Here is a 144,179-nt window from a genome sequence, read left to right on the forward strand (position 1 = left end):
TGATCATGCATGCGCAAGTCCGCTGCCAAGCCTTCAGGTTTTCCTGTGAGTGGATTTCAAGTGTCTCAACAGCTCCAATATCTCCAGGGCCCTGCTGTTCTTTTCTTTTAAGGGCCACTGAGCTGTGCCTGTGTGTGGTTATCTCTGCAGCTGCTCTGCTGTTCCACCCCAAGGAAGCTGGAACTAACGAAATACACCACAGTCCCGGTGAAGGAGTGGACCACTGAAGCAGAGGATTAAGCAGCCTGTTCTCCTGCAGCACTGCAAATTGCCCCCCCCCCCCGGTGGCTCTGTGGTAAGTGGCATTCAGGAAGCACAGGTGTAGTTGCTGCGCTAGGCTCCGGGACTTCCTGACCAGGGAAGGTGGTTCTGGTGGTGGCGACACCTGCTGGCCAGTCTCGGGATGGGAACCCCCAAAGGGAGCCCTGAGCTCCCTCAAGGACGCAGGAGGTTCCTACGACTGCTTTGACTTCTATAGGCGTAGATGTGGGGGAGGTAAGGGAAGAAGATTAAGGATCACAAAATGACGATGCTGTTTTATCTACGCCACACTCTGCCAGCCAGCCCGCTAGAGCCTCTGAAAGTACCGTGAGGACTGAAGGTGTGGCAAGCGCGGTCCGGTCAGCCAGGACCTCGACCAGCTGGAGCATGGGCGAGTGTGGATTTAAAGACGAAGTCATGAGAGGGACCGCTGGAGAGCAAACAGAAAGGGTAGAAGAAGCTTGCCTTCTCTGGGGGGGAGGGGGGCAAGGAGGCTGCCCTGTGCCCTGCCTTACCTGCAAGCAGGGGGGACTATTTTCCCAGGGCGGAGGTGTCTCTCCATTCTTAGTGCATCTTCTGAACACACGAACGCCTGCGCGCAGGGCCTGCGTTGTACTCGTCTGAATTACAGAATGTGGCGTTAGCCAGCAGCTCGCCGCAGAGCTGCCACTCGCTGGCAGCAAAGTGCAGGTGTAGGGATGCATTGCAGAGGCAGATAAATGAAAACCATGCTGCCTGCAAAGGTATAAGGCTTCCCATGGATGTGAGGTGACCTGCTTTCCAATCAAAATCTCTTGGATAGTCTTGAGTTTTTGACAACCCCTTCCTCTCCCACTGCATTATGGTACTCAGAGGGTTGATTGAAACCTGGAAGAAAGGCGACGAATACCACAAGGCATCGGGGATGTAGATAGAACGAGCAGACAGGACAGAAGTATCCCTCCAGAAGCTGCATCCCCGGAATACGATCCAAAGAGGCCCCACGATCCCTCGATAACAGAGGAAAAATGCGTGGCCACTGTGGCACCTACACTCCCACTTATTAGATTGTAAGCTCTATCGAGCAGGGACTGCCTTTCATGTGTGGTTTGTACGGAGCTGTGTACGTTGTGCAGCGCTATAGAAAGGTTACCTAGAAGCAATAGCAACATTTTACGCCTCTGCAGTACAATGGCGATGCTGTTCGTGCGCGCCCCTGGACATTTTGATTCCGTTCTTGTTAATTCTGTGTTTTAATGAGGACCCGGAGGGCAGAGCTGGCTCGCCCCTGCTTTTTCACGCTCCTTTCCGTCTCGCAGGATGGGAGTTTGCTTGAACAGGCTTTCTCAGGACTTTGCAAGCTGGCAGCAGCAGCAGCAGCAGCAGCAGCTCCTTGGCCTGTTTATGCACCAGGCCAGCTAATTATTCTCCACATCCTGCAAATGTTTGTCTCCCTTTGACAAACCCAAGTGAAAGCGTTCCTGCCCTGCTCTTCTCTTCTCATCAAGATCCGCCTGCCTGTTTGCTTTCATCAATCCTCATTTCCTTAAAGCTCAAGTTCAGTGCGAGTGGATGCTCGCTTTCTGCCTTCCCTGGGTTCTCGTTGCGGTGCTGTCCGTGTAAAAAGCATCTCCCGTTGTGTCCTAACACTTATGGGCACCCAAAGAACAATGAAAAAAAGCACCGGGCAAAGCCCAGGCTAAATTATAGTAATGCAGCGGTTCCCCAACCTGCCCCGAGGGACGACCCTGCAGTAACTGCCTGGGGACGCTCCTGGGGGCTCCCACCTGAGTCTGACCACTAGGGGTCACTACCAGAAGAACTTCCCTGAGCTGGGAGCCCCAGGCAAGAAGTCCACCAGCACAGGTCAGCCACAGAGCCCCCCCCCCCAGGACAGGACTGAGGACCCGCTGCAAAAGTGGCATGCTGATGACTTTCTTCAAACTTATTTATTTAAAAAATGTGCATTCCGTGCTATCATAACTTCTAGGCGGATAACAATGTAAACAATCATAAAAAAAAAAATAATCATGGACACATAACAACCAATCTCATAAACATTTTACAGCACCAGCCCGTAGTATCGCAAGAACCACAGGGCCATAAAACCAAATTTACTCCAGCGGTCAGTCAATGGCTGTAAATGTCCAAAGCTGCATCCTTAAGAGAAACCAGTGAAATCAGGCCAGGTCACTGAATGCCCCAAAAAAATAAATGCACCTTCGGTAATTTACGGAAAAATCTTTGTGGCTGTCAGGTAGAGGATCCAGAGGCTGAGTTCAGCCATGGAAAACAACCGTTCCCATGACTCAGCCTCTCTGAGCAGCTTAACTGATAGGACATCCAATAAATTACAACGGGAGGACCTTGACAGCCGCAACAATTGGTCAATTTTTACAACAGTGTTAAAAGATCAGGGAGCCAGCCCTTGCAAAGCCTTAAATACTAGTATTAAAACTTTAAAGTTTACCCTCCAGAGCACTGGGAGCTAACGCAGCTTAAACAGAATTGAGTTATGGGATAGTGAGAATGAACACCAGAGATAATCCCAATGGACTTCATGCCTAGGTCCTTTTGAAGTGACCTGATGAAGGGAGTCCTGAAAAGTAGTTACACATCCTTTTAAGTTAGTCCGATAACAGGGGTTCTCCATCCTATCCTGGAGGCACACTTGTGACTCAACCTAACACGAGAGAGAGAGAGCCTATGTAGAGACCAGTATGTAACTTTCAGGCCGATACAGTACGGTGCACTCCGGCGGAGCGCACTGTTAACCCGCATTTGGACGTGCGGTTTTGACGCGCTAGCTTTACCCCTTATTCAGTAAGGGGTAATAGCGCATCGAAAATGCGCGTCCAACCCCCCCCCCCCCCCCCCGAGACTAATAGCGCCCGCAACAAGCAAATGCGCGCGATACAGAAAGTAAAATGTGCAACCAAGCCACACATTTTACTTTAAGAATTTAGCGCCTACCTACTTTTGCCAAAGGTAGTCGTTAATATCTGCCGGCGCCGGGGAAGTGCACAGAAAAACAGTAAAAACTGCTTTTCTGTGCACCCTCCGACTTAATATCATGGCGATATTATGTTGGAGGTCCCGGCAAAATTGAGCGTCGGCTGTCAAACCTGCTGACAGCTGCTGCTCCTGTCCAAAAAGAGGCGCTAGGGACGCGCTAGTGTCCCTAGCGCCTCTTTTTACCGTGGGCCCTGATTTAAATATTTTGTTTTACTGTATCGCGCGCACAGGAGAGTGGCCTGTGCGCGCGCCGGGAGAGCGGGCAAGCGCCCGCTCTCCTGTGAACTTTACTGTATCAGCCTGTTTGTTATTTATACCACTTTTAATTCCGGGTGGGGTTTGGGGGGACAGTTTTACATGCACAAACAGCAAAGTTGACATCACTGCAGATTTTCTGTCATTTGGAGCAATGAAAGGTAAAAGAGTAGCTGATTTGTACAATGTACTCTCTACCTAGCTTGATTGAAGCTAGGTAGAGAGTGCATCAAGCTAGGTAGAAAATTAGCACTGGTGCAATAAATTTATTATTGCAGCTTGCAGAAATTACCTTTGCGATACAGGAGCAGGAAAATTCTCCTAACCATGCCTCCTTTTTATCATGGGTACTATTTCCGCTATATTTATAGCTTTTTGATAAATCTAGGCCTTAGTTTGCAGGATATGCACAGTGAATAAGCATGAGGTAGATTGTATATTGATTGAAGACCCCGGTATATGCAAATATGTATCATGCATCTTCATTATAGATATCCTGCAAAACCGGACCAGTTAGGTGTGCCTGAAGGAGAGGGTCGAGAACCACTGACCTAAAGATTGTTTGCTGACCTTTATTTTTACATAGCCAAATGGACTAAAACAGCATCCACATGACTTTATTTTAAAAGAAAAAGGGAAAAAAATAAAATGGCACTTCATAGTGACCTTAAAACACAGTGGGATGTATCTATTATGATGTCAGATATTATCTTACGCTGACCGGTACAAACAAAACTAACCAAATCAGTGCAAGATGATACCACTTCTACTGTGAAGCAAAGTCTTGACTATTGTCTCCTGTGCGTGGACAGAATGCTGAGAAATCTATAGCATTACCTCGAGAGCGGCTCTTCTACAATGCGCCGGCTTTACAGGTACCACTACCTGCTAAATGGGTCTGACATCTCAGGGCCATTGACACAATAGAAGCTGTTAAGTCTATTGCTCTGCACTTTTCGGCACTTCATCTCGTTGAGGTTATCTATTATATATCATTGGCAGTCAGCAAAAATCCCAGCAGTGTTGAAAGAACAGCTTTCTACCAGTGCTTTTGCATATACGCCTGGTAATTCTCAGGGGGTTTATTCCATTCCTGGGGCTGAGAGATGTCAGAGGAATCTATTGGGCCGAGCTCAGATCTTTATTCTACTTGCAAATGCCAGAGCGGTCTCCCACAAGAGCCACGCTCTCCGTGCCTGCCGCGGGTGACGAGTGGCAAAGTGCGAGTGGAAACCACCCGCCGTTCTGCCTGAGTTGCCCTTGGCAGAAGCGTTAACAGTTGCTCCCTGCTTTGGCTGCTCGCCTGCACTGTTAATAATAAAGGCAACAGATTTTAATTTTGGCTGCACGTGTTCATTATTCCTGCCACGAAAGATGTGCGAGATTTGCTGGGTAATTTCACGTTTGGTACCGCCAGAAGAAAAGCGGTATTCAAAGAACAGGAGAAGAATAAATATCTGGCAGTGAGTACGAGCTCTTTATCCATAGATCTTCACTTACAGTAAAACCTTCATTGTCTTCTCAATAATCACATGGTTATAGTCCAAAAGTCCAAATGTAATTGTTTTTTTTTAGTTTTGTGGCAACACAAATAAAAGAGCTTATCTTAGTTGCACAGGTAATGGATCTTCGCACGTTATCAACCCCCGACATGAGCTAACGTTTTGAAAGTCAACCTGCGTCGTCACGGGCCTTTCATGGATCTCTCAAGAACAATCCACGAATTTCATTGTCACTTTTCACTGGCATGAATTCTATAAAAACAAAAAAAATTATACAAGGTACCATTATTTGAAGAAAAGTAAACTCGTGGAGGAAAGGTTCATGCTGTGACATGACAATAAAGCTCACCTGTAGGGAAACTACATTTAAAAAAAAAAAAAATCCCCTTAGCACAGAAATGAGTAGCGGGATATAAAAGTAGTGCCAAGGCTGCAAGGATTAGGGAGCGTGCAGCCTGCCTGTGCCAGGTCTGCGTACAGGCATGGGGTGCTGTATAACGAACTAACTGAAGTTCCAAAAAAATAGGAAAATCCTGGCTGTATAAGAATATTATTGCATGATAATGGGGATGAAGAAAACGAATGCAAAAAAATACAACAAATTAATTCTTTTTTTTTCTTGTTCCAAATGGAACAAACTGAAAATGCTTCCTCTGAAAATAACCCAAAATTTATGGGTATTTTTCTTTCATGTTAAAAAAAACAAAACAAAAAACCAGGCCTCATGTGGCGCTCCACACATTCTCTCCCTCTGTCAAAAGAGCCCTGGAGTTGCCCAGCTGGTCCCCCCCCCCGGGTTCACTCCGACCCACACTTCTGCCACTAAAATTAAAGCAAAACCAGGGCCTGAGCCTCCCTGGACTCCTGCAGGCCGCTGTTAAACTCTTCCAGAAGCTGGGAGCTCCCTCCCTTCCTGCAATCCTCAGGATACCTAAAGGCATGAGCAAAGCCTCAGCAGAAGGAACGTTAAAAGCAGTGCCAGCAGTTCAGCACCTGCCTCCGGCGTGGCCAGCACCGTTTTCTTGCATGGCCATATGGCCCGCGTTCAATTTTGGCAGGGCGGAAGGGTGCATGGGGTGCCCAGAGAGACCTGCTTTTATGGTTTGTTCTTTTGTTATTCTGGGGGTTTGTTTTGGAATTTAATGTTTTTTCCGGTTCAGCAAAAAAACCGAAACAAACAAAAAATAAACAAACACAAGCTCCGAAACGAGAAAACACTGAACTGGAAGTGTTGGTGCGCACATCTCTATAAATTATGCTTTCTGTGCAGAAAACATGTTTTATGAGCATAAATTATATTTATGTATGCTAAAGATGTCTTCTGCACACATCTTTGGGTTCGCATGCTTTTTCTTTTTAACTCCAGATGCATTCGCTTACTACACTGGGAGTTCAGTTTTTAACACGTGAGTAAAGAAAATGCGACCTAAAATTTAGCTTACATTGAGTCCAAGGTTTGTACCTGAGGCAATGGCCGATGAAGCAACTTGTCCAAGGTCACAAGGTCCTCCAATCCTTGCATTGGTTATCTATATCCTTTCATATGCTGTTCAAAATTCTCACAATCATTCACAACTTTATATACAATAACTCTTCTATCTGGCTCTGTACAACCTTACGTGCCTGTGAACCTGGCAGAGCCCTCCGTTCAGCAAATAAAAATCTTCTAGATATTCCTGCTACTAAGATAGCTAGACTTGATCTCATTAGAAAGCGTGCTTTTTCTACGGCTGGGCCCACCCTCTGGAACGCTTTGCCTGACTTTTTTTTTTAACATCTAGTATTAAAGTGTTTTTAAAAAATTAAAAACACACCTCTTTAAAAAAGCTTTTGGTGACACAAGATGAAAAGGTTTCTGTCAACATAGATTGATACACTGAGGCATGTCCGAAAGTAAATGGGTTTTTTCTGTAAATTTTTCATTGTATATTTTAAGTTGTTATATTGTTTGATGATTTTATTATTGTTTTAATTGTCCTAAGTAGTTTTATTATCTAACATTGTGAATTTTATATTATAAAACCACACCGATCAAGTTATTTCAATCTAGAAAAAAAAATGCGCAAACTTTTATGCAGACCCTTTAAGGCCAAAATCTTAACTGTCCCTCAACCTTTTGCTTTAGTGCCTGCCTTTAATGAACTGACTGCATCAATGCACAGCTCACTTGCATCTCATTAACAGTGAGAGCTAATGCCCACTAACCTCAGATGTTAACGCACACTAGAACGCTGGCCCATTAATTAGGAGGGGGGTCTCTTCTGAATTACATGTTTAGTTTTGCTTTGCAAGGAGAAATCAAGAGCAGTTCTTTGTTATTAGCTTTATCAGTTTTCAGGCGAGTAGCTAAAGATGCTTTATCTGTTGATAAGTTTCAGGAGCTGGATTTCTGTTTCCATGGTAGTAAAGAATAGTGGATTTTCTCCGGTATTGTTGCTCAGTTACAGTGAGGCAGTCTGAACTCTGCAAACAATTTGGCTCTTTGGGGCATTGATCTGACCTTGCATAATATCAAAACATCCTGGGCTTCTCGCAACCAATCAGATCGCTTAATTTCCCAGGTTTCGAAACGTGTGCTAAGGATTGGTGGGAATATGAGGGACAACTGCGGTGATCATGACCCTCGACTCGGGCTACCCAGCGAGTTCTTTCTGCAACAAAGACGTACCAATTTATTTTACCAATTAGAGCTGACATCTTTTCACAGAAAATTCGTTTTGGAAAAAAATGTACTTTGGGTCCAGAAGCTATTTTCCTTTCTGAATTTCTTGTTAACGGTTGTTCTACTGTGACTCTGTCCTGCCACCATTTTCAAAGTCCACTTTCTATCAATCACATCTCGGTCATCTTCTTATTCTTCAGTAAAGCTCTTATGCCTTACCCAGGTCAGGAATGACATGACCACCTGTCAACCTTTCTAAGAATGACAGCATGGAAAAAAAAACAAAAAAAAACGGGATGCTTCAGTTTGTGTCAGGCGAGGCATTCTTAGGAAGGGTAAATTCTATACACTGTAGAATCCAGGAAAAGAATAGTGCGGTATCGAGTCTGCGAGATAAGGCACAGAGGTCCTTATTCAACCACAATATTTTCCAACACTACGCCAGTTGAAAACAGCATTAGTGGGAATGCTGACCCAAGCTACTTTCATTGGTGCAAACTACTGGGTAATTTTAAAAGGAATAACTGTGTGTACTGATGTGTGCAAAAATTTATGTAGGGCGCACACGGCGTAAAATCCACATAAGACTTACAGAACACCGAAGTAGAATTAATAACAGAGACATCAAAGCGCCTTTGGTACAACACAGCATTTCACTGATGTGTGTTCTAATTAGAGGCTTTGTTGTTGATTTGGTACAGTCAGGTGGCAGGTACCTCCGGGAGGAAGATGCCAATAAAAAAAGGCCCAATGCCAGAGATCTCAGAGTCCATCGCTAGAGGAGACAATTGCTGCACCAGAGACCATTGCATTGGAGCTTGCATCACGACAGACTGAGATTGCTCCAAAACACAGGGGCCCCAGATAAGTGTGCACACATCTACAAAAACCACACTCTAGATCTAGCCAGACTAGCAGTCAAGTACAAATACAGAGCTCAGTAGGGGTGGGAAGAAGTGAAAATGGTGTTTCATTTTGGGGGAGGGATTCCCCCACAAATTGTATTTCATTTAATGTTTATTTCATTTAAAAAAAATAAAAGAAATATTAAAAGAAAAAAAAAAACAACGGAGCCTCCCAAGGCCTCCCATTCCCACTACCCATCCCTCCCAGCCAAAAAAAAATGCTGAGGCTAGGATCCTCCCCAGCCCCCACTTACCTGGTCCAGAGGGGATCCAATGATGAGGCTTAGGCCCAGGTGATGAACCACCATATTCCAAAATGGCGACTTCCGCTAGAGTTAATTATCTCCAGCACGTCCCCAGTGGATGCCATGATGTTAAAGAAGACGACAGAAGAGGATGATGTGCTGAGGCCTGGGCTCCGACCTCTGGGCTTGGATCTGAGCTGAGGCCTACGCATTGGGAGCCAGACTCTGGGCCGGGTCCCAGCATTGAGCCTGGGTCCAGCTCCAAGCCCTAGCATCAGGACCCAGCTTCTGGACTGGAACCTGGTGTCAGGCATAGACCATGGCCAAGGCATTGGGACCCAGCCTCCAGGCCGGACCCCTGCATCAGGCCTGGATCTGGGCCTTGTTCTAGGCTGTGGCCCTAGAGTCAGGACTCAGCCTCTAGGCTGAGCCCCGGCATCTGACCTGCACCTGGGCCATGATGTTGGATCCCCAAGGGAGCAAGTAAGTGGGATCAATTTCTGGGGTCTTGGCCGAGGCCCCAGTGTCAGACCCAAGCCTCGGCAGAGACTCTCCGGCATTACACTCAGGCCTAGGCTATGGCTCCTGTGTTGGGTCGCAGTCTACGCCTAGGCAAGGCTCCATCCTTGGGCCTAGGCCCAGGCTCTGGTCCCACACTTGGGTGTAGGCCGAGGCCCTTGTTTTGGGCAGTCTATTCCCTAGGCAAGACCTCGGCCTCAGGCCTGGGCTTAGGCCCGATACATCACTTTCTTTTGTTTGTTTTTAAAACGAAACATGAAAACCAATGAAATTTCGTTAGATTTTCAATTTTTTCATTTTGAGAATGAAATTAAATGAAATAGGAAATTTTGCCTCATTTCCTATTTCATTTCTCCTAAATGCCCATCCCGAGAGCTCAGTAGGAAAGCAACTCAGACAGACAACACCGGAAAAATAAGCACATATGGGGTAGATTTTTAAACATACGCACTCGTGTCCATATGTGCACACTACCCGGTGCGCGCACGTGGACGCGCAATTTTATAACGTGCGCGGCGGTGTGTGCTTGTTATAAAATCCAGGGCGGCTCACGCAAGGCGGGAGTTGAATAATACAATTTTCGCGTGGCGATGCATCGCAGCCTTCCCCAGTTCCCTCCCAGTTCGCTCCAATTAAGGAGCGAACTGGGAGGGAACTTCCCTATCCCCTGCCCATACTCCCTCCTTCTTCTCCTGTCCTCCCCAACCCCTTAAAAGACCCTACCTTTTTTTTTTTTCTTTGTTTTAGAAATGGCCGCTGTACTGGCTGCCTCCAGCTCCACCCCTCCCCGCCCCCTGGACCGCCCCTTTTCTTCGGCCCGGTTCTTGTGCACATAACCAGGGTTACACGCGCGGCTGGGCCCCTTCTAAAATGCGCACAGTGCACGCAAGGCCTGGCCATGCGCATAACCCCCGTATTTTACGCGTGCGGGCGATTTAAAATTCGCCCGACAGCGAAGAAGAAAAAAAGAGATACTTAGCATAAGAAGGACTCTGTTTTAGAAGAGCCTGAAAAAAAGTGGAAATGTCCTAGACCCATTCATTAAAAGTACCAATTTTCAAGGCTGGACACAGTTAGAGTAAAATAAAGGCAAACACACAAAGAAGTGGTACTTATCTGACTTATAGCTGGTTTGAGTTCAAAGCTCCGGAGAGAAAAGTGAATGTTAGAATTGCTTCCAAAGTATTTAAATTTCAAATTGTTTAATGTAAGAGAAAAAAGGATTTCTTGCAGTAGTGTTTGAAAAGGACCTGTGTAAAGAATTTGAATGCCTGTTATACTGTCTGTTGCCTGAGAATTCCAAATCCTTGCCTTTTTAGCAAAATAACATTTGTTAAATCTGTTACTCGGGAGTTATTCGTTTCGGAGGTCCTCAGGACATTGTTCCTGAATTTATTCCTGCTCCCCCTCCCTATCCCCGGGAGATTTTGCTGGCTGGTTTCCTGACTCCTTTTCTGTACGGGAGACCCGGTTGGAAACTCTGCGAGCTTCCGGCTAGAGACCTTGCAAGCTCAGCCACGACAGCAGGAGAAGGTTTCTGCCACAGGGAGGCGCTATTTAGACTTTATGTTATCAAACATTTTGATTCGGTGCAAAGCGGCTCCAGTTTTGTTACAGCGTTTTCTCATTGCAAATAGTTGGGAATATCTTCACTGATAAGAGCATCTCTTACATGGAAATTTTGCATGCCCTGTGCCTTTCTTCTCTAGGGAAGCCAGCCGTGGTAAATCCTCTGATACAGGGGGGGCATTCCCCAAAAGTGGGGTTCTTTTTTCCATCTGTTTCAACAAGGAATAAGCCCCCTTGAACTGAACATTCTCCTAAAAGGAGGGATGATTTGCTGGAATTGTTTCACGGTGAACGTCCAGTCTCTGTTGTGATCGTAGTTACAAAGGTAACAAAGAATATACTTCACAGCTGGAGCATCAGAAAGGCAGACGTGCAATATTTCAACACACACCGAACATATTTTCTATAGCATGTAAAATGTATGCGACCTTCATCCTTCTGAATCAAAATGAGGGACAAGTTCTCTTCTGCAATATAAGGAAATCTCTTCATTAATACAGACAATTAATTTTTGAGGGGGGGGGGGGTAATTTTCCGCTGATGTAAAGCCTATGGGGTCCTTTGTATCCCCCAGACTGCATATGCCTTCTCTCTGATAATTTATTACCCCAGGAAAACGAACTGCTGGCTTTCCCTGGTAACATGGGCGGGTAAGTTTCCCCGGAAGAACTTACGTGCAAACCTTTCAGCATTAAAAAATGCCTGAGCGTAAATCCAATCCTCGCCCAGACTCTGCCCATCCCCATCCCTTCTCCGATACGCGGCCATAAATACTCGTGCACAAGGTGCTTGCGTGCATTTCAGCAGCGTATCAGGCAAGCAGTTTTACCAGGTGGCATTTAAATGACCCTCCCCGTGCATGGTGCTTATCCCTTAGAAATGCGAATGCCTGGGTTTCACAGCCTCACTAACTTTGGGACTGCATTTTAGATATATAGAAATATATATAGAAATTGAGCTCTACCTGTCGTTTATCTGTAACTGACCAGTGCAGAGATCACATTGCTCCACAAGGTCAAGCCATCCACTGAACCACTGGAATTCAAAATCATTATTGCCAACGCCATGCCTTTTAGGGTGCCCTAATCTAAGTCACCTTTCTATATTCTTCTTCCCTGCGGCATAAATTCTGTCTGAACTTAAAAAAAAAAAAAAAAAGGAGATAAGGTAAGGTCCAAGACCCTGCTGGCGAGGGCCTTCGGCCTCATGGTTTAGGCAGACACCAGAACCCCGCAGCCGAAGGATCCCATACAGTTGAACCCGGCTCTATAAGCAAATACAGACGCGGTGACTAGGAAGAGGGAGGGAGGGAGAGTCGCGCCTTGCTAGGTAGCGGTTTCTCCTGTACAAGATGTATTCTTTAACCCAGCATGTTCCTCGTTTAAATGGGCAGTGCTGCTCTAATAAGGAACATTTGGAGCTCCTGGACGTCTGCACATTTTGCCGCATGCGGTCAGGTTCCCACAGCGAGGCAGCGGATGAAGGATGCACGGCGCAGTCCTGTCACTTACAGGAAATATATTACTCGGTCAGAGAGAGGCTCATCCCGGGGCCAGCTGTCTGCGAGATAAAGATGGGGGCTTCCTTCCTTCTCCGGTCGCTTTTCTCTTATCGTTTGATAAGCGCCGAGTTCAATAATTGCTTTTCTGTTCCGTGGGGGGTGGGGGGAGGTGCATGGGAATCGGGAGCCTGCCCCTCCCCCACCCCCGAGCACGTGCAGGTACCGCGTGTTTTCCCTCGGCACAGGAGCAGTGCTTGGCACCCACAGGCGAGGGTGCGTTTTAAATACAGGAAAGACGGGTTATAGAAACCCTGGCCTCAGCTGAATGGGTCGTTACTGATTTTACCAATAATTCGGGAAAATTAGTTTAGTTAAGGCCAATTAATTACCAATTGCCTTTTACACATATTTATAGAAAAATGATGGAAGAATGGAAAGGGCAGCGGTGAAACTCTTTGCAAGGCGTCGGGGAATTGCAGGGCCGGGACAGTAAATTCTAAGGGAGTTGCAATCTAATGGGGGAAAGCAGCAGGCTGAGAGCCTTAGGAAGCCCGGGTTCAAATCCCGCCTTTTCCCCCACTGACTGTCCTCTATTGCCTCAGGGCCTCATTTACTGAGGATTTTCTTCTGATTCTAGGACTACAGGGAAAAAATGTTCAGTAAACCAGGCCCTTGGCTTCTAAGCCCTTTCTGGAATAAAAAAAACTCTCCCTTCTGTGCCTGACTGTAACTTGCCTTGAGCTCAGCTTTGGAAAGGCGATTAAATAAATGAGCTACTTGCTAACTTCATGGAGTGCTCCTTAGTCCTTCTATTATCTGAGAGAGTAAATAATTTACATTAATCTGTTCAAGTCCTTTCATGATTTTGTAGACCTCCATCATATCCCCCCTCAGCCATCTCTTCTCCAAACTGAAAAGTCCTAATCTCTTTAGTCTTTCCTCATAGGGGAGCTGTTCCATTCCCCTTTATCATTTTGGTCGCCCTTCTCTGCACGTTCTTCAGTATAACTATATTTTTTTGAGATGCGGCGACTAGATTTGCACACAGTATTCAAGGTGCGGTCTCACCATGGAGCGATAAAGAGGCATTATGACATCCTCTGTTTTATTCACCATTCCCTTTCTAATAATTCCTAACATTCTGTTTGCTTTTTTGACTGCCGCAGCACACTGAGCTGACAATTTCAATGTATTATCCATTATGATGCCTAGGTCTCTTTCCTGGGTGGAAACTGCTAAGAGAGAACCAAACTTGGTGTAACTACAGCAAGGGTGTTTTTTCCCTACATGCATCACTTTGCAGTTGTCCACGTTAAATTTCATCTGCCATTTGGATGCCCAATCTTCCAGTCTCGCAAGGTCCTCCTGTAATGTATCACGATCCTCTTGAGATTTAACTACTCTGAATAATTTTGTATCATCCGCAAATTTGATAACCTCACTCATTGTATTCCTTTCCAGATCATTTATATATATATTGAAAAGCATCGGTCCAAGTACAGATCCCTGAGGCACTCCACTGTTTACCTTTTTCCACTGAGAAAATTGACCATTTAATCCTACTCTCTGTTTCCTGTCTTTTAACCAGTTTGTAATCCACGAAAGGACATTGCCTCCTATCCCATGACTTTGTAGTTTTCTTAGAAGCCTCTCATGCAGGACTTTGTTGAAAGCCTTCTGAAAATCCAAAAACACTACATCTACTGGTTCACTTTTATCTACATGTTTATTAACCCCTTCATAGAAATATAGGAGCTTTCTGAGGCAAGACTTCCCTTGGATAAATCCATGCTGGCTGTGTCCCATTAAACCATGTCTATCTAAAGGTTTTGTGATTTTATTCTTTATAACAGTTTCCATGATTCTTCCTGGCACTGAAGTCAAGCTCACCAGTTTATAGTTTCCTGGATCATCCCTGGAGCCCTTTTTAAATATTGAGGCTACATTGGCCATCTTCTAATCTTCAGGTACAATGGATGATTTTGATAATAGGTTACAAATTAATTGTCTGAAATTTATGATCTTTATAAAATTTATGGTCTGAAATTTAATTTTTTAGTTCTTTCAGAACCCTGGGGTGTATACCATCCGGTCCAGGTGATTTACTACTCTTCAGTTTGTCAGTCAGGCCTACCACATCTTCCAGGTTCACCATGATTTGGTTCAGTTCATCTCAAACATTAGCCATGAAAACTGTCTCCAGAACGGGTATCTCTCCAACATCCTCGTCAGTAAACACTGAAGCAAAGAAATCGTTTAATCTTTCCACGATGGCCTTATCTTCCCTAAGTGCCCCTTTAACCCCTCAATCATCTAACTATACAGCCAATTCCTTCACAGCTTTCTGCTTCGGATATATTTTAAAACTTTTTTATTGTGAGTTTTTGCCTCTACGGCCAACTTCTTTTCAAATTCTCTCTTCGCCTGTCTTATCAATGCCTTACATTTAACTTGCCAGTGCTTAGGTTTTATCCTATTTTCTTCTGATGGATCCTTCTTCCAATTTTTAATGAAGATCTTTTGGCTAAAATAGTTTATTTCATCTCACTTTTTAGCTATGCTGGCAATTGTTTGACTTTCCTTCCACCTTTCTTAATGTATGGAATACATCTGGACTGTGCTTCTAGGATGGTATTTTTTAACAATGCCCACGCCTGTTGCACACTTTTTACCTTTGTAGCTGCACCTTTCAGGTTTTTATTAACTATTTTTCTCTTTTTATCAAAGTTTTCCTTTTGAAAGTTTAGTGCTAGAGCTGTGGATTTACTTACTGTCCTCCTTCCAGTCATTAATTCAAATTTGATCATATTATGATCACTATTGCCAAGTGGCCCCACCACCGTTACCTCTCTCACCAAATCCTGTGCTCCACTGAGAATTAGATCTAAAATTGTTCCCTCTCTCATTGGTTCCTGAACCAATTGATCCATAAAACTGTTGTTTATTCCAACCAGGAACTTTATCTCTCTAGCATGTCCCGATGATACATTTACCCAGTCAATACTGGGGTAACTGAAATCTCCCATTATTACTGCACTACCAATTTGGTTAGCTTCCCTAATTTCTCTTACCATTTCACTGTCCTTCTCACCATCTTGACCAGGTGGACGGTAGTATACCCCTATCACTATAGTCTTCCCCGACACACAAGGATTTCTACCCATAAAGATTCAATTGTGCATTTAGTCTCATGCAGGATGTTTATCCTGTTGGACTCTATGCCATCCCGGATATAAAGCGCTACACCTCCTCCCGGGTGCTCCTCTCTGTCATTGCGATATAATTTGTACCCCGGTATAGCACTGTCTCATTGGTTATCTTCTTTCCACCTTGTCTCTGAGATGCCAATTAAGTCTATGTCATCATTCACTGCAATACATTCTAATTCTCCCATCTTACTTCTTAGACTTCTGGCATTAGCATACAAGCATTTCAAAGTTTGTTTTTTGTTTGTATTTTCATTCTGCTTTTTAATTGATAGGGATAAGTTAGGATTTTTTAGCTCAGGTGAGTTTTTAGTTACAGGCACTTGGACTACTTTTCTAATTATTGGAACCTCTCTGTTGGGATGCCCTGATTCTAATGCATCATTAGTATCCTTTGAAGATACCTCTCTCCGAACCATGCGCTGCTGAGCGACTGTCGGCTTTCCCCTTTGTTCTAGTTTAAAAGCTGCTCTATCTTCTTTTTAAAAGTTAGCGCCAGCAGTCTGGTTCCACCCTGGTTAAGGTAGAGCCCATCCCTTCGGAAGAGACTCCCCCTTCCCCAAAAGGTTCCCGAGTTCCTTACAAAACTGAATCCCTCTTCCTTGCACCATCGTCTCATCCACGCATTGAGAGTCCGGAGCTCTGCCTGTTTCTGGGCATGAATATGCTTGAGATAAATTTGCGTACATTGGATACTCGGTGCATGCAAATCTATCTCAGGGCTATTAATTGTGGTAATCCTGAAAACCCAGCTGGACGGGAAGATTGGGAAACACTGGCCTTTAACATAATTATTCCCAACCTTATTTGTCCCTGTTTGTAACTAAAAGGACTTCCTTTACTTAGCTTGGGCTCCTTTCATGCACTGAACTTCAGTTTTTCAATTTTCCACATATATGCTCTTGTTGTCTGGTAGGGCGCCAGCATATTAATGCAGCTCATCTCTTTCTTCCAGACTGTCCTTGCTGAGGGAAAAAAAAATACATTTTCTGTGAGGAACAGAGCTGTGGACTGAAGAACTTAATGCAGCGTCAACCTGTCTGTGTAGACGTGGGATGTCCCCAGAGCAAGGCCTAGCACATGCAGTACGAGCTGCAGGCCGAGCCTCTATAACATGGGAAGGGATGAAAATAGCCCTTTTCTGCCAGGGACCTTGCTTTTGCGATCTGTGCCAAAAAATGTCCAGCTCAGTTTTGTGGATGGATTTTAATTTTCGGAGGCAAGAAAACGATAGTGAATAGGCCTCTGGGCTGCCAAGTGCATCGATAAGACCTCTGGACAGCATTGGTATAAGTTATTTGGCAGGGATAGGTAATATTTAAGAAGAGTGCAGGAGAACGATCCCTTCTGTAAACGAGTACCTTCTCCGGGCAAGCTTGCTACAGGAGCATTCATTTCACCGCTGACTCACAACAGAGGATACAGGAAGACTCCTTTTTATGGGCCACTGTTGATTCATGGCAATCGGGAACACTCATTTGTTCTAGAAACTCCCACGTGGTTCCTGGTATCTTATGATACAGGAATCCTCAGGCTTTCTGCAGCACAAAGTCATGGAGGAAATCATTTAAACGTTTATACAAATGAAGACTCCAAAAGACGTTGCTGCGTAGCAAATAGACGTGGTTTATTTCTTCTTTAAAATTTCAGGCTGGGCCCGTATCGAAGGATACCACACTGGGCCTGGGTGGCAGGGCAACCAGGATTCAGCTCCCCTGTCCACCGAGGCCAGCTGGGAGTGCCACGGAGCTGGGGCACTCGGGCCTGGGAAGAGAGAGGAAAGATGGCTGCCGCTACTGTGGGTGGCGCAAGGATATGCCCCAGCCACCCCTCAGGCCAGCGAGGGCCCCCATTAACTGCCCGGGAATAACCATCTGGAGAGGGGGGAAGTGACTGAGAGCACTATTTCTGTCCTTCAGCACAAAATAAATGAACCAGTGTTTGCTGACTAATTTGATTGTCTGCTCAAAATGTCAGTCAGTTAATGAAGCCTTTAACACAGGTTCCTGTTAAGTCTTCCCAACAGTGACAGAGAGGGAGAGGGAGAGGGAAAGAGAGACATTTATTAAGACGTGTCTGGTGGGTGACCCCTTTGACTTGAACCGGATTTGCTCAGCTTCCCAGACCCAAGCTGAAGGCCAGTTACATTCGGGTACTGGAGGCATCTCCCTAGCCCAGAGGGCTCACGACCCAAGTTTACAGCTGAGGCAGTGGAGGGTAAAGCGACCCGCTGAAGGGCACGAGGCGCGTCAGTGGGGCTCCTGGGGAAGTGGGATTGTGAACCCTGGCTTCCCTATCCAGTAGACCCTAACTTCTCTGCTCCCCGAGTCTTGAAAGGCTCTTCTTTGGCAGAAGTAGCAACGGCTGGCAGGTTTAGTCCACCTGAACGCAAAAAAAAAAATGAAAGGTTAGCAAAACAAAATACATCCAAGATAATCTCTTTTTATTGACTAACTTAATACATTTCTTGACTAAATTTTGTAATCTATACTCCCTTCCTTAGGTCCCAGGCAGAAGGTGCAAAAGGTAACATTGCCAAGAAAATACAAGTGAATCATAAAACAGACAAGATACGCTGGCGGACTCCTGATCTTTGTGCAGAGAGTTTCATCAATGTTTCATCAGTAGCATAAATGAGTGACTGCCCGCACCTCAGAGCCTGGAGGGTAGAGAGGAAGGAGATGTACAGAAATGCAAGAACACGTCCTGTTTTGGCAGGAAAGAAAGGCTGGTAGCATAACCCAAAACGGGAAGGCTCTAGATGGCTCATCCGACATTAGGGTAAGATTTCCTAGCGGTTTTCCTACTTCTCCCGGTCACTCTCTTCTCTTGCTTTTCTTAATCTTGCTCAGGTTTTGAATGCAATATTTATAGGACTGCCATTCAGCCTCCGCCCGGTCCTGGATCTTCAACCTCTATCACGTTGTATTGCGGGATTTTTATTCTTGCTTCTCCTGACTGAAACTGGCACTGCAGCTGCCAACCTAAGCGGTGGTGGGGGCACGGAAGGAGCGTCAAAAAGCCAGGGCTGAGTTGATATCTCCCCTCCCTTTCAGCGTCCGCTCTGTGCTGCTGCCTCATTCTGCTTCTGGTTTGCACGGTGCCAGAAACGCCCGGCAAAAAACTCGCCCGGAAACAAAAAACTCGCCAAGGTTTCCAGGAGAGATTTTCCGACAGGGAGAAAGAAGAAGTCATTGTGATGCAGGTAACTAGCTTGGTTACCTTGGCTGCCAGAGCTCCTCCACTGCTGCATCTTTCAGCAATTAGAATGAGCCACAAATAGCATTGGACACTCTCACTGCCTTATGTAACCTGGGGATTAAAAGAGAGGCTGGAAAGGCTCGAAGCAGTGGGATATGAAGAGGTGCTGTGCACTGTGTGTCCCAAACAAAGCAAGGGCTGGCTATTCATTCTCTGCAATCTGCCCATTGATTACCACACTCCAGGGCTCGTGTTGTAGATAGAAGAAGAAGTTTTCATGAATACACATGCTTTCAGAAAGGATCTCCTCCATGTTTGGAGCCACCACTGGTGACTTGTTGCTGCGAGGTGCTGAGAGCGGATCCCATGTGCTGGTCTGGATCTCAGCATCAGGCAGTGGTGACCTGATCAGGTCTGAAGGCTGGGAAACACCGCTTTCGGCAGTTGTTCAGGCCATTCTATGCTCAGAACACGTTGTGAGGAAAATCAGAAAACCAGAACTACTATAAGACACGATGCTGGTCTAGAGTTTTAATTGGCAGTTGGCAACACTGAGGCTGAAACACTTGGGGCTGGCTGAGTTTCTCCCTCTGGCTTTGGATTATGAGTGCAAACAAGAGGAACTCAACCCTTCCATCCATCTCTTGGCAACAAGCATGTGCTCAACCCGTCGTTAGACAGCCTGCCGAGAGACCTCCTCTTCAAGAGGCCTGAGCACCAAGACTGAACGCCGAGTCGCTCCTGGCATCTGAAGTTTCAGAACCCAGCCACCCGAAGCAAATTGCATTCTGCTCACTGTTTTAATCCAAGACTTATTGGGGAAAGGCACGCTGCTGAAAACTGTGGCATTTATTCTTCAACTCAACAGACAAACAGTTCTGCGTTTTGTTAGTGACAATTCGAAAGACTTTGCAATGAATAATGGCTTGTCTGGGCTACGTCTGCCCGGCCAAAGTTATAATTGATAGCGTATCCTGAGGATTTGCAGAAGAACTATATATTGCACTCAAACTGCTGGCATTGCTCTTCCTGCCATGATAAGACATGCTGGGCACCGGGGACACGATGTTCAGATCTCTGTGACGTGCCGGCCATGCCAGCTGAAAGCTCTCTCCCTTTCATTACTGTGACAGGCGGATCCCATTAAATCACCCGGAACAATCAGGTTTGCACTTTTCCGGAGGTAAGGAATGATTATTAAAAATTACAGGCCCACGGCTCCATGCACTTCATCTCCCACAATTCGTTTTGCAACGGCGTCCAAAATCGATAGCATCGAACAACGTTATGGGGTGCGCCTGGTGCCAGGGCCCGAGCGTTGTTCTCAGGGCGGGGCTCTGCAAAGGGAACCGTTCAGCTGGAATGAGCTGAAGAGAGAGACGGCGCCCCCTAAAGCCAGAGGAAACGCTGACCGCTACCAGAACGGGCAGGGCAACTAGCAAATAGGCATCTGGAGGGAAACATTTCATTTTCTGTTTTGGGGGGGGGGACGGGACGGTTAATTCTGGTTTCATTTTGTTTCAGTTCATTTGCTGAGCCAAAACAAACATTAAATGAAAAAGAAAAAACACCCCAAAAGGAAAAAAAGAAATAAAACAAAAAGAAACAGGTGCACCCCCTGGAGCACTCTTACCCTTTCTGCAGGGGTAGAAGCAGCCCCCGGTTGCTCCTGCCCCGCCAACTCCCATGTGAAAATGGCGGCGTTGCTCTTTCGTTCTGCGGTCGTGTGCTGTACGGCCATGAAACTTAACCTGAACCTTACTCACATTTACGAATCGCCTGGTGCACGTGGCTCCAGGTGATTTACAGAGAAATGCGCATAATTAAGCTTCACGGTAACGAATAATTAAAATACAGACACAAATAAAACAAAAACGGTGGCACAGAGCCCATGGGCAGCTTGGCGAGGGCAGGAATAACTGGGGATCCTCTCCTGTTCCTTTCTTTGTTGGAAACCCCCCTACAGAGGGGGTAAGTGAGCACCAAGGCGGGGGGAGGGGGGGTCCACAGGGGGAGCTGGCAGCCACATTCCTGCCTCTTAAGTTTTATTTCTTTCATCGATTCTCAAAAGAAGGTAAATTAAACAAAATAAATATTGGGATGTGCTTATTTTCCATTCTGTTTTGAAATAAACTAAATTAAAGGCGAATATTTTGTGACGTTTTTCAGTTTGTTTAAAAAAAGAATGCACGCCCCTAACAGCAAATTAATTGCTGGCGCATTCAGCAGAATCTCAAAGGCCCAAACATGGGGAGGGCAGTTTTCAGAGAGACCTGACTGAAAATGCCCCCCCCCCCCCCCCCCCCCTCTATCCAGCTCAGAGCACATAGGGACTTCCAGCGCAGCCGAGCATTACAGCTTCCCTGAGAGGATGGGGCAAAACACAAGGACACAGACCCCAGGCCACTCCCCTGGGGACACTCAAACAGGGCCGGTACCCCCCAAGCACATTCGCCCCCTGGTGAGAGCCCCTGCCCTGAACACAAAGGAAGCCTGCAGGCTCCCCCTCCTGACACGATCTGCTACTCAAGAAAATAGAAAGCCACACTCACACTCACGCTCTGAGTCAGCACAACTGCGGACGCCAGGATACAGAGTGTTTTATCAGCAGGACTTAAGGGGCCGATGCAATAGAAAGTGAGGAAAGCGGGCGCTGAAAAGTCAGTGCCCGCTTTCCTAACGCGCCCATGGCGCCCACAAGGGGGGGGGGGGCGCCATGCTATAACCAAATTAGGGGGTCGTGCTAGCAAGGAGGCGCTAACGTGACCCTGCAGTGGCTGCCGGTTATGGAGACCGACGCCGGTACACGGAAAGCAATGCAGAATACACAGATATAGCAAAGACAATAGCTGCAACGATAATAATGCAGTACAAGCACTTTTCTTATGATCAGGGCAGCTGAGTTGCTTCTGTCAGGGAGGATCCTCTCTCTCTCTCTGTCCGTCCCTCCCCTGCCTCTCTTTCATCTGCACATCTGAAGCGTGTTTTGAGAGACTCGTACGATTTCCCAAAGCACAGCCCAGAGTGAGAACTCCCTCCCCACAGATCCAGAACTCCCTCCCCACAGATCCAGCACATCTGATGCTTTACTCCTCCTGTTCTCACAGTTGTTGTATAGTCACGTGATGTGGGGGTGGGCCCGAGAGCCCGGAGTCCAAGAAGGCCTAACTTCTGAATACATCCTCAGGATGATCAATTCCATTACCCTTAGAAGTAGGCATTCCAGGGGATGGGTTGGAGGAAGAAAGAAGCAAACGTACCTGGGAGTTTCAAACTTCCGCCCACCCCTCCACACAAATCGCAGGTGCACAGCAGACAGGCCCTTTCCGTTACAGGTGCACGTGGGAAAACATTTTCATTTCTTCACGCTATTTTATTTTGAATTTACAACGTTTCTATGGTTTCATTTTCCCATGCGTATCGTTTCTTTCATTCATTATGTTTCAGCGTGCGCTATTAACAAGAAAATTTGGCGGGAGCTGAAACACTTCAGCACATATGAATACCATACAAAAGCAGAAAAGAAAATGTCGGGTTTTTTTTTTGTGTCATTTTGAATGGAACACAATGAGAAAGCTCATAAATAATGTTGCTGAAGCTTCCCCTAATGTGTCTGATTTCTCTGGATAAGTCTGATGAAACCGATGCTTCGAGAGCTGCTTTATCAGCGACCTTTCTTCTCCCACAAGATCGAGAGATACCATCCTTCGCATTTTCTTTCGTCGTCGTGAAACCCTTTCTAAGGGTCAGAAAGTGTGGGTTTTCCCGGATTTAGCTCGAGCTACCCTGGACCGTTGGAAGCAGTTCCTGGCCTTGAGACCTGGGCTCTTGACTTGGGAGGCCACCTGTTTTATAAGGCATCCTTGCAAATGTTTAGCTAATTTGGCTGATACTAAATATCTTTTTTGTCACCCTTCCTGGAAGCCGTAATGTTATCTCTCATCCTGCTTTGCCTTAGGCGTGATTGTGTATAGTGAGGCATTGATTTGTTCAGATGCGCTTGATTTTTTGGGGTTGTTTGTTTTTTTTTACATTTATATTGCTTCCTTTCGGCTCTGGGTCCTTTCTTCCCCCTCCCCTCCCCCTTTTCCATATAATGGACTAATAGGGCTGTTACAAATGATGCAATTTTCTTATCTTGCTTGCTTTTTCTTTTTCGCCTAATTTTCTTTTTCAAATATGTTTATGTCTGATAAATGTTTATAATCAATAAAGTTTAAAAAAATCAAAAACAAAAAACCTTGTTGATGTTTCCATGTTGTGCGACAGCGCATCTCTACTTCAGGCTAGCGATTTTCCTTTAAAAATGAGTTACAACGTGCACGCAGTAACTGTGCAAGCACGCCAGCTATTCAAAATTGTCTCCCTAGTCTTAAAGGTCGGTCCTCTATTGCGCTGACCTCCCAGGAAGCACTGAGACCACAGACAGGAAATGCATACACAGTAGTTAGAAAGTAATATTGTAAGAGAGGTAAGATACGCTGTGTTTATCTATCTATACAATATATGCATATTGGCTGGAAAGCCAGTCACAGATGCATTAAGTGACTCCAATAAAAGGTCTCACCTATAACTTGTTTGTTGACTTTTATTTCCACATAGCCACCCGGACAAATAGGGCAGCCTCACAACTTTAGATAAAGTCTCTAAAAAAAACCCCACCTTTTAAGCAAGGCGTACAACAAAAGACTTAAAATAGGGAGCAGGACCTGCCGTTTACCTCCGGAGAATACAGACACGATGCAGAGCCGAGGTGGATGCTTGCTGATTGGATGCTAATTGACGCGATGCGTTTTTGTAATATTTGCAAGAGCAGTGGGACACGCATTCCCCTCTTTCCCGGGTAAAGAATCAATTCCCTCTGCTCCGCGTGCTTTAGAGAGAGAGAGAGAGAGAGCGCCACCTGCAGGGCATTTACAAACCTGCAACAGATTTCAGCCGCTTTGGGTTTTTTTTGCTCCCCTTGCAGCTTGACTCATAATGGAAAAAGAGAAAATGGCTGGTAATAATCTATTGATTCTTCTGGAGGATCAAACTGAATTATCCCCTCGCATCTCTGATTTCAGAGGGTGCTGGAGAGGCACTTGGCACTGCCTCCTTCTAAAAGCAGGCGCCTTGCGAAACCTGCTGCATGCACAAAGGACTCGCAGCTCCTGCCACGCGCTAATTGGATGAGATGAGAGGAGCCCAGGGATGAAAGGGAAGAAAAGCTGCAGGTGTTCCAGATGTGGAGATCTGGCTTCCCTCCAGCACGAATGAACGGAGGGAGAGAGTGGCAGAGAGGGGAGCGGGACCGTGAGGACCGGGCAGAGCACTGGTGGAGCTGCCGGGCCAGGCGCCCAAAACTGAGCGCTGAGCCGGAAGTAAATGGAAATGTCACTGGTTTCTAACGAATTCTGCAGTCCTGGGGTCAGACGGGTAATAGGAGACTCCTCGGGGATGTGCCTACAGCTTCCCTTCTGCTCCCCTCCGCCTGTGTTTTGTTTCCTCTTCCTTGCTGCTCCATGGATTCACCTAGCTCAGGATGACATCTGACACCTCTAGCAAGGAAGAACCAGTGCCTTATTCGCTGAGATCGGCGTAGGAGAGGAAACAGCTCGGGCCCTTTACTGAGCTGCGGCAGACATTCGCCGCGCATTGAACGCTAGTTCCCATGCACTAAACGCCTAACGCTGCAATAACGGGCCCCAGACGTTTAAAGTGCGGGGCGCTTGCAACATTTCAAATCATGGAGAAGACTGGGGGTGGGGGGGGGGGTTCTCCCTTGGAATTTTTACTGAGCAGCTGGAAGAGGGGAAGAGGGAGAAGATCCCCCTTGGAGTCTGTCCCTCTCAGTGATTTGCAATGGGGTGGGGTGCAGGGGGGATGCAGATAGGGTGTCAGGAAGAATATTTCTGGGGCGCTGGAACCCCCCGGGGAGAGTAGGTGGGAGGGGTGGGGGTCTGTGGCACACTCTCTCCCACTCACAGACCCACGTGCACTCTTGCTGTCTCTCTCTCTCTCTCTCCTTACCTCCCTTTCTCACCGCTTCCCTCCATGCCCTTTTCCTCTCTCTCCTCTCTGGTGTCTTCCTTTCCCCTCATTTTCCTCCTCACCCCCTCCTTTCATTCACACTTCTCCCCTCATCCACACTGCTTCCAATCCTTGCACACTCTTCCCTCATCTGGCTCCCTCACTCCTTTCCTTCTGTCTCCCCTCTTCTTATCCCCCTCACTCTTCTCCTCCCTTCCTTCCTTTCAGTTCACCGCATCCCTCTCATCCTCTCGTCTTCCACTTCCCCCTCAGTCACTGACCTCCACTATCTTATGATGATAGGGCCTGGTCTCCCTGCCAGTGGCTCACAAGAACATAAGAACATGCTATACTGGGTCAGAGCAAGGGTCCATCAAGCCCAGCATCCTGTTTCCAACAGTGGCCAATCCAGGCCATAAGAACCTGGCAAGTACCCAAACATTAAATAAATCTCAAGCTATTATTCCTTATGATTAATAGCAGTTTATGTATTTATCCTCTTGGAACTTATCCAAACCTTTTTTAAACCCAGTTACACTAACTGCCATAACCACATCCTCTGGCAATGAATTCCAGAGCTTTATTATATGTTGAGTGAAAGAAAAATTTCTCTCATTTGTTTTAAATGAGCTACTTGCTAATTCCATGGAGTGCCCCCTAGTCTTTCTATTATCCGAAAGAGTAAATTAACAATTCACATCTACCCATTCTAGGCCTCTTATGATCTTAAACACCTCTATCATATCCCCCCTCAGTCGTCTCTTCTCCAAGCTGAAAAGTCCTAATCTCTTTAGCCTTTCCTCATAGGGGAGCTGTTCCATCCCCTTTATCATTTTGGTTGCCCTTCTCTGTACCTTCTCCATCGCAATTATATCTTTTTTGAGATGCGGCGACCAGAATTGTACACAGTATTCAAGGTGCGGTCTCACCATGGAGCGATACAGAGGCATTATGACATTTTCCGTTTTATTCATCATTCCCTTTCTAATAATTCCCAACAATCTGTTTGCTTTTTTGACTGCCGCAGCACACTGAACCGACTATTTCAATGTGTTATCCACTATGACGCCTAGATCTTTTTCCTGGGTGGTAGCTCCTAATATGGAACCTAACATTGTGTAACTATAGCATGGGTTATTTTTCCCTATATGCAACACCTTGCACTTATCCACATTAAATTTCATCTGCCATTTGGATGCCCAATCTTCCAGCCTTGTAAGGTCCTCCTGCAGTTAATCACAGTCCGCTTGAGATTTAACTCCTCTTTCTCCAGTGCAGGTCCAGCAGTTCTTCTCTCTCCGGCAGAACCTGGGAGCCCCACCAGCCGTTCTCTCATTGCCACACATTAAAAGAAAACTTCCGTTATGGGCCAGTTCCAGCTGCACAAGGAGAAACCATGGAGGGCTGGAATAATCACGCTCTGCGGGAGGGGCCCAGCCCATGGGTCACAGTTTGGGTCCCCCTGCTGTTAGGACAGCTCTGTGCCATAAGCCACATAAAGCTTCAGCCCAATTTCACAAGCTACCAATTCCTAGCATTCAAATTAACCCTGGAAACCACCGCTGGCAGGTTGAGCACTGACGTTTTCAGCCCATAAAAGAAGACCATGGTAAGGTATTTTTGTTCCGTGTCCTCTTTACCCATCACAGTTCATCCCAGCACAGAAACCCCATACCCAGGGAGAACCAAATTATAATGTTTCTGGTCCATGCCATCAAACGCTGGGAAATACAATTTTTGAGCCCAGAATATTTGCTGCTGGTGACTGTTGGTAGCGCAGTTAGCTGATCCTCAGCTAGCCTGACTCTGCTGTACAAAGAAACAGAAAGAAAAGCCTGAGCTGGATTAACTCAGGAAGCAAGTGGGATAGGAAAGAGCCAGAGAGCAAATGTACAACCTGAGTCATAGCTCCACGTCTCTCTCTTTTTTTTTTTTCCTTTAAGGGCACAGATTAATTTTCTAAGGGCTCAGAATGGGGCCACCTCTCCACCCCCTTTCTCCTCTCCCCTATTCACCCGTGCAAGGCTCCCTCTGCTCTAGCCACCCTTCCCTCAGCACCCTCTCTTCTCTGGTCACTTCGGTGCCTCGGGATAGGTGAGAGGCACAGGCAGGAGCCCAGGACGACTCTCTGGCGCCCTCTGCTGAGCCCAGGCTCATGAGGCAGCCTGGCTCCTGCAGTCTTAGATTCATTTTGGCTGACTAAAAGCTTTTGGTTTCCATCTGTCAGCTTCAAGCCTTTTCACAGTTTTTCCTCGCTGTGGAGTTTTTTTGGAGGGTTTTTTTTCCCCCTTTTTCTTCTTAGCAGGTCAGTTTCTTCACGAAAGGACAGGTAGGGGGTGGGTGTCCAACCACGCAAGGAGCCTTATGGGACCGTGAAGATCACCTTTAATAGCTTTTACTAGGCTGAAGAGGATTCTGTTAAAAAGAAAAAAAAAAACCAAAAGGCCAGATGTTGCTCCCCAGGCCATAGCAGCTGCCCCGTGCCATGTTCACTGCCCAAACGTCCTCATCTGACATTTATCTGCAGGTATGGGAGCGTTTGTAACTTTTTACAGGTCCTAGTGTTTGGCGGGTTTATCCATTATAGAAAAATACCCCCGCATTTTACAATTGTAGGAAGGGTGTGAGCTGTTAGAAATGTATTCAAGCAGCAGGAACTGTATCATCCTGTAGAGACAGAGTGATAGAACAATCCTCCCATTCACCACATCCCCTCTGGCAGAGGGGAAGCGATGATTTGAATGATACGAGACTGGGAGAGCAGTGACTGGGGGGGGGGGGGGGGTCAGATATTGCAGAGGTGCATGATTGGTCTAGAGCCCCAGGTAAGCAAGCTATGCAAATAAATCTGTTTCTTAAGCCAAATGTCTGCATATAATTTATCACAGGACTGTGCACCGTGGGCTGTCCAGAAAACCACACCTGTTGTTTGCAGCCCTGGACAACTGAAGCAGTGCAGTCCCCCTCTGATCTGTGAATGCAGCCCAGAATCAACGCTGTGAGGTTTTCTTTTATTCTGCAAATAAGCCCAACCTCTGTAAGAAGGAGGTGCTCCCCTCAGCCCTTCCACGGGCAGCCTTCATGTAAAGGAGCCAGTCTGGATCCCCATAGGAAATAGGCACCAGATATATTTGTATATATCAGCCTGGTTCTTAGCACCACTGCATGCATAACGTATCTAAGATGGAGATCCTGAAAACCAGCCCAGCAGTGGCCGAGGTGACCCGAGTGAGACAGGGCAAGCAGACGTGTGGCCATGCCATGCGGTACCTGTGCTCCTGCTACCTCCGTATGCGAGGGCAGGACTTGCCAAAAGCCTCCCTCTGTTGCGTCCGTCGGTCGCATGTGGCTGCGCCTTCTCTGTCTCACCTCTTTTCTTTCTCTTTCCTCTCCTCTGGGCAAGATGGCTGCCTCCGCCTCTCCCCGCCGACCTCTCCGGCATCCCCGGACCGGCATGGGCGATCGTGTTCGCCATTCTTACACTGGGGTTACTTAGGGCGCGCGCACATGCCGCCCTCTCTTTTGAATACATCATGGCGGGAACCTCGGGGGCGTCCCCACCACATGACGTCTCTACCTCCGGGTACTTAGCCTCCGATCTCTGATCCAGCTGTGAGTTAGCAAGGATTCTGCTCCAGCTAATTTTGACTTCCTTCAGAGACATCCGCTCCGAGTTCTCGCTCCTGCCTACCCTCCGGGGTTACGCTGTTCCAGCCAGGACGCTCAAGGCACCTGCTCCTCGGGGGTCTTGCTTCGCTCCTATCTACCCTCCAGGTTTCCCAGCTCATCAGGATCCTAGGTACCCGCTCTCCGGGGCCTTGCACTCGCCTGCCTTCCTCCTGGGCTAACCTGCATCTATAGAGGATATCTTGGCTCCGGCGCTCCGGGCCTTGCATCACCTGCAGAGGCCACCTCTCCTGCAGCGTCCAGCCTTCGTGAGCACCTTCCCTCTTCAGTCTCTCTGCCTTGTCTCACCACAGAATAGATTCTCGGCGTACCCCGCTCCGCGGACCACTTCCGGATCTACCATCGCTGATTACGTCATCTGTGACTGGGTTCTCGGCCTACCCCGCTCCGCTTCTGGTGAGACCTTCTCTGCACTTGATACAACTCAGTGCCTGGACTGAACGTCATCATCAGCGACCAACTCCACTGGCTGAGGAACGCATCCCGCTCCTCGGGCATTGCCTACCGCTGTATAATAAAGCTTCCATTCTCTCTGCGGTCATTGCCGAAGAGTCAGCCTATCGCTGTGTTTTCCCCATGGGAGGAGTCATCACTATAGCAACCAGGGGTCCACAACCCCTGTCAAGCTTACAACACTCTCTGGAAACCGAGCCACCCGGCTCCTCTGTCATGTGCCCTGCGCCCCCCCCATGCGTTTCCCCAACCCTTGCTCGTTATCTGCCTTAAGATGTAATTCCTCAGCTGGGCAGGCCTGACCAAGTCTTTTCTTTTCAGTTTCGGTCGAATACAAGGGGAAGAAAAAAAAAAAAAATAACGATTTTTTTTTTTTAATCGACCTCCCCGGCTTTCTGTGAAATGTGAAGGGCATTCAATTAGGTGGTTCCCTGCACCACAAACGCATCCTCCTTTCATTACAGGAGCGGTGCATTTAAAAGAAAAGCTTGAGTAATTAAATCAAGTGATGGGAATGACTCAAGGGCATGTTTTCCTCTCCTCTGACAGGCCCGCTCCACTTTGGGGAAAAAGCGATGTAATCCACGGTGGCAAAAAAAAAAAAAAAGAGATGAAGGCGCTATCCTGCGTGACCTCGGGGTGAAGCTTTATAATGAATCTCTGGCCACATCCGGCGGGGTCTTAGGCTTACAAAAGCTGTTAGGCCTGCGTCTTGAAAGCAGTCAAACAGACCGGCTATGGCTTATTTTCCGAGCTCCCTGACTGTATACGCTGCTTTTCTGCCTTTAATTTGATCTCTGGGGTCAGAGATTCATTATCTTCCTTCCACAGCACTGTTCTTAAATCTGTCAGAATGACCGGGGCGCTCCGGCGCCGACGCACTCTAAACCGGGCCCGATTTCTGGGTGTTTTTAACAATTACCGTACTCTAAAGCCGTCTCGGGGGGGCTGTAGTCCATCATTCCCTTCTTCTGACTACCTATCCCAGCATACCCAGGGAAGGACACAAATTGTCCAGAGAAGCACGGAGTGCGGATCCCCCGCCCCGCGCCCTCTTCTCAGCCTGTGCCGTAAAGGAGCCGGCACCGCGACGAATGTTCTCCCGCGTGGCGCCACATCCTAGACCATGAGGTCATGATGGGCCGGGAAAAGAAGGCAAGATTTCTTCACAGAGAGAGCGGTGGATGCCTGGAAAGATCTCCCAGGGATGGAGGCAAATTATAGAATTCAAGAAAGCACAGAGGATACCAAGGTGCTAAACAACGAGAGAGAGAGCCTGATATCAACTGAGGCCTCTGGCAATGCACCAGGAAGGAGCTGGGGCAGAACAGATGGGGCCTTCCTTATTTATTTATTTATTTATTTAGTTAGTTAGTTAGTTAGTTAGTGATTTTTATATACCGCAGTACGTAAGGATATACATCACCACGGTTTACAATTAACAATAAATTAGCAACAGGCTTTACAATTGACAGTCTTAATATGTATTAATTAGTATTAATTACAAATAACAGGATTGACGGAATACAGGCAGACCGGCCTTATGGTCCTTATCTGCCATTTAGATTCCCTTGTTTATGGGTCCATCTTACAATGCAGTAGGGTGACAAGAAAATAATCCTGCTTCTTCCAACCAATAGCTGCCTCTATTCCATGAAAGACACCTCCTCACATACCAGGAGGCACAGGTTCACCCAACAGAATTCTCTCGCTCCATCCCCTAATGACCACCGCAGGCCACATCCTACTCTGAAAGGCTGAGACTTCATTGTAAACCTGAGCGTGCTGCATTTAAAGGGAAACGCAGCACAGGAAGGATCCAGAATTTATTTACTCAAATGTACATAGAAATGCTTGGGGATCTTATTAATGGCACAGAGAAAAAGGATAAGCTTCCATTGTTTACAGCCAGTAATAAGGTGTAAATTGTTGACTAGCTTGGCAGACAGTACGTTCTCTATGCATTGCCATGCTCTGAAAAAAAAAAAAGAACTAGCCGGAAGTGATGCAACGGCATTGTCAGACACCATCTCTATGTTTTTTGCCACCTTGTTGGCTGTAAAATAATTTTCAGCCATTCTGAGGGATACTGTGCAATGTCAGAGAGGACTGGCTCATGCAAACACCAGTGCAGAGAGATAGGTTCTCACTCTATCCATAGTAACACAGGAATGACGGCAGAAAAGCACCCAATGGTCCATCCAGTCTGCCCAGCAAGCTTCTTATGGTAATACCTACCGCGCTGAATAGGTCACCCCCAGGCTTCTCTTAAGGTAGTCCATGCAGTTACCCCCGATTCGTCCTCTAGAGTAAAAACTCTGACTGCCCTGGAGAACCTTTAGCTCTGCTTATGTCTACAAGTTTGCTGCGTTCATCGGATCAGGATCCACTTGTCGCACCATCGTTGCGTGCGCCAGGGTTATCCTCCTTTGCAGGAAATCCTCACTCAATGCCTTGCGGGAGGAAGTGGATTACACAGATTTTACAACAAAGCTTAAAGCTGTTGTTGGTAAGCAAGAAACTTTTATGGTTTAGCTAAATACGATTTTAGGGGTGATGGCTTTTCATGCAGTAGGGTGACAAGTAGGTAACTTGCTTGAGGCGGCGGTTACAACCCTTAACCATTAAACCTTATGCTCACCTTTGATGCAACTCCAACATTACTCTCTGCATCAATAACAGGGGTGGCAGGAAACTTGAATCAAACAATTATCAACAAGGGCCCTGAACTTGGTGGTAGATGAAACAGATAAGTATGGAAAATAAATTTGGGAGCTTGCTGGGCAGACTGGATGGGCCAATTGGTCTTTTTCTGCGGTCATTTCTATGTGATATTTCTTATATATTTGTGTTGATGTGTGGCATATGTTTTGTCGTTAGTTTTTATGTAATTATGAATGTTACATTGTAATCCACACTAGCCAACTCTGTGGGAAGCCTGCAGAAATTAAGAATGCACGAATAATTAAAATAAATAAAATAATTACGTATGCCAATTAACGGCTAACGTGGGTTTTATCAGATAGTCAAAGTCTATTATTAGCAGGAGGGGTTGCATTTGGCCTAGTTTGCGCCTTGCTTCCCGTCCGCACCTGCTGTTTCCATGCGCCGATTAGTTTATCTTAAATCGGTAACGACCGAGACACTAAGTGAAGGAATCCACCCCTTTCTCGGGGGTGTACCCCAGTTGGGATGCAGGGGCTGTGCGCTGCGCTGCGGTTCCTCCTGCTCTTTAGGATAAAACCAGAGCGTGTGGGAATGATCTTTATTTCAGCCTGCAGCAAAAGACACCATATTATGGGTAACAGGAAGAATAGCTCCACTCCTTCCCTAATTAACAACAGATTTCCAGCTACTGCAAGCAATCCCTTCTTGAATTCCGCACCCTACACAAATATTTGTACGGTGTCTGCCAAGAGAGGCTAACAATTAGGGGATAACCCAACCAAAGCATTTAAATAACAGGGGCGCCACAAAGGAGAGAAAGAATCTACAATAATGCGGCGAGTGGTACCAGGCAAAGGAACTAGGTTAGGTGCGCACCCGTCTGGCACCCAGAGTACGCCACTCTTATTCGTGCGTGGATTCGGTGTGGTTTGAGAAATGAGCACGCACACACAAAAAAAAACCCCACAAGCGTAGGCGTGAAAACGGACCAAACACACACTGAGCACCACTCAACCCAAGCGCTGCAATATTAAACTTGCTGCGTTTGGAAAAAGGAGCCCCATCGTGTCGAATCCCGTTACGATTCGAGGTTCGCCGGGCCTCAGTCCCAGAGGCAGAGAAATGGAGAAATACCCGCCCACTCGCACATCTTTATACATGGCACACGGTCCAGGGCATTACCTGCCTACCTGGAAGGCCTTCCCCATGCCTTTTTCTCAATACAATCTGTTCGATAAAACGTAAAAAGAAATTCCAACAGCCCCTTCCAAAATTCATTCGGATAACAGAAGTAGATGATTGCTTAAGCGTCCAACCCTTTACAAATATTTAAAAAAAAAAAAACCCCTATCATTGACTTCTGCATGGGGGATTTAGAGCTTAAAATTCCTGCTTGGAGCTCCTGTAACAAAGCTGACGCATGCCCCCTGCTGGACTCCTGTTGTATTACATCAAGCAGAATCAAAAACTCCATCAGAAACCACCTGTATTACTGAGCGTCTTCTAAAATGTAATTTTATACTCCCCACAGGAAGTTCTTCTTCTTTTCCCCATAATGCTAAGTACTCTGTTCTTGTCAAATTCTCTTTGTTACATTCTTTAGGAATTTTTTTTTGTTTTTTGCATATAATATATTCTTGCAGTGTGTTCCAAAGTGATCTCTCATTCAGGATTCTTTGTACTGAAACGTGCTAAACATTCCTGGTCATGCGTGTCAATGCCACCTGCTGAAGGCTGAATTTTAAAAGCTACTTATGCACATAAACCCCCACGGTTATACGCACAACCCCGTGGCTCAGGTCACGAGAAATGACACGCATAGCCTGGTGAGGTGCACCCTTTTATGTAAATTGCAGTAAGGGGCAGAGATGAAACTTACTTGCATACTTTTTTTTTTATATTAAAAAGTTAGTAAGTTAACCTGCACAAGTTATGCCCTCCAAAGATAAGCAGCCATTGTCTACGGGTTAATCTGTGCGTGCGCCAGGCCGATTTCTCCGTAAACTTTCTGTGCACGATTTCTTTTTGAAAATGTTGACTGAAGTCTGTGTGCACAAGCCTCGGGCAGACTTCAGCCCTAGTCCTACCCGCACTGTGGTAAAATTGCCAGCTGGGAGGATCATTTTGTAACTGCAGGTGTGGAGGGCTAAGTCTGCGGGTAAACTCCTTCATGCAGACTTCACCCTGGATTTTCAAAGCAAGACATTACAATTCCAGCGTAAATGGCCAAGTACCCGCAAAAATGTGGGACGAATGTGGGTTAACTTTTTAACAGCAGGAAATATGCACGGACGTTCGAACTTTGCCCCAGCTCTGCCCTCCCTCCCCCCTCCAGTTGACGTAAAAACTGCGCATGTGCATGGGCTCCGAGGGTACTTTTATGCAAACCACTTACGCACATAAAAATAATCAAAGCCATTTCTAGGGCTGAACAGCATTCTACCCAAAAGAAATGTGGTAGCATTACTTGTGCTTTAATTATTGCTGCAAACGGAATGGGTACAAACTAGCCCTGGTGTTTTCCCCAGTGCAGGCAGCTTAATTATTGCCCCCGCCTTAGAGAACAGCGCATCATAGCGTGGCAATAATACTTTACTGTCATCTCTAATATTTTGGGTTAATGGTGATATTAATGGGCATTCTTGCATGTGATCCACGTTACATTTAAATGAGCTGATTGGCATCATTTTGCATATCAGTCAGGATATTTAAATGTTTATGCAAAACTTCACATTAATAGAAAAGAACAGCATTAACATTAATGTTAACGTCAGTTTAAGGCATGTTAAGCAGCAACACAGGCATTTAAAAATGCGCTAATGCTACCATTTAGTAAATAAGCCGCTAAGTATGTTTTGCAGCCATGGTTTTCTCTCCTCATGCTGTATCTTGGACAGGTGGTGCACTGTAGTGCTACAGCACAGCACTAGGAAATGGAACCCTGGTTTGCTTCCTTACTCGCCACTCAAGGAGACCTTATGTAAGTTTTCATATAGCTCCAGAGCAAGAAACGTGTGCTGCAATTTTAGTGAACTATTGAGCCTTCCCTTTACACACCGTGCTCTTTCAATCTTATTCCCAGTTCTTCTTTGCCTTGCTTTAACATTGTATTAAGTGTATCAGAACATAAGGCTTGTCATACTGGGCCAGATAGACCAAGGGTCCATTAAGCCCAGTATCCTGTTTCCAACAGTGGCCAATCCAGGTAACTGTACCTGGGAGGATCCCAAGGGGTAGAGAGATTCCAAGCTGCTTATTCCAAGAATAAGCAGTAGATTTCTGCAACTCAACCTTAGTAATGGTATATGGACTTTTCATCCAGGTACTTGTTCAATTCTTTTTAAATGCAGGTACACTAACAGCTTTCACCACATCCTCTGGCAATGAATTCCAGAGCTTAATTATACATTGAGTAAAAAAATATTTCTCTTAGATTCTCTGTTATTACCTAGTATCTTCATTGTATGTCCCCTGGTCTTTGTACTTTTTGAAAGAGTAAACAACTGACTAACGTTTACTTGTTCTATTCAACTCATTATTTTAAACACCTCTATCATATCCCCCTCAGCCATTTCTTCTCCAAGCTGAAGAGTCCTAACCTCTTTAGCCTTTCCTCATAAGGGAATCATTCCATCTCCTTTATCATCTTGGTCGCCCTTCTCTGTACCTTTTCTAATTCTGCTATATCTTTTTTGAGATGTGGAGACCAGAACTGCACACAATACTCAAGATGAGGTTGCACCATGGATCGATTCAGAGGCATTATGATATTCTCTGTTTTATTCTCCCTTCTTTTCCTAATAAACCCAAGCATTCTATTTGCTTTCTTGGCTGCTGCTGCTGCACACTGAGCAGAGGATTTCAATGTATTTTCAACGATGACGCCTAGATCCTTTTCCTGAGTGATGACTCCTAATGTGGATCCTTGCATTTTTTAGCTATAATTTGGGTTACTCTTCCCTAAATGAATCACTTTGCATTTGTCCACATTAAAATTCATTTGCCATTTGCATGCCCAGTCTCCCAGCTTTGCAATGTCCTCTTACATTTCTCACAATCCTCTTGTGATTTGACAACTTTGAATTTTGTGTCATCAGCAAATTTGATCACCTCACTTGCTGTTCCCATTTCCAGATCATTTATAAATATATTAAAAAGCATCGGTCCCAGAACAGATCCCGGGGCACTACACTATTCACCTTTCTCCATTGGGAAAATGTACAATTCAGCCCTATTCTCTGCTTCCTATCTTTTAACCAGTTGGCAATCCACAAAAGGACACTGCCCTCTATCTCATGACTTTCTAATTTCCTAAGAAGTCTCTCAGGAGGGACTTTGTCAGATGCTTTCTGGAAATCCAGATCCACTGTATCGACTAGTTCACCTTTATCCATGTTTTATTTACACCCTCAGGGCATAAATAACAGGGCTACATTTAAGTCTGTGCCAGGGCGATGGGTGCCCCTTTGAAGCTGCACTGGCACACGGTGCTGTAGGAAGCTGAAAGACGCTGCTCTTTGGCCTGGATATTTGGTGCCTTCGTAATCTGGTGCGCTAGACAATTACCTGAGTAACTGCATCTTTTGGGAACTTGGGAGAAATATCCTTGGGTTTTTTTTTTCAAAATTTTGTCTTTATTGAAGAAAATGACCCCTTACAAGAACAGAGAAACATGTCTTGTGCAAATACATAAAACATAAAAACAATTAGACAAAATCTCAGTAAGAAGGGATGCACCTTTCAGCTCAGAAAGAGAAGGGAATTTCAGTCATAGGTGGTTGAATTCCATATAGTGATCCCGCTGTACGACAAATGATATTTTGTTCTGCACAATCCAAGAAAGGAACCCAGATAATATTAAAGGAAGAGAAATAATCTTTAATCAGAGAGGAAAGACACTCCATTTCCAGAATATATCATGTCTTTGCAAACCATTCAAACCAGTTAGGAGACCTAATACCAGGCCCGGCCCTAGCAGGTGTGCATACCGTGCAATTGCACAGGGCGGCATACTAGGGGGCAGCGGCAAGGAGGCCTGCTGGACCGCATCCTACCGGCAGCCGAGAAGAGGAGGAGGACCACCGCAAGGTCACCGATGGACCCCGCAACACAACAGCTAAAGAAAGACAAGGAACCCTCAGAGAGGGAGCCTATTCTCCTGCTGGTCATGCAGGATCCAAACAGGTTCAGCTAGCAGATACTCTATGCTGATTTTGCGATGTTCAAGATCAGCACAGAGAACGTGCTAGCCCCATGGGATTTGAATAGTACAGGGGCTGGCATACAAGGAGGAGCAGAATGGGCTCCCCTATCTGCTGGGTGTGTGTGTGTGTGTGTGTATGGGAGCTTACCTGGGGGGAGGATTGTATGTCTGAATGGGATCCTGCCTGGGTGTATGTGGGTATGTGTGAGAATGGGAACCTGACGGGGGTGTGTATTGTGTGTGAATGGGAGCCTGACTGGGTGTATGTGGGTATGTGTGTGAATGGGAGCCTGACTGGGGTGTGTATTGTGTGTGAATGGGAGCCTGACTGGAGTAGGGTTGTGGGGTGTGTGTGTCTGTGCGAATAGGAACCTAACTGTGGGATGGGGGTGTGTGTGTGTGCACATGCACAAATAGGAGCCTGTCGGGGGGGGGGGGGGGGGTGAGTCTGTGGGAATGGGAGCCTATCTGGGTGTGTGTGATTGTGAGCCTGCCTCTGTGTGTGTGAAGAAATTTTTTGCTGCTCCACTAATCCATGACATGCTCAGGGCGATGTTAAATTAAAAGTTTTCAGGTATGAAGAGCCCTTATTAGTTTTAATTATTATTATTATTGGGTGTCTGATGCCTCTGCCATTTTGAAATATTTCATTGCTTTTGGGAATTTTTTTAAAATTTTGAATGAGCACTTAATTAGTGGATATTATTCTATCCATCAGTTCATTGGAAATATTCTTGTTAGTACGGATTTACTAATATGATTGATTTATATTCCTTGATTTTATTGTTTGATGAATGATTTATGAGGATTGGTGATGTTTGTCTCTTCGTTGCTGCACTGCATACAGAGTTTGGCTTGTTGCAGTTTACAGTTTTGTTATCTGTCTACATGTTTCTGTTCATACTTTGTGGTCTCTATTTTGTATTTGGTGAAGTTTTGTCTGTGTTTTTGCATGTGTAACTGAGGCAGGGTATTCTGCTAGTTTGTATTTTCTATGTAGAGATTTATAGTAGCCTGATTTGTTCTGCTTTTCCCACAGGACGTGTATTGGTACTTTAAGTCCTGCAGTTGCCTTTTCATAGATAGGGTTGTTCCTGTTTGAGCGCTGGCAGTTAGTGCTGTTTTAGTATGGGAAATTTACTATATCATTATTGTGATTTAGTTTACTCAAAACGTTTGGAGGGCCAAACACACCCAACACGTGTTACAATAGGCCTAATAGCATATGGGTTTACAGGGGGGCATAATGGTGCCACCTACAGGGCCAGCCGGGACTATTTTGGCATACGGGTTGGTGGAGCAGGAGCACCTTGGGATGATCCCTGCCCGATTTTGGCATCGAGGTTCAGAGGGTGTGTCGGTTTTAATAGTTTGGATTTCCAGAGGGAGCACAGCTTTTTTCTCAGTGGGGAAGGGGGCCTGTGACAGAGTGTGAGGCTGTGACAGATTCTACTGTGCTTTGGTTACCGAGGAAAAATCAACATTCTGTGTTAAAAAAGAAAGAGAGAACAGAACGAGGAAGGGGACAGCACAGAACTTGTTCGCACAGGGCAGCAAAGAGGCTAGCACCGGCCCTGAAACCTCCTGTCAGATGCTTTTGCTAGTCTGGCAGAAAACAGCAAATAAGTTGCCAGGCTGTTTTGTTTTTTTTATCCAGAATTAATCAACATCCCAGCAGCAGCTGGGAGTCCACCCTTGGTCATATGTGCGCCCAGTTAGGTTACAAAGCACCGCTCCAAACGCTCTGAGAAGGCAGTTTTCGGGTTGTCCCCCTTGGGATAAAGTCCGCGGGGTTCTCTTTTCCTGTGGATTTTGTGCCAGCTTTCAACGAGAGAGTGCGCCCTCGTGCTTTCGCGGTCACCTGGGGGGGGAGGGGGTATTTTCCCGTTTCCATCTGCTTTCGTGTGGGTGGGTTTCCAAGGAAAACAACGCACGAAGATTTTAAAAACAGCCCACACGTGTTATTTTTCCGATCTCGCCCAAAACGTGTGCCCCCCCCCCCCCCCCGTCCCATCCCACCCCTGTATAATCCCGACAGATTGAGAGAAAGCAATTTCCGGACAGCCAGTTTTGCCCCAAGTAAATCCCTGTTTACTGGCGCCAGCTTTAAAAAGCTGCACCACGTGTGCTTAAACGTCCCTTTCTGCGAGCGTCTTCTCTAGCAGCCGTCGGGGGTGTCTGGCAACCCTCGGATTCCTTCAGCCGCGCCGAGAAACGATCGGCGTTGAACTGTCAATTGCGTGTCAACAACACGTGTTAGGCACGCGGCGGCGCCGCACGCACTCTTCCACACTGTGGGGGGGGATTTCAGAGCTGAGAAGACTTTATTCTGAAGCAAGCGAGTTCGGCAGATCCCTCCCCCGATCCTGCCGGGCGCCCGAGGCCAACGCTCACGCTAGTCCACGAAACAAGAGCCGGTTGTGTTGGTTGCGATTTGCATTTCTTCTTCACCGGGCGAGTCGGCGCACGTCGCCGCTCCGCGCCGTGGAGCGGGATTCGCCTGGGGCGCCCTGAGTAGCCCCCCCCCCCCCGATTTCAGAGCTTGCGGGGGAAAAAGGCGCGGCCTAGGCGGACTGAGCCTCCTCGCCCCGCGCGGGCCTCTCCCCTTGCTGTGCACAGATACTTTCCAGCATATTGAACTTGGATCCCAAGCTCTGCAGGCAGTTTAGATTAAAGCTGCTGCCTGGGATGCTGATTGCTTCAAGAGACGACGCTCTGGGTGGCTCTCCTTCGTCTGCGAAAACGCGAGGCTTGTATTTGTCGGGTTCCTCCTCCCAGGGGCTGGATGTGCATAGCCTCTGCAAGAAAGAGAGAGCAGGCAGCTGTGTTAGCAGATGTTAGCGGCCCGAATGTCCTTCGTTCTAAAAGCCTGGACTTCTTGGGCCCATGTACATTCGAGCGTGCTGACCTGCGTTAGGAATCGTTCCAGAGTCCTCAGTGTATTATACTGGGTGGGTATATCAGGCTCGATGCTCGTTTGACGAGGGATGGTGCCAGTCTGTCAGGGAAAAAGAAGAACAAGTATGAGGAAGCAGTCCGACGACAGAGATGGAGCACAACTTGGTAATCACGGCGAAGGCGGCGCTGCGTCAGGCTCCACAACCTGAAATTCAGTGCTGAGCATATGGCGAGTCCCAGAGGAGAAGCATAACAGACCATGTTCAGACGATGTATCTATGCACTGAAACTGAATCTCATGCCTCAGACTGCTCCTGTTGTGATGAATGATACCCCGGCTAAGGCCACAGAATATGCTTTACTTGGAATCACAATTAAAAAAAAAAAAAAAGCACATTCTTGTGACCAGCTCATGGATTAATGAGGTCAACGTCTTCCTAGTGGGACTAGGGCTGCTGTGGCCTGTAAACAAAACAGATATTGACTACTACTGACCTAAAATGTGAATATTGATTGAGTTTAATGTAGCAACAAATTATTATTATTATTATCCTGGACACATCCCATGCATCCTCCCCTCCTCTCTTGAGCTGCGGTGTTTGGTGCACATAAGGTCACAGGACTTGAAAGGGAACAGCAGCCTCCGTAATATTCGAACAGCTCGCACAGGGGTTAAAGTCTGCAGGGCACTTTACTTCCCCAGCAATTCCGCACGGCGGCCGTTATGTAGAGAAGGGTCCGTCAATCGCCACTCACGCCCCAGCGTCAGATCGCTTTGCGTAGCGCGTGCACGCGTGACGCTCTGCCAGGGAGGACGTGCAGCTTTGTGTGTGTGTGGGGGGGGGGAGGGGGGAGTCTGCGCGCACGTTTCCAGAGAACGTTCAAAGCCAACGACGGCGCGGCGCATACTTTTTTGCTTGCCAAATATGTGGAAAGGCTGCGGTTAAAAAGACACCACAGGCTTTCCCTTCTGAAAATGACCCTCTTATAGTGGCCAATTTTCAAAGCCACGTGGATGGGTCGCAAAGTTCACAGGTCGTTTTCCCCAAATCCCCCACCCCCCTGCAGGCTTTGCACCAGTTCTCAAAGGGAAAGTCCTACATATCTTTTCCCCCATGAAAACGGCCCAGGAAATAAGTCCCCCTCGGAGATTTGCACTTTCTTCTTCTTCTCCGGGCGCTTCTCCAGTCAAAAACAATGAATATGGTTTCGAAGCCATAAAACAACGCCCGACGTTGCCTTATCCCCACCTTAACCCTGCCTCCGATCCCGCCTGAGGAACAGGAGCGCCCTGCTGATCCCCGGGCGAACTCTTACACGTGCACAGGGTTTACCCAGGGAAATGGCCCTCGAAAATGACCCTCTCGGCGTCTGACTTTCAGAGCACCTTCACCTGGCACTAAGCACGGGCTCAGGGGCCTGAACTGTGCTCGGAAAAGCAGCCCTTGCACCCTGCGCTTTCTACTTTTACCTGCAGTAGGAAGAGGCAGAAACCTTGAGGCCAGGAAGAGGCAGCGAGCACTAATTTTAGAGGAGGTTTGTAAATAACTCAAAAGCGAAATGTGCAATTGGTCCTGCGGTGGCTTCAACGGCATTAGAGGCCGGACAGTACTCACCAGTCTCTCGGCTTCTCTGCTTTTATATCTGCCTGCGGTGCCGCTGGACCTGAAACTCTATAGGAGCAAAGGAGACGTTAGTTACAGAACCCCCCTCCCCCCCCACTCGTGTGGCTTTCAATATCCGGTGGCCTTAACGGCTGCGGCAGAATATCGCAGGGGGCAGGCAACTCCAGTCCTTGCTAGGAAATGATGTGGCATTTGTTTGAAAGGAAACTAAAAAGGGTTACAACGTTTCATTAAAAAAAATTAACGAAACTTAATTCTTTTTCGTTCTTCCAATGTATAACGTTTTTTTTCTGACCGTGCGAAACGCCCTCCCCCCGCTTCCAAGGTGCGAGCTTCCCAGCCCACTCCAAACCCTCTTACCATATTTTCCCCGGCTGCTTGGAAACGGTGCCGGCAGGCCCAAGCCGCCCGCCAGCCTTCGCTTATCCCCTTCTGCCCGAAGACCCCCGCGTGCATGAACTTACCGAATACCTCCTGCCGTTGGCGCGATGCAACTCGTCTTCTGCTCTCTGTCTTTCGCTTCGATGGTAACTCTAAAATAAAAACGCAAAGCAAACCAGAATCCAGATATCACTCCCAGGGTGAGCCCGCTGGGAAGGGCCTGGGCGGCAGGATGTAAATCAGAGAAAGAAATCCCGCCCAACAGAGAAAATCGGTCGGTGCATCGGGGGCGCACAGAGGGCAAGCTCTTCGGTTTCAGTCTGCGTTTACGTTTCGGGGGCGGCACTGAGATTCATTTTCTTTAATGATTATTTTTTTTGTGTGCTTCATTTGCTTATTCACAATAAAAAATTAAATTAAAAAAAAAAACACCCAAATAATAATAAAAGCCAAAAGAAACCTCTCCTCTCCCCCTTCCCCCCCCCCCCCCCCCCCCGACCCATTCTGAGAATCTCATCCAAGCCTGGAACGAGCCAGAGAGATCCCCTTCTCGTTCCTGCCTCGCCGGTCCCTATTTAAAAACGGCGCTGGTCTCCGAGTTGTTTTACAGCCATAAAGCAAAGGGCACATGAAACAGCCTGGCGCTGACCGGCCCTGACGCTTCTATTTGTGAAGTGCATCGGGCGGGACAGGAGCGACGAGGGATGGTTCCTGACCCGTCCATGCTTGGATAAGAGGCAGGAAGCGTAAAGGGTGCTGGAGGTGCCGTGCGTGCGTGCGTGCGGGGGTGGGGGGCACAGGGATCTGTTACTTTTTTTTCTCAGCAAATAGGGGCAGATTTTCAAAGAGATACGTGCGTACCCCCCGAAAACCTGCCCCAAACTACCCCCCCCGCGCGCGCTGAGACTATGTCCAGCTGAAGTGCGCACCGGCGGCCAGCCGGCCCGCGTAACTTACTACCGCCCGGGAGAACAGGTGAGTTTTAAGACAAACAAAAAAAAAAAAAAAGAAGAGTGAGGGGTTTTAGGAGGCAGGGCGGAGAGGGGGAAAAGGGAGGCAGGGCAGGTAAGGGGTTAAGGAAGTTGCCTCCCAAGCCCGCTCCTTTATTGAAGAGGACTGGGAGGGAGCTGGGGAAAGGCCCAGTCCGTCACCGTGCGCATCCGCTAAAATCTCCCCCCCCCCTTGCGCGCGTGAGTGGGCACGCGTGTGCACACACACGCAATGATATAAAATCAGGCACGCGTGTGCGCGCGGATAGCCAATTTCACGACACGCGAGCGTCGGCGCGCGCATGTTCTAACGCCGACGTGTCCATGCGCGCGCGCCAGGAACCGCGCACGCATAGACGCCCACGTGTGGGTCTAAAAATTCACCTTTAAGGCCTTTAGCCGGATAAATTATCCCGCTAGCTTGGATATTCAATGTCTAAATGTCGCCGGATAACTAGCCAAGCCCTCCCAGTATCTAAATCCCAACTAATCTTTTGATGTAGTCCAATAACTTATCCAGCTGTTCTAAAGTTAGCCGAATAAACTTATCCAGCTAATTTTAGGATAGCCGGGTACATTCAGTGCACCGTCATCCCACTGAATATCCAGGCTAAGTTAGCTGGAGATTATCCAGTTAACTAGCCAATCCGCACAGCGGATGAATATTGTCCTCCCAGTATCAATGTCCCAACTAATCTTTTGAAAATTTAGTCGACTGTATTAAATGTTACCTGCCGATAGCGTCGGCGTTTTCCCTTGACGCTGGCCTTCCCCGCGGCGCGGCTCCGCATGAGTCGGGGCTTCGGCCACGCCCCCTTTTGACGTCAGACGCCGGCGGAAGCGCCGGGCAGCGTGGGAGATCTGGCTTATTTAAGGAAGCTTCTCCTCTCCTGTGTTGCTTCGGCCACAAGTGTGTTAGGAGAGTTTCGTTGTTGTGTTCCTGCTGTTTGCTGCCTGCTTGACCCGGACTACCTTTTGGATTATTCTGCCTGCCGCCTGCCTTCGGATTAGTTGCCTTGGTTCCTGCTTGCTTGCTGCCTGCCCTGACCCGGACTGCTACTGGATTATTCTGTCTGCTGCCTGCCTTTGGATACGTTGCCTGGGTTCCTGTTTGTTTGCCGCCTGCCCCGACCTGGACTGTTACTAGATTGCGTTACCTGCAGCCTGACCCTTGGACCACCCTTTCTGGATCCTGTCTCGCTGCTGGGCTACCTGGACTATCAGAAGTGTCCTACCCAATGCTACTCAATGAGTCTCCAGTTCCGAGACGTTCTACTACTCAAGGTAAGCGGCCATCGGCCTTGGTTCCACATACCAGTATAACATTAAATAAATTCATAGATATGGAATTGTACACGAATAAGAATTCAGCACAGTTTGAGGAAAAGAAACGGATGACGGTCCTCATGCTATTAATTACTACTCTGTGGCTCTATGATCACTCTAGTTGTCTTGTGTTGTTGTCTCCCTAGCATTCAAAACATTGCTTAACACCTACTGGAAGGCATTTTTTTATTTCAGCAGCACAAATGAGAACAGGTTTGCCTTTCCCATAGTTATAAGAACTCAAGACAAATGATTTTTAAAACATGTTCTAAATCTCCAGAGTTTAAGGGAGACAACTTACGGAGTGCCTCCTGGGATTAGCACGATCAAACGTTGATGCTCTTCCTGCTCTCTCACTGAAAAGGTGACTCTGAAAATGAAATAAAAACAGAATAGAATATGATAGAGGTGCAGTGAAAGGTGAGCATCAAAGTCATCTAAACACAGCCAACCTAGGCCACCCTATGCCTGAGGCACAATAGCAAACATACAGCATAAATGTAAGACAACGTGATAACTTGGATATGATACCTAATCGGAGAAATGTTCCAAAAGATCCAAGTGATGTAGACTATGCCATTATATATGAAGTGAAGAACCAAACAGCAATCTTTTCTTTTTCCGATGAGCAGCACTCTTCCAATTTCAATAAACTTTGTTAAGGATCTTCATGACACCTGTGTCATGATCTTAAATAATTGTTGTGCTTGGCAGCTCACAGCTTCCCGCGAGCTGCCACACTCACCTTGGCGGACCCCGACATTGGGGAAGTCTGGATGCCGCGCAAGAGCTCAGAACAGAGCCCTTCCCTGCTGCTGCCGCCGCCGCCGCCGCAATCTCTCCAGCCCTGACGCGTCTCTCTCCTAAGCGTGCGTGCCTGATCCTGCCCTTTTTAAAGGGCCAGCGGTGGGAAATGGGTCTGGACGCCCATTGATGACATCATCTCCCTGGGTCAGCTCCCTTTGGAGTGGCGGTTTGCTTGAGTTCCTGAGTTCCCCAGCTCTTTGGTTCATTCCTGTCTTCTCTGGTCCTCCTTTCCCTTGGATTGATCTTGGCTGGACACTGGATTGGACTTCGACCTTGTGCTTCTCGCTGCCTGCCTCGACCATTGCCCGGACTCTGACCTCGAGCTTCGCTCCCTGTCCTTGGCCTGTGTACCTACTTCGCTTTAGCTTCTCTGAACACCAGGCTGTTCCTCTGCTGACTCTTTGGCGTGCTGGCCGCAATGTTCCTGACTACCTGGACTTCCACCACCGCAGAGGCCCCACCTAAGACCAGCCGGCCCCGGCACCCAAGGGCTCAACCTAAGGGGAACGTGGGCTGGCATTGGTGAAGCTCCAGCAGGGCCTCTGCTTCCACCAGCTCCACCTATCAACAGTGGGGACCAGTGGGGCTTCTCCCTACAGGTAGCGTCAACTCCCCCCTCGGTCCAAGGATCCACCAGCATAACAAAAACAGACCTACAGGTCCATACATATGTAATCATCATATGTGAAGTGTAAAAAAAAAATAGATCCAAACTCCTTTCCCCACAACTTCCACTTGAGAACAGGGAAGTTTAAGTAATTTATTTTCTCATAGTGCACAGACATTCCTTTTGTTTTAGTTTTGTTTTCATTTATTTAAAATGAAGAAAACAAACAAACAAATGAAATTGTAAAAGTTAAACAAAAAGAAAAACAAACAAACAAAAAAAATGTTGGATCTCATTCCAGAAAACCCCCCAAACATTTCCAGTCCCTCCATCTCCCTAAACCCTTTTACCATATTTTTCTTGTTCTTTAAGGCGCAGGAGTGAAATGACGCTGGCAGACCAAGGCCGGCATCATAGTTAATTTCTTCCGTACAAAATGGTGCTTGCAATATTTATGGCAGGGCAGGAAGAACCGGGCATTGCTCCTGCCCCATGAAGAAAAAGAAGAATATGATAAGAGGGATTGGGCTTGGGAGAGGGAAGGCCTGGGAAGGCTTGGGTTGTTTTTTTTGTCGGCGGCAGCGTTTAAAACTGAAATGAAAGAAAGTGAATGCAGCTTTGATAATTTTCCTTTCCTTTTGTTTTAAAAAGGAATGGAAATGAAATGGGAAGTTTTGTTAAAATGTCCCAAAGCCGTTTCGAAAGAATGCACATCCCTAAAGGACAATCATATCCATGATATCACAGAAGAAATCTGCCATTTGCAGAGAATGATGCTCGTCCGCACCAGCAGTCAGATGAGCCTTCCTCAAATAAGCGTTCCCCAATGATTCAGACAGTGTGTGGAAATACAGATCTTACAATAAAAAGTGAATTTTCAAAAGATACGCGCATAAAAATCAGCAGATGTGCATGTAAAGTAGCATATACTCATGTCTCTGCAATTTTATAAACCTTAAAATATGTATTTATTTAAAAACTTTTCTGTACCCACATAACTACCCATGAGTAAATCTGTGCCTGTAGAAAAGGGGTGGGCCGGGCTGTTCCAGGGTGGGGCCCACGTTTATGTAAGTTGCTATTTTATAATCAATTTACACATGTAAATGTGGCAGCTTCCTCAATTATACTTACACCTGCTCTATATCTGGAGTAAATGATCGTAAATGTTTTTAAAGGAGAAATATCGACTGGATGGGGGTTCTAGGTGAACTGGGGAAATTCAGGCTGAAGAGCCAGGAAGGTTTTGATAATATGCAGATGGACTGGGAGAATGGAGACATTACTTACCTGATACTTTTGTTTTCCTTAGTGTAGACAGATGGGCTCAGGACCAAAGGGTTATGCTCCCCTGCCAGCAGATGGGAGACGGAGTCAGATTTCACAGTTGACGTCACCCTAGATATACCCTTGCGGTAACCTCAGCTCCTCAGTATTCTCCTCGAAAAGCCCTTGTGGATAAATCTTTGCTTAAATAACTTGATTAAACTTGAGTAAAACTTGAACTGGTTCAACTAATTTCCAAACTGGAGACCGCCAGTGCACTCGACCAATTAACGCCAACACCAGACAAACTGTGGGTGTCTTGAACTAGGGGTAGGCTGTGGCTTACCCGTATTTGCTTAGTCCCTAGGTTTGCTATCCGAGGTTCTCCTTTTCCGGGGCAGCCATGGGTGGGATGCTGAGTCCATCTGTCTACACTAAGGAAAACGAAATTATCAGGTAAGTAATTTCTCCATTTCCTAGCGTGTAGCCAGATGGACTCAGGACCAATGGTATGTACAAAAGCTACTCCCGGACAGGGTGGGAGGCTGCCCGTGGCCCACTTGGTACTGCCCTTGCAAAGGCTGCGTCTTCTCGGACTTGAACATCCAGGCGGTAGAACCTGGAGAAGGTGTGTATGGAGGACCAAGTCGCCACCCAACAGATCTCGGCGGGCGACAGCAGCTTGGTTTCAGCCCAAGAGACTGCCTGGGCCCTCATAGAATGAGCCTTAACCTGTAGAGGTAAGGGTTTTCCTGCCTCTATGTAGACTGCCTTGATTATTTCTTTGATCCAGCGGGCTATGGTCGTCCGCGAGGTCACTTCTCCTTGTTTCTTCCCACTGTGAAGACCAACCAGGCGTTCCATTTTGTGCACCGGTTCCAATCTTTCCGGGTACCACACTAGGAGTCTGCTGACATTTAGATGGCGAAGAAGGCGTGAGTCTTCAGAGTCCTTATGTTCATCCGGAGATGGTAGCGAGATGGTTTGGTTCAAGTGAAACTCGGAAACCACTTTTGGTAGGAAGGAGGGGACAGTGCGCAGTTGTATGGTTCCAGGCGTGAATAGGTTACCGACAGGATAGTGCCTGTAGTTCGGAGATGCGATGAGCTGAACATATGGCCACCTGGAATGCCATCTTCAATGTTAAGAGGTGTAGTGACAGACCGCGTGTTATTTATTTATTTATTTAACAGTTTTTTATACCGACCTTCATAGTAAATAACCATATCGGATCGGTTTACATTTAACAAGGGTATAACTGGAGTAAACAATTCAAGTAAACAAAGGTAAACAATAGGTACGAATAAGTCAAAGTTACAATCAACAGGGAAAGAGAAACTTGGAAGCTTGCAACAAGCTGGAAAGAAGATAAGGCAGGAAATAGTGTTGGTCTGAAGGAAGCCCCAGCTAGGAAGTCTAATACTAGATTGAGATTCCATAGAAGCACAGGCCACTTTAGGGGTGGTCGGAGTTGTTTAACCCCTTTCAGGAAGCGAGACAAGTCCGGATGGGTTGATAGCCGTATACCGTCCACTTTGGCTCTCAAGCAGGCCAGTGCAGCTACTTGGACCTTGAGGGAGTTGAGTGCCCGTGAGAGAATCCGGCGGTCCTCACACCAGGCTTCGAATACTCTCCAGATCCGTATGTATGATAGGGATGTGGAGAACTTGCGCGCTTGGAGCAGGGTGTCAATCACTGCCTTTGAGTAACTGCGCTTCTTCAGGCGAGTCCTTTCAAGGGCCTGACTGTAAGAGAAAATTGAGACGGGTCTTCGTGGAGAATCGGACCCTGCCAGAGAAAGTCCCTGTGTGGAGGTAGGCACAGAGGGTTCCCCACAAGGAGTCTTTGAATGTCTCCGTACCATGGTCGTCTTGGCCAATCCAAGGCCACTAGTAGAACTAGTCCCCTGTGATGTTCTATCTTGCGGATGACCCTGCCCAGTAGTGGCCATGGAGGGAAGGTGTACAGTAAGTCTTCCTCTGGCCAAGTCTGGACGAGAGCGTTGAATCCCTGGGATTGTAGCTCTTGTCTGCGGCTGAAGAACCTGGGGACTTGGGCACTGAGACAGGTGGCCAGTAGATCCATGGCTGGGAGGCCCCAGCGATTTTTTGTCAGTTGGAAGGCTGTGGTCGACAGCGTCCATTCCCCCAGGTCTAGGCTCCCTCTGCTGAGGAAGTCTGCTGAGACGTTGTCTTTTCCTGTGATGTGGGAGGCCGAGATCCCTTGTAGGTTTATTTCCGCCCAAGCCATGAGAGAGTCTATCTCCAGAGACACCTGCTGGCTCTTGGTTCCTCCCTGGCGGTTGATGTAAGCAACCGTTGTCGCGTTGTCAGACATTACTTGAATTGCTTTGCCTCGGAGTCTGTGGCTGAATCGCAGGCATGCTAGTCTGACTGCTCGAGCTTCCATTCTGTTTATGTTCCATTGTCTCTGGGCCATCAGTTCCTGACAGTGGGTTCCCCACCTTCGCAGGCTCACATCCGTGGTGAGCAAGATCCAATTCGGAGGGGATAGGCTTACTCCTCTGCTTAGGTGGTGTTGGAACCATCGCGGCCCGACAGCTTCACTCCGTCTACCTTTCTTTTTCTGCGACTCCTCTTGCTCCCTGTGGACGTCTGGCTGTCGCGGCGTCTGCCCGCTGTCCTCTCCAGTGTCCCCGGACCGGCTTGCGCGCTGCCTCCCGCCATGCTCCTCAGGTACCTTAGGGTGCGTGCGCCGTGCGGCCCTCATTTTTATTTCCTCATTGGCACATTCCTCAGGGGCATCCCCCCGTGACGATGTCACGCTGCCCGGAAATTTAAGTCTACAGTTTATTGCTAGCCGTTGAGTTAGCAAGGGATTTCCTATGGATGGGATTCGCTCTCTGTACCCAGCTACTCTGCCTCCAACTTCTATTTGGACTCTTTGCTGTTAACAAGGTACCCGCTCCTCGGGGGCCTCTCTGCTTTTCAGGTTGCTGCCAGGAACCGGTACTCGCTCCTCGAGGGCCCATGTTCCCTGACTCGTTGCCTGTGTCTATCTCCTCTTCTACTTGGAAGAATTCGCTACAGACACCATCTGTGAGTACAACTACCATCTACTCTTCAGAGCTGTTTCCCTGGAACCAGGTACTCGCTTCTCGAGGGCCAGCTCTCCCTATCTCGGGGCTTCTCCATTCTGGGGACACTGTGAATATCTCAGTATACTCATTTTCTCAGTTCTTCTTCCTACAGCACTGCTACCGGAGAAGGCGCTATTCCAGCACCCTGAGGAATACTAGCCTTGCCGGGCTCCATCTTCTATTCACTACCACCACTTCTGGTGGCTTCATAAACTGTCTAATAAAAGATATAATCTGTGTTTGTGTGTCCAGAGCTGAGCCTGACCTGTGGCCCCTCATGGGTCTTCCCCCCGTGGGCGTGGTCAGCTGCCACAGTGTCCAAGAGTCCACCCAAACCCTACAAAACATAACAGGTGGTCTTCCTGTAGCCACCACTAGATCTGAGAACGTTCTTCTGTTGGTAGATGGAGGCGAATTGAGTAGTCCTGGGACACTGGGTTCCATCGTGACAGTAAGGAGCGCTGGAGCAGTCGCATATGGGCCCTTGCTCATGGGACGACCTCCAGGGTTGATGTCATGAGGCCAAGGACTTGAAGATAGTCTCATACCTTGGGGCGTGCATTGGTCATCAATCATCGCAATTGTTCCATCAAGTTTCCTTCTCGGAGGAGAGAGGAAGACTTTGTTCTGTTTAGTGTCGAAGTGGGCCCCCAGGTACTCTAGCGATTGAGAGGGCTGCAGACTGCTCTTGCCCGTGTTCACGACCCAACCGAGTTTCTGCAGTAGGCTCTTGACTCTGCTGGTCACCTGCTGGCTCTCCTCTGAAAACTTTGCCCTGATTAACCAATCATCCAGGAAAGAGTGTACCAAGATCCTTTCCTTCCTCAGTGTTGCTGCCACGACCACCATGATTTTGGTGAAAGTTCTGGGGGCAGTTGCCAGGCCGAAGGGTAGCACTCAGATCTGGTAATGGTGACCCAGTATCGCAAAGCACAGGAAGCGCTGGTGGTCCTGATGGACTGGGATGTGAAGGTAGGCTTCGGAGAGGTCCAGGGAGGTTAGAAACTCTCCCAGTTGTACTGCCATTATTACGGAGCGAAGAGTTTCCATGTGGAAGTGTAGAACCCACAGATGACGGTTGACGTTCTTGAGATCCAAGATGGGCCAGAATGTTCCTTCCTTCTTGGGAATGATAAAATAAATGGAATAGCACCCCGTATTTTGTTGGGGCGTGGGAACCGGAGTTATTGCCTTCAGACTGAGTAGTCTTGTTAGAGTGGTTTCTACTGCCAGTCTCTTGGAGTGGGAGTGGCAGTGTGACATCATAAATTTGTCTCGAGGGATGCTGCGGAACTCCAGAGAGTAACCTTTTCGAATGATGTTTAGAATCCATTTGTCCAACATTATCTCGACCCATCTTTGGTAGAAGAGGGCAAGTCGACCCTCTATATCCTCTTCCTGTGGATGGGATGGCCCATTCTCACTGTGGAGCATGGCTAGCGCCTGCCCCCGGGCCTGCTCCCCTCTTGGTCTGTCTGTTCTGAAAGGGCTGGGACCTTCCGGAGGGAAAAGGTGCCTGGAACTGCGAGTTCCTGTAGGGTCTAAAGCGCTGCAATCCTCTGCCCTTGGTTCTTCTGGGGGAGGGACGCTGAGATCTTTTACTTCTATCTTCTGGTAGCTGAGGCACTGGGGATTCACCCCATTTGCTGGCTAACTTCTCCAATTCGCTTCCGAACAAGAGAGATCCTTTAAAGGGCATTCTTGTGAGATTTGCTTCACCGCCGCGCTCATTTCTGCACTCGCTGCCTTTCAGCCACTCTGGGGGCTAAGTCCACGCCGGGAACTGGCTACCGGACCAAGGCACACCTCTGAGGGATATCAGAGATCACATCAGGAATTTGCGACTGGGGGAGGGACCCTTAGGTATCACTGCAAGAAAGCTGGACTCAATCTTTCTTAAGGTAAATTTTGTTTCTTCTCTGCTGTAATTCTTAACACTATTCTAGTTTGTGGGATAGTGTCCGCATCTGCTAGGAGACGGAGAGATACTGAAGAGCTGAGGTTACTGCAGGGGTATATCTAGAGTGACGTCAGCTTTGAAATCTGACTCTGTCTCCCATCTACTAGCAGAAGAGCACAATTCCCATTGGTCCTGAGTCCATCTGGCTACACGCTAGGAAACTGGTACACTAATTGGTAAAACTGGTAATTTCATTGCCACACACGTTAGAAAATCTCTCAAACTATGCCCATAAAGGCCGACTTTTGTGGGGTAAATGCATCTAACTTGCACATGTTAAATCTACTTGCATATAACTTTAAAACCAGAAATAAAAATGTGCAAGTATACTAGTTGCGCACACTTATCTGGCTAAATTCCAACTTAGAAACATAGAAACATATAGAAATGACGGCAGAAGAAGACCAAACGGCCCATCCAGTCTGCCCAGCAAGCCATGCACTCTTTTTTTTTCTCATACTTGTTACGCCTGGCTTTTAGTACCCCTTAGTTCCATTTCCCCTCCACCCCACCACCAATGTAGAGAGCAGTGCCAGAACCACATCCAAGTGAATATCTAGCTTAATTAGGGGTATTAACCGCCGCAATAAGCAGGCTATACCCATGCCTTTGTCCACTCAGACTATGTAATTCAGACCTTGTTGGTTGTTGTCCATATACAGATCCTCTTTTCCACATTCCCCCTGCCATTGAAGCAGAGAGCTATGCGTTGAAAGTGAAGTATTAGACTTTCTCCCCTGCCACTGAAGCAGAGAGCTATGCTGGATATGTATTGAAAGTAAAGTATCTGCTTATTTGGTTTTGGGGAAGTAACCGCCGTAACAAGCAAGCTACACCTCGCTTTTTTGTGAATGCAAATCCTTTTTTTTTTTCCACATTTCCTCTTGCCGTTGGAGCCCAGAGCAATGATGGAGTCTCATTAACCGTATGTATGTACACTGAACAAGGGCATTATCTCCAGGTAGTAGCCCTAATTCTCGCGAGCCACATTAACAATCAACAAATATTGAACAAGCCTAATAATTGGCAATACCTATAGCCTATGTCCTCACCGGTAATTTTATATACTCTTACCCACCCCTCTGCTTTTTTTTTTGGAAATGGCAGCCCTCCATCCTTCCGCTCCGTGAAGGTGGTATAACATTGGCATCCCGCTCCGTGAATGCCACTCCAGCCTTCCGCTCCGTGAAGGTGGAACACCGACCACTGGCCACTGGCATCCCGCTCCGTGAATGCCTCTGTGGCTACTGCCGCTCCGTGCAGTGTTCTGCCGCCTCCTCCCACCCTTGGCCTTGCGGGCCCCGGTTATTGATCCCTGCGTCCGCTACTTTTTGTGGCTGTGACAACTCCCCTCCCCCCACAACAAGACCTTTAATTTGGGCTTCAAGGGCTGCTGCTTCTCCCTTTTACTGCAACAGGTCTGAGGCGATCTCTAGCTCAGCCTTTCTGCGCACTTTGGCGGTGGCTGTGGCAGCAGCGGCTTCCTGTTGTTCTTCTATCTTCTTCTGAGCCCTTCTATCTTGAGGGCTGCTGCTTGTTCGGCATTCTGTATGCGAGCCACCCCCTCTTCATTCACGTCCTCTAGACTTGATGGATCCACAGTGTTTATCCCACGCCCCTTTGAAGTCCTTCACAGTTCGGGTCTTCACCACTTCCTCCGGAAGGGCATTCCAGGCATCCACCACTCTCTCCGTGAAGAAATACTTCCTGACATTGGTTCTGAATCTTCCTCCCTGGAGCCTCAGCTCGTGACCTCTGGTTCTGCTGATTTTTTTCTGACGGAAAAGGTTTGTCGTTGTCTTTGGATCGTTAAAACCTTTCAAGTATCTGAAAGTCTGTATTATATCACCTCTGCTCCTCCTTTCCTCCAGGGTGTACATATTTAGATTCTTCAATCTCTCCTCGTATGTCATTCGATGAAGACCCTCCACCTTCCTGGTCGCCCTTCTCTGGACCACCTCCATCTTGACCTTGTCTCTTTGTAGATACGGTCTCCAGAACTGAACACAGTACTCCAGGTGAGGCCTCACCAAGGACCTGTTCAAGGGGATTATCACTTCCCTTTTCTTACTCGATATTCCTCTCTCTATGCAGCCCAGCTTTCTTCTGGCTTTAGCTATCACCTTGTCACATTGTTTCGCCGACTTCAGATCATTAGACACTACCACCCCAAGGTCTCTCTCCTGCTCCGTGCACATCAGCCTTTCTCCCCCCATCGAATACAGCTCTTTTGGATTTCCACTCTCCATGTGCAGGACTCTGCACTTCTTGGCATTGAATCTCAGCTGCCAAATCTTCAACCACTCTTCCAACTTATCCGGTTAAATAGCAGCTTTGCTCTTACTTATCCAGATAAATTCTGAACTACTAATTAACCAGATAAGTCTTAAAATGTTACTTATCTGGCTAAGTGAGCAACATAAGTAGTGTTCTTTAGACTTATTTGGCTATCTGACTTACGGGTAGATTTTCAAAGGGGTACGCGCGTAGGATACGCGCGTACCCCCCAAAAACCTACCCCAAACCCCCCCTGCGCGTGCCGAGCCTATTTTGCATAGGCTCGGCGGCGCACACAAGCCCCGGGATGCGTGTAAGTCCTGGGGCTTGAATGGAGGGGCGTGTCGGGGGGGGGGGGGCGTGCCGCGAGTGACGCGGCGTTTAGGGGGCGGCGCCGTGGGGCGTGGTTTCAGCCCGGGGGCGTGGCCGCGGCCTCCAGACCAGCCTTCGGGACCGGAACATGGAGCGGGGCAGCCAGCTGGCGCGCGCAAAGTTACGCCTGCTTCCAGCAGGCGTAACTTTGCTGACAAAGGTAGGGGGGGTTAGATAGGGCCGGGGGGGTGGAAGGAAAGTTCCCTCCGAGGCCACTCTGATTTCGGAGCGGCCTCGGAGGGAACGGAGGCAGGTTGCGCGGCTCGGCGCGCGCAGGCTGCCGATTTTGGGCAGCCTTGCGCGCCGACCCCGGATTTTAATGGACACGTGCAGCTACGCGCGTATCCATTAAAATCGCGTGAACAAAAGTACGCGATCGCGCTAATTTATAAAATCCGGCCCTTAGCGTTTTAAGCTGCTACTTAGCCAGACAAATCAGAATTTATCTAGATAAGTGCCACGAAATATCCATAAAACTCAGAACTTGTCCAGATAAATAATGTTTTTTGCGCATTTTTTACATGTGCATGCATGTTCCCAGGTATATTTATTTATTTTCAATTTTTACATACCGATGTTCCTGTAAAGAATACATATTGCACCGGTTTACAAGGAACTGAGCAGTTGCCTCCAGGGCGGAAATACATGTTTACGTATGTTTTATAACCTGTGTGCACTGCATATGCACAGGTTATAAAATACCGGAGTATATGAATATCTGAGTACATGGGCAGGCCTGCACATGTTTTAAAGCTATCCTCAAAGTTTCTATTATTGTATGTTCTTCTTATCCATCATCATCATCATCATCATCATCTATCATGAATTAGGTAACAGTTTCATTATAGATCACTGTTCCATTGTTCTTAGTCTGAGGATAATCCCTCTTTGCAGTCATGGGGCAAAATATAGGGGTCGCAAATCAGTAGGAATGTGCTTTCATGTTTCAGATGAAATGAAAAACATGATGAAGAAACAACTGCACTGCATTTTGTTTAAAAACCTCTGAAATTTGGTTTATGTTCGAGTCACTTTTGTTTCAGAAAAAACAACACAAAAAAACCCCCAGAGTTGCCAAAACAGCTAAATTAACCCCTTCTGGCTTTTCCCCATAAGCCCTCCCTCCAGATCTCTTACCCCCTTCCTGGGGGGTCTACGAAGCAGAAAGGGGCGAGAGCAATCCCCAGCTGCTCCTGCCCCGCTGGATCCCGATATGAAAATGGTGCTAGCTAGCTGGTACCATTTCAGAACCAAGACCCAGCGGGGCAGGAGCAGCTGGAATTGCTCATAGTCCTTTCTGCTCTGGGGACTTCAGGAAGGGGATGAGAGACCTCTGAGAGGGATTTATGGGGGAAAGGCTCATGCGAGTGGGGAGGTGTAATTCTGCTGTTTTCATACCAGGAGGGAGGGGGGCTATTTATTTTTGTTTTTTCTTTTCAGTGTTTTTAATTTAATGTTTATTTTGGTTCAGAAAATGAAATAAACAAAAATTTGCATTAAACAAACTGAAACACAAGTAAAATAACCCACCTGAAATGAAAAACAAAACAAAACTATTTTCCCCTCACACCCCTACAGATCAGGAAAGTGCAGTCCACTTCATTGACCATCTCGCTGGCTGTTATGTGTTAAAAGTTTGAAAATCATCCTTATTATGGTCCCAAAGCTGTAGTCCAAGATGGATTTGGAAGAAAGAAATGTACTTCCCCAAGATTCTTTGGCACAACACAAACTGTATTATGTCTTTACAGTCAAGCACCAGAACTTACCGAATGCCGTTTGGCACTGGCACGGTCAAAGATTTGTCTTGATTCTTGCCCATTATTCATATTCATACCCTAAAATACAATGACATGCAGTTTACACGAAGGGTCAACATATACTACTTACTCACCAACAAAAATTCCCAAGTCATCTCATTGTATTCCTGAGAAAATGAATTACAGGTTCATCCTCTAATCAAAGGCTGAAGAACACATAAGCCCTAATGAAAAAGGCCAAGGAACTGGATAATTTTAGCAAAATTAATCAACATAAAATAATTATGATCTGAATGATGTTTGGGAGGGAAGGAGTTTGGCCTAAACACTCAATATCCTTCTGTATTTAACCTGCAGTTTCCATCTTTACTCAGGTTCAAGAAGAAGTTTTGGTGAACTTTCCAGGATGGGATGGGATCCATCCAGTTCACCGACCCTTTCCGAAGTACTTTTTATCCCTGTGTACAGAATTTTCTCATTTTCGTGGTTCTGTCCATGATGAAATGCCCAAGAGAGAGGGAAAAGAAAAACAAAACAAAACAGGAAGTCACCTGAATATTCGAGGATTGGCTGCCTGTATCAAAACATTTCTCCCCTATCACTCGTGTCTGAAACGAGAGAGTGAGTACTTAGAGGTCAACAGTCAATAAGCCCACTGAGCGGAAACGCTATCCAGGAAAACTTTACCCAGTTAGTCCGTGGAGCTTGGCCAGATAAGTGTTTCACTGAATACTTCTATTTAAAATTGCCCATATAAACTTGTCTGGGTAGCGTTAGGATCGGTATTTTTCCAGCCTTAGGCCTAGGTTCATCAATAATACAATGGTTATCTAAAAAGGGGTGTGCTTATGGAAACTGGTAAGTTATCACTTTGCATGGGTATTATTGCATGGTATGCTAACTTAGCATAGGTATTATCACATGGTGTAGTAAACTTAGTGCACCCTGCAATAATCCCTATTTTTGAGAGAGAGAGAGAGAGATCTTCAAGGCCCTCATAGTAGTTAAATACCACCTGATAGGTCGAGGTGACGTGTTAATGGTGGTTTATCGCATGTAGAGTGATATGTACAAACAGCACAGTACAACTTGGTGAAGATTTGGTGTCATTTGGAGTGAGGAAAGTCTCACAAAGTTGAAATTTCTACTATGTTCTCTCACCCGAGCTTGATGGACTCTATAACAGGGTAACCATCACCTTGACCTATAAGGTGGCCCTCCTATAGAGATATAAATAGGTGCATACAGTGAGGCCCTCCCTGGAGGCTCTCTCTCTCTCTCTCCCTCCTCCCCCCTGCCCAGAAATGGCCAAATGCAAGTCCAAAAATGTATCGCGTTAAAACTGTGCGATAGCATGCGTGATGCTATCGCATGGTGCGATATGGCCCCTAATTTTACTAATTCCCACCCCAATAATTAGCATTCGCACTGTGTGCTACAGCGTTTTTTGCATGCAATAATGCCATAACGTCAGATAGAGTATACAATCAGAGGTCCTATACGTAGTACTATATTCTACAAATAAATCTTTTTTATTAAACACATTCAATATAAATCATCCTCCTCTAATGCATAGGAACTCCTAACTAGACAATAATTAATAAAAACCACTCACTCATTCATTACCCCCAATCATACTTTCCACACACATACCATTCTCTAAAAAATACCCCAACATGATTAATATGTCGACAAATATCTTATGAACATTTCACATAATATACAACGCACTCCCTCTCAATATATAACGCATGGAATATTAAATGTCTATTTATATGTTCAATCACCCGACGATGATCTCGTTTCGTCCGCCGTAGCAGACTTCCTCAGGGATGTGTTCATAAACGCATTAGTTAATCACGTTGAAGTTGAATATTGCACCTCCCGATCACCATAATAATCACCCTAGTTCTTCTCGTGACCCTACTCCTTAAAGTGCCTTCCCACGCCTAGCAGGAACTCCAAAACATTAGCTGACCACATCTAATAGCGAAGTAACCGAATGCATTCCTTTCACTTCTGTCTCCTTATGTTCTGTTAAAGCTGTTGGTAATCACGGTACTACCAGTCTTCTTCACATGTGTCTTCCCTTCGTCCCCTTTTACTTAAACCAACAAGCAAATCTTCTTCTTATATGCCTCATAAAACCAACATGTTGTCTTCTTCCGTATCGGCACGCTATACTTATTAAGTATAGCGTGCCGATACGGAAGAAGACAACATGTTGGTTTTATGAGGCATATAAGAAGAAGATTTGCTTGTTGGTTTAAGTAAAAGGGGACGAAGGGAAGACACATGTGAAGAAGACTGGTAGTACCGTGATTACCAACAGCTTTAACAGAACATAAGGAGACAGAAGTGAAAGGAATGCATTCGGTTACTTCGCTATTAGATGTGGTCAGCTAATGTTTGGAGTTCCTGCTAGGCGTGGGAAGGCACTTTAAGGAGTAGGGTCACGAGAAGAACTAGGGTGATTATTATGGTGATCGGGAGGTGCAATATTCAACTTCAACGTGATTAACTAATGCGTTTATGAACACATCCCTGAGGAAGTCTGCTACGGCGGACGAAACGAGATCATCGTCGGGTGATTGAACATATAAATAGACATTTAATATTCCATGCGTTATATATTGAGAGGGAGTGCGTTGTATATTATGTGAAATGTTCATAAGATATTTGTCGACATATTAATCATGTTGGGGTATTTTTTAGAGAATGGTATGTGTGTGGAAAGTATGATTGGGGGTAATGAATGAGTGAGTGGTTTTTATTAATTATTGTCTAGTTAGGAGTTCCTATGTATTAGAGGAGGATGATTTATATTGAATGTGTTTAATAAAAAAGATTTATTTGTAGAATATAGTACTACGTATAGGACCTCTGATTGTATACTTTATCTTTGATATAGACGGAGGCACTGCACTATTTTAGTGTACCTGATAACGTCAGATAGAGCAGAATATCAGCATCCACCAGCTAAAATTTAACCCCACCTCGGGAACTCCTCCAAAGCCTTTTTTGAATGAGGATAACTGTTACCTAGACGGTGGGGAGAAATATTCCAATCTCTGGTTTTGTCCAGGTACCTGGAAAGTCACCCGGATAAACCCCTTTGATTATTGACTTTTTGGTTCCCAGTTCCTGTTAGTGAACCCCTTTATTACAAAGCACAAGTTATTAGGGATGTGCAGCCCCCAAATTTTCATTACTTTTTTTTTTTATATATTGTAAGGGTTTTCTTATTCAGTTGACTTGATGTTTTTAGTTTTGGTTTAGTCATTTGCCAAAATGAAAAAAGTACATTAAAAAATGGTTTTAAAAAATGGGCCTTCCAAGGCCCTGGAAGCCACCTCCTACCCCGCAAAACGTGAACCTGGAAGAAAGGTCTGCCCGGCTGGGCTGTTTTGGACCGAGCCAAAGCCTCCCCGGGCTCCTCTAACCCCCTATCCCGGCTGGGGCCTACCCAGGGCTGGTCTGAGGTCAACCTAGGGCCTTCCCTAAGCCTGCCAGGCAGACAGTGCCGTTTTTAAAGGACCAGGATGTGGACAGGAGTGAGTGGGCATTGCTCTTACTCACAATCTGGGAAGGGGTAAGGGGTAGCTCCCTGTGGCGACAGCCCCAGTCAGACCCCCAGGAGGCTCCAGGCCAGTGTTGCGTCTGTCGGACTCAGACGGCTTCGTCCCACATGCCTCACCTCAATATTCGCTTTCTCCACCAGCCTCGGGAAGATGGCGACCGCCGTGACTGCTTGCCGCACGCCACCGGCGTCCCCGGAACGGCTATGGCAAGGTTTTCCGCCATGATTCACCCGAGGGCCTCCGAGGGTGCGCGCACTACCCACGTCTTTATTCCAACGTTGGCAGGAACCTCGGGGGCGGTCCCCTCGAGTGATGTCACAACTTCGGGTATTTAGCCTGCCCATTTGCTGACTGACTTTGAGTTAGCAAGGATTGGATTCATCCAGTCTCAGCTGCTCTGCCGCTTCTTGCTGCTGCTGGAAGCTCTCTTTACCCTCCGGGGTTCTGCTAACTTGGGTACCCGCTCCTCGGGGGCCCTTTGCTTCTTTCCAGGTGCCTATCCAGTATCCAGATACTCACACCTCGAGGGCCTGAGTTGTCTACCTTGGTGCCTGCTACCATTACTTCTACCTGCTGGGAACTCCACCATTACAGCTACAAGAGTTGTGAGTAATCTAACATCTACCAGTCTGTCTCACCTACAGCTCCTCATTGGAAACCTGCATCGGAGCTCCCTATACCACCATTGTGGGACGGGTCTCCTCCGCCGAGGACCCCAGACTGCTGCTGCAGGAATCTACTCACTACTGCCACCTCTGGTGAACCCTACAATAAAGATTATCTCTGTGTTTGTGCATCTGAGTCTAGCCCGGTACTGCAGTTCCCCGCGGGGCTCCTCCCCGTGGGAGTGGCCATCACTGCAGCACCTAAGAATCCACCAAACACCTCAAAACCATAACAGCCAGGCTCCTGCTGTGTTCAATTAGTTTTGTGGGCTGAAAGTGGGGGTCAGAGGGGCCCCGGGAGACTCAGCTGGGCAAGCCTGGGCTCCAGGTTCACATTTTGCTGGGTGAGAGGCTATTTCCAGGGCTGAGAGAAGCTCATTTAAAAAAAAAAGAAAATGCCATAAATACAAAAATACCCATAACATTTTGGGTATTTTTGTAGGAGGCCAATTTCAGGTCATTCCATTTGGAATGAACCAAAAATTGCTTCATTCATTGCATATTTTGCATTTGTTTCAAATGACTGCACATCCGTAATAAGTCTTCCTCTTTGGAAAATCATATACGGTAATTATGCATTGAGGACCTGTATTTCTTACTGTTATCCATAACTGAAAATTTAATAGCAAACTAATAGGGTCATTCATCAAAATGCGTTATGGTGTAAACACGTGTGATAGTTAAAGATCATAAGAACATAAGAAATTGCCATGCTGGGTCAGACCAAGGGTGCATCAAGCCCAGCATCCTGTTTCCAACAGAGGCCAAACCAGGCCACAAGAACCTGGCAATTACCCAAACACCAAGAAGATCCCATGCTACTGATGCAATTAATAGCAGTGGCTATTCCCTAAGTCAACTTAATGAATAGCCGTTAATGGACTTCTCCTCCAAGAACTTATCCAAACCTTTTTTAAACACAGCTACACTAAAACTGCACTAACCACATCCTCTGGCAACAAATTCCAGAGTTTAATTGTGCGTTGAGTGAAAAAGAACTTTCTCCGATTAGTTTTAAATGTGCCACATGCTAACTTCATGGAGTGCCCCTAGTCTTTCTATTATCTGAAATATTAAATAACCGATTCACATTTACCCGTTCTAGACCTCTCATGATCTTTAAGACCTCTATCATATCCCCCCTCAGTCGTCTCTTCTCCAAGCTGAAAAGTCCTAACCTCTTCAGCCTTTCCTCATAGGGGAGCTGTTCTATCCCCTTTATCATTTTGGTCGCCCTTCTCTGTACCTTCTCCATCGCAATTATATCTTTTTTGAGATGTGGCGACCAGAATTGTACACAGTATTCAAGGTGCGGTCTCACCATGGAGCGATACAGAGGCATTATGACATTTTCCGTTTTATTAACCATTTCCTTCCTAATAATTCCTAACAGAATTACCGCATGGTGCAAATGCAAATTTTTTCAAGGGACGGGATCAGGGAGGAGTTTGGAAGGGATTAATGAAAACGAGGGGCAATATCACATGATTTTAATGCTGGAAATTACTACACCTTTTTTCCTGCGATCTGCCTGAAAGGGCCATAATGCAATTTGCTAGGGCGAGGACACTGTAGAAATCTCTTTTTCTTATCACTGGCGTTATCCATGCAAAATTATAGCATTTTGATGAATCTAGGGGTTTGATTTTAGTTCTCTGCATGAACTCCAAACATCAAGGTGGTGATTAGATTACTAGACTGGATAAACGTTTATGAAGTGTGAGCTATTTTAGAAAGGAAAATGCATCTGTTTGAAATGAATAAAGAATCCAAACAAAAAAAATGGCTATTTTCAGTTTGACTCATTTCAAACTTATTAAGGGGGTTATTTTCTAAAGCTTTATCGTGTGCGCTAGGGCCCTAACGCACACGATAAGGCCTTTTCGCATGTGATATAATGTAAATTAGGGGGAGGGGAGGAGTCGGGGCATGGAGGGGGCGGAGTCAGCGGTGGCTTCGCCGCCGGTGATAATGTTACTAACATTATCGTTGGCAGTAGCGCGCCAAATAGCACCACCTTTCACAGTGGCACTATTTGGTGCGAAAGCCGGCAGCCGGCGCAGTGGCCTGGTGCGAAGGCTGCGGGCTTTCGCAGGATTCATCATTCTGCAAGGAATGATGAATCCAGGCCTAAACTTATTTGGCCCGAGAAGCCTGAAAGTTTTCAGCTTCTTTGTTTCTGTAAATAATATGTGCTATTTGGAAAGAGCAGGCACTATTTGATGAGAAGACATGCTTGAACACCCCCCCCCCCGTATCCCCATTACATAGCTGTGGCCTACATCCCCTTTAAAAATGGCACCGGCTAACTAGGGATTGATGATGGCTGTAAAGTCATAATACAGCCATCCAACAACCTGGCCTCAGCTGCCCCCGAGACAGGGGCAGGCAGCAGGGCAGGAAGAATTGCCCTACCCCCTCCTCTTGCAGATGTGGACCACAGTTACAGAAAAGATACAGAGGTGGCGGGGTTGATAGGGGTGGCAAGGGTTGGTGGGAGTCAGGGAAGGAATTTCTTTTTTGTTTTCTGTGTTTTTCGGGGGGGGGGGGGCTTTTATTTCACAGGGAAGATATTTTTATAACAGCTTGCTTAGGGCTCAATTCTGTATGCAGAACATACAGGCAGACTGTGACCTAAGTTTTCAATTCAAACTTACGGGCTTTAAATCTGCAGACTGCTAGGGAGCGGGTATGAATTCTATGTGCACATTAACATGCAAACTGCTAGGGAGCAGCTATCAATATGTACGTGCATATTTACATGCAGACTGCTAGGGAGCAGGTATGGATTCTATGTGCACATTTACATGCAGACTGCTAGGGAGCAGGTATGAATTCTATGTGCACATTTACGTGCATGGTGCTAGGGAGCGGGTATGAATTCTATGTGCACATAAACATGCAAACTGCTAGGGAGCAGCTATCAATATGTACGTGCATATTTACATGCAGACTGCTAGGGAGCGGGTATGGATTCTATGTGCACATTTACATGCAGACTGCTAGGGAGCAGGTATGAATTCTATGTGCACATTTACGTGCATGGTGCTAGGGAGCGGGTATGAATTCTATGTGCACATAAACATGCAAACTGCTAGGGAGCAGCTATCAATATGTACGTGCATATTTACATGCAGACTGCTAGGGAGCGGGTAAGGATTCTATGTGCACATTAACATGCAAACTGCTAGGGAGCAGCTATCAATATGTACGTGCATATTTACATGCAGACTGCTAGGGAGCGGGTATGGATTCTATGTGCACATTTACATGCATGGTGCTAGGGAGCGGGTATGAATTCTGTGTGCACATTAACATGCATGCTGCTAGGGAGCGGGTATGAATTCTATGTGCACATTTACATGCATGCTGCTAGGGAGCGGGTATGAATTCTATGTGCACATTTACATGCATGGTGCTGGGGAGCGGGTATGACTTCTATGTGCACATTTACATGCATGCTGCTAGGGAGCGGGTATGAATTCTATGTGCACATTTACATGCATGCTGCTAGGGAGCGGGTATGAATTCTATGTGCACATTTACATGCATGCTGCTAGGGAGTGGGTATGAATTGTATGTATACATTTACATGCATGCTGCTAGGGAGCGGGTATTAATTTTATGTGCACATTTACATGCAGACTGCTAGGGAGTAGATAACAACTGCATGAACATGTTTACATGCATGTTGCTAGGAAGCAGATATTAATATGTATGCACATTTACATCCATGCTCATAGGGAGCAGTATCAATATGTACATGCACATTTACATGCATACTGCTAGGGAGCAGGAATCAATATGTACAAGCACATTTACATGCAAACTGCTAGACAGCAGGTTTCAGTATGTTCATGCACATTTACATGCATGCTGCTAGGAAGCAAGTATCTAAGTGCAGATTTACCTGCAGACTGCCCTGAAGCAGGTATCAATATATAGGAGCACATTTACATGCATACTGATAGGGAACAGGTATCAATATGTACTTGTACTTTTATATGCATACTGCTAGGGAACAGGTATCAATTGAATGTGCATGTTTACATGCGAACTGCTAGGAAGCAGGTATCAGTATGTACATGCACATTTACATGCATACTGGCAGGGAGCGGGTATAAATAGGTACGTGCACATTTACATGCATACTGTTCGGGAACGGGTATGAATTATATGTTCACATTTGCATGCATACTGGCAGGGAGCGGGTATAAATATGTACGTGCACATTTACATGCATTCTGGCAGGGAGCGGGTATAAATACGTACGTGCACATTTACATGCATACTGGCAGGGAGCGGGTATAAATACGTACGTGCACATTTACATGCATACTGGCAGGGAGCGGGTATAAATACGTACGTGCACATTTACATGCATACTGGCAGGGAGCGGGCATAAATAGGTACGTGCACATTTACATGCATACTGGCAGGGAGCGGGCATAAATAGGTACGTGCACATTTACATGCATACTGGCAGGGAGCGGGCATAAATACGTACGTGCACATTTACATGCATACTGGCAGGGAGCGGGGATAAATACGTTCGTGCACATTTACATGCATTCTGGCAGGGAGCGGGGATAACTATGTACGTGCACATTTACATGCATTCTGGCAGGGAGCGGGTATAACTATGTACGTGCACATTTACATGCATTCTGGCAGGGAGCGGGTATAAATATGTACGTGCACATTTACATGCATTCTGGCAGGGAGCGGGTATGAATACGTACGTGCACATTTACATGCATACTGGCAGGGAGCGGGCATGAATACGTACGTGCACATTTACATGCATACTGGCAGGGAGCGGGCATGAATACGTACGTGCACATTTACATGCATACTGGCAGGGAGCGGGCATAAATACGTACGTGTACATTTACATGCATACTGGCAGGGAGCGGGCATAAATACGTACGTGCACATTTACATGCATACTGGCAGGGAGCGGGCATAAATACGTACGTGCACATTTACATGCATACTGGCAGGGAGCGGGGATAAATACGTACGTGCACATTTACATGCATTCTGGCAGGGAGCGGGGATAAATACGTACGTGCACATTTACATGCATACTGGCAGGGAGCAGGCATAAATACGTACGTGCACATTTACATGCATACTGCTAGGGAGCGGGTATAAATACGTACGTGCACATTTACATGCATTCTGGCAGGGAGCGGGTATAAATACGTACGTGCACATTTACATGCATACTGGCAGGGAGCGGGTATAAATACGTACGTGCACATTTACATGCATACTGGCAGGGAGCGGGTATAAATACGTACGTGCACATTTACATGCATACTGGCAGGGAGCGGGTATAAATACGTACGTGCACATTTACATGCATACTGGCAGGGAGCGGGTATAAATACGTACGTGCACATTTACATGCATACTGGCAGGGAGCGGGTATAAATACGTACGTGCACATTTACATGCATTCTGGCAGGGAGCGGGTATAAATACGTACGTGCACATTTACATGCATACTGGCAGGGAGCGGGTATAAATACGTACGTGCACATTTACATGCATACTGGCAGGGAGCAGGTATAAATACGTACGTGCACATTTACATGCATACTGGCAGGGAGCGGGTATAAATATGTACGTGCACATTTACATGCATACTTTTGAAAATGAAAAATATGTGCATGATTTTCCCACCTCCAGCTCCACCGCTGGAACACCTCTTCCTATTGTGCTTAAAGCATTGAGTGACATTGCTTCAGAGCGTATTTCTACACCCACAACTGCCCTGGGGACATTCAAAAGCCCATTTATGCATTTAAACACAAGCTCTATCAGTCTGATTTTCATAAGCATTTACGCGCTCAAAATGAGGTTTACATGGGTAAATGCACTTTGAAAATTCACCTAAATGCGTGCAAATCCTTTTGAAAATTCAGCCCTTAATGTTTATTTTGGTTTGACAAATGAACCAAACTGAAAAAAATAACATAAAATAAACCACCAAATCCCTCCTCCGCAAAAAAAAAAAATCAAATAAAATATATATTTAGCTCCTGCATATCCTTTTCTTGTTCTCTGTATCTTTTGCCATAGAAATAAGATGGAGAAACCCTTTAGTACATCTGAGTGCTATTGTCCATTCCAGCGTTATGATTGCAAACAAAGCAGCTAAGGATGTGAAATGTGTAGGGCGATGTTGCGTTCAGCGGTCCGCGGGCTGCCTCCATGTACCTCCGCCCTTACCTCCTTGGCCGGGCTGGCCCTGTGGCCTCCCAATGTGGTGAAATGTCACCAGCTCACCATGCGGCGAGACACCACCGGGCCCAACCAGCCGCGCTCCTCCTTAGTCGCACATGTGCCTGACGCTATCCTATTTGAAGGGCCCCGCAGCACCTCCTGATGACCTCATACACTCAGCCGTATAAAGGGCCCCCTCTGACTTTCCCTCACTGCCTCAGCAACAGATCCGGCTACCGAGCGTAGTGCGTGTTGCTTCCCAAGCCTGTTCCGGTTCTCGCCTTCAGCCTGCTCCAGGCTTCCTCTCCGCCTGCTGCAGTCCTCGCCTGCCTGACCTGCTCCTGCCTTGTCTGCTCCTCCTCTTCTCCCTCGGATGGATACCTGGTTTGACTTTGCCTGGACTCTGGATACTCCTGACCGCTGACTGCCCTTGACCTTTGCCTGGACTCTGGATATGCCTGACCGCTGCTTGACTCTGACCCTTCCTGGACTTCGACACGTCTAATCTACTCTCCGCCTGCCTGTGACCTTCGCCTGGCCTCGGACCACGTCTCCCGACATCAGCAGAGACCCTCACCTAAGCCCTGCCGGCCCCAGCACCCAAAGGCGCAACTGGAGAGGGAACGTGGGCTGGTAGAGGTGAAGGTCCTGTGCGGTCTCCGCTTCACCTGGATCCGCCTGCTGACAGCGAGAACCTGCAGGGACTGCCGAGCTCGCCTCAGCGCAAGGGTCCACGGACACAACAGGTGATCTAAAGCAAGTTAATAAGAGGTAAATTTGAAAAGGTAAAACTAATGTTTAACCTGTGCAGGTCTTACGATGTGAGAAAATGTTATGTTGCTCTATTTGGTGCAGACACAGCATCTCAGATCCACTTGAGTTTTGCTCCCCCTCCAGTGGTTTGTAACATTTCTTTTGCTGTGACACTACCAGGAAGATCAATATGCCACTGTGTTGACTTTGGAGAGAATTCAAACTACAACGATAACGTTGCCAACAAAGGAAGAATAAGCGCATTCAGTGTCTCTCCGATGGGAACCACTGGGAATAAATCTGAAGGAAGATACATCGCATTATGGTCGTTACTTTCGTGCTGTTTATGTGCAATTATCTGCCTAACAATCCCAGAGACCGGGATTTCATGGAAAGGAAAATAAACATGAGGCCAACTGATGTCTCCTGGGAAGCTTTTCTGAATCACGGTGCAGAAACAGGTATCATGGGATGAGGCTTTCCAGCTGGAGGCAGAGTTTACAGAAAGCCTGTGAGCACTGGCACAGTCGCAACCTTCTCCACATTAAGGTTGTCATTCTCTGATAGCACAAGGTACGGTCAGTACAGCATGGAGAAACAAAAAAAGAAAACCCCCCCACATCTAACGTTTGTACAAAAAGAAATGCGTTCACATTGCTGCTAAATTCAGTATTCTGTGGGAGAGAAAATCTCACCCTTCCGAGGGAGCTTTTCCTACCAGTTTAACTGAGTAAACTGCTCTCTTCGTTCCAGCTAAAAGCGTGCCGGAGCTGGTAATGGGACGGCAATCCGAGGGGCGATCAGGGCAGGGATCAGGGAACGACACACGTACCTTTGATCCTGAAATCTACGCACACTCATTTCCGGCCCATTTTTTTTTTGCCTGCAGAAAAGCGAGTGCAAATCCTGCAAATCCCGCCCGTAGCTAGTCAGTTTTCAAAGGCAAACGGCTCGCGGTCGTTTCCCTTTGATAAACAGCGACAAGGAACGCAGATACAACGCTCCTACCCACTTTGCAGCTACCAGGCCTGCCTGAATCCCCTTCTCGGCACGTGCAGCTAGGTCTGCAGAAGCGAGATAAAGTCACTGCATGACAGAAAGTGTCCCTTGCATATTTCTTTTTACCTGATTGTAAGAAGATCCAGTGGCCATGACAAATTCAGCCTTTTCCGCAGAGGTCTGAAATGAGATAGCAAGAAGCATTTTGGTTAAGTCTGATCTGTCCGTCCATCAAGGGTCTGGCTCATTTGCATTGAGTGTTAGCAACATTGTCAGCAGTGATCAAAGTTTTTATGCGACTAAACAGGTGTTTCCCTGTATAAAATGGGCTTTTTCATATTGCCTGCCCTCAGCGCAGGTGAAAGCACGTGGGCTTGCAAGCCCTACGTACATTTTTTTAAATTCTCCTCTTTATGTCCGAATCCCTTTCGGACTCAGTTGAAAGCAGAGCATTTGTCTTTCCTGGTCAACTAAGTAATTTGTTTAGATGGTTCAGCGTCTGTGCTGTGTGCTCATAAGAACATAAGAAATTGCCATGCTGGGTCAGACCAAGGGTCCATCAAGCCCAGCATCCTGTTTCCAACAGAGGCCAAACCAGGCCACAAGAACCTGGCAATTACCCAAACACCAAGAAGATCCCATGCTACTGATGCAATTAATAGCAGTGGCTATTCCCTAAGTAAACTTGATTAATAGCCGTTAATGGACTTCTTCTCCAAGAACTTATCCAAACCTTTTTTGAACCCAGCTACACTAACTGCACTAACCACATCCTCTGGCAACAAATTCCAGAGCTTAATTGTGCATTGAGTAAAAAATAATTTTCTCTGATTAGTCTTAAATGTGCTACTTGCTAACTTCATTGTCTCCCTGCATTAAGTACAGGACTGGTGTCTATTTTCATCACTGTCCTCGAGGTGCGAGCTGCATTTTAGCATCCATTAAGGAGCTTCCTCCTGCCCTTAAAACCCATGGATGAAATCATTCAGCTCTTGCTTATGTACGTTGGGTGCTTGGATGTGGGACCCTGCACAAAAGTGAAGTGAATTCTTGAACAGGTTGCACGTGAACTGGCGGCGTGTCTGGGATGACAGAATGTGGCAAGTTCCACTGAAGTAAGCACTTGGTCTCAAAGAAAGGAAAAGTATTTAAACTGGAAATCATTTGGCCACGGAGATCCCACAAAAAGCAGTCCATTTTCAGCTACTAGTTAGCCGGATAAACGTATCTGGCAAGCTAGCGTTGTATATTCAGCAGTGCAGCCGCGATAAGATAGCCTGATAAGATTATCTGGTTAACCGTAGGTGTAATGGCCGACCAGAATTAGCTGGGTCAGGTATCTGCCTGGCTCTGAATATCGGAGTTACAGCTCGATCCAGTAAAGTGTGCTCCGTCGGAGCGCACTGTCACCCTGCTCTGGACGCGTGTTTTCCCTTACCCCTTATTCAGTAAGGGGAGGAAAACACGCGGCCCGCCCGCGGCACCTAATAGCGCCCTCAACATGCAAATGCATGTTGATGGCCCTATTAGGTATTCCCTAGCGATCCAGTAAGTAAAATGTGCAGCCAAGCCGCACATTTTACTCTAAGAAATTAGCGCCGCCCAAAGGTCGGCGCTAATTTCTTCCGGCGCCAGGGAAGTGCACAGAAAAGCAGTAAAAACTGCTTTTCTGTGCACCCTCCGACTTAATATCATAGCGATATTAAGTCGGAGGTCCCCAAAAGTAAAAAAAAGTAAAAAAAAAAATAAAAAAAAAATTTTGAATTCGGCCCGCGGCTGTCGGGCCGAAAACCGGACGCTCAATTTTGCCGGCGTCCGGTTTCCGAGCCCGTGGCTGTCAGCGGGCTCGAGAACCGACGCCGGCAAAATTGAGCGTCGGCTGTCAAACCCGCTGACAGCCGCCGCTCCAGGCCAAAAGGAGGCGCTAGGGACGCGCTAGTGTCCCTAGCGCCTCCTTTTCCCCGTTTGCACCGCGTCGCCTCATTTAAATACTGGATAGCGCGCACCGGCGAGGGGCCGGTGCGCGCGCCGGGAGAGCGGGCGTTCGTCCGCTCTCCCGCGGACTTTACTGGATCGAGCTGTTAGTCAGATAATTTATCCAGATACTGTGACTCCTCCCTGGAGCATGCCCCTGACTTCTAGCTGGATAATTATGTTAGCCGGAATCATGCATCCGCAGAGGGACCTCATCGTTAACGATTACATTTCTCATCTGCCCCAAACCCGATTCTCTCAGCCGCACTGCTTACCTCGCAGTCTCTGCTCCCCCCCTCTTCGTTGTAGATCACCAGAGAATTGAGGGGCTCCTGGTCCTGGTCAATGGGCACGATGACTTTCCCAGCTTCTATTTTACACAGAAGCAGGCAGGCCGCTATAAAAGAAACGCAAAAAAAAAATATGTCTGCAAAATTTTAATTTCTGGACATTCGTGAAGTCATTCAAGTATTGTCCTGCCTGCCGGGCAATCTTACTTCTCTCAGCGACAGCGTGAGTCTACGTTTCATTGTGTGCATTACGCCTTAACTGAGTCTAAATAACACTCGTCATGTAGACCACAGCTTTCAATTCACTCCAGAAATAGGCGGCAGCCGTGGGAAAAACAGCAGGATTCCCGTTCAAGGCCTTGATGCAAACCACTAGAGTCATAAGTGCAGTGGCTTTCAGTTCCCAAAAAGCGTGCCAAAATCCTTTAATACGCACTTGAAATGCGTTACTGTGCTTTTAAAGTAAAAAGTTATCTTTGAATTCCTTGTTACGATAGGCCCAACTCAAGTTTAGTGGCGGTAGAGCAAATTTCTCTGATCTTCAACCACTGTTAAAGCTGCCGTTCTGTTAGTTAGAGATTCTCATTGTATGTGCTCACCTCATGCTTCCTGGTAAATCACACTATTGATCTTCCTCGGACTTTTCATGTACCATTGTAATCCTAAGGACACTTACAGGACAGGAGGATAATGACCTCCTCTGCTCTAGTTAAAATAGCCAACACTTCATTTAACTTTTGATAGGGTTAAAACCAAAATTTGGACTTTGATGTTCTTAACTCAGCATAAAGCTGAGCTGTATGTTTGCAGGTCTGGATCTAAATGTTCAACTGAAATGTCATCGGTTTGAAGGCGAGGGGCTCTGCGTTAGAAATAGGCAATATTTACAGTTTTTCACATGAATTTCTACTACTACTACCAGGGCCGGTGCAAGGGGATTAGGCGCCCTAGGTGAGCCTTCTCCCTTGCACCCCCCCCCAGTCTCGGCCCCGACTCCTACCTCATTCTCGATCACGTCCGCTGTCTGTGTGGTTTTCTGGGTCATGAGCAGGTTGGGCACTGCTCACGGCTCGCCAAATCTCCACTCCTCTTTGCCACCGCTTGCGGCCCTATATGACTCACCCAGGGGCCAATGCATTTGTGCGCCTCTCCAGCATCCCCCCCGTAATCCTTCTTGTACTAATGCTTAAGGTCACAGAAAATCAGTGGCGTCTCTAGACAGAAGAATTTTTGGGGAGGAGCCAAAATGACATTTCTTCATCACACCCACCTCTATAGCATGGATCCTGCTTTAAAATTGGTTATAAAAAAAAGTGTTAATAAAAAAGTCCAAAGGCTCTTCTGGGTAATTTTAAAAAGCTGGCCAGTTTCACACTATAAAATTATTTGATAGCCTCATTCAACTAATTCTATATGGATTATGAGAGTGAAGTCTGGAATTTATAGGAAGGGACAGAAAGTCAATACAAATCCTGCACCTCCAGTTCTGTAACTCTGTGCATCCACTGAAATTCCCCCAAACAATGGAGCTTGGATGTTTCCCTTACAGCTCATCATACTAAAAGATATTTTCAAATGCTGGTGTCACCTCACAGTAACAGCAGCACAAACACCTTCCACTGCCAGGCACATTGTGAACTAACACAAAACCCCGCAAAAAAAGACACTCAAAATCTATACTGCAATCCCATCGTAACATAACAGTAATAACACCAAGGACTCAAACAACAATAACCCTACCTGTGAAAAAGCAAGGGTAAATATTACACTGGGTCCTAGAATACCAATACACCACCTACTGAGGAAACAAAAACCCGAGTGCTAGAGATCCCTATATAGACACTACATGCTAGCAGAATCTCTCATCATGGTCACACACACAGAGCAGAGACAGACCCTCACCAAATACAGAATACAAAATAACGGAGCACAAATTAGACAAAAACTGAAATGGAAACCCCCAAAGAAGCCAGGCTCTGTGTATTAACAATGGAAAACAGAACCACCATTCCTCATAAAACAAATAAAATCAAGAAACATAAAGCATCAGTTATAATAGTAAAACCATACTAATAAAAGAATATTTTAAAACTACTGATAAATAGAATTTCTATTAATTAAAATCATATACATTTTTTACAATTTCCCAAACACCAATAAAATATTTCAAAACAGCACATATATCAAATAACACCCAATAATTAAAACTAATAAGGATTTTAAAAAGCCCCTGCTATACAACTTGGGTGCTCTTGATTTTCAGTCACCCTGATATTGTCAAGGATTAGGAGGTTATCTTCTCTCACACATACTCACATGTCCATTCTCTCTCTCACATACACTGTCACATACATACACATTCATGCTCTTATACCCACCATAACCTCTCGCAGACACTGACACACTCTCAGGCTCTAAGACACTCTCTCCCCCTCCAAACACACACCCTCACACACACACACACAAACTCTTACTCCCCTGGATTTTCTCATACACACTCATGCTCTCACTCTCACTGGCTCCCTCACATACACACAAATACACACACCCAGGCACTCTCACTGGCTCCCTCACATTCACACAAACACACACACCCAGGCAAGCTCCCAATCATTCTCACACAAACACACACCCAGGCAAGCTCCCAATCATTCTCACACAAACACACATGCCCAGGCAAGCTCCCAGTCCATCTCACACACACACAAACAGACCCCCAGGCAGGCTCCCATTCATTTTCACACCATTCCCTCACCATCCCCCAGGCATGCACACATTCATTCTCACACACACAGAACCCCAGGCAGGCACCAATTCATTCTCACACACACACACACATACACCACCTATTCTCTCACATACAAACCCCAGGAAGACACCCATTCATTCTCACACACAGACACACCCTCAGGGGAAATAGCGCCACCGTAAAAGGTGGTGCTATTCCCCCGTGCCACTGCCGCCGGCCTATTTTCCCTAATCCCCTCCCTAACGTCTCCCCTCCAGCTAATTTGAATGCTACCACCGCGATAAGGGCCCTAACACACGTCATAATGGCCTTTCGCGGGTTGGAAATTAACCCCATTAGTTTGATATTCAGAAGATTTATGGGGGGTAAAAATCAACTTTTCCACACATAAAATATCCCCCCCTTTAGAAACCGCTGTGCGGACAGGTTACCCGGAGAAGAAGGGTTTGGGGATGGAGGGTTTGGGGATGGAGGCCTTGCGAGGGCGACCGACAAGTTTAGCCTCGTAGCGCTAGACTGAGCATTTGCTGGCATGAGCCAAGCTTGACAGAAAAAGGGCAGGGAGAAATCAGAGTCCGTTTGGATGCATCCGGGCCCGCTGCTCTCTTCCTTCTCGCTCAAATGCAGCTGAACATCCAGACAACGTTCACGGAAGAAACTTGCTCAGTTAAGTTGGTTCGGCAACCAGCAGCTGAATTTTGCCCTCTCACGGACAGGGACGGATAATATACTTAGGGATTTTGGACGCATGCCCTGCCCATCATCTGGATATTCACCGCTGGGTGACATTTACCCAGTTTAATTCAGCGCTCTTTGAAAGCAATGTGGGAAACGTTTCCCCCCAGGTTTTATGTAACATAGACAGCACTGAGTGATCAATAAATATTCGGAAGACGGGGGGAGGGGGTTAGGTCACCGGGGTTATCCTGTGTATTATTATGGAAGGCGACTTCCAGCAATTTGTTTCCTCATTTTTGGATTATGATTGAGACCAGAGTGGGTATCGGGGGGGGGGAGGGGGGGCTGTTTCCACACGACCTCGTTAGGGTCACAGTTGTGTCAGAGCCGTTTGCCACAGCAGAAGAATCAGGCCAGACCTCCTCCCCCACACAGCGCTATTTTCACAGCATCGAATATCCCACAGACATGGGGGGGTAACGTTCAAACAGCCCGCGCAGAGCTAAATGTCTGCCTTGTCCCGGGTCTCGCATGCACAGGTGCACGGAAAGTTACCCCTGCTTCTGTGCTTTCAAAAAGCAAAAATAGCTACAGATTGGGCCTGATTTTAAAAAGCATTTGCACGCTCAAAATTGGGTTTTACACGTCGTGTAAATGTAAATTACCCATGTGAGTGGGCTTTTGAAAATTGCTACAAGTCACATCTTTGAACTTTCCACAGGATGTACCGGGGTAAATGGCTTCTGAAAAACTGCTATGGCAGTAAGTTACATTTATGTGCGTTAACTGCTTTGAAAATTCATCTGAAATGCTTTCTCCGCCCTGACTCAGTTCCCCCTGGAATGCCTCTTCCTGCCTCAGATAAAATACACCTGAAATGGGGTTTCCCGCAGAGCCCCCTAACCGATTTTCAAACTGCCACTTATGAGCATAAAACAGGTAAGTCAAATGCAGCCATGAAGCTTACCAAAAACAAAAATATAAATCGATACATAAATTATTGACAGTCAAAAGAATATCAAAGGGAACTAAGTCATCATAAATAAGAAATGAAACAGAAAACTGCACTAACTCCTTACACAGGTTATCCCCTATGCTTAATAACAGTTTGTACTTTGCATCCCTTGTTTAAACCCCCCCCCCCCCCCCTTTTATCCCTGTAACCTTATTTTGCAAACCGTTATGATGGCGTTATTTTGACGTTTCCGAATGACGGCATATAAAACTCGTTAAATAAATTAATAAATAACAACCCAGAGCAGTCACTGGTTGCAGCGAGATCACGGGAAAAACCACTGCCACGGGGGGATGGAGAGCAAACGTCAATGACACAGAAACGGAAGGTGCGACACAGCAGATTGTGCATCCCACCAGGGTCTCGCCATGGGGTAGAGGTCGCACACACTCGTCCGTGTGTGCGACCGGCGCACACACGGACGCGCGGATTTTAGAACGTGTGCGCGGCGACGAGCGCGCGTTATGAAATGCGACATCCGCGTGCGCACGTGCAGGTGGGGTGTCTGTCACGCGCAACGAGGAGGGGGATTTTTTTTTTTTTTTATACGCATGGCGACGCAGGTAGGTCTTTCCCAGTTCCCTAACCCTATCCTTCCTCCCTCTTCCCCTCTCCTCCCCGGCCCCTAAACTATCCCTAACTGGCGACCACACTTCCCTGGGACAGCGTTTAATGGCGCGTCAGCCGGGCCCCTTTAGAAAACGCGCGCAGTGCGCACAGGGCCTGGCCGCACGTATAAGCCGAGTTTTACACGCGGGCTTTTAAAATTGGCCCGTAAGGGGGCATTTTCGCAGTTAAGCCAGATACAGAAGCAGCGCTCGTAAGCGCGGGTGCGAGTACACAAGCGAGGACGAGGGCATTGAGTAATGCTAATCACTCCCTCCGTGGAACAATCAGAGGTCAAACGTCATGGAAAAATTCTGCCCGACCTGGGATTTGTGAAAACCCAAAGGGCCACGGGGCAGGTGGTCACGGTAAGTGACTGGGGGAATTAAATTCAGAAGAGGTCACGCAGACTCCGACCACGGGCGAAAAGCAAAACCGGAGTTTGCGAAAAATAAAACGCGGAGCTAAACCAGGCCAGCGGTGCCGGAAGATGGAAGAAAACATGGCGGCCAGCTGGAGAGTACGGTAAAACACAGATAATCACAATATATCAAAAGCGTGGCACCACAATGCGTACGGATGAATCAGTCAGTATCACAGGTGCCAAGCGACATCAGTCTTCAATAAGTAGATATATATGCAGATGAAATACAGGCAGCTCCCCCGACATCTTCCTTCCTGCTCCCGTTCTGGATGTATTTTTATTTCCTTGGCACTGCCCTCTCTCTTTTTTTCTTTTTTACTGCCTGCCTGTGTGCCATTAGCTTACAGGGCACTTTTCCACCTCAGCAGCTCGGCTCCCCTTGTTCCTTCTTTGGTTTTCCTTGTTCTGATTGCCTTCTTGTATCGTTCCTTGCTTTACTGGCGATCTTTTCCTTCATAGGGTCCCAGCATTAACCCTCTGAACTCCTTATTTCATGTTCATGAGACTTTGGGGACCAATAGTGGTCATCAGAGCCAGCTGGACTTCCTCTGGGCGGTGCCTCTTTATCCAATTTTACATTTTATATTCCATATTTACGTAATTTCTGATACTCATTACCTATGTCCTATGTAGCACTGCTGTTTACCTTTCTGTTTCAGCAACCTGGAGATGCCAAGCTGTGCTAGTTTTGCTTTTGTCACGTGTTTAATTACTAACTACGTTTTCTTACATCATATATTGTTTGCAGTTTAGACAGTGTAGCCTTCATTGCATTCATTTCATTCTGGATCCTTGTTTCTATCTCTTTATTTATTACGGCTCTGGGCTTCTGTGCCTCCCGACGCAGGCACCTATGGTACTGAGTGATTCATCTTTTGAAGTTCCAGGATCCATACGCATTTTGGCATTACACTGTTGATATATTGTGGTTTCTCCATTGTAAGTACCGCATCGCTTCTCCACCTTCATTTGTGCAAAACAAATAACAGCATCATCACCATCATCCGGAGGTGTCCTAGAAAACAGGAAGTCACGACGAACGTTTGATAAACAGTATCTGTACTGGATGTCCAGCCTTGATCGCGTGACTCTCTGTTGGGCACGGATTTGTTGAAAACTATTTAACCACGCAGACCAGAAGTTCCCATTCCTATCTGTTCTGTAAGCATCAAAAGCCTTGGTAAGTTATTCTGTATTTAGATGGTTTTCTGTTGCGATGCCCTTTGTTGTGCTCAAATTCCAACCTTGTGCTGTATGTTTTTATTATACAGATTTGAGGACCCTCCCGATGCAATTAAATCGAAACACGGTCTGTGTCAGGGGAGCATTTATGTGGATTATAAAATGCTGATTTGTGACATATCTTTGAGATTTAATAAAACTTTGACTTTGAACTATTGAAAGTTTCAACAATACAACCTGTGACCATTCCTTTCTTTTAACTGATGGTGTTTTCACCGATTCCGTGTGGCTTTTTATGCATGTAAATCATTTTCAGATTTATGCAGTTACTTTGGGTTTTATGCATGTAAGTCACTTTGGGTGTAACGTATATAAATCACTTTGGGTTTTATGCGTGTAGGTCACTTTGGGGTTTATGTATGTAAGTCACATTGGGTTTTCTGCAGGGCGCTTATTTTTGGTTTTATGCATGTAAACCACTTTCAGGTCGATTTTAAAAGCATTGCTCATGCAAAAATGTCCACATGTGGGTCGAGCACGAGCAAGGTGGATTTTAAAAAGCCGCAAAATACGCATATATGCAGTCATGCGCGTGAGTGTTCCAGAGCGGGGCCAAGACACATGTGTACATTTTAAAAGCAAAACCCACAGCGCATGTACACTAGATATCTGCGTAACTTTACTGCTGCTCCTGATGAGTTTTAGGGCTTATAGGCAGGGTGAGGGGTCAGGGTCAACTAGGGGTTTGTGCAGGATGAAGAACCAGGGGGCTCTGAAAGACCTCACTATTAACTGGGCAAACTGGTCGACTGATTGGAAAACTGGGAATGTGCCTCGTGCGAGCAGGTTTTAAAATTCGCTGACGTACGTGCGTAAAAGCCAACATGGTCCTATTAAAGAGACATGCATTCCAGCTGTGTCTGGTGGGTAACCTCTTAAAATTAGGAGCATACTCACCGCCCTGCTGTATGTTTGTAAAACAAAAATGAAAACCTTTTGGAAATGCAAAATGTTGACAAGCTAATGAGCCAGGTCATTAGGCGCTGGATACAGTACGAAGCTGCATGCAAGCTTTGGGGGTAGGCAGGAGTTCATCAGTGGGCAGCAGTGTAGGCAGGGCCCACGTTCCTGTTCTCTCCCTATCCCCTCTCGCTGCCCTGGGGTCCTGCTATGCACGAGCCACATTGGCGGGGAATTCAAGCGGCGCGCACTAGCTGAATCTCAGAAAGGAAAGGGGCGGATTTTAAGAGCCCTGCTCACCTAAATCCGCCTAAATCCGGGCGGATTTAGGCGAGCAGGGCCCTGCGCGCCGGTGAGCCTATTTTACATAGGCTCACCGGCGCGCGCAGAGCCCCGGGACTCGCGTAAGTCCCGGGGTTCTCTGAGGGGGGCGGGCCTGGTCGTCGCGGCGTTTAGGGGGCGTGTCGGCAGCGTTTTGGGGGCGGGTACGGGGCATGGCTACGGCCCGGGGGCATGGCCGCACCCTCCGTACCCGCCCCCAGGTCGCGTCCCGGCGCTAGAGGCCCGCTGGCGCGCGGGGATTTACGCCTCCCTCTGGGAGGCGTAAATCCCCCGACAAAGGTAAGGGGGGGGCTTAGACAGGGCCGGGTGGGTGGGTTAGGTAGGGGAAGGGAGGGGAAGGTGAGGGGAGGGCAAAAGGAAGTTCCCTCCGAGGCCGCTCCGATTTCGGAGCGGCCTCGGAGGGAACGGGGGTAGGCTGCGCGGCTCGGCGCGCGCCAGCTATACAAAATCGATAGCCTTGCGCATGCCGATCCAGGTTTTTAGCAGATACGCGCAGTTCCGCGCGTATCTGCTAAAATCCAGCTTACTTTTGCTTGCGCCTGATGTGCCAGCAAAAGTAGGCCAATTCACGCTATTGAAAATCTACCCCATTTTACATAGGCCTACCGGCGCGCACAGAGCCCCGGGACTCGTGTAAGTCCCGGGGTTTTCTGAGGGGGGCGTGTCGGGGGCGGGCCCGGTCGGCGCGGCGTTTTGGGGGCGTGTTGGCAGCGTTTTGGGGGCGGGCCTGGGGGCGTGGTTACGGCCCAGGGCGAGGCCACACCCTCCGTACCCGCCTCCAGGTTGCGTCCCGGCGCGCCAGCGGCCCGCTGGCGCGCGGGGATTTACGTCTCCCTCCGGGAGGCGTAAATCCCCCGACAAAGGTAAGGGGGGGGTTTAGACAGGGCCGGGCAGGTGGGTTAGGGAGGGGAAGGTGAGGGGAGGGCAAAAGAAAGTTTGCCCTCCCCTCACCTTCCCCCGTTCCCTCCGAGGCCGCTTTCGGAGCGTCCTCGGAGGGAACGGGGGTAGGCTGCGCGGCTCGGCGCGCGCCGGCTATACGGAATCGATAGCCTTGCGCGCGCCGATCCAGGATTTTAGCGGATACGTGCGTATCTACTAAAATCCCGCGTACTTTTGCTGGCGCCTGATGCGCCAGCAAAAGTACGCCAAATCGCGCGGTTTGAAAATCTACCCCAAAGCGTACACCTGCCTAAGGGGAGCCACACTGAGGTGTCAGTGTCTCGTTTACATCCTGCATTCTGAGCAGCATTAAATGCATCAGCTGGCCCAGGTTAGAGGGTGCGCTTAGTGGTCAAAAGTGGCTTCCCAACACGACACGCTGCAGAGCATTAGGTCACATCTCACACTTAATTACGTGGAGCAAGCGCGGAACATCGATTCCCAGGCGCCAGGCAACGCTCCTGTACTCTGCCGCCGCTCATCCGACCTGGGGAGGGGGAGGGGGAGGGGGCAGCCGTCATGACCTCGTGACGCCCCGAGGAGGCCTGCGCCTCGTGCTACCACGCCGGCAGCCGGCGCGCGCAGGAAAACAACTCACCCAGCAGCACGAGGGGCGCGAGGAAGAGAAGGGCGACGGCCGCGCCTCCCAGAGCGGCCCCCGGCGCCCCGGCAGCGCAGGCCGCCCCGTCCGGGCACGCGCACACGTACACGGTCAGGTTCTGGCGCGAGGCCGCGCCCTGCCTGTCGGCGATCTGCAGCCGCAGCGTGTGCTTTCCACGGAGAGCGCGGGGGAGCTTCAGCACCTGCAGGGTGGCTCCTGTGAGAAGAAGAGAGAGAGACAGAGGAGCCCATAAAACAAACTGACAGCTGGGAAAAAAAAAAAACCCCTCAGGCTTCAAAGGTGGGTAATCGCTTTCCAGTTATTAAGAAACACCCATGTGCTGGGGGACTGACATCCAATAATCTGTTCTGATCTGCATCCTGCGTTTCTGAGAAAAGGCGAGGACTCTCCTTCCCTGCTAACGTTAGGTTGTGGGGATGAGGAAAGGCTACCAGCTCCCTGGAACAAGGTGCAACGTCTTTCACTTTCACGGAGAAGGCCAGATCAGTTATCCGGCTGCTCCTCCTCCTGCTGCTGAGTTACACACATACGTCTGGGGGGTCAGGAGTGGTGCCCCAGTGCCTGTTTTGCAGGCGTGGAAGGCAGGACGCTTTTTAGGCTTGGGTGGGAGGCTCAGGCTGTGGAGGCCACGTTTTATTTTGATTTATTTAGTGGATTGGGGGGAGGGGAGGGCCGTAGAGGCCCCCACCGTTGTTTGCAATTTGTTGGGGGTAGGGAAGAATAAGGTCGCACTTTTTTTTTTTCTTCTGAATACAGCCAGGCAGGTTCAAAGATATCCAGGGAAAACGCATCCACATAACTTTAACCAAACCCAATATAATCCTGCGGGAGACCCAGACAACGTTGCTGCTCGCCGGCCTGCCGGGGAGATAAAGGGGGTCATTTATCAAAATGCGATAAGGCGTTTTCGCATGCGTTAAGGGCTTATCGCACGCGAAAAGCTCCGTTAACGCATGCAATAGGCCCTTACTGCATGCGAAAATGTGTTTAATGCTTGCGATAGCACCATATCGTATGGTGCGATGCAAATTCAGAAAATAGGAGGAGTTAGGGGCGGAGAGTGGACTGGGTTAGCCTGTCTGCGAAGAGCTGCCGTGACTCTGCGGTAAGGTTTCATCGCCCTTTGCGTTGTCTCCCGTACGTCCTATTTCAGGGGAATTGAAGGGTCCAGAGCCTGAGAGAGAGAGAGAAACTCGAGGTGGGGTTTAGGTAAGAGTGTAGGGGGGTTAGGGGCCACTTTGACATTCTACGTGACACCTACGAACAGAACAGTGGTCTCTTGTGAAGATTTGATGGCCTTCGGAGTGAGGAAACTCCAGTTTCCTCACTCCACTGTTCCTCACTCCACTGTTCTGTTCGTAGGTGTCACGTAGAATGTCAAAGTGGCCCCTAACCCCCCTACACTCTTACCTAAACCCCACCTCGAGGCTCTCGCTCTCTCTCGTGTGTCTGGGACCATTAACAATGGTCCCCCAGTGGTTGAATGTAGGAAATACAACAGATCTGGCACTTATCGCAGATTCTGAAAATGGTATCGCAGTTTGCGCTAACTTAGCTCTTCGTGCAGGTAATTAGTACAAATTGCGATAAATGCTATATTAGCATAAAACACGCCCCTTTTGCTATCGCATGTGGTACTGCAAAGCCCCTGGTAGTGTCCCAGAGCTGGGCCTGACTTAGCTTCTTGCGGTAACAACTGGAGCAGGCCTCCTCCTTCCTTGCATTTCAGTCCCACAGCGTTCAGGCCCGTTTTCCTTTTAATGTGCAGACTTTGAAAGTCTTGCATTCGAGGCACAGAGAGGAAACAGAGCCGTCGTGAGTTCTGCACTGAACGCCGGAGGCAGCATGGTGCAATCCCCCTCTTCCTGTCCTGAGATTAGTGAGGGGAAGATGAGGGTTTTTTTTACAGGTTGCTCCACTCTTCCAAGGGAAAGCAGATTAGAGCAAGATGAGTTAAGATGTTTTATAAATACCTGGCTTTTTAAATCACTTTTTAAAAGATGAACTATCATGTTAGCTCATCCCTTTTTAGCAAATATTTTAGTTCAGCAGAAGGTTTTATTTATTGTAAATTTTATATTACTTTTATGCCTATCTCTTTTATATGTTGCTTGCTAGGGCAAGGTTTGTATTTGTTCCCATGTATTACTTTTATCCTTGTATGTTTTGATGTTATTTGATTATAGATTATTGTGATTTTATGCTATTGCATATCCATCCGCCTGGAGCTTTTTTCGAAAATGTTAATTATAATTTTATGAATTCAATTAATTTAATTTAAGGACTCAGCAAATGCTTGTGCAGAGATTTGAGACATGATTTCCACTGCTCTTCTGGGAGTAAAGCTGACAATGTTCTTTCTTTCCCCACTTCTAGGGGCCAGGGATACAAAACCTGTTTTTCCCATTGTTGTCTATGGACTTCTCCTCCAAGAACTTATCCAAACCTTTTTTAAACCCAGCTACACTAACTGCACTCACCACATCCTCTGGCAACAAATTCCAGAGCTTTATTGTGCGTTGAGTGAAAAAGAATGTTCTCCAATTTCTTTTAAATGTGCTACTTGCTAACTTCATGGAATGCCTCCTAGTCCTTTTAATATCTGAGAGAGTAAATAACCGATTCACATCTACCCGTTCTAGACCTCTCATGATTTTAAACACCTCTATCATATCCCCCCTCAGCCGTCTCTTCTCCAAGCTGAACAGCCCTAACCTCTTTAGTCTTTCCTCATAGGGGAGCTGTTCCATCCCCTTTATCATTTTGGTTGCCCTTCTCTGTACCTTCTCCATCACAATTATATCTTTTTTGAGATGCGGTGACCAGAACTGTACACAGTATTTAAGGTACGGTCTCACCATGGAGCGATACAGAGGCATTATGACATTTTCCGTTTTATTCACCTGTTCCCTCCTAAAAATTCCTTACATTATGTTTGCTTTTTTGACTGCTGCAGCACACTGAGCCGACTGTAGATGGTCCTATCCTCTGTGGAGTTTAATCTGCTCTCACTCTGGGTCTTACCATGTGTTTCTTTTAGTTCCAGTTGATCCTTCAGATCCTCTTTGTCAAAGAATTCAAAATAAAAAGGACCAGAGTAAGGCGGCAGGTCCTTGTCCGTCACAGGTACACTGATAGCCACCTCTTCCTCACCCTCACATACAGTCACATATGAGGTATTGAGTTGCGGAGTATTGTCATTAATATCTTTTAGATTAATAACCAGTGTACTAGTTGCAGTCATTGGTGGGATTCCTTGAAAAGAAGAGAGATACGAAGTCATTATGTGGATAATTCTCCAGAACAGCTGCTGCAATCTATCGGACGCATCTTTTCCAGCACTAAATCTGAGTTAAGGTTCCTGCTGCGGTGCCTGGCTCATGTCGAACGTAGCTGATCATGATTACTGTACGTCAGCGAGCGCCCTGGATGATGGAGGTGGGGCTTTTTAAGTTGGGGGGACTGAGTTTGCAGGGAGGAAGGATGGGTAGAAGATGGATTTGTTGCATGTCTGTTGAGGGCACTTGGAATTAACTGTGACCCGCTTTGATGTGCATGGAACTGCAGAATATCAATAAATGACATGAAAAATGCCATTTTATGCTGGTTGAGCATGAAAGCTACCAGAAGAACCTGTTGATTCTATCTCCCCTGTCAGCCATATGGACATACGATAAGAGTGTGGAAGAATTTCTCATTTTCATGTGATAATATGATTCAGCTATAGTGCAATCTTTCTTATCCACACTATACATATTCACTATGCAGGCAATATTCAGCTGCTGAGCAGCTCGGCTAGAAAACCGAATAAACCTATCTGGCTAACTAGCAGGGTATACTCAGAGGTGCAATCACACCCAACTATCTTAAAGTTAGCCGGATATGTTTATCAGTGCCACGACTAGAATTAGGGACATAAGTAACCGGCTAATTCCAAATAATGGATTTAGCTGATTAACTTAAGCGGCTATCTCCGCTCCTCCCCAGAATGCCCCCGACTTAATATCCAGATACATTTTAACCAGATAAGTTTCTTAATATGATGGTTTTGCCATTTAGACGGATAACTTTTCAGTTATCCGTCTAAATGGCTTTTGAATATTGACTTCAACGTTGTCACGGGTGTTTCTACTACCATCATACCATGTTGGATTTTAGGGACATGCAAGTATTCTAAAAAAAAACCACTTAAAACACCAGCAATATTTGTTGTTTCATTTTGTGTTGCTTCCAGTCTTAAATGACACAAAAAAATTAAAAAAAAAATAATTTTGTTTCTGTTTTTTTAGCATCTGTACCATTTTATCTGGCAAAAATTAGCCATGGTGCTGGTTTCAGTCTGCCACTGCCTTTTCCAATTGTAGTATCAGTGGGGCAAGGGCAACCGGGAATCACTCCAGGCTTGGGAAGAAATGATCAGCTACTGGCTAAGAGGGTAGGGAGAAGGAACGGGGACAGGCCTGAGAGTGCTTTGAGATTTTGAAAGGAAATGAACTAAAATTTCATTTGTATTTCTTTTGGTTTTGTTTAAAAATGAATCGAAACAAAACGGTAAATTTCATTAAAGACATTCCAGTTTGTTTGAAACGAATGCACATCCCTATTGTTCACACATCCTCAGTCGTTTCTAACAAGGGGAAAAGGTTCTGTACAAGTCAATATTGCTAGCCTGGCTCACTTGCACTGTATCATTATGCAAAGACGATTCAATCAATAATGAATTTAGAAATGTAGGGCAAACATGGTCTTCTGCAGTAATGATATCATCTAATAAGTGCCAACTCACCATCATCTACAGCAAACATGGTGACCACATATTTATTGTCTGTTACATATTCCGACTCCCTGTCCATCTTTCCTTTTGTTGTGACAACGCCATTCTTTTCATCCAGGGAGATCCAGCCAGCAGGGTCATTACCTATGATGTAACTGAAGAAAATATTAATCAGTGTTATTCACAGGAATTGCACTTACTTGAAACTGAAAAGTAAATTCTATTTACATAAAAAGAAGGCAAATTATGGAAGTTCATTATTTCCATCAAATTAATTTTTAAGTTATTTTCTACACATTTGGGAGGGGGGAAGGCTCCAAATTTAAGCATGACTAAAGGCAAAATGCAGCGATTTATTCTCAACACACATGCTCACAAAACACATTAAGTATTATTGCATAAATCTGATTCATCAGAATTCAAAGATTCCACGGAGCTATTCTGACAGTGGGGCCTATACAGAAGTGTATGGACTTGGCTTCTATAAAGATTCTTCACATAGGGCGGCATAACACGGAAGAAAAACTTTTATATGTGAAGTCCTCAGTCAAGACTTTCATGGCAGTCTCTGAAAATGTCTCTAAGATTTAGTGTTGCGAAATAAGACGTTTCCATTAAAGTCTGCCAGGTGATCCTCCACATTGAATCAGAGGTGGGTGGCAGGCTGGTCAACCAAGTTATCTGTCATGAAATGCAGAATGTTTTATAGTCTTAAAAGATACCCATAATGCTTTATCTGAAACATAGGCTACTGCGTACAGACTGCACAAGAAAATTATTCCATTATAGGGTTCAATGATAACTTTTAAACTATTTAAGCATCGCTCTTGAAGGGGGTCATGCATGAAAGTGCGTTTATGGCATTTTCGCATGCAATAATGCGAAAATGCCATAACGCATATGAGGTATTGAGTTGCGGAGTATTGTCATTAATATCTTTTAGATAACGCTGTACCACACAGTGAGAATGCAAATTTTTGGGATGGGCAGGCTTGGGAGGAGAAATGAGCGGGAATTAGGGGCCGTAACTACACCTTTTTCCCTAGCATTATGCTGTGTGATAAATTTTTGGAATTGCATTTTGACCATTTCAGGGTTTGGGGAGGGGAGGAGTTAGAGAGAGAAGGGCCTTACTGTGTGCGCCTATTTATATCTCTATAGGAGGGCCACCTGATAGGTCGAGGTGAGGTGTTAGTGGGGGTTTAGGGGCCAGTTTCGCATGTAGAGTAAGATGTATGAACAGCACAGTACACTTTGGTGAAAATTGACAAATTGAAGAGTAGTAAATCACCTGGACCGGATGGTATACACTCCAGAGTTCTGAAGGAACTAAAAAATGAAATTTCAGACCTATTAGTAAAAATTTGTAACCTATCATTAAAATCATCCATTGTACCTGAAGACTGGAGGATAGCTAATGTAACTCCAATATTTAAAAAGGGCTCCAGGGCCGATCCAGGAAACTACAGACCGGTTAGCCTGACTTCAGTGCCAGGAAAAATAGTGGAAAGTGTTCTAAACATCAAAATCACAGAACATATAGAAAGACATGGTTTAATGGAACAAAGTCAGCATGGCTTTACCCAGGGCAAGTCTTGCCTCACAAATCTGCTTCACTTTTTTGAAGGGGTTAATAAACATGTGGATAAAGGTGAACCGGTAGATGTAGTATACTTGGATTTTCAGATGGCGTTTGACAAAGTTCCTCATGAGAGGCTTCTAGGAAAAGTAAAAAGTCATGGGATAGGTGGCGATGTCCTTTCATGGATTGCAAACTGGCTAAAAGACAGGAAACAGAGAGTAGGATTAAATGGGCAATTTTCTCAGTGGAAGGGAGTGGACAGTGGAGTGCCTCAGGGATCCATATTGGGACCCTTACTTTTCAATATATTTATAAATGATCTGGAAAGAAATACGACGCGTGAGATAATCAAATTGCAGATGATACAAAATTGTTCAGAGTAGTTAAATCACAAGCAGATTGTGATAAATTGCAGGAAGACCTTGTGAGACTGGAAAATTGGGCATCCAAATGGCAGATGAAATTTAATGTGAACAAGTGCAAGGTGATGCACATAGGGAAAAATAATCCATGCTATAGTTACACAATGTTAGGTTCCATATTAGGTACTACAACCCAAGAAAGAGATCTAGGCGTCATAGTGGATAACACATTGAAATCGTCAGTTCAGTGTGCTGCAGCAGTCAAAAAAGCAAACAATGTTGGGAATTTATTAGAAAGGGAATGGTGAATAAAACGGAAAATGTCATAATGCCTCTGTATCGCTCCATGGTGAGGCCGCACCTTGAATACTGTGCACAATTCTGGTCGCTGCATCTCAAAAAAGATATAATTGCGATGGAGAAGGTACAGAGAAGGGCTACCAAAATGATAAGGGGAATGGAACAGCTCCCATATGAGGAAAGACTAAAGAGGTTAGGACTTTTCAGCTTGGAGAAGAGACGGCTGAGGGGGGATATGATAGAGGTGTTTAAAATCATGAGAGGTCTAGAACGGGTAGATGTGAATCAGTTATTTACTCTTTCAGATAATAAAAAGACTAGGGGGCACTCCATGAAGTTAGCATGTGGCACATATAAACTAATCGGAGAAAGTTCTTTTTCACTCAGTGCACAATTAAACTTTGGAATTTGTTGCCAGAGTATGTGTTTAGTGCAGTTAGTATAGCTGGGTTTAAAAAAGGCTTGGATAAGTTCTTGGAGGAGAAGTCCATTACCTGCTATTAATTAAGTTGACTTAGAAAATAGCCACAGCTATTACTAGCAACGGTAACATGGAATAGACTTAGTTTTTGGGTACTTGCCAGGTTCTTATGGCCTGGATTGGCCACTGTTGGAAACAGGATGCTGGGCTTGATTGACCATTGGTCTGACCCAGTATGGCATGTTCTTATGTTCTTATCATGCTTGGGTGAGAGAACATGGTACAAAATATCATCTTTTTGAGACTTTACTCATTCCAAATGACGCCAAATCTTCACCGAGGTGTACTGTGCTATTTGTACATCTCACTCTACATGCGAAACTGGCCCCTAAACCCTCAACCACCACTAACATCTCGACCTTTCGGGTGGCCCTCCTATAGAGATATAAATACTTAACTAGTATGAGGGCCTTGCAGATAGTCAGTGTCTCTCTCTCTCTCTCACATCACAGGGTGCACTACATTTACTGCACCATGTGAAGTTAGCACACCATGTGATAATACCTATGCAAAGCAGTAACTTACCACATGGTGTAATAAATTTCCATAAACACACCCGTTTTTGGATAACGCATGCGTTATTGATGAATCTAGGCCGAAGTTTGAAACATTGCATAGACCTTGGCTGCGATTATTCCTACAACTCATTTGTGCCTTTCTATTCATTTTAGGATGTAGGGGAAAAAAATTGGATTAACAACCAATTTTCCCAGGAGTTTATGGCTTTTTTTTTCCCTTTTTTTCAACCTTCTAAAACTGCAGTGGCTTAACCAATTACAATAAGTGTCAAAGAGCACACCTGTGATATGATTGATCAATATTTTACCAATTCTAGAATTCTTGGGACATATATGGTAGCTTGATTCTAAAATATAGTAACATAGTAATGTCAGCAGAAAAGGACCAAATGGTCCATCCAGTCTGCCCAGCAAGCTTCTCATAGTAATATCTACCATGTTGTGTAGGTCACCCCCAGGTTTCTCTTAAGGGTAGTCCATGCACTTACCCCCAATCCTTATGATAAGAGTAGTAATATTTACAATCAAAAACCAAGCAACTGTCAAACCCATAAAGAATTATTGAAAGCCAAGTTCACTTAGTCTTAGATGTGGCCAAGCCATGAAACTCTTAAACCTGGCAACAGCAAATCACTTCAACACTGAAATGACAAGAGGCGGGTGACACCTTATAGACTTACCAATTTATTGAGGCAATAGTGTGCTATGATTCTGACCTGAAAATAAATCACCACCACTACAGGTTAATGTTGCTGAGCTCTGCGTTTATATATAACTTGATTGCAGTGTACCCAAGTATCATGCATCTTCAAAAACCTGACTAACAGCAGCAAAACATTACATTCATGCGTCTGAATAACCCACAGGGATTTTGGGATGGAACTATTGATTCATTGGTCAGTCTACAGTTCCCATAGTACCACTGTTGTTAATACAACAAACCTATTGCAACGTACTGGATTTTACCGGGGAGCACTGTTTCAGAATCCGTGGCATTCAGTACCACCAGCTGCGTGCCTGGTTTCAGTGTTTCTTCCTCCACACTGATGGCGATATAAGGAGGGTGGAACTCTGGTGCGTCATTTACGTTTTTGATGTTGATGAGTGTCAGTGCAGGATCCTGCCCTTTAGGTTCATTTCTACCTTGTCTTTTCGATGTCTCGACGTGCCACAAACCCAAAGCTTTCTTTTTCACAACTTTACATGAGAAAAATGTTTCCTCGTTGGCAACTGTGACATAGAGTTTGTTTTGAGGACCGCTTTCAAAGTCTAAAGCCTGTGAGAGAAACCGTAAAGAAAAGAGTTGGATCTTCCTTGGAAACACGAAGAGGTTGAATACAGAACAAGGCACTTTAGAAGATTGTTCGTAGGCGCAGCATGGGAGAAGGACATTTCTAAACCCAACCCAGACTGAACGAAAACAACATATAGTCATTTTTCACAGCGCCTCTCATCATGAGGGTAACTTTAAAATGAGCGCGCACATATACGTGTATGTGGGCACGCTGCGACATTTGCTGAAATCTCGTATCCTCGGTGCAAGTATGCCCACATTATTAAATAGGCCTTGCGCGTGCATATATGCTCCTAATTTTAAGCAAGGACATGAATAGCTGGGAAGAGTCGGCATTTACAAGCATAAATGAACACATTTTAAAACATACACGTGTGACGGAAATGACCAGTTTAACCAGTTTGTCCACCAGTTTGCTAAGTCAAGACACCCCCCCCCCCCCCCCGCACAAGTTCTTTAGCCTCCATTCCCCCCAGTTTATCCAGACCCCTCAAGCAGTTCATCTGTGGCTAAAAATACTTTTATTCAGACTTACACCTTATCAATAGCAGAAATAAATTTGCCCAGAAATGAACCGGACGCGCACTGAACTGCTCCCATTCCTCCCCTTTTTTTAACTCTATGTGAGACATTCGAACATCAGTTCTTGTGCAGGTTTATAAAATCGGGCAGACACGCCCATGTGCTGGATACGCACGCATCTGTGGTTTTTGGCGCACGCATCTCTTTTTTTAAAAATTCACCTCGGTATGTTTTCCAGCAAATACTGCAGTGAAATATCTTGTGGAACTAAATATCCTGGATTCAATGAGGAAATTAACAAATGTCGCACCGGAGGACCACCTGGCTAGCTCTCTGTGCAAGAGCTGAGAGGCCCCACCACACCAGTTCAAGACTGGCTGGGCCTTTTGTGTAGGACGTGTTATTTCCATTGCTCAGTACCATGAAAGCGGGATCAAGCTAATTCTGTTGTTAGCATAACCACCGGGCCAGAAGAGGACCACAGTGGTATTTCTCTAGGTATGATCCTACTTACTGCTAACACATCACTAAACTTGTGCACACAAAAGGTTTAGTTTATAACTCACTAAAAATTAGATTTTAAGAGAGAGAGAGAGAGAGAGACTCTTTATAAGGCTCAGCCTGGACTGTTGCAAGGGGGCACTTTGAATCGGGGTGAGTTTTCAGGAGTTGGATTGGGGTTGGGAGGGGGTGGGGTTACACACGCGTGCCCTTCCCAGCTATTTAACATTTGCAATGTGGCCAGTTTTGCACATGCAAGGCTTTTAAAATCTACCTCTAAATGTGTTGTTAAACTGCAGGTAATGCGCTATATGATACATTTTAGTGAGTCCATGCTAAAATAAATTGCAAACATAGGGCTTGATTCACTAAGGCGTTTCTCCCATTCTGTGTCTATGGGGAAATGCCTTGACGAATCAGGCCCATAGGGTGTCCATTGTCAGAGGTGAAGCTTGCTTAGCGGCATCATTCAGAGGCCAGCAGTGGTGCAGGCAGAAGGACTCTGACGCCCCCGCCTGTCTGTGACATGATGTTTCTAGGGGATTGTGGAGCTGAGCAGTTGGTGTGGCTGGGCAGTCTAGATAGGCTGGATGGACTCTTTCTGTCATCACATTTCTATTCTTCGGCTTCCATTCTGGAATGGCAGGAGGGTTCGTGAGTCGGAGCTTCCCGCTAGGGCAGGGGGCGGGGTACGCCATCAATAGGATAGGGCGTCAGCAGGATCCTGAAAGGTGGGTGCTGTCACTCATGGGAAGAGGGAAGACATCCCTCTGCTACCAAGACTTTCACTTTGGGTTGTTAGTATAAGGGATTTTCTGAGACAATGGTTCCAATGAAAAGTTCACACCTGGTCCGAGGGATAAAGTTTCCAGGCCTAGCTGAACACACACAGGTCGATTCAGTATGGTGCGCTTGGCCGAGTGCACCTTTAGCCCCCGTTTGGCTGCGCGTTTTCGATGCGCTATTTTTACCCCTTATACAGTAAGGGGTTATAGCACGTGGAAAACGAGTGGCCAACCCCCCAAAAACTAATAGCGCCTGCAACATGCAAATGCATGTTGATGGGCCTATTAGTTATTCCCGTGCGATACAGAAAGTAAAATGTGCAGCCAAGCCGCACATTTTACTTTCAGAAATTAGCGCCTATCCAAAGGCAGGCGTTAATTTCGGCCGGCACAAAAAACTGCTTTTCTGTACACCCTCCGACTTAATATCATAGCGATATTAAGTCAGAGGCCCCAAAGATAAAAAAAAAATGTTAAATCTAAAAAAAAAAAAAAAAAATCTGCCAGCGGGTTGGAAAACGGATGCTCAATTTTGCCGGCATCCATTTTCCGAACCCGTGGCTGTCAGCAGGTTCGACAACTGACGCCGGTAAAATTAAGCTTCAACTGTCAAAAAGGAGGCGCTAGGGACGTGCTAGTGTCCCTTGCGCCTCCTTTTTACCGCGGGCCCTAATTTGCATACCTTGGCTTCCTGAATCGCGTAGTATGTATTTGGGTATTGGGAATGTATTTTAATAGTATGAATGATGAGTGTGAATGTGGGGGATAATTAGAGGGGTTTAATAATCTGGTGATGTATTATTTAACAAGACAACACCAAAGAGCCAGTACAGAAGTCCTGTAATGTATAATCACAAAACAACAACAAAAGGACTCTATATGTTAATAGCGGATTGCCAACGCCGTAAATGCTGCATGCAGTGTCGTTGTCAGGCTTGCTGATGCGGTTTCCTTTCCAAAAATGTTTTTGCGAATAATATTGCATTTACGGCATTGGCAATCCGCTATTAACATACAGGCCGATACAGTAAGGACGCAGAAGAAAGAGTGCTGTAGTGCCGGGCATACCCGCGTTTGCCGCACGCACAGTCTGGTTCTCATACCACTCAATACAGTATTCAAATGAGACGCAAATGCAAGCGGCATCCAAAGTGCGTCCATGAAGCGGTAGGAGTGCGTAATCCATTTTACTGTATAGAGCGGTATACAGCGCCTATACAGTATCCCGGGTGCGCTGGTACCTGTCCTTTCAGATGTCATTTCAAATGTCAGAAATGTCATTTGAAATGTCATTCCAACAGATAAGTGGATGGGTTTTTTTTGTATCGCTGCTCGGATGTCGTTCGTGGATCTTTGGATGTCCGGCCAGGCGCTCAAGGTCCGTGAACGCCCGCTCCCTTGAGCGCCCAAGCTGTCTTGAGCACCCAAGTTGGACGCCCAAGACACGACTTCATGGACCTCGAGCACCCAAGCTGGACGCCTAAGGTCCATGAACACCCGAAGTTGCATCTTGGGCATCCAGCTTGGGCGCTCAAGACAGCTTGGGGGTTCATGGACCTTGGGCGTCCAGCTTTGGCGCTCAAGACAGCTTGGGCGCTCAAGGACGTCCACCGGGCGCTCAAGGTCCATGAAGTTGCGTCTTGGGCGTCCAGCTTGGGCTCTCAAGGCAGCGGGAAGGTCCACGAATGGCGTACAAGACGCTACCTTCAGCGCCCAGCTCAAAGGTCTGTTCGTGGACCTTCGCGTTACCTTGGGCGCCCAAGCTGGACGCCCAAGACGCATTCCTATCTCCGCCCTTACGGACGCCTATGTTTACGGGCGCCCATCTTCCCGGCGTCCGTAGAGGCGTCCCTGTCTCTGCCTTTACGGATGCCTATGTTTACGGGCGCCCATCTTCCCGGCGTCCGTATTTTTATGGGCTCCCATCTCTCCAGCGTCCCTGTCTCCGCCTTTACGGATGCCGATGTTTACGGGCACCCATCTTTCTGGCGTCCGGAGACACGGAGATGGTACAGTTAAACCGAAACATATCACATACCTCCTCTGGTCTTGCTGCTGGGTTCTCCGGTCGGATGGGTTCTCCTTGCTGCGGGCCCCCCCTGTTCACCTCTCTAATCCGCCGGGCATTTCCATCGTTTCTCAGTCGAGCATTTCTCTTTCTCCTTCTCAATCAAACGAAAAATAGCGCCAGAGCAATAATATAAATGTTGTCCATGGCGCTGTCCGGTACGAAGCTGACTGAGCACCACATTAACGCCAGGGTCAGGGTGGGCGGTAAATTAGCAGGTTAAAGACGCGGCAAAATAGCAGGTTAAAAAGGAGATAATCGGAGCGCACGATACTGTATCGGAGGGAATAGCTAATCCGATCATTAACATATATACATGATTCGGGCGGAAACGGATACACGTCGATTTCAAGAAGCGGTAAGGACGCGTAAAACAGGATACTGAATTGTGGGTGAGACTTACGCAGCCAAATTGTGGGTACAAAGCGGGTTAGAAGCAGGGTAACCACGGCCGCGCTTTACTGTAGCAACCTGATATAGAGTCCTTTTGTTGTTTTGTTTTTTGATGTATTATTTAATACATATGAAAAAATTGTTTGTATAAGACAAGTATGAATAAAGGATTGAAATGACATTAAATAGTTTCCTTTATGTTGGTGGATTCTATATGTGTTAGGAAAGTCAATTACTTCTGTGTTGTTATATTAACAATCAGATCATCTCTCATCAGAGGAGCACCGTACCATTGCCTGTTAGAACCTCCTAATAGAGCAGTATTATGGAGTGCATATGTCTTGGAATCAGATCATTGAGGGCCCTCTTACTATGAACCAAGATTATACTGAAGAACAGATTGAAAACCCACCCTCTTAACCCCTTCCCTCCCATCCCTCCCTTCCCTGCCCTCCCTTCCTCCACCATCTTTGATGCCTTCCCTTCCAGAATGAAGGGCTAGAGGTTGTGCCCACTCTCTACAGGAAAGAGGTCAATGCTACAACTCAAAGGTTATAAACCGCCAGAGATGCAGTGCCCCATTCCCACCATCACCGCAAAGAAAAATGAACAGTTAGGTTTACTTTGCCCCTTATTAAGCCCTTTCCCTTGTCCTTTATCTTGTTTCTTTACCCATCCAGCTTCGGCGTAGCCAACATGGTTATCATTGCCGTCCAGATCGAACTAGGTCTGGGTCTGACCCTTGCCACCTTCAAGCTTACCACTGAGTGCAGGGACAGATTAGGGGGATGGCAGGGGCCAAAAGAGCTGGTGTGCGCTTCGGTTAATACGCCGTTTCCAGGCTCAACTTCCCGTCTTTAGAACTGTGCTCTTCCAAAGTCACTACCACTACTGATGAGTGGCTCAAAGAGCCTTGTCCAGCAAGCTGTAATGTAGGCTGAAAAATTCTTATCTGCCAAATACTCCCGACCCTTGCTTATTCACAGGTAGGGTTATTGTTGTTTGAGTCCTTGGTGTTATTACTGTTGTGTTACAATGGGATTGCAGTATAGATTTTGAGTGTCTTTTTTGCGGGGTTTTGTGTTCGTTCACAATGTGCCTGGCAGTGGAAGGTGTTTGTGCTGCTGTTACTGTGAGGTGACACCAGAATTTGCAAATATCTTTTAGTATGATGAGCTGTAAGGGAAACATCCAAGCTCCATTGTTTGGGGGAATTTCAGTGGATGCACAGAGTTACAGAACTGGAGGTGCAGGATTTATATTGATATTCTGTCCTTTCCTATAAATTCCAGACTTCACTCTCATAGCCACATAGAATTAGTTGAATGAGGCTATCAAATAATTTTATAGTGTGAAACTGGCCAGCTTTTTAAAATTACGCAGAAGACCCTTTGGACTTTTTTATTAACACTTTTTTTTTTTGTAACCAATTTGAAAGCAGGATCCATGCTCTAGAGGTGGGTGTGATGAAGAAATGTCATTTTGGCTTCCCCCCCACAACAATTCTTCTGTCTAGAGACGCCACTGATTTTCTGTGACCTTAAGCAATAGTACAAGAAGATTAAGGGGATGATGCTGGAGAGGCACACAAATGCATTGGCCCCCGGGCGCCGGAGACCCTTATTTTATTTATTTATTTATTTATTTATTAGTTTTATATACCGACATTCATCAAAGATATCACATCGGTTTACAGTATAACGAAAAACATACGCATGGGCATGCGTTTGACATAAAACAGATATGAGTGATTAGGCATCAATATGGCAACTGGGGAGGGAGGAAACTATTTACAGGGATTAAATGCAACCATTATAGAAATTAAACATTGAACTGTAAAATTATATACATTACTAGTACTAAGCGGATTGCGGGAGCTGTAAGAAAAATATATACATTACAGGTACGAAAAGATAGCAGAGGGACAGCGGTGAAATGCTTGAGCTAATTGTTGTATACAAAGTGTAAGATTCTGGTGAGGGATAAACATTAGGGAAAATGGGGTTTGGGCTGTGTAGGTCGTGGGGGAGGGGAGGAGATTTGGAAGGGAGGAGAACTTTTCGGGGGAGGGTTGAGGTGAAATGGGCTGGAGTGTGGGCTGAGTGGAATTAGGTGTAGGCTTTTATGAACAGCCACGTCTTAAGTTTTTGTTTGAATGTTTTGTGGCAGTCCTCCTGGCGTAACTCTACCGGCATTGTATTCCATAGGGCAGGGCCAGCTACCGAGAGCGCACGTGCTCTGGTGGAGGCCAAGTTGGTGGTTTTCGGTGAGGTGGTCTGGATGGTGGCGAGGTATTGGTGACCTGGGTGCACCACTGGGTGAGAGCCATATGGGGCCGCAAGCGGTGGCAGAGGAGTGGAGATTTGGCGGCCACAAGCAGTGCCCAACCTGCACGCGACCCAGAAAACCACACAGTCAGCGGGCGTGATCGAGAATGAGGTAGGAATCGGGGCCGAGATCGGGGGGGGGGGGGCGGCTCAACGGGGGGGGGGGGGCGCAAGGGAGAAGGCTCGCCTAGGGCGCCTAATCCCCTTGCACCGGCCCTGGCCCTCAGTCAACTCTTGACTCCTTCATTCAAACAGCACTCACTGGTTTTGGTTTACCACAAGAAGCAAGAGCGTTAACAAGAAATCAAACCCAGCTGTCCTACTCTATAGAAACCCCACCGCTAAAGCCATTGACTCAATTTTAGCATTGAAATCTTCCACCAAGAGTCATAGGAGTTGAGTATTCATTGCAGTTACAGGTCTTACTGCCCAGTGACACATCAGTGGAAACGTCTGTATTGATTTTTTCTGTCTTATTTCTCGTCATGCCTAGATTATACCTTTACAACTGTGATAATTCCTTCATTTGTTTCTGGATCGGTCTCTATCTTGTAATGCCCGTGCTCATTCCCTTCAGTGATCGTGTATACTGCATTCCAGGCTGACGTGTGAGGCGAGTCCCGGTCTACAACTCCAAGCCTCAGCACCGTCAGATTAACTTCATTCTCGTACACATCAGCGGTGCACTGCAACGTAAAGGCTCTGTTACCCATCTTCAATGCATGTACAACGGCTCAAAAAAAAAAAAAATCATTGCGCCTGGTCATGTTCATGTTCCGCCTGTAATATCGGTGCTTGGAGACTGGGGCGCAGCTACAGTCAAGCTTGATATTTCCTATTGCTGGGACCTGAACAGTCATTGGAGCCCTAGAAGCAGCACACGGTGTAGGCGTTACTTATACCGTGGCGAGGGATAGCGCGACTCCATGAGGACACTGAATGTTTTATCACTTACAGAACAACAAAACGCAGTGAAGCAAATGCAGCAATGTAGCATGCCTGCCATATCCCACTACCAAGAGGTTGTTAGTTATCCATCTCTAACTCTCAAGCCTCTGCGCCAGGCAGAAAGAACCTGCTCAGTCTCCAGCATGATGGGGGGGTGAGGGAGAAGGCAGGGGTTAGTTGGGCATGTTTCCTCTCTAGCTTTTCTTAACATCCACACCCTGTAACCTCTACAGTTCAAATTTCTGAGCAGATGTTCTCTGATGGAGGGATATGGGCCAGAACTGCCTTCAGGACAGAATGCAGATGTGCTTTTCAGCTGGCCGGTGGATGTTAAACTCTACGCTGATTGCCAGCTATTTCCCTCTGATGGCTTCCAGCCCCGGGCCGGCACGGCACAAGTGGGAATCAGGTCAGGGAAGTGACCCTGAATTTCCTGTCACTGGAAATCTTACAGCTCTGTTGCAGGGGAGAGAGGCATTCACTATGAATAAAGAGCTCTTTTAACGGTGATTATCATTTCTGCCGAGCGACGCTTAGGGCTGGATTTTAAAAAGGTTACGAGCGTAAATCCAGAGAATTTACGTGCGTAACCGCTCTTACGTGCGCCGGGCCTATTTTATAAAGGCCCAGTGACGCACGTAAAGCACTGGGATGCGTCTAAGTCCTGGGGCTTTCAAAAAGGGGCGGGGAAGTCCGGGGGTGGGGGTGGAGCCAGAGGCCTCTGACACAGTGGCCATTGCTGCTCTGTCGAAGGATTGTATGCCAGCAGGCTGCCAGCGCATGCAACTTGCGCCTGCCCAGAGGCAGGTGCAAAGGGTAAAATAAAAATTTGGGGGATTAGAGTAGAGCTGAGGGGAAAGGTTAGATTAGGGGGAAGGGAAGTTTCCTTCCGTGCCGTTCCGATTTTGGAGCGGCCTGGGAGGGAACGAGGGAAGGCAGCGCGGCTCGGCATACATAATTGTGCACCCCCTTGCGCACGCCGACCCCTGGTTTTATAACTTGCGTGCGCAAGTTATAAAATCGGGCGTATATGTGCGCGCACAGGGTAGCGCGTGCACATGTACGCCCGCGCGCAACCTTTTAAAACCTACCCTTTAATGTCCAGAGACGGAAATGAGCAAATCTGCAAATAGGCAGCAAATTCCTGATCACTCCTGTGGTAGAGGGCCCCTCTTTATTACTCTGCTCCGTGTCTATTTAAGGTGCATGCAAAGAAATCATATTGTGTCTACATCGCCACCAAACCAGACTGGTAAAATTTAAAAATAAATGTTCCAAATCACATTCTCAAAGCAGTAAAAGTGGAGAGAAGACTTACTTTATCCTCGGTCCACTCCGGAAGGTGGTTGTTTCTGTCAATGAGCGATATAAAGACTTCACAAGTACTGCTTTGCTGAACTGTAATCCCGTTGTCCTTAGCTTGAACGATAAGCTTGTAGCTCCTTGTAGCCTAAGAACAAAATATGAAATTCTTTGTTTGCTTTTTGTTGTGGTTTTACCTTTTAATCTCATTAAGACAGAAGTGGCTGAGACTCACAACCAGGGCACTGAGGAGGGAGGGGAGGGGGAAAGGATCCCAGCTGCCCAGCCTAAGAGGGGTGGTCACGTGACTCTGCTGCTCCAATCAGAATGCAGTAGACTTTCTTGTCCTCCTCCTCCTCCTCCAAAAGTTCTTTTGACAAAGGGCTCCTGGGGGAATTCTGTGCCAAAAAATTTAAAAATTCTTAACCAGAAAATAAAAAATATTCTGCTCACCATATTTTAAAATGTAGCAAAATTCTAAATATCGTGTCAAAATAAGACCATATAATTGCTGAATAATAATTCATTTAAACTGCAATATTACTGAAAACTACAGAATTTTTATTTTTTGGTGCAAAATTTCCCAGTGAGTACTAGAACAGTACATCAAAAAGCAAAGCAATGGATGATATCTCCCTGGACCTGTTCCCCGCCCTTGACTCTCCCACCTCCAGGACTAATCCTATTACTCTCTCTTCCCATTTCCCCTTCCGCTTCCAAGTCTGACTCCATTACTCCCTCCCTCCCCCAAGGCCCTATCCCACCACTCCCTCTCTCTCCTCCTTCCCTCCACTAGGACCCACCCCATCACTCTCTCTCTCTGCTCTCCCCTCCCCCCATGTTTAAACCCATCACTCTCTCTCCTACCCTGCCAGCCTCTAATCCTCCCCAGCTCTGGAGCTATGACTGCCATGGACTCCACCCCAGCCCATGTAGGACAATTCACCAAAGGCTGCTTTCTCCCTTCTTCTAACCCATGTGGGCCGAATCTGCTAACTCTGCCTTTAACCCTACCCTCCTGGGCCAGTTCAGCTTTCTCCTTCCTGCAGCCCATGCAATCAACATTGCCTCCTTCGTCTGACCCCGGTGAATCTTTGGGATGGTCTCCATGCCAGGTCCTGCACAGGAGAATAATTCTGCGCCAGTTCTGTATTGCGCAGTCGCATAGAATTCCCCCAGGAGTACTCTGCCCTTTTTAATTGCCTCTCCGATCTTGTCAGACCAGCCTAGCAGGGAGAAGGCTGAAGGATTTAGTGGGAGGGCAGTGTCAGGAGTCAATGACCTCAGACACCACGACCTCCGTACAGTACCTCATAATCTAGGCACCCTTTGAATGAGAGGAATCCGTTCTCCCGGTGAATGGTGAATTCCACAGTGGGATCAGAAGGAGTCTGAGAGAGAATGGAATACCATACTACGGAATTGCCACTGGTTGGATCATCAATGTCGTGAGCTAGCACCGTAAAAACTGTTGTGCCTGAAATGGAAAAGAGGCACATCTACTTAGAGATAAGATGTGTTCAAGAGATAAAGCTCAAAATGTCTTCAGCACAGACGAAAGCAGAGTGCGACTGGATGAGGAGCTGCAGGTCCTCCATCTGTCGTTACCTGATGGAAAGGAATTTATACCTACAGATAAGAGGTAAGTTACATTTACTGTTATTTCTTATTTTTTTATCTATCTTTATTATATATGTACAGCGTGTACATCAGACTTCTTAAATTAATACTTTTATTTCCAGCTCCCTCAGGGAATGCAGAAATTTAGGAAAAAAAAAACGTAAATGTAAAAGCTTGGTCTGCCCATTGCTGTCTCCAATTAGGGACTGGCAGTTTTAGCAGGTGGCGTGCGATGCACGTCTGGTCCCCATCTAATCAAACAGAGGTCACGGCCCGGAAGGACGGACTCCCCTCACCTTACCTTGCTCACAGCTTTCATTAACTGCGACTTCATATCTCTGGGAGGTGAACTCGGGAGCATTGTCGTTAATGTCCAGGATTTTCAACTGGATGCCTAGTTTTGTGTCTATCTCTAAAGAGCTTCTGTTCAAAGCTTTAAATAACCACTGCAAAAAAGAAAACCCAACAATAATCTTTGAAGCCAATGTCATTACAAATCTTCTCTTCACTAATGATGACCGAGCTTGTTTGCGTGAGTTTGGCACGACAACAAACGGCTCAGAATGTATTCTGTCCTGACACAGAGCTCATTAAATTTACGGTGGTGCTCATTATAATTGTTTTCTGGATGCCGGCCCTCAAAGCGAAGGCAGGCACCATTGTAAGTGAGGAGTAGAGACGCCCAGGCACTAGAGGGCAGTGAAGCAGCGGTGACTGTGAGTGGACAGCAACACGCCCTCCAAGCAAGGACCTTTTGGCCCTCCTTCCAAGCTGGTTAGTTTGGGCTGCTCATGTTATTTCCCCCTCGGTCGTTCATCTGAGCCCTTAAGAGTTCCCACTTTTGTTCTGCTTCTCACCTTGTCCCTGAAAAGCTCCTCCTGGCATTATACTTCTGAGTAAATTCGGAGGTTACTGTTGTGCTGACCTTCATGACCCCCCACTCCATGAAACCAACTCCCACACACATTCCCAGCACAACTTTCTAGGTACCCGGCACCTGTGCTTTGTCATTTTAAAGGGTACAGATGTGGGTAGTTAGCAAAATGCCGATCCACACTTGGGTGATTTCCTCCCAGCCAGTTGCCTGGTTCATCAAAAGAGACCTGTTTTATTATTAGACATTTTACGGGTCCACGCGATTGTTTCCCGGTGAGCTGACAGAAATGCAAGCAGTGATACTCACTTTAAATTGCGGCGTTTTCTCATAATCTATTTCTCATGGACATAAATTGCGCCGTTGACCTCGTTAATATGAAACAGTCCCCTTGGGTCTTCATCAACCCCTTTACCAGTGAGTTTGTAGCTTACTTGGTAATCTCGCTCAATGTTAACCTGCAAGGGAAATATCATGTAAAGTTGTCATTGAAACAGAGGCCATCAGGAATGTCTGCGGATGCTTTTTGGATTTCCCAGCGTTAGATGTCTCTTTCTGGCATATGAAGGTCCTGATCCATTTCCTGTACATTTTGTGCTGTCTCCCATCGTGTGGGATCCTAGGAATGGGGGGACATACAAGGAAGAGCTTTGCTGCCATCATTCAGATGTCACAAAGGTGCTGGCCCTTACTTATGAAACATGTTCTTCTATTCTGCATTGGTGCCAGAAAACTCTTATAAAATTAGACAGCACTTTGACGCGTCTGCGTCGGCGCGTGACCAGATACGCACCGATTTTATACCTTGCGCGCGCATAGGTGCGAATGTTATAAAATAGCCCGATCATGCGCCCGATTTTAAATGTGCATGCGCCCAGCTGTGTAAATCCAGCATCTACTGCATAAGTCGGGGAATTTTAAAAGGGGTGCGGGTCCACGCCATTGCCAGTTTCACCAGTTCGCCCAGTTAGGTTCTCCAGACCCTCCTGGTTGAATAGCTTACACTGCCCCCAGTTACCTTTAAACCCCTCAAGTATGGTTAGTTTTTATTTATTTATTTAAACTTACACCTCGTCCCTAGCAGAAGTAAACTTACGCGGCAAGAGGATCTAGGCGCGTGCCCAGGCACATATCTCTCAGCTGTGCCCCGAAATGGCTTTTAAAATTTAGTGGGCATGCGTGAACCCGACTTGTGCGCCTATCTCCCGATTTTGGCACGCACCAGGCTTTTAAAATCTACTTCTAAGAGTGCGTTGTTGCTTGGGAAACGAGGGATGAGCCAGTTCTCATCCTGCTCAGAAAAGCAGCTAAACCAGCCTTAAGGAAAACGTCTCTGATTGCCTGCATGCCCCCCCCATCTCAAGGCTTCCCGAGACGCCTTTCCTTCATATCTTATTCAATTGGCACTTTGTAATCCAGTGAACTGTCAAACTGGTAATTAATTAAGGAATAACTTATTAGTAAATAAATCTCAGCAGTGTCTGCACCACAGAAAGGAGCGAGGACCTGATCCCGTGGAGGCACAATCAATTACTTTGACTCTTGAGTGTGAGAAAAAATGAAAAAAACCAGTCCCAAACAAGCCGCTGTCCAGGCTTGTTGCAGCCAAACTAAACAAAAGTGCAGTTACTCTTTCCAAGGGCGCAGTTCTCAGCCTCGTTTTGTCTGTTTTACAGGGGAAAAAAAAGAAGGAACATTGTGACATTGTGCTGCCGAGAAATGTCCTTGCATTATTCCCTGCCTCATTCCCCACATTCATTGTCTCTGATGGAAACACATCGGAGGTCATTTTCTGAAGGGTTTGTGGGGCTTTTGAAAATTGCTTCTCTTCCGCGTGCAGCTCCTTTTGAAAATTCACGCCATAGGGCTGGATTGCCAAAAGGTTTTAGGCGCAGAAATGAAAATTGCTGCAGTATAAGCTGCTTTGACCTGTCCAACCCCCTGAGGGTTCCAGTTAGACAAATTCTGTAAGTAGCAAATGTGCATCAGAGGGTTTGTTTCGGGGAGGGGGGGGGGGGGTTTCAAGGGGTTGCTTATTATCATCCACTCTCCTCTGGCTTCTTTGGGCTTCCAAAAAAACTAGAGCCTGGTTCTCAGTGCCATAACAATTCATTCACTCCTAGCCAGAGCTTTTCCCCCATTTTTTTTCTCTTGCTCTTCTTCTACCCTCGCATCTAAGCCACCCATCACGGTTTCAGACTGAAAGGGGCAGACTGCTCGTCTCTCCGGAGCCCAGCATAAGAGCACTTTTAGTTTAGCCACTAGATGCCGCTGTTGCACGGCAGCTAAGTCTCCCTCCCTCCCTCTCTTTCTCTCCTAGGGGCTATGATGCGCTGACTCTCAGCCTATGGTGGGCCTGAACAGCAGATGCCAAATCCCAGAACTCAATCCTGATCTTCTACCTGCATCCTAAGAAATATAAATTTATCCACGGTTGGTCTTCTGTTTTAAGAAATGAAGAAGGAAATTAGAAAAGCGCTCTACTGCTCAGTATATGCATTGTACACTTAGGGGTACATTTTAAAAAGGTGAGCGCAGGCACACATGTGCGTGCGCTACCCGGCGCGTGCATATGTACACCCGATTTTATAACTTGCACGCACCAGTTATAAAATCAGGGGTCGGCGCGCTACCTTCCCCCATTCCCTTCCCCCTAACCTTTTCGCCCCCTAGCCCTACTCTAAACCTCCCCCCCCCCCTAAATTTTTAATTTACCTTTTGTGCCTTCCTCTGGGAAGGAGCAAGTTGTGCGGTTGGCCGGCGCGCGATCCCAAGCACAGCGGCAAATGGCCGCTGTGCCTGGAGCACCTGACCCCGCCCCCGGACTGCCCCACCCATGCCCTGCCCTTTCCCGCCCCTTTACTATTTATTTATTTATTTATTTATGGTTTTTATATACTGGAGTTCCTGTATACAATACATATCACTCCGGTTCACAGTTAACAGTAATAACTACTGCCGGGTGGCAGTTTACATGGAACAAATCTTGGAACAAATCAGAGCACTTGATCTAAGTAATAAGAAAAAACAAACTAACTAGTCTCAACTTTAAACATATAAATAAGGCAATTTATAATCTTGGATAGATAAGGCAGAGAAACAATACATTAGAACAAAAGGACAGGGTTTGTTTTTTCTTCTAGATCTTAGCTCTCTGGGAATGCTTGCAGGAAGAGCCAAGTCTTTAGTTTCGCCTTAAAAGTGGTATGGCACGGCTCAAGGCGGAGGTCTGGTGGTAGGGAATTCCAGAGGGCGTTGATAGAGCGCGTCTTCTCAGTGAGGATTTTGCGGGCTGGGTAATCATTCTGTTTTGGTATGCACTTCTAGTCGGCTTATCCGAAGTATGTAGTTGCAGCTTGAAGGTTAAGTTGAGTGGGGATATGCTATGAAGGGCCTTATGCATCATCATGCTGCTTTTGAACTGTATCCTGTATTTAATGGGGAGCCAGTGGAGGTGCTGGAGGATCGGGGTGATGTGGTCTTTTTTTTTGGCGTTGGTGAGAATTCTTGCTGTGGCATTTAGTACCATCTGGAGGGGTTTGGTGGAGCAGGCGGGGAGTCCCAGCAGAAGTGAAAGCCCAGGGACTTACACGCGTCCTGGGGCTTTATGCGCGTCGCTGGGCCTTTTGAAAATAGGCCCGGTGCGCGTAACCTTTTGAAAATCCGGCCCTTAGGGAATTCAAGATGTGAACTCCAGTTGCTTTTTACAGTTATCCCACAAAGTGAAACCTTCTAAGAAAGGTTATTACTACCATCTCCGCTCATCAAAATGAGCATGCATTTTCCACACCCATTTGAAATAGCATTTCAAATAAGGACTGGGATTGAGGTTTAGTTTCCCACTGTCTGGGATGTCCGTTCACCATGGACAGCCTGCACGGTACAAATGGCATACTATGCTAGTCCAAATTCATTCCAAGTAAACCAGCAATTTATTTTGGTAGAGATAAGATATGTTTTTTAACCTAACACATGTTTTTAAGATGCAAGATTTTAGGACTCCAAGCTCCCTTCCTTCCTTTAAAAAGTGACTGTTGCAGTCTGAAGTATCCAAAAAGAGGAAGTCTCAGACTATTGTTCACCTCTCCCGCTGCTCTCTAAGAACAATTCCACTAACTTGGCTTAAAAAAAAATAGATCTGATACTATAAATATCTTCGAGTCGCTGACTTCACTCAGCCCTGCCTCACTGGTGCGACAAAATCATTAGAAGAAAAGAAACATTAAACTAACAGCAGGGAATCAGGTGTTTGTAGTTAAATCCATTATATTTAGTTTTCATTTTTAATGTAGTAAGAGTAATTAAGAAATTGCATAGGGTTTACCGTTCCAATAAGTAAAGGGTAGGGACCTGGAGATTCTTCTTGAAGCTCAAAGGTGTCGATAATCCATGTTCTTTTTTGACGATATAGTGCTGCTTCCTGTGGATAGAAATTAAGTATTTTAACTATGAAGAGGTGGAGAGCCAGACATATTTTTATATACTGCTTTCAGGTCTGACGATCAATCAAATCAGTGTATAAAGAAATAAAACATACATAAAGCATATATAATTATCAAACAAACACATAAATTAAAATAATGCATTAGCAATCTTCCTCTACCATTTCCAAGAATAAAACTTGCCTCTGCAGATAATATTATAACCCATCTATACCACACTCCCTTGAGGAAATAACCATGTTCGGAATTATAGATAATCTACTTCCTGAAGGATCTCTACAGGCAGCCTATTCCACAAACAAGGAGTCACTATTGAAAAATCAATTGATCTTACCTGATTCTCTTGTATCTTTGGCAAAGATCCTGAAGAATATAGGGCCTACATGGCTGCACTGATTAATTAAAGTATGATATTCGATGACCTTCAATGGAAAAAACCTCCTGTCCATGCCCAGCGGTATTCTTTTTGGTTTCAGAAAGCAGTGCATGCGCTTTGCAAATCGCGCTCACTGGGGCGGATTTTAAAAGGGTTACGTGCGTAATATACACGCGTAACCCTTTTAAACTCCTCCTGCGTGCGCCGAGCCTATTTTGCACTTAAGTCCCGGGGCTCGAAAAAAGGGGCGGGGGTGTGTGCGGACTGGGGCGGGGGCATGGCCAGAGGCCTCTGAAGGCCTGCTAGGCCGGGGGATTGTGCGCCGGCACTCAGCCGGCGCACGCAACCTACGCCTGCCCAGAGGCAGGCGCAACTTAATAAAGGTAGGGGGGATTTAGGTAGGGCTGGGGGGCGGGTTAGATAGGGGAAGGGAGGGGAAGGTGGGGGGGGGAGTGAAAGGAAAGTTCCCTCCGAGGCCGCCTCGGCGGGAATAGGGATAGCCATCGGGGCTCCCCTAGGGCTCGGCGTGCGCAAGGTGCACAAGTGTGCACCCCCTTGCGTGCGCTGACCCCAGATTTTATAACATGCACGTGGCTGCGCGCACATGTTATAAAATCGGGCGTAGATTTGTGCACGCTGGGTTGCGCGCACAAATCTATGCCCGCGTGTAGGTTCGAAAATCTGGCCCACTATTTTTAAGTAGCATGTACTATTTTCTGAAACAAAAACAAAAATCAAATTAAACCAAAAAACACCCAAACAAAATGACATAAAAAAACAAAATTTTTGTTGTGCACATCCCTAATATTTTATAAAACATGTGAGTACATATGTACTTGTAGTCTCATGTGTGAATCGCATTTTCCTAGCGTGTAGCAGATGGACTCAGGACCAGTGGGTAGAGTGTGCTCCTCATAGCAGTTGGAGACGGAGTCAGATTTCAATCTGACGTCAGCACTACATATTACCCCCGCAGGAAGCTCTGCTCTTCAGTATTTCTCCGTCTCCATAGCAGTTTGGGACTCTACACACGCTTGCACAGCGTTAGAAAATCCAAACCCAAAAGAAGAGAAAAAATTCCAAAATCTTACCTCTACAAGACGAGCCCCGCTCTTCTGCGGTGATACCTAAGGGTCCCTCGCCCAGTCGACAGTTCCTGAGGTGATTTCTGAGATCCCTCAGAGGTAGGCCTCTGTCCGGCAGCCGGTTCCCAGCGTGGACTTAGCCCCCAGGAGGGAGTGGCTGAGAGGTAGCAGGTGCAAGACTGAGCGCAGCGGGGAAGGTATTTCCCTCCGGAGACCGCCCGGCACGAGACCGGGAAGCGCCGAGACAAGGTAAGGTAGAAAACTTTATTAAGTCTCTGGTCTCCGGGGCTCGGATAGCCGCACAGATCGCCGTCGGCATCTGTCAATCGGGTTGAACAGCCCCTTCCAGGCAGACCCTGATCCGGCTCGAGGACCCTCCCATGTGGAGACCCTCCGGGGGGGGTCGCCATCTTACTCGTGTGGTCGCCGGCACCATTTCCCCCCCTTGATCGCCGTACTGTCCGCCTAACTGAGTCATGCGCACAGCGGCGAGCCCGGGCACATAACATAGTTGTGCGCACAGTGGCGCGCACATAGGTGCTGTGCACATAGCAAGGCGCATGAGGGTGCTGGGCGCATAGCGCCATGCTCAACAGCGCCGGGTGCACAAGTTCGGCGGCGCGCACAGACCGGCCTACACGCATATCTTCGCTGCCTGTAGCACACCCTCAGCGCACCCGGAGCGCATATCTAAGCCTCCCGGTGTGCGCATATAAACGCACATACCAGGTTTGAACGCCCCTATGTGCACAAACCGTGGCACCATCGACCAAGAAAGCCAAAGCACAAGCCCTCTGCCCAGCCTGCCACATAAGAGCTGCGCAACATGAAGAGGCTACTGCCCTGTGCCTACAGTACAAGAAAGCTCTGGGAGAACCAGGGCAAGGTCCCCCCCAGCCAGTACAGGAATCCGGATCAACTGATAGTACCCCGGACCTCTCTGTCCCCAGCTCGGCCCTCCAGACGGGGCCTTCAGGGAACGCCGCTGGGTTCAATATAGACCCAGGAACCTTTTCCTGGGTGTACTTCTTTAAGGGTCTGCAAACCTTCGTCCAGGCACAATCGACGCCACCGATGACACAGCCACAGCCTCCACTAGAGGACCCTAACCTCCCAGGCCCCTCTCTGGCCTCCCAGAGACGTGCCTCCTCCAGACAAAAGCCTAACCTTAGGTGACACGGACACCTCGGAGGAAGACCAAGACGCCATGGAGGAAGTAGAAATCCCTCCAGGAATGGAAAGATACCGAACCATGATGCACTTCTTCTCCAAAGACGAACTACCAGACCTCGTGTCCGGGAGTCTGAGGGAGATGGCCATCCCAGACACAAGCGCCTCAGTGGAGCCAAAGATGAACCCTCTTCTGGTCGGGCTCCATCAGGCCTCACACCAGTTCCCATTGCTGCAAGTCGTACAACAGCTGATCGACCTGGAATGGAATGCCCCAGAGGCCAGTTTTAAGGGAGAACGGGCCCTAAAAGCCTTATACCCACTGGAATCCTCAGCCAAAGATCTCCTGGGGTTCCCCAAAGTGGATGCCATGGTCTGCGCAGTCACAAAGCGCACCACCATTCCAGTCGAAGGAGGAACGGCACTCAAGGATGCCCAAGACAGATTTCAGGAGTCCATCCTTAAACAGTCATTTGAGGCAGCAGCTATGTCACTGCAGATCACTGCTTGCTGTGCCATGGTGACACGTGCATGCTTGTCACAGGCCAGGAACACAATCTCGCCCGTCAAAACATTAGAACCAGCAATACCCTTCCTCACGGATGCGACCTCCAATCTGGTGCGCACTTCAGCCAGGGGAATCTCATCCATTGTGGCAGCCAGAAGGCAACTCTGGCTCCGAAGCTGGTCAGCCGACGCAACGTCCAAGACGAAACTCACGAGAATGCCATTTAAAGGAACCCTCCTGTTTGGCAGCGAACTGGAGAAGTTAGCCGACAAATGGGGTGAATCTCCAGTAGCTCGGTTACCGGAGGACAAGATCAAGAGAAGCCAACGCCCCTCTCCCCGGACATCCAGGGGCAGAGGATCACAGCGTTTCAGAACGCACAAGAATACATACCAAGCACTTCGCCCCACAGGCAGGGGCCAGTCCTTTCGGAACAGACACAACAAGAGAGGAGCCGGCTCAGGTCCAGGAGCCAGCCGCACCCCACAATGAGAATCAACAGACCCATCCACAGGAAGAAGTCATAGGGGCAGGCTTGCCCGATTCTACCAAAGATGGGTCGAGATAACATCAGACAAGTGGGTCCTAACCATCATTCGAGTGGGATACTTTCTGAACTTCCACAGCCTCCCTCCAGACAAATTTGTGAAATCTCCCTGCCATTCCCCCTCCAAGAGGACAGCAGTGGAAACCACACTAACCAAATTGCTCGCCTTAAAGGCCATAACACCGGTGCCCATGCACCAGCGAAATACTGGACACTATTCCATCTATTTTATCGTCCCCAAGAAAGAGGGAACATACCAGCCCATACTGGACCTCAAGTCGGTCAACCGCTACCTGAGGGTACAACACTTCCGCATGGAAACCCTACGCTCGGTCATAAGGGCAGTACAGCTGGGAGAATTTCTGACTTCCCAGGACCTGTCAGAAGCCTATCTGCACATCCCGGTCCATCACGATCATCAGTGCTTCCTACGCTTCACGATCCTGGACCATCACTACCAGCTCCGAGCGCTACCCTTCGGGCTAGCTACAGCCCCTCAGACTTTCAGCAAATTCATGGTCGTAGTGGCGGAGACACTGAGGAAAGAAGGAATCCTCGTCCACCCATATCTGGATGATTGGCTGATCAGGGCAAAATCCCCAGAATAAAGTCATCAGACGACCACCAGAGTCAAGAACCTCCTGGAGAACCTCAGATGGGTCGTCAACGCAACCAAGAGCTATCTGCAGCCCTCCCAATCTCTGAAATACCTGGGAGTCCAGTTCGACACCCAACAGGACAAGGTCATTCTTCCCCCAACAAAGAGAAGGAAATTGATGGACCAGTTGACAAAACTGTTGAACGGTGCTCGCCCCACGGTATGGGACTACCTACAAGTCCTCGAACTCATGACATCAACCCTAGAAGTCGTACCATGGGCAAGGCCCATATGCGACCACTACAACACTCCCTACTGTCATGATGGAACCTGATGTCCCAGGACTACACCGTCTGCCTCCAGTTGCCGGTGGAGGTACGGACGCAGCTCCTATGGTGGCTACAAGAAGACCATCTGAGCAAGGGAGTAAGACTATCCCCACTTACCTGGCTCCTGCTCACCACGGATGCGAGCCTGCGAGGGTGGGGAGCCCACTGTCAGGAACTGATGGCCCAGGGGCAATGGGACAAGGAAGAGGCAGAATGGAACATCAACCGATTGGAAGCCCGGGCAGTCAGACTAGCCTGCCTACGATTTAGTCATAGAATCCGAGGAGAAGCTGTCTGAGTCATGTCGGCCTACATCAACCACCAGGGAGGAACTAGAAGCCAACAGGTGTCCATGGAGACACACCAGCTAATGACGTGGGCGGAAGCAAACCTGCAAGGGATCTCGGCCGCCCACATCGCGGGAAAAGACAATGTCACTGCAGATTACCTCAGCAGAGAAAGTCTAGACCCAGGAGATTGGAGGCTGTCATCCACAGCCTTCCAGTTGATAACAGACCACTGGGGAACCCCAGCCATGGATCTTCTGGCAACCCGGTCCAACACCCAAGTTCCCAAGTTCTTCAGTCTCAGACGAACCCTCAATCCCAGGGGATCAATGCCCTTATCCAAAACTGGCCACAGGAAGACCTGTTGTACGCCTTTCCTCCATGGCCACTACTGGGCAGGATCATCTGCAAGATAGAACACCACAGGGGCCTAGTACCTCTGGTGGCCCTGGACTGGTCAAGAAGGCCGTGGTAACGCAGACATGCGAAGACTTCTGGTGGGGAACCCCCTGTGTCTACCTCCACACAGGGACCTGCTCCAGCAGGGACCGATCCTCCACGAAGACCCAACTCATTTCTCTCTTATGATCTGGCCATTGAGAGGACTCGCCTGAAGAAGAGCAGATACTCGAGGGCAGTAATTGATACCTTGCTCTGAGCACGCAAGCTTTCCATATCCTGAACTTATATACGAATATGGAGAATATTTGAAGCCTGGTGTGAAGACCGCAACATCCTTCCGCGGACAGTCAAAATTCCCATGATCCTGGAATTCCTGCAGGATGGCCTGAAGAAGGGGTTGTCTCTCAACTTCATCAAAGTTCAACTGGCTGCGCTGGCCTGCTTCAGAGCCAAAGTGGACGGCATCAGTCTATCTTCCCATCCAGATGTCTCCCGCTTCCTGAGAGGGGTCAAGCAAATCCGACCACCACTAAAGTGGCTGGTACCCCTATGGAATCTCAATCTAGTACTCGACTTCCTAGCGGGAGCTTCCTTCAAACCTACACACGGTCTGTCCCTATGGCTCCTGACCTTGAAGACTGCATTCCTAGTGGCAGTGTTCAGCCCGTTGCACCTCCGAACTTCAAGCGCTATCCTGCCGAAAACCGTTCCTCAGATTCACATCGGGATCCATACAGCTACTCACTGTCCCCTCCTTCCTTCCAAAGGTGGTTTCTCATTTCCATCTAAACCAAACCATCTCGCTGCCATCTCCAGATGAGAATAAGGACTCTGAAGCCTCACGCCGCCTACGCCATCTTAACATTGGCAAACTCCTAGTCCACTACCTGGAAAGATCGGAATCCGTACGAAAGACGGACTACCTATTTGTCCTTCACAGCGGGAAGAAACAAGGGGAAGCAGCCTCGCGGGCAATCATAGCCCGCTGGATCAAAGAAGTAATCAAGGCAGCCTACATAGAGGCAGGCAAGCCTCCACCTCTACAAGGCCCATTCCACAAGGGCCCAGGCAGTGTCTTGGGCAGAAACCAAGATCTGTTGGGCGGCGATGTGGTCCTCCATTCACATCTTCACCAGGTTCTACCGCCTGGATGTTCAGGCCAGGGAGGACACAGCATTCGCTAGGGCAGTACTAAGTGGGCCACAGGCAGCCTCCCACCCAGTTCAGGAGTAGCTTTTGTACATCCCAGGTCCTGAATCCACCTGCTACACGCTAAGAAATGGAAAAATTACTTACCTGATAATTTTGTTTTCCTTAGTGTAGACAGATGGACTCAGTATCCTGCCCACGGCTGCCTCATAATACCGAAACCTCGGGTGACAATTCCCGAGAGCAAGACAAGCACGGGTAAGCCATGCTTTACCTTTAGTTAGGACACCCATAGTTACCAGGTGTCGGCGTTTCTTGGTTGAGTGCACTGGCAGTCTCCAGCTAAAATTCACATCAACCAGCTCAAGTTAATCAAGTTAATCAAGTTATTCAAACACACATATATCCACAATTGCTTTTCGAGGAGAATACTGAAGAGCAGATGTTCCTGCGGGAGTATATGTAGTGTTGACGTCAGATTGAAATCTGACTCCGCCTCCAACTGCTATCAGGAGCTCACTATATCCATTGGTCCTGAGTCAATCTGTCTACACTAAGGAAAACAAAATTATCAGGTAAGTAATTTCTCCATTTTTTATACTTTTTATTTATTCATTTTCAAATGCACTTCAAGAAAATATCTTGAGAATCAAAGACAAGGCAAGGCAAATGTATCAGACATCAAATCAATGCAATACTGAGACTACCAAAAGCCATAGTCACCAGGTCTCGATATGAAAGGATCCAAGTCTCAACCCCCAAAGAAATTACATAATCAGAAAACAAAAATACAGAAAGTAGGAAGCATCCATGGGGAGATTCACTCACACACACACACACACACACACACACACACACACATATATATATATATGACCCAGATATATGTAAATTTTAATAGGGGCAGTCAAGGAGTGTTTCTGGGATGGTGTTCATAAGTACACACACAAGTTGCTATTAGGTAAGAGATAAACACGCATATGTTGATAAAGTTGCTCAGACAATTTTTTACCTGCTAATGGACTTGTCTTTTCTTGGCAGTTTTTGGGTGGGAGGTCTCGGTGAACCGGTAGGGTTTCAGGGTGAAGTGATAGAGGGTGAAAGGCTGGGTGAACTGGTAGAGCTTTTGGCAAATTGGTGATTCCAAGTACGCAAGCCACAAAGTATTTCCAGAATGGTGCACAGGCATACTTTAAAATATACCTGCCTCCGCCTTTAATTCTGTGTTATTATGCATGAATCTTGGCAATGATTTTGTTCATAAAACATACACACAAATTTAGAAAAAATGGTTAGAGTATACACATTCCTGTTTTATAAATATAAGCACAAACTAAAGCATGCACGTGTACTTTCAGGTCAGAAATATATAAAGTTGAATTTTAAAAGCCCGATGCCTGCTTTGATTGGGCGATGCGTGAATGCCACAGCATGAACATCTAAAAGTTTCCAAAAGGGGTGTGGTGTGGGCGTGGTCTGGGTGTGGGCGTGGGCATTTGGGGGCGTGAAGGTGAGATGTGCGCTTAAATTCACACGCGCTCTGGCATGCACCGATGGCCCCTGCCGTGAAACTTTACTTCTACTATGGATGCCGTGTAGGTTATAAAATTAAGAAAACTAGGAAGACATGCAGGGTTTTAAGGGTTGAAGATAACTGAAGGGAGTGAAGGCTATTAAACCAGGGGGGGGTGTTTGGAAGATCTCTCTCTTAACTGGGCGCGAACTGGTAAAACTGGAAATGGCATTGGCACACGCCCCCTTTAAAATGCCCCGAGTTACGCACGCAGAACAAGCGGCATTTGCGCGCACCCGCTGAACATTTGGCGCACGTGCGCGCGCGGCCAGGCTGTTTTATAACTTGCGTGCGTATCAGTGTGCGAGTTATAAAATAGCTGCGTCCCTCAGTGCGGGCCAACATATGCACGCACACGTGCACCCACACACCGGTTTGAAAGTTACCATCATAATGCTTTATAAATCGTGTGGTTCCCACCAATGGCTTATAAAATATTTGCATAAATTTCCACGTCTATTTGCACGGGCAAATGGTGTACTGCAGACAGGCTTGAAGGTTAGGCTCCCAATGTTAATAAACTCCTTCCCCTCTCTCCTAGTCACCCTTTCCTCTCCCTTTGTTCTTGAAAAAAAGGTAACATATCAAACACGCCACAACATTTTGATAAATCTTAACAATGTAAATGCTAGTCATTACCATAAATATATAAGAATTTGGAAATTATAATCTTTTTTTACAATATAAATTATCATTTAAGGCTAAGGATTTATCCTATATTAGCTTTCATCGACTAAGTATTAAAGACCTCATTGTGGGTTTTAGATGGCAGAGTGTTCATACAGGGGTAGATTTTAAAAGGTGCACGCGCACGCACATGGATGCATCGATTTATAACATGTGCATGTCCTAAAGTTGGCCGCTGATTATCCCTGTTAAGAGAGCCAGATAGTTAGCTTAACAGTCCATCAAGCTAGAAAGAGAGAGCTTTGTAGAAAACTCATCTTTGTGGGACTTTCTGTCAAGAATGGGCCTCGAAAGGCCTTGCATTCTGTCAAGAAAGGGGTGTTTAGTGTGCCCTTGGGCCTCGACCCTTCCCCAGACGGATCCAGGACCGAACCAAGGGTTGACGGCGTGTTCCAGCATGCCTAACGGGCTTACCCTCTGCCAGGCCTGCAAGCTCCCAAGGCCAACAACATGATGATGTTGGCATGTGAATGGTCCTCCGACCATTCCGAGCCCTTTCGGACCTGCCGCTTAGATCGGCATGGAGCAGCAGGCCTGGCCTGAGGACGAGGGCAGACGGGCCTTGACATGAAGACATGACACGAAGGCTGATGCGGACAGCATCAGAGACGAGGGCTGGAACAAGACATGACACCATGGTAGTTGAGGACATGACACCAAGGCTGATGCGAAGACATCACAGACCAATGCTCGATGCGACAGCATCCCGAACCAGGGTCGATGCGACGACATCAGGAACAAGACGTTGAAGCGAAGACATGACACCAAAACTGATGCAATGGCATCCAGAACGAGACGAGGAACTTGACGAAGTGCAGACGGGACAAGAGCTGGGAGGGAGAACATTGCCACTGTCTCTCAGGGCGCCCTACACAGTCCACCCGTGGGACTGGTCGCGGACCACCCTGTCCACTGCGCGCCCTACACAGCCCGAGGAGGCTGGTCATGGACCACGTTGAGAACGGGACGAGTGCAGGGAAGAATCCAGTCGAGGTGGGACTCTGACAACGAAGCCAGATGTCATCCAGAGCTCCACGAAGGCTGGCAGGACATGACGGTTCAGGAGCACAGGAACGAATTCCACCTGCAGGAACCGAGGAAGCAAGGCCTGACAGGACCAGAAGGCTCAGGAGTGCTGAAGACACAAGAGCAGGACACCAAGGAACTAGGGACATCAGGAAGCAGAAGATCAAGACGAGACACCAGGACACCTGGACGGGGACCTCAGGCACGAACATGACTTGAAATGAAGAGGAGCTCCACGAAGAAGACCTGACGGAGCTCTGGCAGGCAGGAGCCTCCAGAGTGAAGTATCTCCGATGCAAGTTGAAGGTTGAAGTGACGGAACAGCCCTTTATAGGGCTGGAGCAGGAAGTCCATCCTTAGGTAGGGCCAGCACACTTCCTGTGTCTGGCCCTTTAAATCCAGCAGAGAGGCACGGCCGCGCACCTAGAGGCAGGAAGCTGGCTGTGCAGGACCGTGAACAGCGGCCTGCACAGCGTCGAAGTCTTCACGTAGCAACAGGGCTGGGCCTGGAGGCAGGCCCGAAGACGGCAGCGGCTCCAGCCGCTGCCGGAGGCCCCAAGGGCGGCTTCAGCCGCTAATCGAGCCCGGGGCTGGTGGCCTCCGGCCGCGAAGATCACACAGACGGCTTCGGTGGCTCCGTGCCGCATGAGAAAGAAAGTCCATGGCTCGGGCCGCAGTAAAGGCAGGCGATATGGGCGGCCTCCAGCCACAAAGAACAACAAAGTCTGCGGCTCTGGCCGTGCTGGAAGGCCTCACGTCAGCGGCATCCATGCCACGTCGGGTGAAGATTAGCGAGGGAGGTGAGTGGAGCCTGCTCGTGGGGATTAGCTCCGCGGGCAGAGTTCATAACACTTTCCTCACGCCAAGTGACATCAGATCTTCACTCTGCATGTAAAACTGGCCCCAAAACCCTAAACCACCACCAACACCTCACCTCGCGTTATTAGCTGGCTCTCCTATAGAGATATAGATAATAGAAAGAACCTAAGTCACCCTTCTTTCAGTGTCCCCTATTGGATCCAGAGCTATTGAATTAAGAACATAAGAAATTGCCATGCTGGGTCAGACCAAGGGTCCATCAAGCCCAGCATCCTGTTTCCAACAGAGGCCAAACCAGGCCACAAGAACCTGGCAAATACCCAAACACTAAGAAGATCCCATGCTACTGATGCAATTAATAGCAGTGGTTATTCCCTAAGTCAACTTGATTAATAGCACTTAATGGACTTCTGTCTGTGTTTATTTTAAAACCAGAAAATCTGCCAAAATTCTCCATTTCTGGCAGAACTGATTGTACAGAATTTTTAGGGTCAGAAAGAAATAAAAAGTATATCATCTCAAATAGAGTTAATTTAATCTCCTCCTTACCTATGAAAATGCCCTGAAAATTAGATGAACTACACATTTTCTGGCAACCTTACCTTATTTCTCAAGACATGGAAAATGCTTCAGACATCAGAATATGTGCTAAAATTGCAGCTTTGGGATAATTATAAAGTATTTTCATTATATCCATGATTTGGTCTAATATACCAAATTTTCCTAGAGCATATACATCAATTAGCTCCATAAGACTTTATCCAAATTCTTTTTGGCATCTAAACTAGTCGACAAAGTTTCAAGTTTGGTTATCGATGAAGAGTCTTTAGCTGCCAAGGCTTTCCTCACATTTGTCTCTGAATGTCTACCCTTGGACAAATCCAGCCTGATCTTCAGATGTAAGTGAGGACATAAATTGCTTAAAACTATTTGGAATTATCTTTCCATAGAATTGAACAACTTGATCAAGATTAGATCTTTTTTTGGTTTTGCAATTCAATTGAATCCAAGATGTATTAAAGGAAAAGGGCAACCCCCAAATAAATACTGCCCTATTAACCATGTTCCTAAGAGAAGGCACTATAAATTCACCTAATATTTTATAAAATTCAGCACTTCAGTCTGCACCTGGGGATTTAATGTTTTTAAATTCATTAATTGCTAATTGTGATTCATGCATGGTAAAAAGAACATTTAGATTTTATACTTGTTTCTCCGTAATTTAAGGGAGTGACAAATTTTTTTAAAACTGCTTTCTGGATTCTGTATCATCCAATTCTGACAAATACAATTTCTTGGAAAATATCACACAGCACACTACTTATTTCTTTATTGGAACAACACAATATCCCATCTTTATCCTTAGTTTTTGTTATAAATTTAGTACTTCTTTGATCCTTAATTAAATCTACCAGACTTGCTACCAAATCTATAAAATTTATGTTTATAATATAACAGTAAAGACTGTGCTTTTTGCTGCAATAAAGTATTAAGGATAGATTAAATTGCCAGAAATGTCTCTTTGTGGCATTAAAAGAATAATTTGCTAAATTCTCTTTAGTCTTAAGTAATTGTTTGCCCAAGTCTAAAACCTATCTTTTTTTGTGTAGCAATAAAGGCAATAATTTCACCTCGCAATACTACTTTGGCTATTTCCATTTAGTAACTAAGAAATCCTTAAAAATTGTATCTGACTATAGATAATATGGAAATCACCATGTTTTTTTCATCTCTATATGAGAAATCGATTGGTATCATTGACACTATTTGAATTTGTCTTGCCCATTCTATCCATTACCAAGTCCACGACAAATAAGATATCTTCCATCTTATAAAAACTTATTGCTCCACTAAAGTAGAAATAATAATGTGATCATAAGTATTAGGAACATAAACATTGCACAATATCAGCTCTCCTCCAAATGGATGACGTACGAGGAGAGATTGAAGAATCTAAATATGTACACCCTGGAGGAAAGAAGGAGCAGAGGTGATATGATACAGACTTTCAGATACTTGAAAGGTTTTAATGATCCAAAGACAACGACAAACCTTTTCCGTAGGAAAAAAATCAGCAGAACCAGGGGTCACGATGTAAGGCTCCAGGGAGGAAGATTCAGAACCAATGTCAGGAAGTATTTCTTCACGGAGAGGGTGGTGGATGCCTGGAATGCCCTTCCGGAGGAAGTGGTGAAGACCAGAACTGTGAAGGACTTCAAAGGGGCGTGGGATAAACACTGTGGATCCATAAAGTCAAGAGGCCGCCAATGAGGAGTGGGTGACTCGCCAGAATGTTGGCTACTGCCTGGACACAGTACCCTTATTCAATAAACATACACATGCTTACTGTGACTCCAACATCGCTCTAAGCTTCAACAGCAAGAGGAAATGTGAAAAAAGGATTTGCACTCACAAAGAGGGGAGTAGCTGGCTTGTTACGGCGGTTACTACCCCAAACCAAATATGCCTGATACTTCACTTTCAATGCATATCCAGCATGGCTCTTTGCTTCAAGGCATGGGAGAGAGACTGATACATCACACATTTCCAGCATAGCTCTCTGCTTCAACAGCAGGGGAAAAGAAAAACTGATGCTTCACACATATCCAGCATAGCTTCAATGGCAGGGGAGAAGAAAAAAAGGATTCGCAATCACAAAGCGGGGAGTAGCTGGCTTGTTACGGCGGTTACTACCCCAAACCAAATGTGCCTGATACTTCACTTTCAATGCATATCCAGCGTGGCTCTCTGCTTCAACGGCAGGAGAGAAGAAAAACTGATACTTCACGCATGTCCAGCATGGCTCCCTGCGTCAGCGGCAGGGGAGAAGAAAAAACAACCAATAAGGGCTGTATAACATAGTCTGGGTAAAACAAATAGTCTGGGTTTAAAACACATAGTCTGGGTAAAACAAATAAGCATGGGTGTGGCTTGCTTATTGCCGTGGTTACTACCCCTACTACCCCTAACTGATCAAGATAGGTGTTTCACTTGGATGCAGCTCCATCACTGCTCTCTACATTAGGGGTGGGGGTGGAAGGGAAATAGAACCAAAGAGCTAAGAGAAACAGATAAGAATGAGAGAAAATGTGTGAAGCTTGCTGGGCAGACTGGATGGGCCGTTTGGTCTTCTTCTGCCGTCATTTCTATGTTTCTATGTTTATGTTTCTATGTTTCTATAAGAACATTTCTCCCAGAAGAATTTTTAATGACCTTTCTAATTCTAAAGAAATTGATTTGTGAAAGAGCATGGCCAAGTCTGCCTTTTTGGTCCCCAAGGATGCAGAATAATATCAATCCATCCGCACCCTTTTAAGTTTGGGGACAGTAACTTAAACAGCCATGCGGGAGTACATGTACGTGCGTATACCAGCTTCTGCGAGTAGACGCGGCCATTTTATAACATCTGCACGTATATGCGCGATTGTCGTAAAATCGGCTGTGCACGTGTACATGTGCGCACAATTTTATATGGGTGCGTGCATGTGTGTGCAAATACTGCCTCTGCCCTGTGGGATTTTGGTAGGCACGTGCACCGACGCAAATACCCATTTGCCCACTTCGTTCCCAGTTTGCCCCAGTAAAGGATAGGACTTCCTAATCCCCCCAGCTAGATAGCCTATTAGCCTCGACCAAGCCCCGCTGACTAGCCACGATTTTTTTTTTTAATTTTAAAACTTACACGCGATCCATAGCAGAGCTAAAGCTATGTGGTAGGGGATCCCGGCACGCGCTTGTACGTGAAAATACGTACGCAGATACTCCAGGTTACAGACCTGGAATGCCCATGCCCTGCCCCTTTTCTGACTTCCCGATTTGTGCGCGTACAGGGAGATTTGCCCGTACACTCGTGCCTCTTAAAATCTGCACAGCGCGCGCTGGCCTGAAATGCTCGCTTATCTCCCAGCTTCGGCGCGTGTAGGGCTTTTAAAATCTGCCTTTGAATGTCTTTTCTTGCTCAAGTGATTTTCTTGAATAATAGCCATTTTGGCCTTTTGTTTTTTAAGAGTTTGTAGAATTTTTTTTCTTTTGATTGAGGACTTCGGTCCTGATATAATCCAAGTTATTACCCTAAGTTCTGTTCATTTAGGGGCAGATTTTAAAAGCCCTGCGTGCGTAAATCTGGCTGGATTTACGCGTGCAGGGGGGTTACGCGCGCCGAGCCTATTTTATATAGGCCCGGCGACGCGCGCAAGCCCCAGGACGCCGGGTTGCGCGCACAAATCTACGCCCGCGCGTACATCTTAAAATCCGGCCCATAATGAATCAGAATTTTGCTTGAACTGAATCACCTCTGATTTTTATACTAGATGATAATTATATAGAGTCTTGTCATTATCAATCTTCTCACTGTTACCTAAAGAGTGTGACAGTATATAGTTACTAGAATTAATCTCTCTTCCCACGAACATATTTCAGCATTCAATAATTCTTTTCTATACTTAAACCCCCAACCCCCTCCAAAACCTCTAATCATCAATTCAATACCTAGGTTACCAACTGTAGATTTGGGCAAACCTAGGAATGTAAGTGTCTGGGGTTAATCAAACATCATAACAAAACATTTTAAACAGCATAAATAATTTAAATGAATTTATGGAACTATATCAGACAAATTTATGAAATATATATTTTTATTTTATTTTCATATAAATTCTATATATTGCATTAAAAGTATTACAAATAAATAACATATTTAAAAGTAATAACACACATTTTTTCTTACTACTTTTTAATATTTTATTTATATACAGATATACATACACATAAATATATAGAGGAAATAATGAAAGAACATACACATAAAAAACAAAAAACCTCCAAAAATGAATAAAAGTGCAAAACAAAAAACTTCACAAAGGGGAAAAATGCAGAATACATGCCTACTCTTTTTTTTTCCCATCAATTAAAGTCAACTCTTTTTCCAATCTAACTAATCCCTAGATTCTTCATTCTGCAAATAAAGATGATGAGGTGCAGAAAAAAAAGAATTGCTCAGTTCTTCTTTTCCCTGGGCAAACTCGTCGTTACGTATTTACCAACCGACTAGAAATCTTAGATCTCAGGAAAGGGGCCTTCTTGAGGTGCCCTTTTTTTTTAATTTAAAAGATTTTATATACCACAAATTGAGCAGGAACCTGGCCATCTAAGTGGTTTACAATAAAAACATACATAATTAAAATGACAATACAATCAATGCACAATATACATCATAAAACTACATTGGCTAGCACATGAATATATGGCAGTTTAGTTCGACAAATGTTGCCATCAGCGAAATTGTTTGCACTGCGATAGGTATTCGTTAAGGGGCGGATTTTAAAACCCCTGCGCGTGTAAACCCGGGGCGTGGCGCCACGCCCCGGGCCGGCGCCGAAGCGCGTGTAAACCCGGGGCGTGGCGCCGGCCCGGGGCGTGGTCGAGGCCTCCAGACCACGCCCCCAGGACCGGAGGACGGAGCGGGGCTGCCGGCGACGCACGCAAAGGTAAGGGGGGGTGGTTTAGATAGGGCCGGGGGGGTGGGTTAGGTAGGGGAAGGGAGGGGAGGGGAAGGTGGGGGGAGGGCGAAGAAAAGTTCCCTCCGAGGCCGCTCCGAAATCGGAGCGGCCTCGGAGGGAACAGGCAGGCCGCGCTGGGTTCGGCGCGCGCAGGTTGCACAAATGTGCACCCCCTTGCACGCGCCGACCCCGGATTTTATAAGATACGCGCAGCTACACACATATCTTATAAAATCTGGCGCGAACAAAAGTACCAGCGTGCGTATTGTTTTAAAATCCGCCCCTAAGTGATTTTGTACGCTACGATAAGAGATGTGTTTTTAAAGCTTTTTAAAATTCTTTATTGTTTGCTATTAAACGAATTTCCTCTGGAATGGCGTTCCAGAGGACCGGGCCTGCAACCAAAAAGGCTTGTTTGTGTGTCAATTCTAAATGAGCTAACTTTACTGATGGTATTTCCAGAATGCATTTATCCATTGAGCGTAGTTGCCTGGTAGGTTTGTAAATTCTTAGAAGTGTGCAAAGCCATACTGATTTGGTGTTGTATAGAAGATTATGAATTATTGTGAGAATTGTATATGTAATGCAATAGGATATTGGTAACCAATGTAAGTGTTGTAAAGTTGGAGTGATGTGATCTCTGCATGAAATGTTGTACAATACACGAGCTGTGGCATTTTGGACAAGCTGAAGAGGGTGAATAGTGGAGATGGGTAAACCTAAATACAAAGCGTTGCAGTAGTCTAGACTTGTTAAAATTAGAGCTTTGGTTCACAGAGCCTGATGGCAATAGCAATGGTTTTAGTTTTTTTAGCATGTGAAGTTTAAAAAATGATTTCTTTACTAGTGTCGATATATTGTTTGTCATGGAAAGTCTGGCAATGATAATTGTACCTAGATTTTTTGCGTGTGATTTTATTGTGATTGCTTGTCCTTCAAATGTAAATGTAGCAGGAGGTTGGAATATCGAATCAGGTACTAATGACAGGAATATTAGTTCTGTTTTTGTAGTGTTCAATTTCAATCTGGTATGAGACAGCCAAGTGTTTATAGATGTTAGGTATAGATGAAGTAGTGAGAAGGTTTTTTTCCATATATCAGTAAATGGGACAATGAATTGGATATCATCTGTATATATTTTAAATGACAAGTTCAAACCAGTTAGAAGGTGACACAATGGTAAGAAATATATGTTGAAGAGTAACGATGACAGTGAGGACCCTTGCGGGACGCCTGATTTAGTAGTGTACCAGTGAGATTTTGAGTTTCCAACAGAGATTCTTTGTGGATGTTCTGAGATAAAAGATCTGAACCATTTTAGAACTGTACCAGTGATACCTATTTGTTTGAGATTAAGCAGTAGATATTGTAAACTTGGTGAATAGTGGACTCTTGGTCTCTCCAAGAGGTGGCACCTCCCACAGACCAAGTCCTGTGGGGACTTGAAGCGATAGGCTACTCTCAGCAGTAAGCAGAGACAGAAGAATGGAAGCTTAATTTACTACAATGGTGCTGTCCGAGGGGCGGACAGTGCCAGTAGATCTGTGATATCCCCGGAAGGTCCGGTAGTTGTCCACGGAGCGGAGTGACTCATGAACCAGGTAAGGTGAAGCAGAATGAGAGTTGGGAGTGTTGATGTACTCATAGGGGCGGATTTTAAAAGGCCTGCTCGCATAAATCCGCCCGGATTTATGTGAGCAGGGCCTTGCGCGCCGGCGCGCCTATTTTCCATAGGCCTGCTGGCGCGCGCAGAGCCCCGGGACTCGCGTAAGTCCCGGGGTTTTTTGTCGGGGGCGTGTCGGGGGCAGGGCCGATCAACGCGGCGTTTTGGGAGCGGGACGCGGCGTTTCGGCCCGGGGCGGTCCGGGGGCGTGGCTGCGCCCTCCGGAACCGCCCCCGGGTTGTGTCTCGGCGCGCCAGCAGCCCGCTGGCGCGCGCAGATTTACTTCTCCCTCTGGGAGGCGTAAATCCGCGGACAAAGGTGGGGGGGTTTAGATAGGGCCGGGGGGGTGGGTTAGGTAGAGGAAGGGAGGGGAAGGTGAGGGGAGGGCGAAAGAGGGTTCCCTCCGAGGCCGCTCCGAAATCGGAGCGGCCTCGGAGGGAATGGAGGCAGGCTGCGCGGCTCGGCGCGCACCGGCTGCCCAAAATCGGCAGCCTTGCGCGCGCCGATTCTGGATTTTAGCAGATACGCTCGGCTACGCGCGTATCTACTAAAATCCAGCGTACTTTTGTTTGCGCCTGGAGCGTGAACAAAAGTACGCGAACGCGCCGTTTTTAAAAATCTACCCCATAGGGTAGAAGTGGTAGCAGCGATGGTAACTTCCTCAGGAAAGTCTGGTCGATAGAAAGGCCCAAGGGCCGAGGTGCAGGATACCCAGCGAGATAGGCCCTCAAGGAGTGAGTATCTAGGACAGTCCGTGAGGGTACCTGAGAAGACAAGACCCCCGAGTAGCGGGTGTCCTGAAGGTTAAGCGAAGCAACCCCGGAGGGTCGATGGAAGCAGAGGGAGGCCCCCGAGGAACGGGTACCCAGAGCTTCCAGGAATCAGCGAGACAACCCAGGAGGGTGAAGGAAGAAGTTCCAAGCGAACAGCTTAGAGGAGGTCAGAGTAGCTTGACCGTGATCCTTGCTAACTCATTGATGGATAGCAGGAAGGGGTTTAAATATCCCTCTCAGGATGAAGTCATCTGGAGGGCTGGCCCAGGGTTCCCGTCGAGGGCTGGCCCAGGGTTCCCGTCCTGGGCCCTTTAAATTCTTCTTGTGTGGTGCTTGCGCGCGCTCTAGTGGGCGTCAGGGGGTGGAGCCCGAAGTCGGTGGCGGCGTTCCTGCCGCAAGTCAAGGCCTGCAGCCTCCGAGTAGGCAGGAGGAGCAACGCGGCGTGCTACGGGCAGCTCCAGTGGCCTGCAGCGGGTCGGGACGTGAACGGCAAGGGAGGTGAGCACAGTCAGTCACGGCGGCCGGCCGGCGTAACAGTAGAATGTCGTGCTTTAAGGTATCGAAGGCCGCTGATATATCGAGAAGTACCATAATGTAGTCCGTATTCAAGTCGAAACCTCTAATAATTGTATCAAAAGATGAGACGAGCAGGGATTCTGTGCTATGTCCTTTTCTGAAGCCTTGTTGATTGACATGAAGAAGGTTATTGTCCTCTATGTATTCAGAGAGTTGACGAAGTACGACTGATTCGATGATTTTGGCTATTGAAGGGAGTGAAGCAATAGGTCTGTAGTTTGAAACATCTAGTAGGTCTTGATTTTTGTTCTTTGGGATTGGTAGAATAGAGGTTTTTTTAAGTGATGCAGGAAATATACCTTGAGATAAGGATGCGTTTACAATGTCAGAAATGGACTGAGCAATATGGTCTTTGATATCCCAGGGCAGGGATTGAAAGGGCTGTTTTGTTAAAATGTTGATTATAGTATTGTTATTTATTGTCTTAAATTTGGAAAAAGAACAAACGGCAGGGGACAGAGTAGAAACATGTATAGGGAGTGCTGAAAATTCGGCTGATATGTTGTCTATTTTCTTTTCAAATTGTCTTGCTATGTTGTTACACAGTTCATCAGTTATGGTGTGTGAGATGAATTATATGTTGTCATTGTTAAGTTTTTTACAATGTTGAATAGAACTTTCGGGTTTCCATTAGCAGTTTTAATTTTTGTAGCGTAATATATTTTCTTGGCTTTTATAATTTCTTTCTTGTATTGCTGTAAATAAGCGTAAAATGCTTGTTTTCATGCTGATAGAGGATTTTTTCTCCATCGACGTTCTAAGTTAATAAAGACAGCTAGGATAGCATCCACAAGAGTCTGTGCTTTCTCTGCAGCCGCTCTAGTTTATGGAATTCCATACCTGTGTCCTTGAGACTTGAAGAGTGCCCAAAGACATTTAAAACAGCTCTAAAGGTTTTCCTGTTGAAGCAAGCATTCAATTAAGTAGAGCCTGTCTACATTCAACAGCGCCTCCTGCATTATGAGGTCCCATTCCTATGCTATGAAGCCACAGGGAGTTTTTTTTAATATAGATTAGCAGTTCTCTAGTCTTTCCTGATTTGGCAATTTTTCTTGTTTTATGTTTGTCAGGATTGTTTATCTGTGATTTCCATTGTTGTTTGATTTTTTTTACCATTTATTAATCTTTATTTGTTAATAATTATGTATGTTATTGTGTAAATCACTTAGAGCCTGTACATAAAGTGATCAAGATATTTTAATAAACAAACAATATACACTCAAGCTCTGACACAGACACATACACACATGCACACAAGGTCTGACACAGACACACATTCAAGCTCTCACACAGACATACATACATATGAACACAAGCTCTAACACAGACACACACTCAAGCTTTCACACAAACAGACACACACATGCACACAAGGTTTGATACAGACACATATTCAGGCACTCACACAGACACACATACATACATATGAACACAAGCTCTGACACAAACACAGACACACACTCAAGCTCTCACACAGAGATACACACACATGCACACAAGGTCTGACACAGACACACACTCAAGCTCTCACACAGACACACACATGCACACAAGGTCTGATACAGACACATATTCAGGCACTCACACAGACACACATATATACATATGAACACAAGCTCTGACACAAACACAGACACACACTCAAGCTCTCACACAGAGACACACACATGCACACAAGGTCTGACACAGACACACACTCAAGCTCTCACACAGAGACACACACATGCACACAAGGTCTGATACAGACACATATTCAGGCACTCACACAGACACGCATACATACATATGAACACAAGCTCTGACACAAACACAGACACACACTCAAGCTCTCACACAGAGACACACACATGCACACAAGGTCTGACACAGACACACACTCAAGCTCTCACACAGACACGCATACATACATATGAACACAAGCTCTGACACAAACACAGACACACACTCAAGCTCTCACACAGAGACACACACATGCACACAAGGTCTGACACAGACACACACTCAAGCTCTCACACAGACACGCATACATACATATGAACACAAGCTCTGACACAAACACACACGTGCACACAGGTTCTCACACACACATGGCTTCCTTTCTCCAGGCCACAGTAGGATGAGCCCCACCGCGGCCCCCTCCATCCTCTTCCTATTCACTTCGGGTCATGGTGGAATGAGCCCCACCGCGGCCCCCTCCATCCTCTTCCTATTCACTTCGGGTCATGGTGGAATGAGCCCCACCGCGGCCCCCTCCATCCTCTTCCTCTTCACTTCGGGTCGTGGTGGGATGAGCTCCACCGCGGCCCCCTTCATCCTCTTCCTCTTCACTTTGGGTCAAGGTGGGATGAGCCCCACTGCGGCCCCCTCCATCCTCTTCCTATTCACTTCGGGTCATGGTGGAATGAGCCCCACCGCGGCCCCCTCCATCCTCTTCCTCTTCACTTCGGGTCGTGGTGGGATGAGCTTCACCGCGGCCCCCTTCATCCTCTTCCTCTTCACTTTGGGTCAAGGTGGGATGAGCCCCACTGCGGCGCCCTCCATCCTCTTCCTATTCACTTCGGGTCATGGTGGAATGAGCCCCACCGCGGCCCCCTCCATCCTCTTCCTATTCACTTTGGGTCATGGTGGGATGAGCCCCACCACGGCCCCGCAGTCTACGCTTTCTTCGGTCCCACCAGCCTTTCTGCGAAGGGGGGAGGGGGCAAGAACCACAAAACTGCGAGCACATGCATGCAGCTAAAAGGGGAAACTGCCGTGGCCGTCTTAATTTTTGGCCTCCGGCGGAGGGAGCTCCACCAGCAGCCCCGCAGCCTCTCCTGCTGCCAGGCCCCGTGCAGATGGTGTGCACCCTCGCTCGCTCCGGGCCTGGTTATCCAAAGAAAGCAGCAATTCAGTTTTCAGAAGCAACCAGACACATATCAGGTCTGGATAATTTTCATGGAATCAGCTGGCTCCAATCCCGTTGTGTTTCCCGCTTGTGTGTTCACGTTAATGCACTTTCATGGGCACGGTTTACATCCTATGGCACATACCATCTCCTTTTCATAAAACAGAGCAAACCGTCTGCTTAAAAAGTCTCCGGTCTTTGTCCCCCCGCTCTGACCTCAGCTCAGCAAACTGACTCTGCCTTTCTTCATGGTCTATTCGTTTTCTCATGGCTGCAGCATTTTCCCTCCATAATCCTATATACTTGGTCCGAGCAGGGTGGCTCAAAGACCCATTTCCAGAAAACAAACTCTCAGTATGAAACTCCTTGGCCAATCTTCTAAGCTGCACTTCATACAAAGTGCAGGAAATAAACATTTTGAGGTCGGTCACACAGTCTTCAAAACAAATCCCCTGCATGGTATCTAGCAGGCAGGTGTCCTCGGAAAACAATATTTAAAACAACAAACAAACAACTGAATTGCTTTGCAACAACAAATACTTTAGCATTTAAAATCTGAATATATATTTTTTAGGTCAGAAAATATTCTCTCCCTCTTTGTAACCACCTTGACCATTTGAACACAAGGCATAGGGGTGGTAACTTTCAAACGGGCATAAGGGCGCGCAGCCAGATACGCAGCAACTTTATATCCTGCGCCCACGGTATAAAACAGCCTTAGCGTGTACGTGTGGCTCCCTAATATGAAGCTTGCGCGGGCTCAGCAGCGTAAGTCAGTGAGGGATTTTATAACAGACACACGTACAGCCCACGTCCAGTTTCACCAATCCGTCCACCAGTTTGCTCAGTGTAGAGCTGGGTCCTCCAAACCCTCCTTCAAATCTTTAGCCTGCACTCACCCCAGTTACCCCCCAGACCCCTCAAACACTTCAGAGATGCCTGGAAATAGTTTTATTGGAGCTTACACCTCCTCCACAGCAGAAGTAACTTTACACTGAAATATACCTGATCGTGTGTCCATGTGCGTAGCTCCTTGCGGCAGATCTCCTGGCCCCGCCCCGGAACGCCCATGCCCCGCCCCTTTTCCCCCAATGCCAGATATTTGCACATTGGTACTTGTGCACGCATGTAGGCAGCTTACAAAATCGGGAGGACCTGCTCATGTGCCAGACTCGGGCCCATCTCCCGATTTTGGCGCACGCCTGGCTTTTAAAATTCACCTTTACATATCTAGCCCGGTGGCTTTTATTTTTTTTTTTTTTTTGCTGCTTCTTCCTTTGGCTCCCTTATTCAGTTTTTAAGAATATTCTCTGCTTTTATTTGTTCTTCAAGGCTTCCCCTATTCCTGCATCTTTTCTGCAGCTGGTTCTAACAAGTGTAACTGTTTTACAATCGGTTGCCTTAACATTTCGCGTTGAAAAGAAAACGTCCCCAAGGCCCAGGAGTTTGGAGACTGCTAGGCAGCCATTTCCTTAGCTGCTCGAGTGAGTTCCCCTACCCCATACGGCAGTTTTGATCACCAGTGCTATTATTTGTATGGCTTGTTTCCCATTCTTAGAATCTTCTAGAAGCAGGGCCATCACTCTGCCATCTTTTTAAGGTTTTCTGTCAGAAATGGACACCAACCAGTCTTCCAACCCAGTGACCCACAAGATTAATGCTAGCCCAAAGAGCTAATAGCAGCATGCACAGACATTTTTGTTTTCGTGTTTTCATATTGTTTTGTTTTTATTTGTGTGTGTATGTTGGGGGGGGGGGGTGTTAAGCAAATCTTAAAAATGAACCAAAACCAAAAGTCTGATCTGCAGCAAAAAAAACCCCCAAAACACTCCATAGCCCTTCTCTCCCTCGTACTGAAATTTCCTTCATGGGGGCAGAAGCCTTCCCCAGACACTTCTGCCCCACTCAGGGGTCTGCACCCACATCTTGTTCGTATTGTTTCCCTTCTCATTTTGTTTATTTATTTTTTTCATTTCATTTGCTATTTGGGTTTTTTTTTTCCATTTATTTAAAACAACAACAACAAAACAAGAAATTAAAAAAAGAAAAACATTGCGCCCTGCTATTCCTAGACCTGCTGAGATAACTTTGGACTCTTCTATCTGGGGTGCTATAATGGGATTGGAGAAGTCTATTACCTCATTAGTGGATGTTACTTCAAACTTAACAGGAAAATGTTTAACTGTGGAAAGTAATATCTCTTTAAATACTCAGAAAATTACAACTTTGGAATCAAAAGTTTCTGTTTTACAACAAAATCAAGAACAATTGATAAAATCAGATTTGATGCAACAACGAAAATTGGAAAATATAGAGAACTCTATCAGATATCAAAATCTGCGTATATTAAATTTTCTTACTCTGAAGTGGATTCCCCCTATGGAAATGGTTAAGAAATATATAACGGAAATTTAAAAAATTCCTAAAGAAATGATGACAAAAACCAAAGAGTCGGAACATCCTGACCAGATGTCTGAACCTGATCTGGATCTCACACAGTTCCTGGAGACATCTACAGAAATTAAAGATAACTAGAAGAGGAACTCTGTTTCTACAATGCGTTTTTGCTCAAGAAAGAGAGATGTTATTGAAAGCTTTTTTTTCGTAATAGAACATCTCAGTTTTTTGGTCAGTTGTTTGGGTTTTCCCAGACATTATACACCCCACCCAGGAACGCAGAAAAAAATTCTTAGCTATGCGAGCTGAAGTAGTGGGTATGGGGGCCAGGTTTAATATTAGGTTTCCATGTCAATGTGTAGTGAATATGCAGGGTGTCAAAAATGTATACTTTGAACCTGAACATTTGCGTAATTTCTTAGATGCACGTAACTCGATATCTCCAGTTTAAATTTTTTTTTTTTAAATTATGGAATGTAATGAAAAATGATTCATGATAGCCTCTAATAATTCTGCATACTATATTTCTTTAATTTCCGCTTAACTTCTTCATATCTTGGAATTGCTTTATTACTTTAATATTACATAGGACAAGACGATCTAGCAGTTAGAAATTATGTTAACCATAATATTTTTCCTTTTTTGTTATGTTTATGTAGAGTAAACTGCAAATCCTATATGTATTTTTCCTTTTATTTTACCTGTAATGTTTGGTAAAAATTCTATAAATAAAAAATTTAAAAAAACAAAACAAAAAAAACCCAAAAATGCTTCACTTCCTGCCTTCCTCCAGATTCCTTCTCCCCAAACCCCCTTTATCAAGTTGAAGTTTTTCTCAGCACAGGTCACTGCTGCCCTGCTGGCACTGAAATTAAAAATGGCACTGGCCAGCACCATTTTGTACGGCAGAATCGAGAACGGTTCCAGACGGATTCTTCCAGCTCCTTAAGCTCGGCAGCTGTGCTTTGGAACTTGAGATCACCTCTGAGGGGAACATTTTTCCCTTTCGTCAGCTGCCTGGGTTCCGAAATCCTTTCACAGTTTCCCAGAACACAAGCTGGTAAGGTGCCACACAGGGTCGTAAAATCACGCATGCTCGTCAGCTTGAAGAGACTTCTTCCGAAATGTCAGCGGAGCTGAAGGGGAATTGTAGAGACGGGATGCACAGCAATGAAACGTGCGTGCATCACAACACAAGAGCGATTAATCTCCAGAGATCTGGGTCTCCATTTGATCAACAGTAGCCAAATATTTTTTTTTTAAATGTTTACAGCTGTAAAAAGGCAAATTGGGACTCTATTCATGGTGCCTCAGATACTGCAGAAAATGATTTGCAGGGAACCAAAAAAAGATGGAGTATTTGGAGTGCACAGGAGGCAGAGCGCATTACTCAATGCTTTTCCGTCTTTAGACCTGCCTGCAAACGGTTATTTACTCACCTCCACTGTACAAAAATATATGTCCTGTTTATTCACTGTAGATATCCTGAAAACCCAAGCAGCTGGAGGTTCGTGAGAACAGGCTCGGGAATCATTGGTCTGGACTAAATAGTAAAAAAAATTTCTAATCCGGAAGAGGCAGAAAATGAAAACAGACACGCTATTTTCAAAACTCTGCACGGAGGCTACACTGTGCACGTCTGTTCCTGGTACTTAATTCTGCCCCCTCCTTCGCTCCGTGCTCATCTGCTGCTGTACAAAGTGATGTGCATTTGACATCCACCTAATGTCGTTTTGGGATGTGCTTTCATTCTGAAACAACAACACGCAAACATTGACTGTATTGGTTGTTTTATTTTGTGTTCTTTCTGAACTGAATCGGCATTTTCATTTTATTTTAGCATGTGCTAAAACCATTCAGCACATCCCAAAACCAAAAAAAAAAAACCAAACAACTCGAAACAAAGTTGTTTCCCTGTAGAACCTTAATGCCTTTTGATGTTAGGGATTTAGCATGGAGTTGTCAATACGAAATCATGCCAGTTTTACAACCGAAATGCACTGATGAAAAAGACACGTGTTAAATAAATAAAATGACATATCTAGTAAAATTCTGTGCTTGCCTCTGGAATCCTTGGTGCATTCGCCAGCTTAGCTGAAGAACCGGATGCTTCATGATGGAGTAAGATGACAATAAATAAAATCTAGAAGGAAAAAAAGACAAGAATAATCAGAAGTGCTGGTTAGCAAGGAATACCGGCACAGTAGAAACGGTGCTGCTCTCCATGGCCCCTCTGGACCATGCTCTGCTTGTAGAGCTAGTAAATTCATATCTGCAGGGTCAGCCCTAGATCACGCACACACATGTGCTGGAGAAGGTCCAGTCATCAATCCGTCTGGTAAATCTAGCCATTCTGATTGTCTAATTCTGCCTTTTCTGAATTATGTCAGTACAGATGACTGTTCATCTGCTGATCATTTCAGGGTCTGTCAAAATGGCCCCTTATGTATATCAGATGCATGCGTGTAAGAGCATCTGGCATCCAACACATCAGTCCCTTTCCTGCAGCTGATAACCAAGGTGCACATTGGTGACCATAGCCTCTCAGCTGTCAGATGCTAGTGACTTTGGGTCACTATGACACTTCTGATCTATAGGAGAATGTGTCTGCATGCCTATACTAATACTCAGAGTCATCCAGCCCCCACAATGAGCATTCATTTATAGTATCAAAGCTTATTGCATTTAACAGCCATCTTAGCCTATAAAACTAAATACATAGAGTAGCATATTCTGTGATTTTATAACCATTTGCTCTCAAAACTATTGCATCAATAGTCAATAGAGCAGATCTTTGCGATACACCTGTGCAAGAAAATCCCTGAAGGGTTAATGAGCTGTACTGAGAATCTGAAGAGAACTGCTTAGCATTTCTGCCTGCAGCTGTAAGCAAAAGGTGAACATTTCTCCCCAACTGCAGCAATATTTCATTCACCCCCTGAAGCTGGTTAAGAGTTAAGGCACTGAAAGGAAGGCTAGACCTCCCCTCGTGGCTCGCAGTGAAGCGCCAACTCTTGGGTTACGAAGATGAGAATTTGTTAGTTACAGATGAGCCCAAGCACGGCAGAAATCCAATACCTTCCCTTCAGGTGCACGGGTGGGATCAACGATCCAAGTACAGGAGCAGAGGGCCTTGATTCCATCTTAACATCTTTAATTAGTCATAGAAACTCTGCCTCAGATGTTTGAGAAAGGGATGCTAAAATACTATTTTTGGCACTGAAGCCCCTTAACGCCTGTCCTTCAGAAGCTCGATCCACAGAGCCATGTGCTGTGTTGGTGCCGTCCTAATGAGAGTAATAGAGTGGCTGAGTCTGAAAGACACTAGGGCTACTAGCAAGTGAAAACCTGTAGAAATGTTGCATTGCCCAGCAGTAATTACTTTTCTAAAGTTGTGTCACGGGAAATGTTCACAGACGCTGCAGAGCATTTCAAAGGAGCTTAAGAAATGTTTGCTGGAGGTGAAAACAGTACAAGTCAGACACATGGAAATCTGGATCTCTGCCTTTGTGACAGCATTTTCTGGGACGCCTGCGAGCATTTTTTTTATTTACGGGGAAAATTTGCAGGTTCCGGAGATTGGGGGGAAAAGAGCCCAACAGCACTAAAAGCAGACATCCTCTGTTTATTCACAGGGCCCACACCCATCGACTGTGGCAGAGTGAACAGAAAATAATCTCCAGAATGCACCCTTTCGAAGCGATGATACCAGCAGATGGACTGGTTCTCATAGCACGTCCGCTGTACTGCCTGGGTAAGCCCAAGGATGTTAATTTACAGAAAAAAACCCCCCCCAGCTTTTTTCTTCTCTCCTTGAACCTGCCACTAAAAATACTGTAGCTGGGATTCCAGGAAATTTTCCAGTTTTCCTAAGTATGCATTTTGGGTCTCTTTTTCATCAGTATTAAAGACTCAGCTACTGTAAGCTGATTCTTCAATGAATCAGACAAGCTGTGAACCCCTTCAAATGACCTTCTAGAATTCCAAGTCCTTAAACCAATACTCTGTTTCTTCATTGATATACATTAGAAACCAGCATGCATAACGTGTCATGTAAAGGGAAACGCTTGGGAGCGATCCCAACTGAGGGATTTTAGTGTGCCCTTGGGCCTCGGCCTGATCCCAGATGAATCCAGGACCGAACCGAGGGTTGGCGGCATGTCCCAGCATGGGCGAAGACAAGGTGACCCTCTGCCGGACCTGCGTGCTTCTGGAGCCAACAATGTGATGTTGGTAAATGAACAGTCCTACGACCCTTCCCAGCCCTTTTGGACCTGCTGCTTAGGATCGGCAAGAAGCAGCAGGCCGGACTCAGGGCAAGGGCAAATGAAAGTTCAGGAACCGAAAACAGAGGCTGTGGAACAAGGTACTGTAGACGTAGACTCAGGAACAAGATACTGTAGATGAGACGAGAAGCTGGGAAGGTAGACATTGGCACTGTTTCTCAGGGCAACCTACACAGTCCACCCGCGGGACTGGTCACGGACCACCCTGTCCCACTGCGCGCCCTACACAGCCTGAAGAGGCTGGTCATGGACCACACGGAGAGTGGGACGAGCGCAGGAAAAGAAACCAGCCAAGGCGAGACTCCAATGACGAAGACGGTGTCACCCGGAGAACCGCAAGAGCTGGCAGGTCAGGAAGACTCAAGAACGCAGGAAACGAATTCAGCTACAGGCAACTCCAATGACAAAGTAAGTGTCACCCGGAGAACCATAGGAGCTGGCAGGTCAGGAGAACTTGAAGGCACAGGAGAAGAACATCAGGAAACCTGGAACGTCAGGAAACGAGACATCAGAAAGCCTGGACGAGGGACCTCAGGAGATGAAGATATGGAACACAGGAAGTAGACGAGTCATGGAGCTCCAACGAAGAACAAGACCTGCCGGCACTCTGGAAGAGGAGACCACCAGAGACGTGTAACTCCAATGCAAGGCCCAGCAAGAGTGCTGGAGCAAAGCTTTTATACCTCAGGAGCAGGCAACTCCCTGGGAGGAGTCCAGATGGGCCGTCCCTCGCTGGCTCTATAAGAGTGGAGAGGAGTCGCGGGCCCGTGGGCATGGCCCACACCAGAGCAGCCAGGCTGCAGTGGAGCAGGCCTCAAGTAGGCCTCGAACAACACCGAAGGCCTCCCAGGCCGTGGAGCAGGACCCGGACAATTGCTCAGGCGAGGCCCTGGCTTCGGTGCGGCCTCCAGAGAAAGGTAAGGTGCCTCCTGTGACGCAGCTACAGGATGAATCGTAACAACATGCACAGCACACTTTAGTTGGGAGTCAATCAATGTTCATTTCCACTACCCAAAACTATCGCAGTGAAGAAAACGCTAATTAAACATGTCTTCTTGCAGCTAGCTCAGGATTAGGATTCCAGTGGGTAAAGAAGGTAGGCTGGGTTTTATTAAGATGGTTCGTTTATCCATATTCTTAAATGCAGAGGAATAAGTCCGAGGGTATCTAGACGAATAGGCATGTTTGTTCCCAGAAAGAGAGACTTATCTTGCTCCATCATTACACAAGGTACGTCTTCTGGAAGAGTCCGCTTTGGGCCTGATGTTAGTGAATGAGTAGGGCTGATGGGCAATCTGTCCACTGACTTACCACCAGAAAGCTGTGCCTCACAGGTTGCATTTCTGGAGCTGATCTCACCACCTAGCAGAGTCAGCAGAATGAATGTGCATATTTCCAGGTAATGACAGATCTTCCTGCTGTGTGTGTGCCGGACACACACACAGCAGGAAGATCGGCAGGGCCATGGTGGAGCTCATGTCACCATGGCCCGAAGAAAAAGGTTGCGTCCAAACCTGCAAGTGCTCCTCCTCCTTCCTGCCTGCTCGGCCCTGGAAGAAAAATGTTGCCGGAGTCGTGTGGGCAGGAAGGAGGAGGAGCATCAGCCGCGTGCAGAAGAGGAGCAGCATTTATAGTCATCCGCGAATCTCGAGTCGCAGCGGGCTGAGAAGAGGAGGAAGCCTGGAAGCAGGGCCGCCTCCGCGGATCCCACACTGCGGGCGACCCGACAACATCAGGGCCGCTGCAGAGCCCATCCTGTGGCGATCCATGAAGAGGAGGCCCAGAGGCAAGAGAGAGGCTGAGGGCCTGTAGAGTGTGTGTATGAGATGAGTTGAGAGATTGTGTGTGTGTGAGAGTGAGTTGAGAGACTCTGTGGGAGTGAGGACCTGAATGTTTGCAGAGACAGCATGTGAGAGCCTCTGTGTGTGTGAGAGAGACAGCATGTGACAGTGAGAGCCTGTGCTTGAGCAAGACAGCATGTGGGAGTGAGAGAGAGCCTGTGTGTGTGAGTCAGACAGCATATGCAAGAGAGAGACTGTGTGTATGAATGATTGTATGAGAGAGAGCATGTGAGAGTGAGAGCCTCTGTGTGTTACGATTCCTCCTGTAGCTGTGCCACAGGAGGCCTCTCACCTTTTCTCTGGAGGCCGCACCGAAGCCGGGCTCTTGCCTGGACAGTCTATCCCGGTTTTGCTCCATGACCTGGGAGGCTTTCGATGCCCTCGAGGTCTGCCTGAGACCTGCTCTAGTCTCTGTTTGGACTTCCTGGTTTGGGCCCCGCCCTTTTTCCTAGGGGCCGGCCCACAGCTCTTTACTTTAGTTATAGGGCCAGCCGGGTGTGGTCCATCTACACTCCTCCCAGGGGGTTGCCTGCTTACAGCATTATAAAAGGATCTTCACTTCAGTTCCTGTTTGCCTTCGGATCGGGTTCCACAGTCGTCTATGTCTCCTGACCGGTCCAGGTCTGCCGTGGTCTGCTTCTGCTTTGACAGCCTCGTCTTCATGTTCTTCGTTGGAGCGCCATGTCTCGTGTTGGTGTCGTGATCCAGACCTGATGTTCCACCCTGACGTCTTCGCTTTCGCCCCTGCCTTTGGCTCCTTGATGTCCACCTTCTGGCGTGCCGTGTTGTGGTCCGTGACAAGCCCATGGGTAGTGGCTGTGTGGGGTGCTCATGGTACTTGGCCATCTACAACTGCGCAGTACAAGGCTCCGGAAGACTTCTGCTTCAGTTCTTGCTTGCTTCCGTCCCAGTCTTCGGAGTCCCTTGTATTGCATCCGTCCATGCCCAAGACTCTGACTGAACCTTTGCCTTTCAGCATGGTCCGTGACCAGCCTAGGAGGGGCTGTGTAGGGCGCGCCTGGGTACAGGCTTCTACAGTATCTTCGCCATTTTCCAGTTCATCTACTCCACATCTCGTCTGGAGCCTGCCTCGCGTTCGGCATGGTCCGCGACCAGCTCACTGGTAGTGGCTGTGTAGGGCGTGCTGCCTTGCAGTCTCAACGCAGCTCTTGACCTTGCTTCTGAATATCCTTTGCCTGCAGTACCTAGCTTCTGAACCTTTGTCCAAGTCCCTGCACGAGTCTTCGTCTGTGAACCCAAAGCACCTCGTTCCTGAGTCTTCGTCTGTGCACCCTTGCTCCTGAAGTCTTCGTCTAGAGTCTCTATGTTCCAGAGCCTTCGTCTGCCCTCGTCCTCTGTCTGGCCTGCCGCCTATTGCCTTAACCAGCGGCAGGTCCGAAAGGGCTTGGAACGGTCGGAGGACTGTTCACTGATCAACATTGTGGTGTTGGTCATCCTGAGGCGTGCAGGTCCGGTAGAGGGCAGACCTTTAGCTTCCTTGGCTCCGCTTCCGCCATGTCCTGTTCCTCGCTACCCATGCTCGCACCAGCTCACCTCCCGTGGTGTGTCTTGGGGCTCCTCCCTGAGTCGTGCCATGGCCCAAGGGCTCACAACACCCGCTATAGAAACAGTGTGTGTGAGAGAGAGAAAGCTTGTGAGAATGAGAACCTGACTGTGTGTTTGAGAGAAGAAGATAGATGGAGAGAAAAGAAATAGAAAAAAGACAATATGAAAGGAATTGGCAAAAAAATAAGAAAGGGAGGGTGGAAAAAAAAAGCCTGTGACCAACCGATTAGAAAACTAAGATCAGACAGCAAAGGTAAAAAAAAAAAAAATTACCTTTTAGTGATTGGTGCATGTAATCTTTTTTTTTTTTTTTTTTTTGTTAAATTATGTTCATATTGTTTGATGTAATTTCCAACTGTTGGTTCACTGTAAACCGAACCGATATGTACTTGTACATGATCTTCGGTATAGAAAAGTATTTAAATAAATAAATAAATAAATAAATAAATAAATAAATAAATAATCTTTGGGAATGTGCAAGAGTAGCACTTTCTCTATGCGGATCTCACAATGTACGAGATCAGCATGGAGGAAGTGGAAGCCCACGGGGCCTGCACAGAGGAGGCAGCAGAATGGGCTTCAGTGCCAGTAGCAGCAATCAGTGCCTCTCCAATAGCCATGCGGCAGCAGTGACAATGGCAGCAGAAGAATGAGAGAGGCTCCGGGGTTGCTGGCAAAAGAAAGAGAGGGGGATCTGCCTTGAGTGTGTGGATGTGTATGAATGGGAGACTGCCTGGGGTTGTATGTGTGTGAATGCATGGGTGCCTGCCTGAGGGTGTGTCTGTGTATGAGAATGAATGGGTGTCTTCCTGGGGTTTGTATGTGTGAGAATAGGTGCCTGCCTGTGTGTGGTGTATGTGAGTGTGTGAGAATGAATTGGTGCCTGCCTGGAGGTCTGTGTGTGTGAGAATGAATTGGTGCCTGCCTGGGGGTCTGTGTGTGTGAGAATGAATGTGTGGCCGAACGACACTGCGTTTTAGGGGCGGGATGCAGCATTTCAGGGGCGGGCCCAGGGGCGTGGTTTCGGGCCAGGGCGTTCCGGGGGCGTGGCCGCGCCCTCCGGAACCGCCCCCGGATCGGGTCTCGGCGCGTCAGCGGGCTGCTGGCGCGCGTGGATTTACGTCTCCCTCCGGGAGGCGTAAATCCATGGATAAAGGTAGGGGGGGAGTTTAGATAGGGCCGGGGGGGTGGGTTAGGTAGAGGAAGGGAGGGGAAGGTGAGGGGAGGGCGAAAGAGAGTTCCCTCCGAGGCCGCTCCGATTTCGGAGCGGCCTCGGAGGGAACGGAGGCAGGCTGCGCGGCTCGGCGCGCGCCAGCTGCCCAAAATCGGCAGCCCTGTGCGCGCCGATCCAGGATTTTAGAGGATACGCGCGGCTATGCGTGTATCTTATAAAATCCAGCATACTTTTGTTTGCGCCTGCTGCGCAAACAAAAGTACGCGATCGCGCAGTTTTTAAAAATCTACCCCTTTGAGTGTCTTTTTTGCGGGGTTTTGTGTTAGTTCACAATGTGCCTGGCAGTGGAAGGTGTTTGAGCTGCTGTTACTGTGAGGTGACACCAGAATTTGAAAATATCTTTTAGTATGATGAGCTGTAAGGGAAACATCCAAGCTCCATTGTTTGGGGGAATTTCAGTGGATGCACAGAGTTACAGAACTGGAGGTGCAGGATTAATATTGACATTCTGTCCCTTCCTATATATTCCAGACTTCACTCTCATAGCCATAGAGAATTAGTTGAATGAGGCTATCAAATAATTTTATAGTGTGAAACTGGCCAGCTTTTTAAAATTACGCAGAAGACCCTTTGGACTTTTTTATTAACACTTTTTTTTAATAACCAATTTTAAAGCAGGATCCATGCTATAGAGGTGGGTGAGATGAAGAAATGTCATTTTGGCTCCCCCCCTCCTCCCCCAAATTCTTCTGTCTGGAGACGCCACTGATTTTCTGTGACCTTAAGCATTAGTACAAGAAGGATTAAGGGGGCGATGCTGGAGAGGCACACAAATGCATTGGCCCCCGGGCGCCGGAGACCCTTGGTGCGCCACTGGGTGCGAGTCTTATGGGGCCGCAAGCGGTGGCAAAGAGGAGTGGAGATTTGGCGGCCGCGAGCAGTGCCCAACCTGCTCGTGACCCAGAAAACCACACAGTCAGCGGGCGCGATCGAGAATGAGGTAGGAGTCTGGGCCGAGACCAGGGGCGGTGGTGGCGCGACCCGGGGGGGCAAGGGAGAAGGCTCGCCTAGGGCGCCTAATCCCCTTGCACCGGCCCTGCACACACGGGCCTACATATTTCCCTCTGACCCCCTAGTTCCACCTGCATTAGTCCATGATACTGCCTGCAGTCCTAGCAGGGAAATATTACTCCACACCAAAACAAATAGGGGTTTCGCTTCTAAATTCAGAATAAGAACCACTTTAAGAGCCGAAATATTCTGCTTAACAAGTACAAACAAGACACTCAGCACGTTCACAGACTGCAGCAAGAGGCCGAGCACTCACAGTGAACAAAGAGAGATTCGAGCGTGCATGAACTTGGAGAACTTGTTCTAGTAAGCTGCCAGTGCATTTTGTAAAATAATCACCTTGTGCCTGGTCGTTTATTCTGCAGAATGTATGTTTGCTCTAGCCTATGGCTATCTTTCCCCCAGAGGCACCATTATCTTTTTTTTTTTTGAGCACGCCCTGCCTTATGCACAAATACACACAAAGAACCACTTAGAGAGGCCTTCACACATGACCACGTATGTAGGGCAAACTTCATAAGAATACAGCGCTAATCAATCTGTTTGTCAGCTGCTACAAAGAAAAGCAATTAAACAATTAGAGAAATGAAATCAATCATAAAACAATAAAATCTATCATCATTGTAAGTCAAATGCAATAGCAGAAGCAAATAAAATATATAAGAATAAAATGAACTTCTATTACATTACATTTTATATTTTATGCCACTTTGCTTCACAGAAATGAACGTAAAACAGTTTACATCACAAAAAATAATAAAAATACAATAATCAATACAACATAGTTCCTAATATATAGAATAGCCCTGTCTCCCAATCTCATTGAAAGATAGGCTCACCCTGTAATACAAAAGTAATTCCAAATAAACCCCAAATCTCCATACCATGCTTCCCCCTCTAAATAACAAAATGCAGTCTACTAAACTACCCAAACCCATCCCAGACCTGCACATCTAAAGACCAAACTCTAAACAGAATCTCTCACCTCAAAAACAGGAGGATGCACACACTGTCACATCCCACTCCCCCGGGTCATCCCAGGAGGAGGGTCCCCAGAGCAGCGACCCTCTTCCCTCAGAAGCCCCGCCCCTGCGCGCAGGCCTCTGTTTACAGTCTGCGGCCAACATCACAAAGGGGGCGGAGCCAGCCAGAAGTGAGGCCTGGGGTCTGAGAAGGCATCAGGCAGGGCAGGCTTTGTAGACAGGACATTCCTACAAGCCCTACCGTCGCGGAACAATCACAGGCCAAAAAAAAAAAAAAAGCAGACTAAAGTGAACCATTCTAAACGGAAATATATCTAAGATAGGAACGAGCCTTCCGTGTTTGAATTCGGGTTGCATTAGCTGCATTGGTGCGATCCTCCAACCTTTTCTCTCACGCTCCCCTCTCCTACCCTCACAGGAATTAAAGTCGTTTAATCGCCACCAGGCCTGGAGTTAGGCAGAGGCAGCACAGGCCACTGCTTCTGCTGCCAGATGTTTATAGGCACTGCTGCCATGCCTTCGCCCGGACCTGGCGTTGCCTCTTTTCTCTAGCGGCGAGGGCTGTGGGCATCAGCGGCAGCTCCTCGGTGGGAAAGTTCAGCACGGGGCCCCCTCCTGCAGCCCTCAGGCGCTGACGGACCCCGGGACGCCTCACCCTCTCCTTCAGCATGGGCTTCCTGTTAAATTTAGAAACCCAGGAGAACAGTGGGGGCGTCATGGGGGTCTGCCAGGGTGCGAGACTGCTGGAGGCCTGTGGTGCTGCTGCTGCCTGGAGCCCTGAGATGGGAGAATTTGAGCAGAGGCAATTGAGGGGAAGAGGGGCTTGTCCGCCTCCACCCTCCATTGCCTGTGAGCGCGCACCATTTGAATCCAGCCCTGGTTACTGCGTGCACAGGAAAACAATCTTTTAGAAGATGCATAGTCTACAGACAGTAAACTAAGGCGTGCAGTGAAACTCATCACTCACTGGTAATTTAGCATGCACTGATACTCAGGAGATCCTGAAATAGGGTCCCACCGGTCTAAACGTCACAAAGCAGTAACTCTTCATGACGTGGGCTGCCCCGCACTGATAACAGTGCTGACAGACTGGCTCAGGAGTAATATGAGGAAGTGATTCCTCACCGAAAGGGTGGCAGATGCACAGAACAAAAACAGAATTTATGAAAGAATGTGAAAACCACAGGGGATCTGGTGGGGAGTTGAGGACAAAGGCCACAGATGAGGTAAAGCTGCAGTAGCCTGGGCAGATGATCCCTCTCGCCCTTGGCAGTCAAACTACTCAGAAATCCGCCTCCAGACCAGCATACTCCAGCTATGCGTGGGGATCGGGTTTCCCACATAGCTCTGCAGAGTGTATCACCAGCCATCTTCTCCCATCATCTTCTCTTAAAATTTACAAAGTGTCACAAGCATTCCATGATTTTCCAGCTACTAAGAGCTTGCAACAACAACAAAATTAAAGTTCCAAATATTTCCATGGCGAACACATTTTTTTTTTCAAACTTTTTTGCCATAATCTTTGAGCAAACACCGCAGGAGAATTAGGGATTTCCTGACTTTTAATGGTGGGGTTTATTCTGTGAAACTCCAGGGGGCCAATATACTAACGTGTACCAACTTTCACGCAGAGGTTATGGTGTTCAGTGCGGAATGTTCTACTGGGATTCGTCTGCAAATAGACCCGTAGAAAACTGATACAGAGCAGTTTCGTATGGGACAGCTTTGCAAAAAAAGAGAACTGCACCTCAGTGAGAGAGAGTTATCTTTTCTTTTGCAAAAACCAGCTTGCAAAAGCCTTTTGATGGTTATTTTACCACTGTGATCCTAGTTAATAAGCTGCTTTGCCCAAATTTGAATAAAGTTGACTGCATGGGAAGCCCAAAAAACTTTCAAAATTCATGTTGCATGTGAAAAGGAAATCTTGAGTTCCTAAGTGCAAATTAAGCACAAAGTTGCTGTTTTTCCATGTGGACTTTGTGAAATTTGGCACCCTTTAGAACATCAGTGTCTAAAGAAGCTTGAGACCAATTGCACCGACTATAAGCTGCATGCAGTAATAAACGTGCTTAGTTTAGACTCAAGCCTTTTCCTGATTTCTGGAACACGCTGGGACATTACGCAGTCATGATTTATTTGAAAAAAAAAAAAACAAATCAATTTTCTCACTTTAAATGCAACAGCATATCCATTTCTAGGCCGGAGGCTGATGTACTTAAGTGTACTGAACTTCACAAAGTCTACTTCACGCGTAAAATCAGCAACTTGAGGCTGTAAGTCGGGCTTAGGAGCACAAGTTTCACTTCTAACACACATAGTGGACTTTACAAATTCTTGTTCCGCTCTGAAGTTTACTCTTGCAAAATTGTATGCAAATTCAAAGGAAATGAGCAGTAGAAAAGGACGGGAAGACTCATCCGCATACTGTTCAAAGCAGCCCCCGGGAGAGGACTCCAGAGGTCACAGCGAGCGATCCAGGCTTTGAACTCCAGAGCCCCAACTTCCAAAGGCCCCGTACCTCTTGCAGAAGAAGAGGAGCAGAAGTGCGCACCGTTAGGTGCATAAAACTCAAAGCTCTCGTTCCAGTGGTAGATTGAGAGAAGACCATCTTGTTGGTGACTGAAGAGGATCAGTAAGTATTGCTTTGGGAAATCTTAGGACTTAAAAAGTTTGGCGAGAGGTGAAACAATGGGGTTTATTCTTTAGAGTTTGTGTGTGAGATAATAAGCAAGTCAGTGGGAGTTAATTCTAGTGTCTGTCTTTCTCTCCCTCCCACCCAACCCTAGCTTATCCTTTGATTTCTAGGCAAGAGACACTTTTCTCATTAAAAATCAATTAGACTCTTATCTAAATCATACTATTGCACCAGCCCTTATGGAGAGTTTAATCATTCCCTTGTAGGTCACCACCAGAGATTAATTAGTAAATACACCTATAAATTTAAAAGGCTCTAGCTGTACACATTGCTACTCAAGTAGCAACCTAAACGTAACTAGAAGCTCAACAAAACTAAGATGAAGGCAGCAGTCCAGTAGCAAAGGGGGGCCTTCCAGTCTTTTGCATAGAGTGTCACACATATGAATTTTTACCCACCAGTGAGAGGGTGCAAAGAGCTCCTGGCTCTCAGAGAATGAGTCCGATCTCTGGAGGCTACAGTGGCAGACCTGGAGGAGCTGAGGCAGACAGAGAGGTGTTCAGATGAAACCTTCAGGGACATAGTAGCCAAGTCCCAAATCCAGTCTGGCAAGCCTGGTGCTGCCTTGAAGGAGGAAGGTCTCCTGGTCAGAGAGCATCATCCTGGTGTAGCAAGAAGTGATCCTATACCAAGGACATGTTCTCCAAATGATGCACTGTCCTCTTGCACTGAGGCTACTGCCTAGGAGGGAAGAGTTAGGTCGGCCATCATAGTTGGTGATTCGATTATTAGGAATGTAGATAGCTGGGTGGCTGGTGGGCGTGAGGATTTCCTGGTAACATGCCTACCTGGTGTGAAGGTGGCGGACCTCACACGTCACCTAGATAGGATTTTAGACAGTGCTGGGGAGGAGCCGGCTGTTGTGGTACATGTGGGCATCAGTGACATAGGAAAATG

The 144,179-nt window shown here is 46.8% G+C and overlaps 1 protein-coding gene across 1 annotated transcript; it reads right to left on the reverse strand.

The window, feature by feature from the left end:
• Window positions 1-37,723: 37,723 nt before the first annotated feature.
• On the reverse strand, window positions 37,724-105,765 carry LOC115096778 (cadherin-like protein 26). The gene is given in 21 exon segments (XM_029611873.1): window positions 37,724-39,640; window positions 39,751-39,840; window positions 41,357-41,413; window positions 41,830-41,898; window positions 44,363-44,431; window positions 56,220-56,288; window positions 56,762-56,818; window positions 68,569-68,622; window positions 70,692-70,813; window positions 80,200-80,418; window positions 83,248-83,478; window positions 85,010-85,152; window positions 89,197-89,516; window positions 96,631-96,816; window positions 98,397-98,528; window positions 99,691-99,857; window positions 100,302-100,446; window positions 101,184-101,212; window positions 101,215-101,332; window positions 105,199-105,320; window positions 105,651-105,765. Coding segments are annotated over 21 exon segments (2,748 nt in total). The 3' UTR covers window positions 37,724-39,406.
• Between the last annotated feature and the right edge of the window lie 38,414 nt (window positions 105,766-144,179).

Source organism: Rhinatrema bivittatum, chromosome 8 (assembly GCF_901001135.1).
Source record: "Rhinatrema bivittatum chromosome 8, aRhiBiv1.1, whole genome shotgun sequence".
Classification (NCBI taxonomy): Eukaryota; Metazoa; Chordata; class Amphibia; order Gymnophiona; family Rhinatrematidae; genus Rhinatrema; species Rhinatrema bivittatum.